The 118,313-nt window shown below is 46.4% G+C and overlaps 5 protein-coding genes and 1 pseudogene across 5 annotated transcripts; all 6 read right to left on the reverse strand.

Annotated features, from left to right (window-relative positions):
* Positions 1-4,105: 4,105 nt before the first annotated feature.
* LOC149276632 (transmembrane protein 171-like) lies at positions 4,106-4,810 on the reverse strand. Its single transcript, XM_089503413.1, has one exon. It carries the CDS (start codon positions 4,808-4,810, stop codon positions 4,106-4,108), a length of 705 nt encoding a protein of 234 aa, XP_089359539.1.
* Positions 4,811-25,467: 20,657 nt separating this feature from the next.
* Positions 25,468-33,768, reverse strand: LOC149276633 (AP-4 complex accessory subunit RUSC2-like). The gene is made up of 10 exons (XM_089503414.1): positions 32,922-33,768; positions 31,055-31,252; positions 30,153-30,287; positions 29,987-30,063; positions 28,715-28,889; positions 28,510-28,615; positions 28,257-28,303; positions 27,081-27,942; positions 26,582-26,737; positions 25,468-25,618 (listed from the first exon to the last, which is right to left on the reverse strand). The coding sequence occupies exons 1-10, from the start codon at positions 33,766-33,768 to the stop codon at positions 25,468-25,470; spliced, it is 2,754 nt and encodes a 917-aa protein (XP_089359540.1).
* Positions 33,769-36,352: 2,584 nt separating this feature from the next.
* On the reverse strand, positions 36,353-37,258 carry LOC149276634 (transmembrane protein 171-like). Its single transcript, XM_089503415.1, has one exon. It carries the CDS (start codon positions 37,256-37,258, stop codon positions 36,353-36,355), a length of 906 nt encoding a protein of 301 aa, XP_089359541.1.
* A 17,213-nt stretch (positions 37,259-54,471) lies between these two features.
* LOC149276635 (transmembrane protein 171-like) lies at positions 54,472-55,380 on the reverse strand. The gene has a single exon (XM_089503416.1). The coding sequence runs from the start codon at positions 55,378-55,380 to the stop codon at positions 54,472-54,474; it is 909 nt and encodes a 302-aa protein (XP_089359542.1).
* A 4,477-nt stretch (positions 55,381-59,857) lies between these two features.
* LOC149276636 (AP-4 complex accessory subunit RUSC2 pseudogene) lies at positions 59,858-61,771 on the reverse strand (annotated as a pseudogene).
* A 14,406-nt stretch (positions 61,772-76,177) lies between these two features.
* LOC149276637 (phospholipid-transporting ATPase ID-like) lies at positions 76,178-106,460 on the reverse strand. Its single transcript, XM_089503417.1, has 27 exons — positions 106,418-106,460; positions 99,938-99,996; positions 98,207-98,320; positions 97,488-97,586; positions 96,692-96,753; positions 95,059-95,131; positions 94,703-94,773; positions 94,507-94,589; positions 91,514-91,672; positions 91,034-91,122; positions 90,465-90,661; positions 90,044-90,252; positions 89,805-89,848; positions 89,501-89,666; positions 88,906-89,094; positions 88,362-88,477; positions 88,033-88,197; positions 86,757-86,868; positions 86,056-86,161; positions 85,474-85,627; positions 84,889-85,072; positions 84,194-84,417; positions 83,200-83,283; positions 82,798-83,043; positions 82,450-82,588; positions 81,771-81,901; positions 76,178-76,399 (listed from the first exon to the last, which is right to left on the reverse strand). Exons 1-27 carry the CDS (start codon positions 106,458-106,460, stop codon positions 76,178-76,180), a joined length of 3,540 nt encoding a protein of 1,179 aa, XP_089359543.1.
* Between the last annotated feature and the right edge of the window lie 11,853 nt (positions 106,461-118,313).

Consider the following 118,313-nt stretch of genomic DNA (forward strand, 5'->3'; position numbering starts at 1 on the left):
ACCAGAGTGTCTGGATGCGCTTTTACAGAACATCACAGCATTGTGATGTCACAGCACTATGACATCACAGTCAGGGCAGGCTGTACCACAGTGCAAAGGCCATGGGGGTGTTCTGTCCTGCTTCCAAATATCCTCAGGGCCAATACAGCTGCCGCTTTCACAAATGACAGTGTTGTATTCCACCCCCCACCCCCTAACACGAAGTGGTTTGTTCCAAACAGACTTTCTGCAGTGTTAAGAAGTAAGGGCTTCATAGAAATACTTGTAACTTGTTAATAGATACAATGTTGAGGATACTTGGACAGAAGAACAAACCCTGTTGTAATAAAAGACAATTAACCCTTTAAACACCAGACTGGGGTTGTTGTTTTTTTTGTTATCCTTCGTGACCGCGGATGTTTGGACACTTTGGCGGAGCTCGTGTTTAGCTGTAATTCTCTCCCATTTAGTGAACCCACACAAGTTTCATATATATATTTTTTTCAAGACAATTTTCTAAAAATTGATGAAAAATTGAAAAAAGCACTTTTTTTCCCCCCACGCATCAATGTCATATGTTACAGACTGTGCCCCGGAGTATGCGGGCTGTATCCACTAAATGACTGTGGCTGCCTTATCCATACAGGTATATGGACAGGCTGCCTGCGGTAGACGGAAGCCGCGGGGCGCCCCCTCCCACCCCCTGTAAGTTGTACAGTCACGTGTCTTTCCATGGGAAGTGAGTTAATGCAGCCCGGTATATGAGTATCCAATCCCCGCCATTGCGATAACATATTATAAATAACGTGTATCCCTTCCGCTGGGGCTTCTATGATGGAGCTCTGGAAGGTAACGTCACGCTGGCGCTCCACCATAAAAGCCCCGGCGGAAGTACCGACAGCAGCGGAGGTTGTCTACGTGCATCGCGCAGACGTCCACCGACTGCGAGAGAGCATCCCCCCCGCAGCACTACAGGGGACCTGGATTTTCCTTTTTGGCAGCCGGTGGACATCCTTTGCTGCTGCTGGCACTTCCACTGGGACTTCTATGACCGTCACATTACCTTCCGGTGCTCGGCCATAGAAGCTCCAGTGAAAGTGCCGGCCACCAGCAGAGGTATATCTACATGCATCGCAAAGATGTTCACCCACTAGACACTAGGGAGTCTGGAGCACGGGGGGCAAGTGTGTGGGGGGGTCAGAGTTGCACACCAGCGGGGCATGTGGCATGTCTGGAGGTATAAGGCTTTTCAGGGGGCACAGTGGCATTTAGGGGGATATACGGCATATCAGGGGGCACAGTGGCATATAGGGGGTATAAAGCATATCAGGGGCACAGTGGAATATAGGGGGGTATAAGACACATCAGGGGTACAGTGGCATTTAGGGGGATATAAGGCCTATCAGGGGCCACAGTGACATATAGGGGGTATAAGGTATATCAGGGGACACAGTGGCATATAGGGGGTATAAGGCATATCAGGGGCACAGTGGCATATAAGGGGTTATAAGACATATCAGGGGCAGAGTGGCATATAGGGGGATTGAGGCATAACAGGGGGCATAGTGGCATATAAGGGGTATAAGGCATATCAGGGGGCACAGTGGCATATAGGGAGTATAAAGCATATCAGGGGTAAAATACATATCAGGGGGAAGAGTGGCATATAGGGGAATATAAGGCATAACAGGGGGCAGATTGGCATATAGGGGGTATAAGGCATATTTGGGGCACAATGGCATATAGGGGGTATAAGGCATATCAGGGGGCACAGTGGCATACTGGGGGGCACAGTACCATACAGGGGGGTATAAGGCACATCAGGGGTACAGTGGCATATAGGGGGTATAAGGCATACTAGGGGGCACAGTGGCATATAGGGGTATAAGGCATATCAGGGGGCACAGTGGCATATACTTGTAAAAGGCAAAGAAACTTTCCAAAGTAAATATATCTATTTATTTATTTGTGTTTTATATATATATATTTATTTCTTCATTTTAAAATGCTCTTCATCAGACATCACAACTAACACTTTTATTAGGTATCATATTATTATCAATAATAACAATAATACTATATTACTATCAGTTATCATATTATTAATAATAATAATGCTAATAATACTATATTAGGTATAATATTATTATCAATAATAACAATAATACTATATTACTATCAGTTATCATATTATTAATAATAATAATGCTAATAATACTATATTAGGTATAATATTATTATCAATAATAACAATAATACTATATTACTATCAGTTATCATATTATAAATAATAATACTGATAACACTAACGGTATATTAGGTATAATGTTGACCTATTTATAATAATACTATTACTAATAGTAATACTACTATATTACCGTACTATTAGTTATATTATTATTATAAATAATAACAATAGTACGATATTACTATTAGTTATATTATTATTTGTATTTATAATACTTTTATAACCAATAGTGATATGGTATTATTGTTATTAATATAATTTCTATTATTATAACAATAATACTATATTGCTATTTATCATATTATAAATAATAATAATAATAATAACACTAATATTATATTAGGTATAATATAGTATTAGTGTTTATTATTATTATTATTTATAATAATCATAATAACACTAATACTATATTAGGTATAATATTATTATAAATAATAACAATAATATTATATAACTATTAGTTATATTATTATTGTTATTATTCTCATTATTCTTTTTTTTATTTATAATACTTTTATAACCAATAGTAATATGGTATTTCTCTTCTTCTTCTTCTTCTTCTTTATATAACAATAATACTATATTACTATTAGTTAAAAAAGTATTATAAATATAAATAATAATATAACTAATAGTAATATAGTATTATTGTTATTATTTATAATAATATTATACCTAAGATTGTATTATTGTTAGTATTATTATTTATATTACTATAACAATAATACTATATTACTATTAGTTATAATATTATAAATAATAATAATAATACTATATTACTATTGGTTAAAAAAGTATTATAATAATAATACAAGTAATAGTAATATACTGTAGTATTATTGTTATTATTTATAAGAATATAATACTTGACATAGTATTAGTGTTATTATTATTTATAATTTAATAACAATAATACTATATTACTATTAGTTATAATATTATTATAAATAATAATAATAATATATTACTTATAATATTACTAACATTACAGTAACTAATCTCTGGTAAAAGGAATCGGGATGCCTAATGAGCTGATTCTACTTCACGTGTATTATACAGCGCTGCGGTATATGACGGCACTGTATCAAATAATCGCTTTTAAATAATAATTATGAATAATAATATGAGACATTGGCGAGGATTTTTCTGTCTGGTTAGAAAAAACAAGACGGCTTTCCATCCGGCTCCGCTGTGGATTTCTTCGGGGGGGGATCGCTTTGGAGAAGAGAGAAGATTTACATTCAAGGGGCTGTTACATTTGTTACAATTCTGATCCTTTTTTTTTTCTTTTCGTTTTTAAAGCATTACAGTTTAAGAAAGAAATGAGAAAAAAAACACTTTTTTCTACTTTTGGGAACACAATCAGGGAGAACGATCCCCGCAGCATAATAATTACATGGGGGGGAGGGGAAGAGGGATCAACTTCTCAAGGGCAATTCTTAGCGGTCCCAAGGATCATTCGTATCAACCCGAAACTGTCTGATACGTTGGAGGTGGCTCCAAGCCATAGATAACACATTAATTTCACATGTAAGAGATTTATCTTATAGATTCCATACGAATATGTGACCTCGTACACGCGGTATATCCAACACGCACACAAACGCACACAGATACTGTTTGAGGGGCAACCATGAAAAGATGTCATTTTATTTATCTGTTATTTAAAGGGGAAGTCTCACGGGGGGGAAAAAAACATTTCGACTGGCGTCATGTACGGTGCCGGCACTGACAAAAAACCCGGTCTGATTTCAGTCCTTTATCTGCAGACCTGGGTGTTGTCAGATGTGATGTTTTGGGTGACGCTTCCGGCTCAAACTCTGTACTGAGTCGAAATGTTAGAAAAAAAACCCCTCCGATAGTTCAGACTTTCCACGTTTAGGGTCCTGGTGCGAGCTCATAGTCACTCGACTCCGATGATTGGGAAAACGAGTAATACGATGATGATGATGAACTCTCTTCAGGATCCGGCTGAGAAGGGTATATGTCCTCATATCTTGGAGGTGGCTCCGAAGGGATAGGCTCGTTGATGTATTCTACTCTCGGGCCCCCTCGCCATGGAACGGTGTGTACGTTTTCCCCGTCGCTTCCGCCGGAATCACGGTCGCCCCTTTCAAACTGGGTGCTGTCATAGGAAGGAGGGTCCCTGCTCATTGGCCGATCATGTCCTCCTGCAAAGTTTGGAGGTAGGGCTGACGGGAATGTGAAGACTTCGTCACCCATCCTTGGAACCGGCTGATATCTGCAGGCTTCGGGGTCCTCCTCAGAGTCGCCGTCCCGACGGTTTTTACTCAGACAGATAGCCAGGCAGTAACACAAGACGATTAGTATGATTACTATTGTCTGCAGTAAGGGAGTTTCACAGACTTTAGGGGGTTTGTCTGTGTTGGATACCGGCTTGCAGGCTGGAAACACAAGTCCTGGGATACTAATCAGTACCCCGCAAGCCAGTAACAGCATCCCGAGTATTACGAACTGCACAAACTGCCGGCTTTTCCCGCAGAGGAAGCTGCTATCTGGATCCGTCGGGTCTCCTTCCAATTCCCTCCTTCTCCTCTCTCGTTTGGCAGTAAACGCTGCCATCATTACAAATGCCAGCCCTAACCCGGCAAGTACCGGGCCCGTCGCCTTGTAGGTGATACAGCTGTCGGACTGGCATGTCGCGAACCCATAGACAGAAAGTAGAGATCCGCCGCATAAGAGCGCCCAGCCAAATACAAACAGCGTGAATGTTATTCTGCTGCTTGTGCGAGGGCCAGGAGTGCCGAAGCAAGTGCGCTCCATGATGGCTGAAACGTGTACCTGTCGGGTGTCAGTCAAAGATGTTCAGGTGCAGAGACTCGCACCTATGTGCCGGCTATTGCGTGCACACGAATGAAGGCCTTTTAATCTCTGCCTATTGTCTTTTTAAAGTCAATAGAAATCGCGATTTCGCTGCCTGTCGTGGACAGGTAACTGTTATGCTCAGTACTGCTACTGCTCACAATCTGAAACAACCAGAGTGTCTGGATGCGCTTTTACAGAACATCACAGCATTGTGATGTCACAGCACTATGACATCACAGTCAGGGCAGGCTGTACCACAGTGCAAAGGCCATGGGGGTGTTCTGTCCTGCTTCCAAATATCCTCATGGCCAATACAGCTGCCGCTTTCACAAATTACAGTGTTGTATTCCACCCCCCACCCCCCTAACACGAAGTGGTTTGTTCCAAACAGACTTTCTGCAGTGTTAAGAAGTAAGGGCTTCATAGAAATACTTGTAACTTGTTAATAGATACAATGTTGAGGATACTTGGACAGAAGAACAAACCCTGTTGTAATAAAAGACAATTAACCCTTTAACCCCTTGATGACAATTGCCGGTCCGGGCACGTCACGGAAATTCATGTCGATAACGACAAATGACGTGCCAGGACCGGCACGTCATTAAACGGGTGCAGAAAGCGATCTATTTTCGCTTTCTGCACCGAAACGGCGTTGCTGTAATGCCTCGACCTCGAGGCATTCAGCAACGCCATTATCGGCACAAAGGGGCCATCTCTGGCCCCTCCCCGGGGCGTCAACATCCGCCATACTTTGTATGGCGGCGGACGCCCGTTTTAAAAGCGTTTAGGAGGCGATCAACACTTACCTTTGGATGGGCTGTGACCGCTCCGGAGAGCGGTCACAGCCGCAGCTGCTGGTGATCTTCGCCATCTGCAAGATGGCGGCGGTCCGGGAAAATTCAATAAAGAAACAATAAAGTCTAAAAAGTTCGCTAGACGGTCTCCAGACCCTCTAGAGAACTCTGGCTCCACTTGCAGGTTGAATATAGGTACTGCATTCAACCATGCAAGTCAATGGAGCTCAGCTTTCTAATCACAGTGTGATTAGAAAAAATAAATTAAAAATAAAATAAAATTAATAACAATTAGAAAAAAAATAGTAAAAAAACAGTAAAATGTAAAAATAATTTCCCACTGATTTCACTATCAGGGGAACCTTCAAGTTGAAAAAATTTTTTAAAAAAATTTAAAAAAAGGCAAAAAAAATATATATATATATAAAAAATATATTTTTGTGAGCAAGTCCTAAAATTAGCATATTAGCTTAAAACAATTCTCGCATGGAAAGAGTTAAAATACTGGCATATTAAATGCCCATGGGGTGTCTACTTTTAAAAAATGTATGATTTGATGGGGTAAATTGAATTGGCCGGGTTCAACAAGGTCCCAATTAACACGGGGGGAAGGATGGCCACACATCTAATTTCCAATTAGAAAAATGCACACGTACCAAATGTGGCCTTTTAGTTCCCCCCAAAAATGACAAACCCATGCATGTGGGGTATCACTGTACTCAGGAGATGTTGCTGAACACATATTGGGGTGTCGTGTGACAGCGGCATATACCAGGAGCTGTAAATTCATACATAAAGTAGGTGTGTGTGGGAAAAATACACACACAAAAATACTACTGCAAACTTGAAAAAATGCTGGTGGTAAAATGTGTGCATGCAAAGAGTTAAAATACCAGCATTTAAAATACCCTGGGGTGTCTAGTTTTCAAAAATATATGGTTTTGTTGGGCATACTGAAATGGCCCGGCTCAAAGATGTACCAAATAGGGCACGGGCAGTGGATCCCCAAATGCCAAAGTTCAACATTGAAAAATGTGCATGCCCCAAATGTGGCTCTTTTGCCCCCGAACAGCCAGGCAAAATCATTCATGTGGGGTATCACTGCGCTCAGGAGATGTTGCTGAACACATATTGGGGTGTTTTGTGATAGTGACATATACGAGAACTTTTTAATTCATACCTGAAGTAAAATGTGTGTGACAAAACAAATGGAAAAAAATGACTATCACAAAGTTTGACAAAGACTGGTGGTAGATATGGTGCATGGAAAGAGTTAAAATACTAGCATTTGAAATACCCTGGGGTGTCTAGTTTTCAAAAATATATAGCTTTATTGGGCACACTGAAATGGCCCGGCTCAAAGATGTACCAAATAGGGCATGGGCAGTGGATCCCCAAATGCCAAAGTTCAACATTGAAAAATGCGCATGCCCCAAATGTGGCCCTTTTGCCCCCAAACAGCCAGGCAAAATCATTCATGTGAGGTATCGCTGTACTCAGGAGATGTTGCTAAACACATATTGGGGTGTTTTTTGATAGTGACATATACCAGAACCTGTTTATTTATACCTAAAGTAAAATGTGTGTGTAAAAAAATTACTACCATAAAGTTTGACAAAGGCTGATGGTAGAATAAGTGCTTGGAAAGGGTTAAAATACCAGCATTTGGAATACCCTGGGCTGTCTAGTTTTCAAAAATATATGACTTGATGGGGTAAATTGCATTGGCCGGCTTCAAAGATACCCGAAATGGCACATGGGGGGAAGAATTACCAGATTTTGAAAAAATGGCTTTGAAATAGCAAAACGCTACCTGTACTTATTGCCCCATAACGTGCAGAAAAAAGCAAAAAAACATAAAAACATTGGGTATTTCTAAACTCAGGACAAATAGTAGAATCTATTTAGCAGGTTTTTTTATTACCTTTTATAGATGAGTAAAAGATTTTTCAACTAAAAGTTAGAAACAGTCATTTTTTTCTAAATTTTTCACTATATTTTATACTTTTTTTAGTAGTAAATAATATGATACAATCAAAACAATGTCATCTAAAGAAAGCCCTTCTTGTCCTGAAAAAAACAATATCTAATGTGTGTGGGTTCAGTAAACGGGAAAGAAGAAAATTACAGCTAAACACGAGCAGCGCAGAAATGTTAAAACGGCCATTGTCACGAAGGGTACAAAAAGTAAAATCAGCCTTTGTCACGAAGGGGTTAAACACCAGACTGGGGTTGTTGTTTTTTTGTTACCCTTCGTGACCGAGGATGTTTTGACACTTTGGCGGAGCTCGTGTTTAGCTGTAATTCTCTCCCATTTAGTGAACCCACACAAGTTTCATATATATTTTTTTTTCAGGACAATTTTCTAAAAATTGATGAAAAACTGAAAAAAGCACTTTTTTTTTTCCCATGCATCAATGTCATATGTTACAGACTGTGCCCCGGAGTATGAGGGCTGTATCCACTAAATGACTGTGGCTGCCTTATCCATACAGGTATATGGACAGCCTGCCTGCGGTAGACGGAAGCCGCGGGGCGCCCCCTCCCACCCCCTGTAAGTTGTACAGTCACGTGTGTTTCCATGCAAAGTGAGTTAATGCAGCCCGGTATATGAGTATCCAATCCCCTCCATTGCGATAACATATTATAAATAACGTGTATCCCTTCCGCTGGGGCTTCTATGATGGAGCTCTGGAAGGTAACGTCACGCTGGCGCTCCACCATAAAAGCCCCGGCGGAAGTACCGACAGCAGCGGACGTTGTCTACGTGCATCGCGCAGACGTCCACCGACTGCGAGAGAGCATCCCCCCCGCAGCACTACAGGGGACCTGGATTTTCCTTTTTGGCAGCCGGTGGACATCCACTGGGACTTCTATGACCGTCACATTACCTTCCGGTGCTCGGCCATAGAAGCTCCAGTGAAAGTGCCGGCCACCAGCAGAGGTATATCTACATGCATCGCAAAGATGTTCACCCACTAGACACTAGGGAGTCTGGAGCACGGGGGGCAAGTGTGGGGGGGGGATCAGAGTTGCACACCAGCGGGGCATGTGGCATGTCTGGAGGTATAAGGCATTTCAGGGGGCACAGTGGCATTTAGGGGGATATACGGCATATCAGGGGGCACAGTGGCATATAGGGGGTATAAGGCATATCAGGGGGCACAGTGGCATATAGGGGGTATAAAGCATATCGGGGGCACAGTGGAATAAAAGGGGTTATAAGACATATCAGGAGCAGAGTGGCATATAAGGGGATTGAGGCATAACAGGGGGGACAGTGGCATATAGGGGGTATAAAGCATATCAGGGGCACAGTGGAATATAGGGGGGTAAAAGACATATCAGAGGGGAAGAGTGGCATATAAGGCATATCAGGGGGCACAGTACCATACAGGGGGGTATAAGACACATCAGGGGTACAGTGGCATTTAGGGGGATATAAGGCCTATTAGGGGCCACAGTTACATATAGGGGGTATAAGGCATATCAGGGGCACAGTGGCATATAAGGGGTTATAAGACATATCAGGGGCAGAGTGGCATATAGGGGGATTGAGGCATAACAGGGGGCACAGTGGCATATAAGGGGTATAAGGCATATCATGGGGCACAGTGGCATACAGGGGGCACAGTACCATACGGGGGGGGTATAAGGCACATCAGGGGTACAGTGGCATATAGGAAGTATAAGGCATATCAGGGGACACAGTGGCATATAGGGGGTATAAGGCATACTAGGGTGCACAGTGGCATATAGGGGTATAAGGCATATCAGGGGACACAGTGGCATATAGGGGATATAAGGCATATCAGGGGACAGAGTGGCATATAGGGGGTATAAGGCATACTAGGGGGCACAGTGGCATATAGGGGTATAAGGCATATCAGGGGGCACAGTGGCATATACTTGGAAAAGGCAAGGAAACTTTCCAAAGTAAATATATCTATTTATTTATTTGTGTTTTATATATATATTAATTTCTTCATTTTAAAATGCTCTTCATCAGACATCACAACTAACACTTTTATTAGGTATCATATTATTATCAATAATAACAATAATACTATATTACTACCAGTTATCATATTATTAATAATAATAATGCTAATAATACTATATTAGGTATAATATTATTATAAATAATACTATATTACTATTATTTATCATATTATAAATATTTTTTTTTGGATTTAAAAGTTTTTTATTCTTCGGAGACATGGTACAGAAAGAGAGTCACATATCGTACATGACAAATAACAGCCGTCACGCAGGACGGGAATGTAACATGCAAACTGCACGGTGAATGAAAAGAAAAAATATCAAATAAAATAATACCGAGGGGATCGGCAGTCCAACATTTTGGTTTTACTTAACGTTTCCAGCAACTATAACGCGAAAGTAACATGACCACATGTAATACAGTGTGTTACGATCGACGTGTGAGAGATGGGAATGTGTAGAACAATTGGTCACGAAAACAAAATAAAAGTAACATAAATGAACAGAAACAGATCAGTGATACACCATGCGGCCGAGACCGCAGGGCAGCGGGCACAATGAGAGCGTGAGAGCTCCTCTACAGTGCGAAGCAGGTAATGATACAAAGGAGATAGCAATATCAGAGTATCCACGCCTCAAAATAATGAAATATCTAAATGTCAGAATGCTGCCCGGGTGTGGTCAATATCTGGCAATCAACAGTAATCAGAGAAAACCCGACTAGAGAGCCAGGGAGTCCAGATTTTCATGTATAGGTGTGAGGTGCATGACGAATCATGGGACATTTTCTCCAAAACCCTGTGTCTCTCAACGGTGGAGACTATTTCAGCGACGGCAGGAGGGAGAGGCGCCTTCCATCTTTTGGCAATACATAATTTAGTGGCTATGAAAATGTGTATGAGAAGTTTACGTGTCGAGGGGGGATAGGATCGGGAAACACGTGGAGTAAAGCAAATTCCGGTAGAAAATCAAAAGGGCAGTGAAAAAGGCAGCGCAACAGGGCAAATATTTCAGGCCAAAATGGCTTCAGAACTGGACAGCTCCACCATATATGAAGCATAGACCCAGATTGTCCGCAACCTCTCCAGCAAAGTTTGGATTGGGTTGGCCACATGTGTGAGAGACGGACCGGGGTAAGGTACCAGCGGCAACTGAGCTTCTTTTGAAGCTCTATGTGATTGGTGCAGTGAGTGACCCCCCGCATCGCCTCCTCCGCCTCCAACCATATATCCAGTGGAAGTTCCTTGCCCAGCTCCCTTTCCCAAGCAAGCATATGGGGAAGTTTATGGGCAGAGAAACGGGCAATTAACAACGAGTACCAGATGGAGATGACCCCTTGAAACCTGGGAGCTGAGTCGCGTAGGGCAGCCACTTGGTGGAGGAGCGGGGTAGAGTGACACACGGACGAGGGTAGAGAGTCCAGTAGATGGCGGACCTGGAGGTAGCGGAAAAAGTCATGTCGTGGAATGTCGTGTGTGGAGGTAAAATGCGAAAAGGGAGCAATATTCCATCCTTAAAGAGATCCCCCAACGAGGAAAGACCTAGACGAACCCAATGTGAAATGGTAAAATTAGGAATAAGCAACTCCAAAATCCGTAAAGGAGTGATACGTGTGAGGCGATGTAGGGCAGGGAAACGTTTGGCCGCCCTGTCCCATGTTTAGTTGTCGGGGGCAGAGACAGAAGGCGCGGGCGTTTAGAGCGGGGTAGCCACAAAAGTTGGTCGACGGTGAGAGGAGAAATAATACTGTTTTCTTGAGTAGTCCAGGTTGGAGGGCGAATGGGCGACAAAAGGGAGAGTTTGTGCTAGAATACAACCCTCGTGATAGGATTCTATATGGGGGACACCTAGGCCACCCTGCAGACGAGGCACAAAACGGGTACGATTCGCCACTCTGGCCCTACTTCTGATTCACGTGAAGGAAACAAAAAACTTCTGAATAGAACATAAGCGCCTCCGCGGGGGTTTAACTGGGACCGTCCTAAGCACATAGAGCAGTTTCGGGAGGGCTGTCATTTTTAAGGCATTTACCCTGCCCAACCAAGAGAGCTCATAGCCCCGCCACCTATTGATGTCCCGCCTCACAGAGTCCCAAACCCTCACTATGTTGAGGGTGTTTATGTCCCAAAGCGACTTGGGTAAACGAATACCCAGATAGGAGAGATGGGACGACCTCCACTCAAACCTGTATACAGAGGAGAGACGGGCCCGGCAACCCGGGTCCAGATGAAGACACATCGCCTGCGTCTTAGATATGTTAATAGAATGATAGGAGACAGCAGAATAACGAGAAAATTGAGCGAAAAGAGCGGGGAGGGATCGCTCCGGAGAGGTGACCGACGTCAAAATGTCATCCGTGAATAACCCAAGCTTGCTAGTGTCGCCATTGGGTAAGGGAAAACCAGAAATCAGAGGATCCGAGCGTATGTTGGCTGCTAAGGGTTCGAGTGCGAGCGTATAGAGTAGGGGGGATAAGGGGCAGCCCTGACGGGTGCCGTTCGTAATAGAGAACGGGGAGGAGAGAAAACCCATCATTGAAATGCAAGCGGTGGGAGATGCGTAGAGTGCCAGGACCGCCTGTATAAAGGGGGGGGGATTAAATTTGTGGAGAACTCTCGACAAAAACACCCAGTGGAGTCTGTCGAACGCCTTTTCGGCGTCGAAAGAAATGAAAAGGCTGGGGCGTTTGTGTTTGGCTGCGTCCCAAAGGGAATTCAAAAACTTGCGGGTATTGTCGGAGGGCTGGCGACCCAAGACAAATCTGACCTGATCAGGGTGTAGAAGGGAGGGTAAGAGCGGGGCTAGTCTGTTTGCCAATATTTTCGCATAAATTTTAAGGTCGGTGTTGAGGAGAGAAATGGGACGGAAGTTGGGGCATACCGTGGGTGGCTTACCAGGTTTAGGCAAGGTGACTACATGCGCTCTAAGATTCTCAGGGGGGACGGTACCGGACGACATAAAGGAGCGGAAAAGAGAAAGCAGATGAGGCCCTAAAGTAGGTAAGAAAGAGCGGTAATATGCGGCAGTGAATCCATCCGGACCCGGGGCCGAGCCCTTTTTAAGCTGACGTACAGCTCTCTCGATCTCCCTCAACTCTATAGGCGTGGCAAGCGACTCAGAAAGCTCAAGTGTGAGGGTGGGTAAGTGTGTGGACTCTAAATAAGTGTTAATGTCTGCGAGTGAGGGTTGAGACATGGTGGTGTCGTGATGCAGGTTATATAATTTGGAGTAATAGGCAGCGAAAGCCTCAACCATCTGCGAAGGGTTGCGAATCTCACGACCCCCACTGTCAATGATGTGAGAGGGACGGGATAAAGATACTATATGTTTAAGTTTTCTAGCCAAAAGAGAGTCGGCTTTATTGCCTTTCGCGTAGAACTTTTGTTTTAACTTCAGCAACATGTATGCTGTGGAGCGGGCATTAATTTCCGATAATTGGGTTTTAATGTGTTTAATTTTGCGCAAAAGGGAGTCAGTCGGGTGGCGTTTATGGAGAGTCGCAAAGTTGCAGGAGCAGGGAGGTTTTATCTGCAAGATATTGTTTCTTAAGGTGGGAGGCTAAACTGATCAGCCGGCCACGTATAACTGCCTTATGTGCATTCCATACCGTCTCTGCAGAGAGGTCAGGAGAGGTGTTGTCTTGAAAGTAATCAGTGAGATGCACCTGAATTTGTTCCTTATGGGTGGGATTTAACAACAGGCTGTCATTAAGGCGCCAACTGCCTCTGCCCGAGATGGGATAAGAAAGTGCAAGGGTAAGTATAACCGGGGCGTGGTCGGACCAGGATATGGACCCTATGGAGCACGACTTGGTCGAATTGAAGAGTGAATTTATCCAGAAAAAAGTAGTCTATACGGGAGTATGATGTATGTGGTGCGGAAAAATACCGTATTTGCTCGATTATAAGACGACCCTGATTATAAGACGACCCCCCAAAATCTGAATATTAACGTAGGAAAAAAAGAAAAAGCCTGAATATAAGACGACCCCAAAGGAAAAAAGTTTTACCAGTAAATGTTAATTCATGTAAACTATTTTTTTTAATAAAAGCTATGATTGAGAAAAATATTTTTTTTGTTTTTATTTCTTGTATTTTCCAACCTGTCCCCCAGTTACGCACATCTGCCCCCAGGCTTGCCACACCAATATGGCACTGTGGCCCATGATATGCCTTTTAACCCTCTATATGCCACTGTGCCCCATGGTATGCCTTTTGACCCCCTATGTGCCACTCTGCCTCCAGAAATGCCTTATACCCCTATATCCCATTCTGGCATTTAGGGGGTTAAAATGCATATTATGGGGCAGAGTGGCATATAGGGAGGTATAAGGCATTTCAGGAGGCAGAGTGGCATTAAGGGAGTTAAAAGGCATTGTATAGAGCACTCTGCCTCCAGAAATGCCTTATACCCCTATATGCCACTCTGGCATTTAGGGGGTTAAAAGGCATATTATGGGGCAGAGTGGCATATAGGGAGGTATAAGGCATTTCAGAAGGCAGAGTGCTCTATTAAATGCCCCCTTAACGCCACTCCAGAAATGCCCTATGCCCCCATTTAACACACACACACACACCCTATACCCCCATTTAACTAACACACACACACACACACACACACACTCTCTCCCCCCTCTCTCCCCTCAGCCCTCTCTTACCGGTGCTTCCAGCCGGGTCAGCGGGTTGACGTCGCCTTCCGCTGCAGCCGGAAGGAGGTGGAGTTGGCAGCGGGGGTTTTTCTGCGTCCGTCGCGGATACCTTCCCCGGCTGTCAGAGATCAGAGTTCCCTGCACCGGTGTGGCACTGATCTCTGACAGTCGGGGAAGGTCTACGCGACGGACGCAGACAACCCCCGCTGCTAGCCACACCTCCTTCCGGCTGCAGCGGACGTTGTCTACGCGGATCGCGTAGACGTCAACCCGCTGCCCCGGCAATACAGCAGGAAGCACCGGTAAGTGTGTGTGTGTGTGGGGGGGGGAGACAGGAGGATCCAGGTCCCCTGCAGCGGTGCGGGGGATCTGGATCTTAGTCTCCTAATCAGACCTCTATTTGAGGTCTGATTAGAAGACGACCCCGATTAGAAGACGAGGGGTATTTTTCAGAGCATTTGCTCTGAAAAAAACCTCGTCTTATAATCGAGCAAATACGGTACGTGTAATCACGTTCGGAGGGGTGCAGGACCCTCCAGGCATCAAAAAGTTGATTTGAGTGTAGCAAAGAGGACAGCGTGGAGCCAAGCGTGTGTGTGCGAGAAGTGTGTGTGGAGGGTCTATGAGTGGAGCTGTCCAGTTGGGGGTAAAGAGCCGCATTCAAGTCGCCACATAAGATGACCTGACCCTGCCTTAGGGTATCCAATTTAGATAAAAACGAACTGAAGAATTGAGTTTGGGAGGTGTTGGGGGCATAAAAAGAGGCTATAGTGTATCGGACGGAGTTAATGTCACACACCAAGATGAGGTAGCGTCCCTGCGGATCAGGGCATTTACGTATCAAGGAAAATGAAAAGGTATTAGAAAAAAGGAGCGAAACTCCCGCTCTTTTAGAGGTAGCCATGGAGTGATACCGCCAGGGAAAGCGTTTGGAAAATAAATTAATCGTACTAGACTTTTTAAAGTGAGTCTCTTGAATACAAACAATGTTAGCTTTGTGCAACTTGACTTCAGACCACAGGGAGTTTCGTTTCTGAGGAGTATTAAGGCCCTTGGCGTTGATGGACAATAAGACTAATTCAGCCATCGGTAAAAAATAATAAAAAAAGGAAGATATAAGGTAGGACCCGCAGGGGAGCCAAACCCCCAGAGTGGAGTGAGTGGAGACAGCATATGGGCGACCACACCCGGCCAAGCAGGACCCGACAATGTGAAGATGTAATATGGTGCAGAGGAGAAGCATCACTGATTACAAACAAAAAGAAAAAAACATACAGTAAACAATAAGAATGTAGAACCAGGTCAAGATGCCCAAACATGATGTATAAAAAGTGTGCTAAAGATGTAAATAGCACGTGGGGGGTGGAGAAGTGCAAGTGAGAGAGGCTCATCCGGCGGGAGGCCGCGCAGCCAAAAGCGATCTGACATCACGTGGCCGTAGATGAGAACCTGATAAAAATATGTGCATGAAAAATGAAAAAGAAAAAAAGATAAAATACAGGAAAAAGAAAGGCCGTGTATGTAAAAAGGGCGTGCGAAAAATAAAAGGTATGAAAAACCCTCGTAACGGACGAAATATAGTCGACCCGCTCCAAACCCTGACAACGGCTGGAAGCCCACCAAATGAAAATCAACGGGTTACCGTCCTGGAAAATAGTGCAGGCCTTCAGGTTTTCGTGGACCAGTCCCTCTTCCACTTTTTCTGCGGGGAAACTTTGTCTTTCGCGACGGCAGGTGGCAGCGGTGCAGGATCAGCAGCCGGGTCGATTCCCCATTTGTGTAGGAGAGCCATGCCGTCCTCCGGGGTGAGGATGGAAGACACGGAGCCATCTCTGACGACGATGAGTCGAATGGGGTAACCCCATCTGTAGGAGATTTGATGCGACCTCAGGAGGCTCGTCACCGGAGCGAAGGAGCGGCGACGCTGAAGGGTAAGTTGAGAGAGGTCAGTTAAAAGCATGATGTTCTGAAAACGAGGAGGGAGATCCGGTTTGCGCCTGGCCGCTTGCATTATCTTTTCCTTAACATCATAAAAATGCACCCTAGTCAGAACGTCCCTAGGGGATTTTAAGGATAGCGCCTTGGGCCTCGCAGCACGGTGCAATCTGTCTAGATGGATATCAACGTTATTACCTCCGCCCAGGAGATGCTTGAAGAGGTCAATCACGAAATCTTGCAGGGCCTCTTGGCCTATTTCCTCTGGAATGCCCCGCAGGCGTATGTTGTTTCGTCGGGAGCGGTCCTCCAGATCCATCACCTTCGCCCGGAGATGCGCTACCTCCGATTTAAGTGCAGTGTGGTCATCTGCGATGGTGTTGTGTGCGTCAGCGAACTCTTCCATACGTCTTTCTAGATGGTCCGTGCGGTCTCCCAGGCCATCCAGGTCGCGACGTATAGAATTAGCGATATCCTGGAAGTCTTGATGGAGTTGTTCCCGCATTTCGCGTAAAAGCGACTTCATAGTGTGTGAGGTGAGTGCGTGTGTGTCTTGACCCAGGTCGTCTTGTTGGGTATCGGATGGTGAGGGAGGTCTGGAGCGGGAAGTCAAGGCAGGGCCTGTAGAAGCATCTGAGTCCTCCTCTTGGTCACGAGTTGGCCCGACGTGCGAGATGAGTGTTTTTTCCGGCCTTTCGGTTCAAAAAAGCTCGGCATTTTCGCAGATTTTTTCGTGCGATGCCCCGACATGTATGAGGAACCGTCAGGATGAGGCAAAACGGTGAAGACAGCCACCGATGGATGTTCTGGTTCTGGGTTCTAGGTCCTGTAATGTACATTAGTTCTGGATTTTCTTTTTGATCGTTTTTCATAATCCTCAGGTTTTATCCCCAAGTCTCAGAATTTCTTTGCTAAGACGTACACAGAAACCAGTAAAGACGCCCTTGGGGACTTCCAGAAAGACCAGCAGCGGCAGGAAGCCCAGAGGCAGGAGCAGACCCTGGCCACCAAACTCCAGAATGGACAACAGCAGCCGCAGAACGAGCGCGAGAAACAGGTGAGAGCCTCACACCGAGCACGAGAAACAGGGGAGAGCCTCCCACCGAGCGCGAGAAACGGACGAGAGCCGCAGGCCGAGTGCGAGAAATGGGCGAGAGACTCACACCGAGCGCGAGAAACGGGCGAGAGCCGCAGACCGAGCGCGAGAAATGGACGAGAGCCTCCCACCAAGCGCGAGAAACGGGCGAGAACCTCCCACTGAGCCTGAGCCTCCCACCGAGCGTGAGAAACGGGCGAGAGCCTCCCACCGATCGCGAGAAACGGGCGAGAGCCTCCCACTGAGTGTGAGCCTCCCACTGAGCGCGAGAAACGGGCGAGAGCCTCCCACCGAGCGCGAGCCTGCCACCGAGCGCGAGAAACGGGCGAGAGCCTCCCACCGAGCGCGAGAAACGGGTGAGAGCCTCCCACCGAGCGCGAGAAACGGGGCGAGAGCCTCCCACCGAGCGCGAGAAACGGGGCGAGAGCCTCCCACCGAGTGCGAGAAACGGGCGAGAGCCTCCCACCGAGTGCGAGAAACGGGTGAGAGCCTCACACCGAGCGCGAGCCGCAGACCAAGCGCGAGTTAATATTCTGATTAACCCCAAAACATCAGTTGCCCTGCCAGAGATTCACTAAGATTTCCAGCCTCTGACGGGTGTCGTTGTAAAACCATACGTAATATTTCAGCTTCTCAGGTCCAAATACCGGACGCCACTTCCAGCCTTGTCTAAAGAGCCGGCGCTCTACTTCTCCCAAACTCCCTTTGAATCCCAGATGTCTCCTTACTACATGGATGAGGAAAACCCAAACAAGTATTTCATCTCAGGTAACGACGCCGTGCATTCCATGGACTCCGTGTATACGGGGAGCAGGGCCGCCATTAGGTTCCACGTTAGCTAAGGAACGATAGTTGGGACTCGGGTCCCACGGGGTGTCTCGCCGCCGCCGGTTAGCTTCTGGGCTGTAGCCAAAGTTCCTTCCTTGGCAGGAGGCCATCGGGCTAGTAGGTGCTTCTCATGCTATCTGCTCTTCTTCCAGGTTACATGGGATACGTTCCTCGGTCCCGATTCCTCATTGGAACCGGGTATCCGGTCACCACCAACAGAGCCATGGTGGAGTTTGAACGAATGAACTCGAAGAAGGATATAAGACCGTCTGCCAGCCAAGAACCCCACAAGAATGGGCTGCAGCCAGACCAGAGCCACATCTACTTGGAGGAGCTGGGCTTACTTCCTCGTTACACCGGATACGTGCCAGGTCAGGGCCTTTTTCTTTTTATCTAAAGAGTTTTGACAAAAAGAATACATGGATATGGCTGTTGTTTTCATGTACACCACCGTTCACCAAACAGAACTGTTTTTATGGAAAACAAGGAAATTTCTGGCTGTAATTACAAAAAGGTTTTCTAACCATCAATTAGCCTTTTATACTTAAACTTGGATCAGTGAACACATCGTGCCATTGGAACACAGGAGTGATGGAAGTGATAAAGGGCCGTTGGAACACAGGAGTGATGGGAGTGATAAAGGGCCATTGGAACACAGGAGTGATGGGAATGATAAAGGGCCGTTGGAACACAGGAGTGATGGGAGTGATAAAGGGCCATTGTAACACAGGAGTGATGGGAGTGATAAAGGGACATTGGAACACAGGAGTGATAAAGGGTCATTGGAACCCAGGAGTGGTAGGAGTGATGGGAGTGATAAAGGGCCATTGGGACACCCTAGCAGTTACCATTCATCCCAGTGATACCATTCAGGGAACTCACACTCTACAAGCAATAATGATACGTGTAACGGTAATCAGGTCGATCGTAGGGTCCCTGGCTGTTGTTGCCGGATTGCTTTTGGCTATAAATGGTTAACCAAAGGTTCTCAAACTAAAATATAGCTCCTCCAAAGAAGGTTTCCTAGAACCAAGTCATAAAAACCTAGAACCTCCTGCTGTAAAGACTCAAACCTTAATCAGTCATTGGTCTCCTCTGGGAATAAACATAGAAGCATGAATTGAGTTGCCTGCTCTCATCTCCGACCAATAGGAGTTGAGTCATTAAACATGAGTGCTTGTCTTATATCCCCTCCTCAGGTTACAAGTTCCAGTTTGGGCACACCTATGGGCAACTTACCCAAGATGCCCTGGGGCAGAGTACTCTGCAGAAGCAAGTTCTGGACTAGAAGCCAGAAGACATCTCCAGTTGTGACTATAATTCCCTCTTCAGAAACACAATTCAGTGTCCAAGACAGGAACGTTCCAGGGAATGAATAACTTCTTCCTTCTATCAAATCCACGTTTCAAGGAGAATCTTAAATTAATTTCTAATTTAGTTCCCTTCCCCCACTTTTCTGTTTCTATGTACATTGCGCAAGTAAAAGTCCTGATCAGGGTTCCCAGCAAACATTCTCCTTTCTTCATCTCATCTGAGCGGGACCTTTGCTCATGGACTGGTTAACTCACCTGTGGTCAAGTGAGGACACCCGGTCTTATCTGCTTCACGGTGCTACGGAATCCGGTGCTTCCAATTGGTGCTTTTGCCCCCAGTATATTATGGTTGATACTCCTACTTGAATGCAGGTGACTCAATTAAGTGCATCTTCAAATAAAGTCAAGCTTTCCATGATGACAGGCATTTAATGGTTATACATTTGATGAGACGCTACATAGAATATACGTGATAAGCTATTAAAGGGTTAACATTTAAAGAGTCCCAGGGGCAACTCACTTAGAACGTTCCCCCGGTGTGGCTTTGTCTGTTTACCCCCTTGGGGGTTAAATGTTGAAATGATGCTAGTGCAAAGTTTGGAAAGTGGTTTTGTCACCATAGCAACCAATGTAACGTCAGCTACAGTGATTATTATTATTATTTATTTTATATAGAGCCATCAAACTCCGTAGCGCTGTACAAAGGGATGAGACCGAATCACTTCTTATACATGACTCGCTCTGTTCAATAAGGATAAAAGCCATAATCTCACCAAATGACAATGATTTGGTTCTTGTTTCACCTGGTGACGTTCGGTAACCTCTGGATCTAGATCTGTGAATGTACATGAAGTATTTTTGTGCCAAAAAGCAATAAAATGCATAAAAAAGATTAAAAAAAAAATTAAACGAGCAAATTTCACAGAGACAATGACCACACAGATTGCAATAAATTAGGGCTGCAACTAACGATTATTTTAATAATCGATTAGTTGGCCGATTATTTTTTCGATTAATCGGATAAAAAAAAAAAACAATATGCAAACTTTTCGTTTATTTAAAATTTAATGATCTGGATGTTAAAAAAAAACTTAAAATTTACATTAACATTCTTATTTTGTTACGAGAACCCAAACACAATATTTATCAAACTAGTTTTAATACCTAAACCACGCACTTTGCACCCTGCACTTTGCACCCAGCACTTTGCACCCTGCACCCAACACTTTGCACCCAGCACCCTGCACTGGCACTTTGCACCCAGCACTTTGCACCCAGCCCTGGCACTTTGCACTGTGCCCCAGCACTTTGCACTGTGCCCCTGCACCCAGTCTCCAACTCTGCCCTGCCCCCACACTCTGCCCTGCACCCAGATCTGCACCCACACTCACACCCTGCCCTGCATCCCCCCCCACCCCCACTCTGCCCTGCACCCACACTCACACCCTGCATCCCCACCCCCACTCTGCCCTGCACCCAGTCTCCTGCCCTGCCCCCCCACCCAGCCCTGCACCCACACTCACACCCTGCATCCCCACCCCCACTCTGCCCTGCACCCAGTCTCCTACCCTGGCCTGCCCCCCCACCCCCACTCTGCCCTGCACCCACACTCACACCCTGCATCCCCTGAAACCCCACCCCCACCTCCATTCTGCCGTGGACCCCCACCTCCACTCTGCCGTGGACCCCCACCTCCACTCTGCCGTGCACCCCCACTCTGCCGTGCACCCACGCATTCGCACATAGACAAAGAATACTTACCTCCGCTACGGACTCGTTCCACTTCCAACCTTCAAGTTTAAAACTTTATTGAACTCTTGATTGAAGCGCGTCACATCCGTCAAGAAGGCGGAGACTGCAGAGCGTGTAGCAGAAGCGGGGAACGCTCGCGGAGGTAAGTAAAAGGAGCCGAGTGCTCCAACAACTAATCGATCACTCGATTAATCGATAACGGAAATCGTCGACAGCGATTTCCGTTATCGATTATTATCGATTCGTTGTTTCAGCCCTACAATAAATGACTTTTTAGAATTGCGTCTCGAGTCCAAGTATTGATTATTTAGTAAGAGTCTTGTTATCGGACCACTAGGGGGCAGCGCACTACGCTTTACATCTAGGGGGGGCGATGCCTAGAAGTCCCTGAGATGTAAATCCAGCCCTGACTCTGAAAGTAATAATCCGACAACACGAAGAAATGAGCCACAAATCAGCAATTCTAATCAGCACCTTTTTTTATTAATATGCATAATAAATAAACAAACCAATAAATATACATATATATGGCCGAGTACACCGAGAGAGAGAGAGAGAGGGCGCGGACATAACAGACAAGGCTTATTTCCAGCAAGAGCAAATGGAGTTTAAAAACGATACCCCTTAACAGTCTGTGATGCTAGAACCTAGGCAACAGCGGGAGATTCTTCTAAGGAAATGATAAAGGCAGGAAGGAAGGGGGCAAAATAGTAAAATACTATCTGTTCTAATCATAAATAAATAAAATACCCATTCAAGCGGCTGCTTTTATTTATGTGCAGTTCCAACTACTGGCCATTAGGGGGAGCCTGGTGAATAAGGTGGCAGAAATACCTTGCAGATTGGTTTGAGTGCATTTGTATTGTATATTTAGTAAAGCGTTAATATTGTCGGGAGGTTAATTACAGCAGATGGTAACAGTGTATCGAACGTGCCACAAAATGACGTATTAGAAGAATTCTAAAAAAAAAAAAATAACTTTTACAGCGGGGCAGATTTTCCGCTACGCAGCCCCGCATTGAAACGATGGGATGGGATGGCGTGCATATCGGTCGCTTTGTGTTACCTGCCGGGTTTTGATCTATACGTTGGCTTGCAAGTCGCATGCATTTCTTGTTCTACATACCCCGCCGAATATGGTTAAACACTGTTTAGTTGACAGAGTCCCTTTAAGGATTTTTTTCCTAAACAGATTTAAATTCATAGATTATTTATTAAATACATTTAAATACTAACTTCCTGACTTTGTCTTCGGCTGAGCTCGGCGTTCATTGATTTCCAGCGAGGCGAGACGTGCCGGCTTTTCCTTCTATTATAAGCCGCGTGTCCTTTCATTTATACACAGAATATACATCAAGGACAGCAGCGGAGAAAAAAAAGTCCCCGGCCGGCGCACAAACTGCCCCGTCGCTATATTCTCAGAATATATAGGGGACGCCGCTAAACATCCATGGAAATGTGCTTATTTCCCTTCGGGATATCAAGATTATTTTTTCCTCCCCAATACCCAAACTTACCCAACTTAAAGAGAGCAAAGTGGTCTCTTCAGCTCGTCGGTCTGCTTCTCGTGTCATTTGTACCGATTTTTAACAAGCAAGACGTGGCCCAAAACAAAAAATAATCGAAGCACCTGGATAAGCAGTGCCTGCGTTCCCTCCGTAGACTCAAAAGGAATAAAAAAGAATGTGAGATGCACTTTAACATAACGTAATGTATCTATTCTGTTATCCGCGAGATGAGACTTGTGCTGTATAAGACATTCTTACTGCCCCATCACAGGGTTAAATCCCCCGTCGCCCTGAGATATCTGTGATAATAGCTTTACGGAGGGACCTGCGCGGCTGGAAACAAGCTCTAGCGCTAGAAGCTCACGCGCCGTCCGCTAAAACAATGCGGGGAGAAAACACGAAGGCGCTTCCAACTTCCTGCTCGGGCTGATGCAGGGAGAGAGAACAGGAAGCAACTTACAACTTCCTGCTTGGGCTGATGCAGGGAGAGAACAGGAAGCTGCTTACAACTTCCTGTTTGGGCTGACACAGCGAGAACAGGAAACGGCTTACAACTTCCTGCTTGGGTTGATGCAGGGGGAGAACAGGAAGTGGCTTACAACTTCCTGCTTGGGCTGACAGAGGATCCCGATGCTGCACTGAGGGATTATGGGAAACAGAGGGGAATTTGCATAAAATGTTCTAGTTATGCATTTGGTGGATATCAGAACCGGAAAATATACATCGAAAATAACTTAAAAACATGTTAAATAAAAATAATAACCAGCAATGGATTGCTTTTAGTGTTGCAAATGTGACCAAAGGGCTGTCCAGCTGGTGGCCCATGGGTGCTTCCTTGTTTTATTTAATTATTTTATTTTGGGTATTATTATTTATTAAATTACGCAGCGTCATCATATTCAGCAGTGCTATACAATGGAAAAAAAACCTCTATTCTGGATTCTACTGATGTTCTAAATTGTTTGATAATAAGGAACCATCCCAGTTCCAAAGTTTTTAGACAGCACCCCGTACGTGCACCGCTACCCCATACAGGATCTAAATAGTTAATTTCGATTGCTGTAACATATTGCTGGATCTGGTTATAGGTAGAAGAGGCAAACGATTGGTTATTGTGCTTATCCAGATGCCAAGATTACTTCTACACCAAGCCGTAGTGGAGCAGTGGTAACGCGGACACCACGGACCTGCATCACGGCCCATGAGAATGGAATCCCGGGTCCCAGACCGCCAGCCGGCGCATTGCCTGATTCCCAACGGTCACATTTCCTGGTTAGTTTTAAATATAATTGACTCTCAGCTGGACCCTCGTACAGATATACAGATAATAAAGTCTTCCTCTCCCAAACTGGAGCTCCGGTCACCCCCTGACCCCAAAATGCCCTTGCATTAGGCTTGGACAGGCTCAGCGAAGTGGCTCTTGCCACCCAGCTCTGGGCAGCTAACTATTCGTGCTTATGGCCAACTAAATCACTTCTAACTGTTCATGAACTCCAACAAGCACCTTTCATCTCGATCAAAGGCTCCTCAAACTATTTTCCATCACTCCATTCTCTTACCACCCAAACATCACCAGGACCGGGCCCTAAATACCCCGCGTGGAACCGCGGCCCTGGTAAAGACCACTTGTTACGTCACCCAATATTTTCATTTACCTTCATCATCCTTCTCTCCAACCCAATTATTTCACTCAGTATAGAAGGTCCAACAAGAGTCATCGAAAGGTCCATCTGGATCTTCTGCGGCAGAAAGCGTCTCTTCCTTCTGACCGCATTCAAAGACGGAAACCTGATCACTAAAAAGCGCCCGCCATCCGAAATCCCCCCAGAGGTTTACGAGAATTGTTTCTGCGACGCCACAAAGCTTTGTCATTACGATAGAAGAAGCCTATCGTCTTCGCAAGTGCATCAGCCCCCCGGAGTGAGGAGTGGATACCCCTCCGATGCAATAAAACTTCACGCCAAAAGCACATATAAGGTGCTGCTTAAAAAAAACAAAATATATATATACTGTATATATATATACATATCACCGTTCCCAGTGGTTCAAGTAAGCAAGAGTTGAATTGTAAGTTCTTTGGGCAAATGAATTGTTGTTTTTTTTGTGCATTCCTATAATGTAGCGTAAACTAGCCTAAAATAATTCTGGATAGCCTCTGAAGTGCTGATTGGTTAAGTGCTAGACACAGGGGAAAGGACCGGGGAATCTCTAAAGAGGCAGGTCAAGAATGTCCGGACATACGCTAGGAGTCCCAAAGTATGAAGGATTGGGGAGAGCCACAGGATTTCTTTTAGGTTGTCTGCATGCACAGCTCACGTCAATATCACGGCTAGCACACGTGCACGTCGGACCGGGCGCGGGGAGAAAGAATACTGTATGAATGCTATGTTACCCCACGTGTGTCAGTGGGCAATGATCCTTGTTGCGCGAATGGTTAGAAGCTCTGCTGAAGATCCAGAAAGAACCTGGCGTGTCCTTCGTGCCGCTGTCACAACAGACCCTGTCTTCGTACGTCTCTCACACCTCTATCGCGCCTCGCTAAGTGTCCGCTTGGTGAGGGTGAGGAACGTATTTCAGGGGCATCAGCCTATTCCGGCTGCCGGGGCCGCACCGAAGCTGCTCCGAGTGCGAGTGGTAGGCAAAATCCAGATGTCTCTGCTCGGCGTGAGGACGTAGAGGCTGAACTTGTCTGGAAGGAGAGAGAGAGAGAGAAGAACGTTCATCTTATCGATGGTTTTGGAACGACAACGGTCATGAGAGACAGGCAGAGGTCTACACTTAATGGGAAGGGATACTTTTAAATCACGTGGAGTGCGTCTCTTGTAACTTTTCTGATACTTTGTGTCAAAGGCAATAAAATAAGAGATTTTTGCTGATACCTAAAGCCTTCAGAAAGGAAATCGGGCTGTTGGGACAATGGAGATGGTGTGTGGAGCACAGAGGTGGCTGATGGAATCTCCTGGGGCTGTATAAATAAATGTAACGTAATGACGTCACCGCCTCGTTTATTTAATAATTATGGACCCATATGGCACATGCTTCATTAGCACAGCGGCTAAAAACCTTAAGTGAAAATTAAAGGCTATTGAAAAAGTCCAGATTGCGGGACAAGGAACCGTCTACCCGCGGTGACCCCCAGCTGAGGTATTTTGGCAAGCAGGTGGCAAAAGCTCTGATTCTAGGAAATAAAACAGATTGATCAGCCTGACTCTAAAGAGAGAGGGGAGGTTGCAGAAAATGTACCATGCAGGGCACCTTGAAATAAGGATACAAGCGTCCCACGTAACAAAGCTTCCGTCTAAAGAGCTTGCGATCTGTTACACTGTAGGGAATGCATAGATTATGGATTTCGTCAGAAGTAACGTAATGCACAAAGTAAACGGTAACTAGTCCTAAGAGCCATAATACGACTAATTACCTAATTATCTACTCACTGAGCATCAATCCACGAGGAACGAGCTCAGCAAAACCATACAGAGTGCGAGTTCTGGTTAAAATCACCCATCGACGACCCGTCAGCCATTGACTGGATGGCACAAAGCCAACCCCTGCACCCGCGTGTTGTAGAGGATCATGGCAGCCATAGTACCCTTGTACTATGTAAAGTAAAGATGGCGGGGGAAGCTTCTCTGCCGGGAGCCGGGCTGCTTACCGAGGACTCTGGGAACACGGTGACTCTGACGTCGCTCCTTCTTGGGCTCGGACCTCTTCAGCCTCTGGAGCGGCTTCTCCCCAGATCCCTGCGCTCACCGTCTGAGCCACCACGTGAAGGACAGATTTATCAAGGCTCAGCCAGCCGGAGGGCAGCCTAAAGCAAAATCACAAGCGTGGGCTTATAAAACATTTAAAACGCATCTGCGAGAGCAGCCAAAAAGGAACGGGAAGCGAGGAGGGAACAGCCATCGGCAATGCCTTTATCATAACTAAATTCAACAATTAAAATCATCTATCGCTTGTGTTTTCTGTTCGTTAATCAGTGTAATTGCTTTAAAGATAATACAAGATGGCTGCTCGCATGCTGTACATGTATATATGTATATTTATTGCTTAATTGGATTACATCATTCGCTCTCAATGTATTAACCACAGGTGGAACACAGTCCTAGTCTGCATAATATTCGGAGTTTGCGCACCTATCCTCTCCCTCTCACCTGTTGGCCGGTTTGCTTTCTCTCGGTTGTCTCCGGGACCCAAATAAGTGGCCCCATTTCCTGGCCGGGCTGCTCTGCGCCTGCCTTGTGTCCTCTTTTGCGTCGGCTTCCACACTTGGAACCCCAGGCTTTCTTCGTGGGCTTCCATTCTCCTTCTCCTTTCCGTCCTTCAGCTCATTGAGCACCGACTCTGGAGGACTTCCCATCCATGAGCGTTTCTCGTCCTTCTGCCCGTCACCGGCCACCTCCTTCTTACTGAGCCTTTCCCCATCTGCTGCTTCCGGGCTGGGACAGGCTTCTGCCCCTTCCACCACTCCTTCCCGGGGTGGTGGGGCTTTCTTGGGTGTCCCGACGCTTCCCAACCTTCTCCGCTCCTGGCGAGTAAACCTGGCTGAATCCGTCGAGCCCTCTATGTAGACCTGCGAGCTCTGCATGAGCTGGTACCACCATCCCGCCTGTCTGTCTTTCTTCACCTCAACGTTATTGTCCTTCTTGTGGTCTTCCTCATTCTCCGCAGCTGCGGCCCCTTCCCCCGTTGGTCTCTCGGCTCCCAGAACATCTGAGGCTTCCCTCGGCGCGCTCCCCTTCTCCGGGGTGCCCTGGCCATCCTCATCCCGGCTTCTCATCAGCTGTATGGTGGAGTGAACCGACTGCATCAGGTCCTGTTTCACCCGTAACATTTCTTTCTTCTGCTGCTGTTCTCGGCTCATCTGGATCAGGTGGTGCTCGAACAGGAGGTCCAGGTCAAAGGGTAGAAGGGACAGAGGCTGCAGAAGAAGCAAGAGCTCCTCGAACAGAGGCTGACAGACCCCATGGGACACAGACAAGAAACCCACCGGCTCGTAGTGAGCCCAGATAATATCTGCGGGAAGGAAAAACACAGAATAAAAAAAAAGAACAAAGACAGCAAACAACGGGAATTGTCCGTCTCGGGCAGCGTCTTTTGTGTGAGTTTGTAACCTGTCGATATCTTTCTTATGTAATCCAGTGATTGATACAATTTAACTTATAAACCCGATAATTCCCTGCTGCTTCTAAACACGGAATATCCCTATTCCCTATTGAAGGAGTCCATGGATTGTTCTCCTGTGTTAGATCGTACCAGCTCTGCTGGGAGACTATTCCATGACTCTATAACACCATTATATGCCTTTCGTGGCATTCCGTGGCACTTACCTTCATGGTTATGCAGATGATTAAACCAGAACTCGAGTGACCTGATACTGAAAGAGAGAGAGAAAAGCTCTGTCACCGATGTAATAGAGAGGGGTTTCCCGGTACAATCAACCCTGATGGGTTTCTGCGCTCAAACTTAAGCTTATAGGACCTCAGACGCCTTGATTCCATCTGAAAAAGAGACCTCTGAGGTCCTGACAGCTTATATAACTTTACTTTTAATGAATCTTGGACTTTTAAACCAGGTGCTTACTTGAGAAGACCAAAGATGAAGGCGTTGAATCTCAGGGTGTGGTTGGATAACTCGGAGTACTGGTTCACTCTACAGCACAAGCTGTGCAGGAGTTTGGTGGAAGGACCTTGGGGATGAACATCCAAGATTACATGTCAAACTCGCAGTGAGAAGCACACGTATGTACACATGTATGTAAGATTCATCCAGCATTCCCAGTTCATACCCAGTTGCGTTGACGCCTCCACTACCGTCCAGGGCACGTTCCTCCTCTGGCCGATGATGACATCGAGGACCCAAGGCTTCAGCCCATCACACAGAATGTCCTTGACCGCTGGACACAGGTATTTCAGGACCAGGTGTCCGATGTTGGGGCTCACTGAGCTATTTCCCAGCTTGGCCTGGCAAACGAGAGCAAGAATGATAGTACGGGAGCCACAGCTATACCAACCGTCGACTAGATGGCGGCAGCCAACGTAAGGGGGGACGGGCTGCCTCTACGGTACTCGGGTAACCCTGAGCTGTTAAAAGGCCGCAGGTTGCAAGAGAACCTTCGTCTCCTCTAGTTCTCTCCAAAAGTGTACTTTTTGACATTTTCTATAAATAAATGCTCTCGCAGGAAGCTCTGGCGCTTACATCATAGAGATGGAAGGGCATTCCCACAGAACGGGGTGCACGGGGAAAACGCTGGGCCAATGTTTGTCTCTAGTTTTAGTCCTCCCCAGCCCGGAAGAGTCTCCCAGGTGCTGCGACTCTATCTGCACTGAGGGATTATGGGAAACAAATGGAAATATTTACATGAAGTGGATTTTTGGTGGACATCAGAGCTGGAAAATATTAACTAAATAATGCAAAAAATATAGATTTTTTTTGTTGGACATAAAAAAAAGAATAATTATCTGTAAACCAAATCAAAACACAGCCCCATATTCAATAAAAAAAAAAAAATCCCAATTGCTTCACTCCTAACACTTACTGGGGTTTTATCACTCAAGTTGTCTCTTACCCCAAAAACCAGGGAAATGGCTAAAAGCGTTGAATTTGAGGGTCCCATCGGGTTGAAAGTCTACATATCAATCCTGGTCTCCTCCATAATCTTCAAGAAGTAAAGTTCAAAGGGCACGATTCGCACGTCACCCTCTGGCCACAACTCCTTTTAGAGGGGTATCAGGGTACAAGCAATACTTATCAGCAGAGCCGGCTTTCTCACCCCTAATGCCGGCCCTGTGTGTGGGAATGTTAGTGTGCACAGGGCTTGCCTTAGGGGTCTGCGGCCGCACAGGGCGCCATGGCAACAGGGGCGCCTGCCCGGGACTTAAATCAAAGCATCGGGGGTTTTTTTGTAAAACTTTATTTAACGTGAAGGATGTTAAATAAAGTTTTAAAAAAACCCAATGTTTTAATGTAAGTCCCGGACAGGCGCCCCTGTTGCCATGGCGCCCTGCGCGGCCGCAGACCCCTAAGACCGGCCCTGCTTATCAGCGTGAATGGGTCATACCTTCACCCCAGGGTCTCTGCTTGTTCCAAAGTGGGCAACGATCAGGTCGACGGCAACATTGACAGCTTTCACCAGCCCTGAGGAGGAAGAGAAGATGTTTACCACCGGATGACCGGACTCCGCGAGGGCCGCATCCGGTTTATTCACAAAGCACCGCGTTTCTGACCTCTCTTCTGTACGAGATCGATGGACACCGACTCGGCGCTCCCGTCCGGGGAGAGGCAGAACTCAGCCGGGGGCCGCTCCGTCAGAGAGAAGTAGTCCTGGAAGAAGTCGCTGGAGCTGAGCGCTGATGGCTTCCCTGGTGAAAGGAATGAAAGGTAAACATAATAGTTTCTGGATATAAGAGGAGACACTGTGTTTAACCCCTTAAATATATGATTCCAGTTAGATCCAACCATAATCTCTGACTGGTCACAGGGCTTTTTTGTTGGTTTGGGCAGGATCATGGGAATTGTAGTTAATCCAGCCACCCCTTAAACAATAATTGAGATTTCTCTCAATCTGTTCTGGTAGTTCTGGAGATTATAGTTTTACGGCTGCTTTATTTTGGATACGCGGATCCTTACAGTTTACATCTGAAGAGGGGACCTCTGAGGTTTTATCAGTTTACGTGAATACAGGTCTGCTAAAAGTATCACAAATGTCCTTGGGGTTCATACAGGGAGACATAAGCCTTAAGAGAATGTGAAGCTCAAAATATCCTCTAAACGCATGCAGCGAGCTCTGCCTTGTCTGTTACCCCCGGGGCATAAAGTAGTTATGGAGCTTCGCCCCCCTCTAACCAGCTGTTGGCGCTGTCAGCTTCGCCCCAACCGGGGAACATGTATTTAGTTATTGCGAATAAAAGGTTTTTTGGAGGGTTTCAGATGTAGACTTAACACTAAAGCAAATGTTTCTATTGATTTAATTGGTTGCTATGGTGATAAGACCATTTTCTAAACTTTGCACAATTACGCTTTAGTCCCATGATCGGCCCAAGGCTAACGCCGCTGTAGAATGTTTATGATTTTTCACATTTCATTCTCTCGCGCGGAGCCTATACGTAGGGATAAGGCGGAGGAAGGCCGTTCGCACCGTTGAGTCGCGCATGTTGGTTGTTGCCGCTGTGCCCGTCGAAGAAATGACCCCGGCGCGTTATCTTGGAGTCCTGCTTCCTGTCCAAGCTGCCGGACAGACCGGCTAACCCGTGAACGCGCTCCAGCCCCAGCGGGTTCCTGCGTCTATACTCCCTCCATTTCAAAGCCTGGGGGGACAGGTGATTGGCTAGATCATCCCCAAAAAAGGTGGCCAGCGAACGAGAGAGGAGAGAAGCGGAGAGAGGAGAGAGAGAGAGGTGAGAGAGGTTAGTGAGGCGTGAAGGTGAAGCAGTGAATGCAGCCCATAAGGATATAGAAGCTGTACAGCGGGACGTGACTGTTAGCGGAGCGAGTAATTGCTAAAACGTGTCGGATTTACAGCCGGATTGTAAACTCCATCCGCCATTCAGGTCTATTCACATTTTTCTTGGCTGTCTATTTAGAAACAATGTGGGTCCAAAGAGAGGATCGATGATGATTAAGACAGTCAGATTCATCTTAATGGTAACATAGACTGTTTCACGCCACCTCGCATACAGAAATACTGGCATTCAGTACTCGGCTGTACAAGTGACATAATAATAATAATATTAATACACTACAATGATTTGTGTGATGATTAAGATTATTATTAGTAGTAGTAGTGATATTCGTAGAAGTAATATTAGTACTAATAATAATGATAATAATACATTACACTTAATTTTATGATGATGATGATGATTATTAGCAGTAATAGTAGTAGTATTACTACTACTAGTAGTAATAATAATAATAATTATACATTACAATGAATTTAAGGATGATGATGATTAGTAGTAGTAATAATGATGATGATAATTATTAGTAGTATTACTACTACTACTACTACTAATAATAATAATAATGATAATAATACATTACACTTAATTTTATGATGATGATGATGATTATTAGCAGTAATAGTAGTAGTATTACTACTACTAGTAGTAATAATAATAATAATTATACATTACAATGAATTTAAGGATGATGATTAGTAGTAGTAATAATGATGATTATTAGTAGCAATATTAGTAGTATTACTACTACTACTAATGATAATAATACATTACACTTAATTCTACGATGATGATGATTATTATTAGCAGTAATAGTACTAGTATTACTACTACTACTAGTAATAATAATAATAATAATTATACATTACAATGAATTTAAGGATGATGATGATTAGTAGTAGTAGTAATGATGATGATTATTAGTAGCAATATTAGTAGTATTACTACTACTAATAATACTAATACTAATAATAAAAATTATACAATACAATGAATTTCATGATGATGATTATTAGTAGTAGTAATAGTAGTAGTATTACTACTACTATCACTAATAATAATATTATTAATAATAACAATAATAAAGGAAGAATTATTATTACTAGATTACAATTATGTATTTAGACTATTGTTATTATTATCTATATTGGATAATAATAATAATTATTATTATTATTATTTTAATTATTATTATTTTTTTCAAGTAACTGTAGGTTTTTTTGGTGAACCAATATAACAATAAAACAAAGCATATCACCATTATTTTAACATGTTCTTGAGTACTGTGTGTGTATGTGTGGGGGAGTCTTTTTGGTCCACTTTGAGATTTTAATCCCAAACCAATTCCATAAAAATGATGTCATACTGTATGTCACTCAGAATTAAAACAATCACATAGAATGTACCATGTAAGAGGCTTAGGGGTCTATGTTAAAAGCCACCCAAAGCTATTTTAAAAAAATTAGGCAAAATTGGTGTTTTTTGTTCTCGAGGTGCAAATTGATATTTATATAATGATGGTGAAGTAACTCATACCATTAACCGGCCGTAACAGAGCGATATTCTCAGAGCTCAGTTTGGAGTTTTGCTCTTCGCTCTTGGCAGGCAAGTTCTGGCTGCTCTCGCGCAGGATTGTGTTCAGCAGAGGCAAGGAGGCAATTGGAGGAAGTCCATGCTTGGACACTTGTGTGCTCGGTTCCTTCAGCGGCTCTCGCTTTGCCACCGACCTCTGAACCTCCTTGTTTGGGGAAATTTCGTACTTCTGAGTTGGTTTGGCAGCCCCTGGGAGGGTAGTCCCTCTGGCAGGCGATGCTCTGAAGGGCAAGAGGTTGGCAGAAAGGGGGCAAGACTGGCTTCGGGGGGGTTGTGTTTCCTTGGCTTTCTCTGGGGAAGGAGAACTAGAAGAGCCAGAGTCCATGCTCTGGAAAAACATGGCATTGTTCCTGATGGGAGAGTAACTGCCCAAAGGAGACGGACGAGTCGTATCAGGAGCCGGCTTCCTATTTTGATCTTCTTTGACGCTGGTGCTCACCCCATCCAGGCACAGCTTCCTTGGTACATTGATCACCTTGGCATGGCTGCCGGTTGCCTCCTTGGGTCCAGAAAATGACATCGGCGCCGACGACTGTGTGTCGCAGACATTGTTTTGGCTGGACGATCGGCTGCCGGACAGGCCATAGAGCTGGGACAGGCTGGCGGTGAAGTGGCTGTGCAAAGGCCGTGTCTTGGGCTTGCTGAAGTGATGCTGGAACACAAAAGGCTGGATGGGCAATGTGGTGGGACGCTGATCCTTGCTGTAGCGGAAAACGGGGTTGACATCGGCACCGATTCCTGTGAAGGCAGAGAGGCCAGGGTTATATACGGAGGTGAAGATATCGCTCATTGCAGATCGAAGAAACCTCATTAACTACACGATAGAACCTTAAGAACATCGTCATAACGTTTCCTCACCGTCAATCACAGACTGTAGTTACATAGACTTTCAAGACCTCGAGTAGATTTTTCCAGATACAAAATGCACCAAGCAAATACCCCCCGGAATCACAAACTTCTCAAGGTGCAAAAACACATTACATGGCAGAAAATTATAGTATTTTAAAATTTTGAATTTTAGTTAAAAATTTGGGTGCTGACCGCTGGCAGGTTTAGCTTTGCTGAGAAACGGTGGAGAAAATGGCCATGTTAGTGTAATATTTGGGAAGTATCGGAGGAGAGTGCACTGTGCGCACACCCCGCTCTCTGACGGGCATTGCGGAGGCAAACAGAATAAAACTGGTCATCTTGGGTTTGAGGGGCCCAACTCATCCAATGCAGGGGCCCGCACTAAATCAGACTATTACAGTCACTCCACTGCAACCCTTGCCAGGTTGTTCCTAAAGGAACTGGGATGCCAGCCTGGTCCGAACCTTCCTGATATCAGCCTTTCAGTAAATTCCCTAAGCTACCCCCAACCCTCGCAAATCACCCAAGTTTGGATTCTGCTGAACTTGGGAATTAGTGAATAAGCTGCAGTGTTTTACACTAAATCACTTTCTTTTACCCAAACTCCATATGGACTTTTACAGGGGAGTCAAGAGGGGCGCAGGGATAGGGGACCAAAGAGGGACTGGCCAAATTAAATAGGGGAACTTGGCATGTCCAAAACAAAAAAGGTAAGGAAACTTTCCCAAGTAAATATATCTATTTATTTATTTGTGTTTTATATATATTTATTTCTTCATTTTAAAATGCTCTTCATCAGACATCATAACAACTAACACTTGTATTAGTTATAATATTATTATAAATACTAACAATAATACTATATTACTATTAGTTAATATATTATTATTAATAATAATAACAATAATACTATATTATGTATAATATAAATAATAACAATAATACTATATTACTATTAGTTATCATATTATTAATAATAACAATAATACTATGTTAGGTATAATATTAACCTATTTATAATAATACTATAACTTATAGTAATAAGACTATATTGCTATTAGTTTATAATAATATTATAAATAATAACAATAATACTATATTACTATTAGTTACCTTATTATTATTTGGATTTATAATACTTTTATAACCAATAGTGATATGGTATTATTGTTATAGTTATTATTATTTATATTTTTATAACAATAAAACTATATTACTATTATTTATCATATTATAAATAATAATAATAATAACACTAATACTATATTAGGTATAATATTATTATAAATAACAATAATATTATATTACTATTAGTTATATTCTTATTCTAATTATTCTTATTTTAATAATAGTAATATAGTATTTGTATTCTTATTACTTATAATATAACGATAATACTATATTAATATTAGTTATAATATAAATAATAATAATAATACTATATTACTACTGGTTATAAAAGTATTATAAATAAGAATAATATAACTAATAGTAGTATAGTATTAGTGTTATAGTATTATTGTTATAATATTATAAATAATATTACAATTAGTTATAAAATTATTTTAAATAATAACAATAATAATAACAATAATATATTACTTATAATATTACTAACATTACAGTAACTAATCTCTGGTAAAAGGAATCGGGATGCCTAAAGAGCTGATTCTACTTCACGTGTATTATACAGCGCTGCGGTATATGATGGCACTGTATCAAATAATCGAATATAAATAATAATTATGAATAATAATATGAGACATTGGCGAGGATTTTTCTGTCTGGTTAGAAAAAACAAGACGGCTTTCCATCCGGCTCCGCTGTGGATTTCTTCGGGGGGGGGGGGGGGGGGATCGCTCTGGTTACAGAGAAGAGAGAAGATTTACATTCAAGGGGCTGTTACATTTGTTACAATTCTGATTCTTTTTCTTTTCTTTTCGTTTTTAAAGCATTACAGTTTAAGAAAGAAATGAGAAAAAAACACTTTTTTTCTACTTTTGGGAACACAATCAGGGAGAACGATCCCCGCAGCATAATTACATGGGGGGGAGGGGAAGAGGGATCAACTTCTCAAGGGCAATTCTTAGCGGTCCCAAGGATCATTCGTATCAACCCGAAACTGTCTGATACGTTGGAGGTGGCTCCAAGCCGTAGATAACACATTAATTTCACATGTAAGAGATTTATCTTATAGATTCCATACGAATATGTGACCTCGTACACGCGGTATATCCAACACGCACACAAACGCACACAGATACTGTTTGAGGGGCAACCATGAAAAGATGTCATTTTATTTATCTGTTATTTAAAGGGGAAGTCTCACGGGGGGGAAAAAAACATTTCGACAGGCGTCATGTACGGTGCCGGCACTGACAAAAAACCCGGTCTGATTTCAGTCCTTTATCTGCAGACCTGGATATTGTCAGATGTGATGTTTTGGGTGACGCTTCCGGCTCAAACTCTGTACTGAGTCGAAATGTTAGAAAAAAAACCCCTCCGATAGTTCAGACTTTCCACGTTTAGGGTCCTGGTGCGAGCTCATAGTCACTCGACTCCGATGATTGGGAAAACGAGTAATACGATGATGATGATGAACTCTCTTCAGGATCCGGCTGAGAAGGGTATATGTCCTCATATCTTGGAGGTGGCTCTGAAGGGGGAGGCTCGTTGATGTATTCTACTCTCGGGCCCCCTCGCCATGGAACGGTGTGTACGTTTTCCCCGTCGCTTCCGCCGGAATCACGGTCGCCCCTTTCAAACAGGACGCTGTCATAGGAAGGAGGGTCCCTGCTCATTGGCCGATCATGTCCTCCTGCAAAGTGTGGAGGTAGGGCTGACGGGAATGTGAAGACTTCGTCACCCATCCTTGGAACCGGCTGATATCTGCAGGCTTCGGGGTCCTCCTCAGAGTCGCCGTCCCGACGGTTTTTACTCAGACAGATAGCCAGGCAGTAACACAAGACGATTAGTATGATTACGATTGTCTGCAGTAAGGGAGTTTCACAGACTTTAGGGGGTTTGTCTGTGTTGGATACCGGCTTGCAGGCTGGAAACACAAGTCCTGGGATACTAATCAGTACCCCGCAAGCCAGTAACAGCATCCCGAGTATTACGAACTGCACAAACTGCCGGCTTTTCCCGCAGAGGAAGCTGCTATCTGGATCCGTCGGGTCTCCTTCCAATTCCCTCCTTCTCCTCTCTCGTTTGGCAGTAAACGCTGCCATCATTACAAATGCCAGCCCTAACCCGGCAAGTACCGGGCCCGTCGCCTTGTAGGCGATACAGCTGTCGGACTGGCATGTCGCGAACCCATAGACAGAAAGTAGAGATCCGCCGCATAAGAGCGCCCAGCCAAACACAAACAGCGTGAATGTTATTCTGCTGCTTGTGCGAGGGCCAGGAGTGCCGAAGCAAGCGCGCTCCATGACGGCTGAAACGTGTACCTGTCGGGTGTCAGTCAAAGATGTTCAGGTGCAGAGACTCGCACCTATGTGCCGGCTATTGCGTGCACACGAATGAAGGCCTTTTAATCTCTGCCTATTTTGTCTTTTTAAAGTCAATAGAAATCGCGATTTCGCTGCCTGTCGTGGACAGGTAACTGTTATGCTCAGTACTGCTACTGCTCACAATCTGAAACAACCAGAGTGTCTGGATGCGCTTTTACAGAACATCACAGCATTGTGATGTCACAGCACTATGACATCACAGTCAGGGCAGGCTGTACCACACTGCAAAGACCATAGGGGTGTTCTGTCCTGCTTCCAAATATCCTCAGGGCCAATGCAGCTGCCGCTTTCACAAATGACAGTGTTGTATTCCACCCCCCTAACACGAAGTGGTTTGTTCCAAACAGACTTTCTGCAGTGTTAAGAAGTAAGGGCTTCATAGAAATACTTGTAACTTGTTAATAGATACAATGTTGAAGATACTTGGACAGAAGAACAAACCCTGTTGTAATAAAAGACAATAAACCCTTTAAACACCAGACTGGGGTTGTTGTTTTTTTGTTACCCTTCGTGACCGAGGATGTTTTGACACTTTGGCAGAGCTCGTGTTTAGCTGTAATTCTTTTCCATTTAGTGAACCCACACAAGTTTCATATATATATTTTTTTTTCAGGACAATTTTCTAAAAATTGATGAAAATTGATGAAAAATTGAAAAAAGCACTTTTTTTTTTTTCCACGCATCAATGTCATATGTTACAGACTGTGCCCCGGAGTATGAGGGCTGTATCCACTAAATGACTGTGGCTGCCTTATCCATACAGGTATATGGACAGGCTGCCTGCGGTAGACGGAAGCCACGGGGCGCCCCCTCCCACCCCCTGTAAGTTGTACAGTCACGTGTCTTTCCATGGGAAGTGAGTTAATGCAGCCCGGTATATGAGTATCCAATCCCCGCCATTGCGATAACATATTATAAATAACGTGTATCCCTTCCGCTGGGGCTTCTATGATGGAGCTCTGGAAGGTAACGTCACGCTGGCGCTCCACCATAAAAGCCCCGGCGGAAGTACCGTCAGCAGCGGACGTTGTCTACGTGCATCGCGCAGACGTCCACCGACTGCCAGAGAGGAGCATCCCCCCCGCAGCACTACAGGGGACCTGGATTTTCCTTTTTGGCAGCCGGTGGACATCCTCTGCTGCTGCTGGCACTTCCACTGGGACTTCTATGACCGTCACATTACCTTCCGGTGCTCGGCCATTGAAGCTCCAGTGAAACTGCCGGCCACCAGCAGAGGTATATCTACATGCATCGCAAAGATGTTCACCCACTAGACACTAGGGAGTTTGGAGCACGGTGGGCAAGTGTGGGGGGGGGATCAGAGTTGCACACCAGCGGGGCATGTGGCATGTCTGGAGGTATAAGGCATTTCAGGGGGCACAGTGGCATATAGGGGGTATAAGGCATATCAGGGGGCACAGTGGCATATAGGGGGTATAAAGCATATCAGGGGCACAGTGGAATATAGGGGGTAAAAGACATCAGGGGAAGAGTGGCATATAGCGGGATATAAGGCATATCAGGGGGCACAGTACCATACAGGGGGTATAAGACACATCATGGGTACAGTGGCATTTAGGGGGATATAAGGCCTATCAGGGGCCACAGTGACATATAGGGGGTATAAGGTATATCAGGGGACACAGTGGCATATAGGGGGTATAAGGCATATCAGGGGCACAGTGGCATATAAGGGGTTATAAGACATATCAGGGGCAGAGTGGCATATAGGGGGATTGAGGCATAACAGGGGGCACAGTGGCATATAAGGGGTATAAGGCATATCAGGGGGCACAGTGGCATATAGGGAGTATAAAGCATATCAGGGGTAAAATACATATCGGGAAGAGTGGCATATAGGGGAATATAAGGCATAACAGGGGGCAGATTGGCATATAGGGGGTATAAGGCATATCAGGGGGCACAGTGGCATACAGGGGGGCACAGTACCATACAGGGGGGTATAAGGCACATCAGGGGTACAGTGGCATATAGGAAGTATAAGGCATATCAGGGGACACAGTGGCATATAGGGGGTATAAGGCATACTAGGGGGCACAGTGGCATATAGGGGTATAAGGCATATCAGGGGGCACAGTGGCATATACTTGTAAAAGGCAAGGAAACTTTCCAAAGTAAATATATCTATTTATTTATTTGTATTTTATATATATATATTAATTTCATCATTTTAAAATGCTCTTCATCAGACATCACAACTAACACTTTTATTAGGTATCATATTATTATCAATAATAACTCTCTGACATTCCATCTGATTAACGCGGCTAACGCTATCATCCCTCGACACTGGAAGTCGGCTAGTCCCCCAACGTTTATGGCATGGGTCAATCAGGTTGAATTTGTGTACCAAATGGAGGTTCTGGTTTGGTCCGCCAAGGGTGCTGGGCATAAAATTGAGCTTAAATGGTTCCACTGGCGTACATACGTGGCGAACTTGAACAGGATCCCCGATCCTGTTTCGTTATAAGGCGATGTTTCTAGTCCCTCGCGACATGTAACGGGGGATTTCCCCTTGTACGCTTTCTCGTGCGGGGTAATTGATTGCTACTGAATATCGGGACTTTTCCCTGGACCCTGGGACTGACATGTTTTTGTTATGTTATATTTTCTTTGTTTTATGTTTTATTGTACATGCCGGGTACTATTTCTCCTGTGCGATCTGTCACAGGGTCAGGCTAACAGGCTATTATTTTCATGTTAAATTAGCCGAGTCATGGAGCGTTTTTGTGTTCAGTTTGTGATACCATGACCCGGTTTATTGTGTATTCGGCCCAGAGACTGATGTGGCTGCAGCTCCAGCCTTCAAAGAGACGATCCGATAATCTGGCTGGGGCTCTTAATCAGCCAGCACAGCCCTGTCTGCCCAGACGGCACCCGCACTACAGGGGGGATAACACAGGTGGGGGAACCCATTGTATTCTGTAATCCCCTCACCTGATACATCCCCTGTATACTGATGGGATTTGTGATGGGATGTGGCTGATGAGATTGGGGGCTGGGTTTTGTGTTCATTGAGTTAAGGATCTATATAAGTTTGGTTTGTTGTGCAATAAAGAGTTCTTCTTCTGGTTTTACTCAGAATGGTGGTCTGACTGACCTGTGGATAGCTGAGTGCTATCCGTATGAGGGACTGACTGGTGATTCCTCAGCCCTCAAACAGGGGTACCCAGCCTCGGGTACAGTGACCCTGTAAAATGGCTGGCAGCGGTGGGACGAATCCCACAATTTGGGTGAAGTTCAAACCATCAGCCGGGACCCTGACCGCAGATATATGGAGCGGATCTACAACAGCCTAAGACGGGAGACGCTGAAAGATCTACTAGAAGCTCAGGGTCGGTCAACCAGTGGAAAGACTAAGGCTACCTTGATAGCGGAGCTAAGAGAAATGGATCAGTCTCAAGATGCCCGGGAAGAGAGCCTCGGACTGAGCACTCTGCAGAAAAATATCCAGTGGCATCTGTCTCTGTACCCCGGAGGAGCAACGCAGGAGCAAGTGACGGCAGTCATTGAGTTATGCCACCGGGAGCAGAGCCAGAGAGGATCCGTGTCCCCCAGCCTAGGGGAACAGACAGCCAAAATACCATACCAGGCGATCCAGCCCTTCAGAGACCCTGAGGACGAGATAGACCAGTACCTGGAGGTCTTTGAGAGACAGTGCCTTACCCTGCAATTGGAGCCGAACAAATGGGTGCCGCTCTTGGTGAGTAAACTCACAGGCCGGGCTAGGACAGCATTTGAGTCCATGCCCACCGAGGACTGCCAAGACTATGGGAGGGTCATGGAACGGTTATTGGCCCGCTTCGGAGTCACCCCAGAGGCACACAGGGTGAAATTCCGCAGCCTGCGGAGATCCGAAGGGCAGTCGTTAGGAGAGTGGACCCACCGCATGAGACGGGCAGCTGAAGGCTGGATTCGAGGACACCATGCCAGCACCGTCGAGGAGGTGACCCAACTCATCCTCCTGGAACAATTCTACAAGTATGCGCCCCCAGCTGTGTCTGAATGGGTAAGGGACAGAAAACCCCTCACAGTAGATGAAGCTGCGGTTCTGGGGGATGAATATCTTGACTCACGGCGCCCTTCTCATATAGATATGAACAGAAGAGGCCAACCTGATTCGCCCTGTCTATCCATCCCGGAACCCACCAATGACGGTTACATCGACATACCCAGCTCGCCCGGCGCTCTATAATGCATCCCAGGGGGCACGCCCGCCCTACCGCAGTCCAAGTCAAGGGACCCGAGGATTGCCACCTCGGCTACAGCGTCTGGAGGGCAGGACCTGCTTCCGATGTGGGCAGGTAGGACACCTACAAACTGCCTGTCCTACTGCTACACGACCCACTGTAACCATCCCGGGGCAGACTGCCCCACCAACGGCGTACTGTCTGGGCAATGAGGAGGACTTTGGTGTACTACATGAGGTAGACCCGGTCCGGGCTGCTGCAGGAGATAACCGAGCTCACCACTGACAAGAGGTCTGGGTCAACGGCCAATATGCCCAAGGACTCCGTGACAGTGGGGCTACCATTACGCTGGTAAAACCCAGCCTTGTCCCCTCGTCTGCTTATCTACCTAAAGCCGTAGCAGTCAGAGTGGCCGGAGGACATGTCCATAGGATACCCACAGCCCGGGTACAACTTGATTGGGGCACTGGGACACGTACTGTGGATGTGGGACTCATGTCCGAACTCCCAGCGGAGGTGCTGCTGGCTAACGACCTGGGACACTTAACCTCTGCCTACACCGAGACCCTTAAACCAGAGGTCTGCAATGCGATAACTCGCCAACAGAGCCAGAGGGAAGGAAGGTCACTTGAGGAGGAGACCCAGGTAAACCTTGACCATGCCCCTGACAATACCCCTGACCGTAGCCCAGAAGATGTGCAGGATGGTGACGGGAACCAGAGCCCCGACCTACCCACCCCAAGTAGCCCTGACGGAATTCCCTATACCCCTACCAGCCCTTGGGCTAATGCAGCTGAATTCCGTCATGAGTCTGTCACGGAGCTGGCTAGTCCGACCGACTACCTCCGCTGTCTTGTGCTCCCTTAGCCTGGGACAACACACTTTCCCCGGTTCCCCAGTCACTAGCCGAGACTCAGTGTAGGGTAAAACCAAACGAAGACTGATTTATTTTAGACACACAGAGCTGGATATATCCAGCAAAACACACATTAACATAAAACAAGATATTGGGACACAAACCTCCCCCTTAATCTGCCTCTCAGAGACAACAGGGGCAGTAACGGGATTAACAATACAATAGGGGGGAGACTGATTTATACAACATTAAACATCAAAGAATGGTGGTCACTCCCTGGTGGCAGATCCTGGCTGTCTGCCGGAGATAATCCCCTCAGCCAGTGATGAGATGATACTGCTGGGGGTAGCCACAGAAGTCTCTACAAACCCAGGGCCCATAGTCAATAGGGAGGAGGCTGGCAGTCAGGCTTCTCCAGTGGCCCCAGTGATGGAGGCTTCCGTCACAATTCTCCCCCCTTCGAATTGGACTGACATAGGATGAGACCCCAAACGGGTTGACTCCGTAGTCAGTCAGTTTATTTGGCCCATTAATTCCCTCCCAAAATTGGTGCTCCTGCTGCTGCTGGGGAGATGGGCCGGCTGCGCCATCTCCCGGGTACCGCTGGGGAGTGATGCCGCCTGCATCCCCTCCCTGGTGCTCCTGTTGCCATTGAGGAGAGAGTTCCGGTTGATCCGGTCCTGGAATTAGGTTCTGCTGCTGGGGGGGCGGGTCGGCCGCTGTATCTCCCTGAACTCCTGCAGCTTTGGTAGGTGCTGGGCAGAGGCCAGCGATGCTCTGCCTGGTTGCCAGCACTTCAGCTGGGGTTAGGGAATCTTGTGGGTCGGCCTGCCGCTGGGAAGATGGACCTGCTGTCACATCTCTCGGTTCCTCCCACTGCCGCTGGGGAGGAAAAACAAGTTCCTCCGCTCCCGGACATGTGAGCTGCCGCTGGGGAGAAGGGCTGGCTGCCACATCTCCCTGGATCCCTGTAGTCATTGCAGATGTGGGGCAGAAGCCAGCAGCGCTCTGCCCTGTTGCCAGCTCTTCAGATGGGACTAAGAGATCTCGGCAGACTGCCCAGCATTCTGAGGCCCCCGGTGTGGAGACTGCAGTGTTATCCAACCCTCTTGGGTTAACATCCTCAGATGTAAAATCAGTTAGATCCACAATCTCTGGATCTGGTTGTGGAGCACAGTCGCACAGCTCCAGTATCGGATCTGGATTAGCTGCCCAGTATCCCTCTGACTCAGGGGTGGAGACCGCAGTCCCATCCACCCCGCCTGGGTCAACACCCTCAGCTGACCACTCAATCACATCCACAAAATCCACACAATCCCTGGACACCGGGGCATTCTGTTGAACGCGGTCAAACAGTTTTTTATACGCCTTCTCCAGTTCCCACTCCTGCGTAATTAAAAAGTCTAAATCACTTTTAAGTCCTAGTGCATCTGGGAGGTCCCACTCCCTGAAATCCCGGATGTCCTCAATCCGCCACTCCGCTGTACTGCCGAAGTCCGGATCCTCCTGAAGACTATCCCATAATAATCCAGAGCCACCAAAGTCATAGCCCTCTGGAGAACAATCTTTCGCAGTTCCCCAATATGCTTGCTCTGTATACCACTGCAGAGCCCTATAGTGATCTTCCAGCTCTACCTCCTGTTGGACCAGCTTGTCCAATTCGGATACCCATTGCTCCTGGGGTTGCTGTCCCAGGAAAGACATCCGTAGTTCCCGCTGGTCTCTAATCTTTTGTTCGGAGCTTGGAAGACACCGACCCCGGCGTATAACAGCCCTCTGCCATACTGACCGTCGAACCACTTGCCTCAGGTTCTGGTATTGTTCTGTAGGCAAAGCAGTGGTGTAGCAGGAGAGGATGACCCGCAGCAGTCCCTGGAATTCGGATACCACATCCATGTCCTTGTCAAGGCGACCGAAGTCTGCCGTCCTGTCGGTCAATCCCGGTAGAAAGTAAGTGTCCCTCAGACTAAGAAGAAATCCCACCGCTTGCCACCAATGTCACGGAGCTGGCTAGTCCGACCGACTACCTCCGCTGTCTTGTGCTCCCTTAGCCTGGGACAACACACTTTCCCCGGTTCCCCAGTCACTAGCCGAGACTCAGTGTAGGGTAAAACCAAACGAAGACTGATTTATTTTAGACACACAGAGCTGGATATATCCAGCAAAACACACATTAACATAAAACAAGATATTGGGACACAAACCTCCCCCTTAATCTGCCTCTCAGAGACAACAGGGGCAGTAACGGGATTAACAATACAATAGGGGGGAGACTGATTTATACAACATTAAACATCAAAGAATGGTGGTCACTCCCTGGTGGCAGATCCTGGCTGTCTGCCGGAGATAATCCCCTCAGCCAGTGATGAGATGATACTGCTGGGGGTAGCCACAGAAGTCTCTACAAACCCAGGGCCCATAGTCAATAGGGAGGAGGCTGGCAGTCAGGCTTCTCCAGTGGCCCCAGTGATGGAGGCTTCCGTCACAGAGTCTATTACCGATCCTACCCTGGCAAGGTATCGGGAGAGAGCTGGGGCTGAGCCAGAGGGACAGGCTGGTGATCGAATCATATGGAGCCAGGGGTTGATGTACCGTCTCACAGAGGGCCAGAAAGAGACTAAGGTGCCCAAACGGCAGCTGGTTGTACCCCAGAAATATCGGGCTACACTACTACGAGTAAGCTACCCCTGGCTGGCCACCTTGGCAAAGACCGCACGATCACCCGCCTAACCCGCAATTTCTTCTGGCCAGGTCTTACCTCAGATGTGGTGCGCTACCTGCGTACCTGTGATGCATGTCAGCGAGCCGGGAAGCGCGGAGACCATCCCAAAGCCCCGCTACACCCCCTACCTATCATTGGGGAGCCCTTCAGTAGGGTAGCGGTAGACATCGTAGGTCCCCTACCCCGACCAAGTGCCTCTGGGAAAAGATACATACTGACGCTAGTAGACTTTGCCACTCGGTACCCTGAAGCCGTTCCCCTCGCTAATGTTACCGCTCGCACAGTGGCTGATGCCCTGATGAGTATATTTTCGAGAGTAGGGCTACCCCGAGAGGTATTCTCGGATCATGGGTCGCAGTTCTGCGCAGAACTCACCCGGCAGGTCTGGGATCTATGTGGGATCCGAACCCTGCGCAGTGCCCCCTACCACCCCCAGTCCAATGGTCTATGTGAACGCTTTAACGGGACATTGAAACAAATGCTCCGGACATTTGCGGTCACATACCGGGACTGGGAGAAATTCCTGCCGCACCTCCTGTTTGCATACCGGGAGGTGCCCCAGGAGTCTACTGGGTTCTCACCCTTCGAATTACTTTTTGGGAGACGTGTAAGGGGACCCTTAGATTTAGTCAAGGATCACTGGGAGGGGGCTGAAAAAGAAGGGACCCCCCTACTGGAGTACGTCCTGAAGCTTAGGGACCGGTTGACGGAGCTCACTGCCTCGGTGGCAGAGAGTCTGCGATCAGCCCAGGGTAGGCAGAAGGGTTGGTATGACCGTACCGCTCGGAGCCGTACCCTGATGGTAGGGCAGAAAGTGTTGGTCTTGAAGCCAGAAAAAACAGATAAGCTCCAGGCCGCCTGGAAGGGACCTTATCTGGTGGTGAAGCGGCTCTGCAACACCACGTACCTGGTCGCCAAGTGTTCAGATGAAAGGATCCAACGAACCTTTCATGTGAACATGTTGAAAGCGTATCAGGAAAGACTAGAGGATGTAGCGGCCATATGTGCCCCAGCCGCGGACGACCCAGAGAGTCTACCGCTCCCAGAACTACCACGACAGGGCGAACCCCCTGTAGGCCCAGAGGGAGTAAAAGTGTCCGAGCAGCTGGAAGCCACCCAGCAAGAGCAAGTTAGAGCCATGCTGGACCAGCATAGGACCGTGTTCCCCCTACTCCCAGGGTGCACCTCGCTCACGGTACACCGAGTCGAGACTCCAGGGCATTCACCCCTTAGACAGGCAGCCTATAGGGTACCAGAGGCAGTCAGGGCAGAAATGCGGACTGAGATAGGAGAGATGCTCGACATGGGGGTCATCCAGCCATCTAGGAGCCCCTGGGCATCTCCAGTTGTATTAGTCCCTAAGAAGGACGGGACTACCCGCTTCTGTGTGGACTATCGGAAGCTCAATGACCGGACCACGACAGACGCCTACCCCATGCCCCGGGTCGATGAGCTATTAGACCGCATCGCCCGGGGGAACTTCCTTACTACCTTAGATCTCTGTAAGGGGTATTGGCAAATTCCGCTGGACTCGGACACGGTTCTGAAGTCGGCATTCATCACTCCCTTCGGCTTGTACCGGTTTAAGGTCATGCCGTTTGGGATGAAGAATGCTCCGGCAACCTTCCAGCGGATGATAGATCGACTCCTCGACGGCCTCCAGGACTATGCATGTGCATAACTGGATGACATTGCAATCTATAGCGATACCTGGGAGGACCATCTGGTTCATCTGGGCATCGTACTAGACCGTATACAGGCAGGCGGACTGACCCTCAAACCCGACAAATGTGTGATAGGGGTATCCGAGGCCCCATACCTGGGTCACCGAGTGGGCAGAGGGATGCAACGCCCTGAGCCGGCTAAGATAGAGGCGGTAGTCCGCTGGCCGACTCCACGTACAAAGACCCAGGTGTTAGCTTTCCTAGGCACCGCCGGGTACTATCGGAAATTTGTAGCCGATTACAGCTCCATAGCAAAGCCCCTGACGGACTTGACTAAAAAGAATCTCCCCAAGCAAGTCCTGTGGTCTCCAGAGTGTGAAACAGCATTCCAGACCCTGAAAGCTGCACTTGTCACCGCACCTGTCCTAGCTGCTCCTGATCCCTCTAAACGCTTTTCTGTACACACAGATGCCTCTGCTTTTGGATTGGGAGCCGTGCTAAGTCAAGTAGGGTCCGATGGCCGTGAGCACCCCGTAGCTTACATCAGTCGTAAGCTACTACCCCGGGAGGTCGCATATGCCGCCGTGGAGAAAGAATGTTTGGCTCTGGTCTGGGCCCTCAAGAAATTTCAGCCCTATCTCTATGGACGCTCCTTCACCGTGCTCACGGACCACAATCCTCTAGTTTGGCTCCATCGTGTAGCTGGGGACAATGGGCGACTGTTGCGATGGAGCCTGGCCCTGCAGCCATATGACTTTAAGGTCCAATACCGGCCGGGTAAGCAGAATGGGAACGCTGATGGCTTATCCCGACAATCAGACCTGGGTGTGTGAACTGTGTCATCTCGGACAGCCTCCAACCGACCCGGGTGGATCTCGTTGGGTCTGCCGGACCGTTGGTCAAGGGGGAGAAATGTCACAGGGTCAGGCTAACAGGCTATTATTTTCATGTTAAGTTAGCCGGGTCATGGAGCGTTTTTGTGTTCAGTTTGTGATACCATGACCCGGTTTATTGTGTATTCGGCCCAGAGACTGATGTGGCTGCAGCTCCAGCCTTCAAAGAGACGATCCGATAATCTGGCTGGGGCTCTTAATCAGCCAGCACAGCCCTGTCTGCCCAGACGGCCCCCGCACTACAGGGGGGATAACACAGGTGGGGGAACCCATTGTATTCTGTAATCCCCTCACCTGATACATCCCCTGTATACTGATGGGATTTGTGATGGGATGTGGCTGATGAGATTGGGGGCTGGGTTTTGTGTTCATTGAGTTAAGGATCTATATAAGTTTGGTTTGTTGTGCAATAAAGAGTTCTTCCTCTGGTTTTACTCAGAATGGTGGTCTGACTGACCTGTGGATAGCTGAGTGCTATCCGTATGAGGGATTCCTCAGCCCTCAAACAGGGGTACCCAGCCTCGGGTACGGTGACCCTGTAACACGATCTGTCCCATTTCTGCCTATGGGACGGTCGTGCTTGATCCTTTGTAGAGCCTGACTTGGCCATGTCTCTGTTTTGTTGTTTTGTTTGTTTGTTTTTATTTAGCTCATGTGCTCTGTGAAGTGCCGTTATTTGTTCATCTCACATGCGCTCCACCAGTACAGAGGGGGAGTTTTATTCTTTCATTGCTTCCTCGACTGCTACCTTTCAGTCTTACGTTGCGTTATTGTTACTGGTATCTACCCGTCTGGGGAGGCTGTCGCCCTACGCCTTTCCCCTCCAGGTCTCTTAATGGTGCTGCGGTATCTTGTGCGATATGTTACTTTTGCCAGTGGTACGAGCTTTATTCTGACCACGTTGTGTATTTTGCTTGTGCGCCGATGTGGATACTTTTGGTCTACCATAATGTCACTGTTTATGTTTCTACATGTATCTCCACCACTCTGTAATGCGTTATTTTGACATATGTCCAACCGTACTGGATGTTCTTTGTTATTTCTGTATATGACACTCTGTATTGTGTTTATTTTCCCAAACGTGCAATAAACAGAGAATTGAAAAAAAAAAAGAAATAACAAGACGGCTTTCCATCCGGCTCTTTTCGTTTTTAAAGCATTACAGTTTAGGAAAGAAATGATAAAGCCTGCACCGCATAGGGCAGGGTGGCATGAAGGTGGGGGGACTGAGGTAATGAGTTACCTAATAAAAGAAAGGGTTAAGCACGTTAAAAAAAAAATTAAAAAAAAAATAAAAAAATTGTTATGTAACTTAAAAATGTTATTGCGCTTGCGCTAGCGCTTGCCGCCTTTTTAGGTGTCTCGTGCTGGCTAGGGAAGGTCTCGCGCTGCGCTGGGATAGGCTGCGCTTGCCTCGCGCTGCGCTAAAGGGCGGGAATGCTAATTATATAAGGAAGTCCCTGAGGTGTTTCTGTACTTACCTGACGTGACGCCTAGCCGATACTGCACTGTCCTTGAGACTGGTGAGCAGTGGCAAAGCGTTGCGTCGAAAATGGACGAGCTGATGAAGATTCTTCAGGTCCGGGTAGCTGAGAAAGGCGAAGAGTGGCTGCGAGGATATCTTCTTGCTGCGTCATCTTCCGAGGATCTTCAAGTTGATCCTTGCTGTGCCGGAGAAGAGGAGGAGAATGCGGAAGTGGAGCCGGAGGCGGTTTATATACCGGTGAATTGTCCGCTAGAGGGCGCTTCATCTAGGCGAGCGGCATCAGGTGACCGGGTCTCTGTCGCGTCTGATAGATGTGTTAAACCCGGAAGAAGATCTCAGGATGCCGGGCAGAAGAAGAAAAGACCCGCTTCTCGGGTGAAGAATCCGTCCTTAAAGAAGGTTAAGACGCTGCATGATCCTGATGAGGGATGCAGCCATCATTTTGATTCAAGGGGCAGGCAGCTGACGCAGGCTGATCCGAAATCGGCTCAGCTGCCTGTTGAAGAAAGAAGAGAGCAGGCATCTGAGGTCAGAGCTGATTCAGCTAATGGTGAGTGTGCCAGTTTAGCTGTCAATACTCTGAATGATGCTGTGTTTGCTTTAGTGGATGTTTTAAAGAAAGTACAGGAGACTAGTCCAGCTCAGGCCTGGGTCTCTGATAATAGTAGGGTTTTACGTGCTAATGTGGTTAATGAGGCATGTATGAAGGAGGTAATGTCCTGTGAGGTCTCACCCCTTGGTTTTCATTTAAATAAGACAGTTAAGGAAAAGATTTGGAACAACGAATATTTAGACATATTGTCACTGCTACCGGCTTGCAAAGAATTTCTTATTAAGCATGACAAAGATGATGAAAGACGTAGACCGGTTGTCCGGTCTTTTAATAACTGGTTACAATCTTTTTGTATACTAGCTAGTGTATATTGTGAGAAACATAGTGAGAGTTGTACGGGCCTTTTCCAGCATCTGGATACTGTGCTGGAAGCATATAAAAACTTTGGTGGTCTCGCTTGGTTTTATTATGATGAGACCTTTAGACAGAAATTGTCAGTTCATAAAAATTTAAAGTGGGGAATGAAGGATGTGGGATCGTGGGTCAGCATTATGTTACCCCAGAAACATCGCAATACTCTCAGGCCTATTGGTAATGCAACTATGCAGCCTAGACAGAAAGGTGTTTGTTGGGCATTCAATGAAAACCAGTGTAAATGGCCCAACACTTGTAAGTTTAAGCATGAGTGTACGGTTTGTGCTGGAAATCATCCTGCTTTTCGTTGCTTTCGGAGGAACTTGCAGAATACCGGGAAAGATATGTCTAAAAGCAGTGACGCCAGTGAAGCTAGCAAGTCTGCTTCCATTTTTAAAACGGTACCCAAACAAGCAGATGGCTGATCTATTACGAAATGGTTTCTTGGAAGGTTTTAGGATTCCTATTTATGATAGGAAAGGTTGTGTTTGGGTTGACAATTTAAAATCAGTGCAAGTTAATGAGGAGGTGGCACAAGCCAAGATTGAGAAAGAATTGGCGTTGGGGAGGATAGCGGGACCTTTTAGGGAACCGCCATTTGAATGTTTTCGATTGTCCCCATTGGGTTTGGTGCCTAAAAAGGAGCCTGGATCATTTCGCTTGATCCATCATTTGTCTTTCCCTTTTGGGGGTTCATTGAATGATGAAATTGAAAAAGATGAATTTTCAGTGCATTATTCATCTTTTGATGACGCCCTTAGGTGGGTGAGAGCTTTGGGTAAAGACGCATTGATGGCTAAAGTAGATATTGAGGCGGCTTTTCGGCTTTTGCCCATTCATCCGGAGTGTTTTCCGTCGTTGGGATTTCAATTTAGGAGTTTATTTTATTTTGATAAGTGTTTGCCAATGGGCTGTTCAGTTTCATGTTTTTATTTTGAGGCATTTTCTTCTTTTTTAGAGTGGGTGTTGAGGGATGTTTCAGGTTTGGTGTCTATTGTTCATTATTTAGATGACTTTTTATTTATGGGAAAAGCAGGATCAGATGATTGTTTTCGGATGCTGGAAGCTTTTTTGAATTTAACGAAAGAATTTGGAGTACCATTGGCTAAGGACAAAACAGTTTTCCCTACTACTCAGTTGCAGTTTTTAGGCATAGTCATAGATACCCATAACATGTGTTTTAAGTTGCCAGAGGATAAGATTATTAAATTAAGGTTATTTATTAAGACAGCTTTAGGTTATAATAAGTTAAAGGTTAAGGAGTTTCAGTCCCTGTTGGGGATGCTTAATTTCGCAGCAAGAGTTATGCCGATGGGCAGGGTTTTTTCTAGGAATATGGCTCGGTCAATAGCAGGAATGAAGATACCGTATCATAGGGTTCGACTAACTAAGCAAATTAAAGAAGATTTGAGAGTGTGGGATCTATTTTTGAGTGATTTTAACGGGTCATCTATTTGGCAGGAGGAATTTATTGATAGCCATTCTATGGAGTTTTTTACTGATGCCGCTGGAGCAACGGGTTTCGGTATATTTTGGAAGGGGAAATGGGCTTCTGCTGAATGGCCTAATTCATGGTTAAAGGCGGGATGGGTTAAAAATTTGGTTCTTTTAGAGTTGTTTCCGGTGGTGGTGGCATTTGAGTTATGGTATAGGGATTGGGTCAATAAGAGAATTTTACTTAACTGCGATAATATGGGTGTGGTGTGGGTGATTAACACATTAAATGCAAAATCTATTCCGGTGATAAATTTGTTGCGTCGTTTAGTTTTTATATGTTTAAAAGGTAATATTTGGCTTAAAGCCAAACATATTCCCGGAAGCAAGAATATTTTGGCTGATGCTTTGTCCCGCTTTAATTTTAAGCTTTTCAGATCATTGGCTCCGGATGCGGACAAAGAAGGGACGGTAGTCCCAGAATGCGTGTGGGAGTTAACTTCGCCCAGTTGAGGGAGCTATTGTCAAAATCTGTGTCAAAAAGCACTTGGGAATTTTATTCTAAGGCTTGGAAGGCTTGGAATGTGTTTGTTCAAGGAAAATGCTTAGATATGTTTGATGGTAGTATTAACTGTGCGTTAGCGTTTGTTATTAGTTTGATAGATAAAAGTTTGGCTAGAACAAGTATTGATAGGTATTTAGTTGGGATTGCCTTTTTCTTTAAATTGGCAGGGAAACAGCATTCATTCAAGGATTTTTTGGTACGGCAGGTGCTGAAAGGTTATAACAATGGGTTGAAAATTCCAGATGATAGGAAACCTCTTTCATCAGTTGTTTTAAGAAATTTAATAGGTGTTTTAGATAAAGTTTGTTGGGATAGTTTTGAATGTTTATTGTTTAGAACAGCATTTGTTGTTGCTTTTTTCGGAGCTTTTCGAGTGAGTGAATTAGTGGCAAAAAACAAGAAAGGTGGTTCTGGTTTGCAAGTTAATGATGTTTATTGTAACCAGGTCTTGAGATTGTTTATTAGATCTTCAAAGACGGATAAGGATAAAAAAGGTTGTTGGGTGATGCTGAATAGGTTAAATGGTTCAGATATTTGTCCGGTTTTGGCAGCTGAAAAGTTTAATGCGGTTCGTCCTGGGGTTAAAGGAAATTGGTTGGTCCATCGATCCGGCTTACCTGTTACTAGATTTCAGTTTCAAAGGGTTTTGAGTTTAGGTTTGAATGAGTTAGGTTTGAGTGACGAAAGATATACTACGCATTCATTTCGTATTGGTGCTGCTACAGAGGCAGCGTTATTGGGTCTTGATGAATCTGTAATAAAAAGATTGGGTAGATGGAGTTCTGAGCGTTTTAAAATATATATTAGGCCACATCTGTTGTAAGAATATTATGTTTATAGGTTGGGTTTATTGTAACTTTTTTGCAGGTCATCGGAAGTTCATAGTATGGATTGTCGGCCATTCTTTCGTTTTTTGGTCGCAGAGAAGAGCGGCCCTACGGAGTTATGGTGAAAATTTAGGGTTTGATAAGGATGTTATAGCTATTCATTGGGTGGGCATAAGGGGTTTAAGGGTGGATCAATTAAAGGATTGTTTAGATGAATGTGTAACTCGTTTGCCGTGGCCTAATGCCATTATTATTCATTGCGGGGGAAATGATTTAGGTAAATTGAAATCGTTAGAGTTGATTATTTTTTGTAAGGAGTTAATTTTATGTTTAAAAGGATGTTTTAATAAGGTTTTATTTATATGGTCTGAAATCATTCCTCGCCTTATGTGGCTGCAGCAGCCGTATTTTCGGGCGCTGGAAAGAGTTAGGAGGAAGTTTAACAGGGCCATGGAAAAATTTATGATCTTAGAAGGAGGGTTTTCGTTTAGACATAGGGAGTTGGAAGGTGGGAGTTTCGGGTTGTACAGACAGGATGGTATTCATCTGTCTGATATTGGATGCGATATTTTTAATGTTGATGTTCAGTGCATGGTTGAACAGGCCGTGGTGTGGTGGGAAAGGGCCTCAAATGGTTTTTTATAAAAAAAAAAACCATTTGAGGCGGTTGGGGTGAATTGATGATGTTAGTTTGTCCAGCTGGCTTATAGGGCGGTTGGCAAGGAGATATGTTTAAGATGTGCTCTGGGGCTTATGCCAAGAGTTAAGTTGTTTGGTTATCAGTTATAAAGTACAAGTTATGAGTGAAATATTTGTATGTCTTGGTAAACTAAATAAAAGCCCACGGCCTGTTTCATCCAAATTGCTTGTTGCGTTTTTTATTATTAGGTTTTAAGTTACAAGTTATGTTTTGTGTGTATGTGTGTGTTAACATGTCCCCCTACAACTTCATGAGAAAAAAACCACTTTTTTCTGCTTTTGGGAACACAATCAGGGAGAACGATCCCCGCAGCATAATAATTACATGGGGGGGAGGGGAAGAGGTATCAACTTCTCAAGGGCAATTCTTACCGGTCCCAAGGTTCATTCGTATCAACCCGAAACTGTCTGATACGTTGGAGGTAGCTCCAAGCCATAGATAACACATTAATTTCACATGTAAGAGATTTATCTTATAGATTCCATACGAATATGTGACCTCGTACACGCGGTATATCCAACACGCACACAAACGCACACAGATACTGTTTGAGGGGCAACCATGAAAAGATGTCATTTTATTTATCTGTTATTTAAAGGGGAAGTCTCACGGGGGGGGGGGGAAACATTTCGACTGGCGTCATGTACGGTGCCGGCACTGACAAAAAACCCGGTCTGATTTCAGTCCTTTATCTGCAGACCTGGATATTGTCAGATGTGATGTTTTGGGTGACGCTTCCGGCTCAAACACTGTACTGAGTCGAAATGTTAGAAAAAAAACCCCTCCGATAGTTCAGACTTTCCACGTTTAGGGTCCTGGTGCGAGCTCATAGTCACTCGACTCCGATGATTGGGAAAACGAGTAATACGATGATGATGATGAACTCTCTTCAGGATCCGGCTGAGAAGGGTATATGTCCTCATATCTTGGAGGTGGCTCTGAAGGGGGAGGCTCGTTGATGTATTCTACTCTCGGGCCCCCTCGCCATGGAACGGTGTGTACGTTTTCCCCGTCGCTTCCGCCGGAATCACGGTCGCCCCTTTCAAACTGGATGCTGTCATAGGAAGGAGGGTCCCTGCTCATTGGCCGATCATGTCCTCCTGCAAAGTGTGGAGGTAGGGCTGACGGGAATGTGAAGACTTCGTCACCCATCCTTACAGGAACCGGCTGATATCTGCAGGCTTCTGGGTCCTCCTCAGAGTCGCCGTCCCGACGGTTTTTACTCAGACAGATAGCCAGGCAGTAACACAAGACGATTAGTATGATTACGATTGTCTGCAGTGAGGGAGTTTCACAGACTTTAGGGGGTTTGTCTGCGTTGGATATCGGCTTGCAGGCTGGAAACACAAGTCCTGGGATACTAATCAGTACCCCGCAAGCCAGTAACAGCATCCCGAGTATTACAAACTGCACAAACTGCCGGCTTTTCCCGCAGAGGAAGCTGCTATCTGGATCCGTCGGGTCTCCTTCTAATTCCCTCCTTCTCCTCTCTCGTTTGGCAGTAAACGCTGCCATCATTAAATATGCCAGCCCTATCCCGGCAAGTACCGGGCCCGTCGCCTTGTAGGTGATACAGCTGTCGGACTGGCATGTCGCGAACCCATAGACAGAAAGTAGAGATCCGCCGCATAAGAGCGCCCAGCCAAATACAAACAGCGTGAATGTTATTCTGCTGCTTGTGCCAGGGCTAGGAGTGCCGGAGCAAGTGCGCTCCATGACGGCTGAAACGTGTACCTGTCGGGGGTCAGTCAAAGATGTTCAGGTGCAGAGACTCGCACCTATGTGCCGGCTATTGCGTGCACACGAATGAAGGCCTTTTAATCTCTGCCTATTTTGTCTTTTTAAAGTCAATAGAAATCGCGATTTCGCTGCCTGTCGTGGACAGGTAACTGTTATGCTCAGTACTGCTACTGCTCACAATCTGAAACAACCAGAGTGTCTGGATGCGCTTTTACAGAACATCACAGCATTGTGATGTCACAGCACTATGACATCACAGTCAGGGCAGGCTGTACCACACTGCAAAGACCATAGAGGGGTGTTCTGTCCTGCTTCCAAATATCCTCAGGGCCAATACAGCTGCCGCTTTCACAAATGACAGTGTTGTATTCCACCCCCCACCCCCCTAACACGAAGTGGTTTGTTCCAAACAGACTTTCTGCAGTGTTAAGAAGTAAGGGCTTCATAGAAATACTTGTAACTTGTTAATAGATACAATGTTGAGGATACTTGGACAGAAGAACAAACCCTGTTGTAATAAAAGACAATTAACCCTTTAAACACCAGACTGGGGTTGTTGTTTTTTTGTTACCCTTCGTGACCGAGGATGTTTTGACACTTTGGCGGAGCTCGTGTTTAGCTGTAATTCTTTTCCATTTAGTGAACCCACACAAGTTTCATATATATATTTTTTTCAGGACAATTTTCTAAAAATTGATGAAAATTTATGAAGAATTTAAAAAAAGCACTTTTTTTTTTGCACGCATCAATGTCATATGTTACAGACTGTGCCCCGTAGTATGAGGGCTGTATCCACTAAATGACTGTGGCTGCCTTATCCATACAGGTATATGGACAGCCTGCCTGCGGTAGACGGAAGCCGCGGGGCGCCCCCTCCCACCCCCTGTAAGTTGTACAGTCACGTGTGTTTCCATGCAAAGTGAGTTAATGCAGCCCGGTATATGAGTATCCAATCCACGCCATTGCGATAACATATTATAAATAACGTGTATCCCTTCTGCAGAGTGGCATATAGGAGGGTATAAGGCATTTCTAGGGGCAGAGGCCTTTTGACACTTTTGCTTTTTGTTATTTTAATACAAATAATGTAACAAAAAGAATGTTTTATAGTTATTTGTATGGTAAATAGTGTGACTCGGGTGTGTATAAGGGTTGCGTGTGGGTATAAGAGCGCGACCGCGAGATAAACTATATGGGGCTGCTCTCCAAATGCTTCCAGGGCTGCTTTTCAGTCCCAGTCCGGCCCTGGTGTTTGGGTAAATATAGCTTTTATTATAATGTCAGTAAAATAGGAAGGCGATTAGAGAAATGCCAGTGTCATAATGAGATACAATCACAGATGTTAATGTCAATTTTCAGTTTTTTATTCTGCTGTTTGTTTTTAACACCCAGTTTGTTCATTAAATTATTTGAAATAAACAAAAAATGTGCATATTGTTTTGTTTTGTTTTTTTACTTTCTGGATTTTCTGTAATTCGGCCGGATGGTCTCAGGGGCCGCTGTAACAGATCCTGTCGGTCATTTTCCCCTTAATGCCCCACGGAGAGGGAGAAGACACCGTATACTCCGTATAAAACGCACATAGTATATATTTAATGCATAAGGGGGGGTGAGATATCATGACAGGAGACACTCGATCTCAGTTCTGAGACGCCTGCGATTAGCAGCATCTGCGGAATGTGACCCGGGCAGAAAAATATGTAAAAAGCTGAATCAGCAAATTCTTTTCTGCTGATAAAACATTAAAATCTGCATTAAAATTAGGATATGGATAAACGAAAGCAGGTGCCTTCCGCCTTGGGCTGAGAATGATGGGGTTTTAAATACCATTGGTTAAATAGTGTCCCGGTGTCTGTGTATTAGGAGGGGTGAGAGGTCCATGTCCCTGAGTCTGTGTATTAGGAGGGGGTGAGGGGTAGATGTCCCGGTGTCTGTGTATTAGGAGGGGATGTGTGTCCCTGTGTCTGTGTATTAGGAGGGGGTGAGGGCTAGGTTTCCCGGTGTCTGTGTATTAGGAGGGGGTGAGGGGTAGGTGTCCCGGTGTCGGTGTATTAGGAGGGGGTGTGTGTCCCTGTGTCTGTATATTAGGAGGGGGTGAGGGGTAGGTGTCCCGGTGTCTGTGTATTAGGAGGTGTGAGAGGCCCTTGTCCCTGTGTCTGTGTATTAGGAGGGGTGAGGGCTAGGTTTCCCGGTGTCTGTGTATTAGGAGGGGGTGCGGGGTCCATGACCCGGTGTCTGTGTATTAGGAGGGGGTGCGGGGTCCGTGACCCGGTGTCTGTGTATTAGGAGGGGGTGCGGGGTCCGTGACCCGGTGTCTGTGTATTAGGAGGGGGGGTGTGTCCCGGTGTCTGTGTATTAGGAGGGGGTGCGGGGTCCGTGACCCGGTGTCTGTGTATTAGGAGGGGTGAGGGGTCCGTGTCCCGGTGTCTGTGTATTATGAGGGGGTGCGGGGTCCGTGTCCCAGTGTCTGTGTATTAGGAGGGGTGAGAGGTCCGTGTCCCGGTGTCTGTGTATTAGGAGGGGGTGCGGGGTCCGTGACCCGGTGTCTGTGTATTAGGAGGGGGTGCGGGGTCCGTGACCCGGTGTCTGTGTATTAGGAGGGGGTGTGTGTCCCGGTGTCTGTGTATTAGGAGGGGGTGTGTGTCCCGGTGTCTGTGTATTAGGAGGGGGTGCGGGGTCCGTGACCCGGTGTCTGTGTATTAGGAGGGGTGAGGGGTCCATGTCCCGGTGTCTGTGTATTATGAGGGGGTGCGGGGTCCGTGTCCCGGTGTCTGTGTATTAGGAGGGGGGAGAGGTCCGTGTCCCGGTGTCTGTGTATTAGGAGGGGTGAGAGGTCTGTGTCCCGGTGTCTGTGTATTAGGAGGGGGTGCGGGGTTCGTGACCCGGTGTCTGTGTATTAGGAGGGGTGAGGGCTAGGTTTCCCGGTGTCTGTGTATTAGGAGTGGTGAGAGGCGCGTGTCCCAGTGACTGTGTAATAGGAGGGGGTGCGTGTCTCAGTGTCTGTGTATTAGGAGGGGGTGCCTGTCACGGTGTCTGTGTGTAAGGAGGGGGTGCATGTGTTGGGCAGTGTTTTTGCCCCGGGGCCGGGTTTCGTCACTTTGATCACCTGGCACTACGAGGACGCGCATGTTCGAGGTGCGGTTCCATAAATAACATTCCTCATCACAGAGAGGCAGCTGTGGGATGACGGCCCAGGAATGTCTGTGTGATGAGCTGCTGCGGTGGAACGAGGAAGCAGTGCCGGTCACGTGGTTTCAGAATACAATTCATTTATTTATAGAGCGCCTGCAGAGGCCATAGCGCTGCTACAAGGGCAAAAACTCACAACATACAAACTGGACAATAACAACTGCAACTCCTACGACACACAGCCAGCAACTGGACTCAGCAGCTGCGTGTGAGAATACAGCACCGCCAGGCGATGGGATAACACGGCGGCCACAGGACGGAAAATACCGGAAACCATTAAAGCCCAAATTTACATAAATTATACAAACAATTTACAATGTAGCTTTACTTCAAAGCACTGGAACACCATACCTCCCAAGTGTCCCTGTTTAACATGGCCAGTCTCTCACCAAACCTCCAAACCCGTGATGCCCCACTTTCCTCCGCTGACCCCCCTCCTTCCCCCTCTGATACCCCTCTATGAGTTCACGAGCTGACGTAAAATCGCTGAATTCCTCCGACGCGCGGCAAACCCGGGCGGCCTCCGTGCCACATCGCCAAAAAACACAACAACTTGATCTGATGAGCCGACCCCAGACTGTGTGACCCCGAGAATCTGCCCCTTCACCCTGAGATGGGGGCAAAAACCCTGAGAGCTCCCAGGCATTAAGTCAGCAAGAAAAATGCATCTTTAACCTTACAAGAGAGGTTTTTTAATAAATTGCCGCAAAGTGAGGTCTCGCATTTGACGCATTCCACTCGAGAAACGCAAACTAAGCAGTTTTACGTAATCCACCAAAAAACGCTGCCTGCGCGGCACTATCCCCCCGTACAGAATTAGCAAGTAAACAATAGAACGGAATGTCAAGATTTAATATTTCTTAATGAAAACACAGACAAATGAACCCGTAATCTTTTTCAGTGAGTATTAAAGGTGCAGTTCCATCTGCTCTGCTGAATTTAACACTTTTCTAAACACTGCATCGCTATAGGTTATAATTTATAAGTCAAACCGGCTCATTCACTATTTTCCAGGGATTCATTAATTGCCTGGCACTCATAGGCTGTTGCCGTAGAAACTATTTTATCATATATTATAATTAATACAAGAAACATATAAAAAAAAAATTTTCTTCATTATTTATTTATTTATTATTGAAGAATTAAATATTTAAAAAAAAATTTTCAACCTAGAATACAGACCATGTATTTTTCTCCCCTAATAATGAACACTTGCCCTTTGGCTACCAGGTCCGGTTCTCTGGATATCTCAATAACTTCTCGTTTACTTACCGTCGCCTTTTATCCTCAGGTCTCTGGGAAGGAAATTGAATCCGGAACCCGCAGACTCTAGAGCGTCACAAAGCAGGGGCCGTTCCGTTTCTCCGCTGCTGCTCTCTGACATCTGGCTGACGCCGGGGGCCGGATTGGAGTTGGTGGCTTTGGCGTCTCCGCCGTCGCCCGTGCACCCCTCGCACGTACGGCTCATGCAGTGCATGAAGGACATCGGTGGGAGGCTGTGACTACGGAATTCTCCTCGCTCCGACATTCCATCCTTTCGCAATTCCGGGATAGGCGAGAACTCCAAGGAGGAATCCCCGCTGCTTTTGACCGGAGGGCTGGTGCCATTCTTCTTTCTGCTCTTAGCTAGCTCCAGGAAGGACGTGACCCTCTTCGGCGATGATTCCCGGCCAGTGCCGACCTGGCCCTCGCTTAGTTTAACCGGACAACTCATCATACGTTCCAAAGATCCCAACCGATTGGTGGGGCTTTTCTCCAAGCTGCGGTCGTAACTCCGGGAGCGCTGCCTTCCAGCGTTAAAGTTTGGAGGAGACACGTTGACATAAACTTGTCCTTCAATGATGTCCGATTTTGACCGTTCAATGGGTCCTTTGGGGGGGTTTGTGTCCGAACTGCTTTGCGGCTGCTGGAAGAGGAAATATTCTGTCGGTTGCGGCGGGCTACACTTGGTGTGATCATCCGAGCAACTGGTGATGGACGAGCCGGCTGGACTTGGAGACGACTGAGATGACAAATCACACGTGACCAGTTTATAGTAATTCTGAGTGGCCACCACCAGCCTGGCCTGGCTTTGAAAGCAGGATGTCAGGTCCGAACTTTCTGCCAGACACGGCATTGACTCACAGTGGAGATGGTAAGAATTGCAGTTGGCATCCAGCACGGGAGAAGACGCATGGTGGTAACACCCGCAAGGTTTTCCTTGGCCTTCTTGGATATGCGAGTCGCAAGACATCTTAGATTCGGTGGGTGAGGCCTGCAGGTCAAGATAGAAGGCTCCTGTGTCGGGGTGACTGCAAAACGAGGAGTCGCAGGACAGACTCCCCGAATTCATGTTGGATCTGGGCTGTCCGTTCATTTTATTGTATAAGGTGCTGAAGTTAACGAGGATTCCGTCTGAACTATTGCAAGACGAGTCGCTGACGTAGCTCACCTGCTGGTCCATCTCCGACTGGCTCGAGGCGCTGTAGCACCTGCAGTGTCGGAGGGTCTCAAACCCGTTACAGCTGCACTCTCTGCTTTGCAGGAGATCTTGGCTCCCCAAATCTGAGCTCTGGTTCCAGTCCAGAGAAAAGCTAGGACCCCCATGTTGGAGCCATTGCCGCTCCTCGTTCACCTGCTCGGCGGAGACCTGATTACCGTTGCTTCCTTTCTGTAGGCCATTAAGAGGATCCTTCTCTTCTTGACCTTCCACCAACCCCGACCTTTCAGACAACATCCAGGGCTTGGCGATGGGCGGATGATCGTGGAGATGGAAAGGCGGCAACGCCAGCTCTTGGATGCCGAAAGCCGATTTGGGTCCAGCCGAGGTGCGGTGGAGATGGAAGGACTCCTCCACGGGATTTCCGCTCGAGGTGTTGTTCTCCACCTCTTCGTTTGGAAGGAATGGGTTGTGGCGCTTCCTGGTTGTCGGCCCCTGCGAGTCCTCCTCGTTCTTGGGCTTCTTCTCTCTCATGGGCGGCTCGGAAGCCTGTATTAAGCTGCTGTACACCAAGGAGTCAGCCTGCGCCAGGTCCCTCTCGGGAAGAGACGTGGTCCTTGTAATTCCGAGATCATTCTGGCCATAAGTATGTGACCTTTTGGAATTCGAGCAACGCTGTCTATCTGGCACCTGACAATGCACCAGAGGGATGTGATGAACTATCAAGGTTTCTCCAGCAAGTTTGGGTGGGCTATCCATGGCGGGCTCTCCCTTTTAGGACATTGGGTGGAATCCAGAGGATAAAGCAGGTAAAATGAAAAACATGGCAACGAAGGAGATATCTAAGGAGACAAAAAGACACGGAGACCGGTTAGCGACAGACCCCGTCGTCTCTTGGACCGATATGGCCGCACTCAGGGCCGGCCCAAGGCAAAATGCCCCCTGGGGCGAATTTTAAAATGCCGCCCCCCACTTATCTACCCTTCCTCTCCCTCCGTCCCTGCCGCCCCCCCCCTTATCTACCCTTCCTCTCCCTCCGTCCCTGCCGCCGCCCCCCCCCCTCTGTACTTACCTTTCAGCAGTCCTGCGGCAAGTCTCCCTGTTCGGTCTCGGCACTCAGCATTACAAGCCGGCACCGAGACCGAACAGGGAGACTCGCCGCAGAGCAGAGAGAGAGGGGCGCCGAGCGGGTACTGACCACTCGGCGCCCCTTTCTCTCTCTTTCCCTTTAAAAAAAAAAAAAAAAAAAAAAAAAAAAGGGGCTTGGGGCGGCGAAGTGCCGCCCCTTCAAAAGTGCCGCCTGGAGCGGTTGCCCCACTCGGCTCCATTGTCGGGCCGGCCCTGGCCGCACTTCTTACTATAAACGTTTAGGGCCAGTTCTCTGGCAAAGAGTAAACAATCAGAAATACATTGTTTTCGAGTTATGAGTGGAGAGGAACAACAATGAAAATGAGACAGATGTGACATGTCAGGTGACACATTACGGCACAATATTCATACAAAATATTAAAACGCAGGCGGGGAGGGGGATACGATACACGCTGGAGGCACATCATCCAATCCTGTCCAAGATTCACACACAAAAAAAACACAAAAGGAGCCTAGAAGAGATCCAGTCTGGTTTAACATGTGCTTAACATTCTGGTTACTCGGAATTACAAGCAAAACACAAAAAATATTCTGGCAGTGACCCAACATTGTTAAATCAGAGAAGCCCCTCCAATGAAGAAAGGGGGCCACAAAAACCATAATCTACATGCAGGACCCCCTAGACAGGCAAACACGCGGGGACCCAGGAGCCAACACTCACTAGAGGGTACGAATGATAAATGTGTACTTAAAGAGCCGTTAAATTTAGTGTGAGTGGGATTTCTAACAGCGAGTGTGTCATAATGTCACTCACAGCAGTGTAAAGGCGTACGACAGCCACAAATCAAGTGTCACTCACTACATCTTCTCAGAATATCTCACTTACCCCTGAGCGTGATCCAAGAATACAGCAGCGTATCACTTACTGGAGTGTGAGTCATCGAGAGGAGGTGTCACTTGTGGGATCCTTACGCTTACTGGACAGGCTGGACAGGCACTCCAGTAAGTGGAGTCCAGTAAGCGGAGTCCAGCAAGTGGACAGTAACTGTTAGGACTCCTGTCCAGCCTGGAGTGGCTGTGTCAGCCCACGCCTGAGGTCTCTGACAGCAAGTGTGAGTCACGGGACTGCAATCACAGACACTGACAGCAAGTGTGACTCACCGGAGTGTGATTCCAGCCTCTAATATTCCTGCATTTACACCTTAACTCCATCAGTACAAGAGACGCTGCGATACTAACATTAGTAGATTTACTGAGCCCCGGTCGCTGCCGTATGCTTGGTGTTAAAAATATCCCAACTGTCCTCAACACGCGTGTAAAAGTCATGACAAGAGCAGACAGACTGCGCCTGGGAATAGACAGTGAAATAAGAGACCGTGGAGGTCACGAGCCCATCCCAGGCACAGCTGGGGCCGTCATCATGGAAAGAGGACAGGGAAAAAATACTACGGGGGACGGGGGTAATGTAATGTAAGGAAGTTTTACTTTACGGAGAGGGTGGTAGATAAATGGAACAGTCTCCCAGCAGAAGTGGTAGAGGGTAATACAGTGAGTGTATTAAACACGCATGGGATAGACATACGGCTCCTGAATCTAAGACGAGACCAACGACTGATTAAGGTTTGAGTCTTTACAGCAGGAGAAACGGGCGACTAGACGGGGCCCGAATGGGGCCGATCTGCCGGTAAATAAAACAAGAGGTCTGTATTAACCATCTGAGCACCAACAGAGGGCGTAACAAACTGCAGAGTATTGCACAACTCTCTGGGACCGAACATAGTACCGGCTGCTCTCCAAAGCCCCTGTTTACATGCCTCCAAATTAGATTTAGTTCGCCCAGTCCCTCTTTGGTACCCCTGTTGCCCCCTCTCTCCTCCCCTGATGCCACCTCTTTCCTCCCCTGATGCCCCCTCTCCGCTCCCCTGATGCCCCCTCTTTCCCCCCAATGCCCCCTCTCCCCTCCCCGATGCCCCTCTTTTCTAGGAGCTCAGAATGTGCATGCCCCCGAACTGTCCCTATTTAGGCGGGACAGTCACGATTTTGGGTCTCTGTCCCGCCGTCCCGCCTATCTGCCTCACCCTTCCTTTGCAGGGGCAGAGGAAGGGTGAGGCCAGGGCCGGTGGGCCGGAAGGTCCGTGGGCCGGGCGGCTGGCAGACCCATATTCAAAACAGCCGCTGAGCGGCTGAGACGCAGATTGAAAGTCTCTTCCGACTGCCAGCGTCTAATGAAATTAAAGGGGCCAGCTTGCGCGCACCGCGCCGGGGTTGTTAAATGGGGGGCATAAGGCTTTTCTGGAGGCAGAGTGCCCCATGATATGCCTTTTAACCCTCCTAATGCCACTCTGCCTCCAGAAATGCCTTTTAACTCCCTATATGCCACTCTGCCTCCAGAAATGCCTTATACCCCCCTGAGTGGCATATAGGGGTATAAGGCATTTCTGGGGGCAGAGTGGCAAGCCTGGGGGCAGATGTGCATAACTGGGGGTGTAGGTTGGCAAATAAAAGGAAATAAAAACAAAAAATTCTCAATCATAGCTTTTATTAAATATGAAAAAATTGTTTACATGAATTAATAAAGAAAAGTTTCTCACAAGAATATGGTGGAGAATAATGTGATCGCTGTTTTGTTCCACTGAATAAAATGGAACTTTTTCATCTAAAAATGTTTGCAACAGCAAATGTTTTAATTCCAAAATCAAAGGGCAGTGTACATGTATGTGTGTGTGTATAAGGGCAGTGTACATGTATGTGTGTGTGTACAAGGGCAGTGTACATGTATGTGTGTGTGTAAGGGCAGTATACGTGTATATGTGTGTGTATAAGGGCAGTGTACATGTATGTGTGTGTATAAGGGCAGTGTACATGTATGTGTGTGTATAAGGGCATTGTACATGTATGTGTGTGTATAAGGGCAGTGTACATGTATGTGTGTGTACAAGGGCAGTGTACATGTATGTGTGTGTGTGTGTGTGTGTGTAAGGGCAGTATACGTGTATATGTGTGTGTATAAGGGCAGTGTACATGTATGTGTGTATAAGGGCAGTGTACATGTATGTGTGTGTATAAGGGCAGTGTACATGTATATGTGTGTGTAAGGGCAGTGTCCGTGTATAGGTGTGTATAAGGGCAGTGTACGTGTATATGTGTGTGTGTAAAGGCAGTGTATGCGTATATGTGTGTTTATGGGCAGGTGTGTTTAAGGGTCCTGAGAGGGAGTCCTACTCTTCCAATGATGCTCAGCCAGAATTATGGTGGACACCTGGCTGGCTGAGAATCATGGGAATTTTAGTTCACAGCTAGCATTTGCAGCTTTACTGTTACTGCACTTCCCATGACGCTCAGCCAGCATCATGGAAGTAGTATGTCTGGCTGAGCCTTATGGGAATTCAATGTGTTGGTTATGTTTAATATGCATGACTGCACTGACAAAAATAAAGCGTGTTTTAAGTGGCGATGCAAGCGCGACATTTTAGTGCAATCGCTTGTATTAAAAAAAGTGTCCCTCTTTCACATTTTGAAATGTTGGGAGGTGTGGAATGTGTGCCGGGTACGAGGGTATCGCAGGTATCTGGCGCACCTCCCTGCAGGGGGCGAGACATTCAGTAATAGTGTGAGCACCTGCTCTGCGGGACCTCCGCTCCCAGCAACCTCCACTCACTGCCCCCCCACAGAACCGGTGAGTGAACAGCCTGGCCTCCAGTCCCAGCAAACACTGAGTCCAGGAGCAACCTCCACTCACTGCCCCCCACAACCGGTGAGTGTGTTCTCAGCCCGGCCGTATAGGGGTATTATGTTACAGACACATTATATCAGAGTAGAGGGAGACACCCTCCCGTCTCTGCGAGACACCCTCCCGTCTCTACGAGACAGCCTCCCGTCCCTGCGAGACACCCTCCCGTCTCTACGAGACAGCCTCCCGTCCCTGCGAGACACCCTCCCGTCCCTGCGAGACAGCTTCCCACGGGGCCGCTCTCTGCTCACAGTGATGATTTGGTGATGAGTTAGGGAAGGTGTCTTATCGCTGTAGCAACCAACAAAATAGTCCAGTCAGCAAGGAACATTCTATTGATTGCCATGGTGATAAGGCCATCTTTTACATTTTGCTCCAGAATCAGAATGTTTCTCCCGTTCTGTACAATAACAGTCCCTCTGAGCCACGCGTGTAACACGGGAGACACAACACGCACAGTGCCACGGTAACGCAGTGCGCTGAGTACATTATCAGGGGCAGAGACAGTGCAGGGCATCTGAGAGACAGACAGACATCTGAGAGACAGACAGCAGGGACACGCAGGCCTCGCACGCTGCATCTTACAATAGATCTCCAGCAAACACACAACGAGCTGATGTATCAGCATTAACAACACAACTAACACCCTGTCCTGTGTGACAAACAGCAGGTACACAACACAGACACACAGTGACCTGACACAGACACACAACACAGACACACAACACAGACACACAGTGACCTGACACAGACACACAACACAGACACACCATGACCCGACACAAACACACACATAGACACAAACTGGAGGCTGTCACACACAGACACACACCGGAGGCTGTCACACACACAGACACACACCGGGGGCTGTCACACACAGACACACACCGGAGGCTGTCACACACAGACACACACCGGGAGCCGTCACACACACACAGACACACACCGGAGGCTGTCACACACAGACACACACCGGAGGCTGTCACATACAGACACACACCGGGGGCTGTCACATACAGACACACACCGGGGGCTGTCACATACAGACACACACCGGGGGCTGTCACATACACAGACACACACCGGGGGCTGTCACATACAGACACACACCGGGGGCTGTCACATACACAGACACACACCGGAGGCTGTCACATACAGACACACACCGGGGGCTGTCACACACACAGACACACACCGGGGCTGTCACATACAGACACACACCGGAGGCTGTCACATACAGACACACACCGGGGGCTGTCACACACACAGACACACACCGGGGCTGTCACACACAGACACACACCAGAGGCTGTCACACACCGCGGGATGTCACACACAGACACACACCACGGGCTGTCACACACACAGACACACACCGGAGGCTGTCACACACACAGACACACACCGGAGGCTGTCACACACAGACACACACCGGAGGCTGTCACACACAGACACACACCGGAGGCTGTCACACACAGACACACATCGGAGGCTGTCACATACAGACACACACCGGAGGATGTCACACACAGACACACACCGGGGACTGTCACACACAGACACACACCGGAGGCTGTCACATACAGACACACACCGGAGGCTGTCACATACAGACACACACCGGAGGCTGTCACATGCAGACACACACCGGAGACCGTCACACGCAGACACACACCGGAGACCGTCACACGCAGACACACACCGGAGACCGTCACACGCAGACACACACCGGAGACCGTCACACGCAGACACACACCGGAGACCGTCACACGCAGACACACACCGGAGACCGTCACACGCAGACACACACCGGAGACCGTCACACGCAGACACACACCGGAGACCGTCACACGCAGACACACACCGCATTAAGCGATTTTACAGACTGACAGTCTGGGCCCAATACAGCAAAATGACACCATCAACAAAACAACCCCCACCCCCTGCTCTCACTCCCCCACCTCTTACACTCACCCTCTACACTCACCCCCCCCTGCACTCACCACCTACCCATCGCACTCGCCCTCAGCCCCTACACTCACCCCCAGCCCCTGCATTCACCCCCCACACCCCTTAAACTCAACACCCCACCTGCACTCACCCTCACCCCCTGTACTCACCCCCCCAGCCCCACCACTCAATCATCCACCCCCTGTACACTCACCCCCGGCACTCAGCTCCTTGCACTCAGCTCGCAGGCTGCTCCCCGATCATGGCTGTTCGAATCCAGCATCACATTCCTGGCAGCATCACAGCGCTGGCAGTGCAGCTGGAGTGACGTCAGCACTGCATCTGCCCACTGGGGCTGGGGACCAGGGGGAGGGACACGGGGCAGGGAGAGACAGAGAGGAGAGATGGGGAGAGACACAAAGAGGAGGGGCGGAGGGATGGGAAAGAACCCCCCTGGGGTATCGGGGGGGACAACAGACAGCAGAGGCAGAATAGGCAGGGTACCAAGGAGGAGGGGTAACAGAGACAGGAGGGGCAATATCAGGAGGATGAGCAGGGTATCAGAGAGGAGGGGCAGGGTAACAGTGACAGGTGGGGAAGGGTAACAGTGACAGGTGGGGCAGGGTATCAGAGATGATGCGCTGGGTATCAGAGAGGGGGCGGAGTACCAGGGATGCAGGAGCTCCGGATAGGCAGAGAGAAGGGGCGGGGACAGAGGGGGTGGCGGTGGGGAGAGGCTGTTAACCCCCTGCATGCTGTGTCAGTGTAACCGAACCCCTCTTTATTTATTCATCTCTTCGAGGCGGGGGCTCCGCAGCTCGAAGGACATTTAACCCTTTGTGTCTGCAGAAGGGCCCCAGGGCTAAAATGCCGCCTCATGACTATCTGGATTAACCGTTAACTTGCCAGGGGGTGAGTGGCTGATTTAGAGAGGGTTTAAAACACAAGGAGAGATGCATGTTACCCCCTGGTATAATGCCCCTGCCCCTGTGTGGCCCCTGTGTGGACCCTGCCCGGCACTATAATCAAAATGCAGATGAACACCATCTTTTAGTGAACAGATAAAAGGTTACCCTGTCCCTTTAATTCATAATAACCTCATCAGCAAACGGAATGGTCCAATCAGAAGGAACATTCAATTGGTTGCTATGGTGATTAGACCACTAGAATTATATATATTCTTTATACATTACCCTATAGTATATGTACCCTTAATGCTGGTGGCGGGTAAATTGCCCCTGTCGGGGTATCAATCTCCAGCATTCTTAGCTCACCTTTTAACCCCTTCAGTGCTTGGGCTGTTTTTAGATTTTTGCTACACACTTTACACCGATACATATTTACAATGTTTACAGAACCATGCGGCCAATCACAAAACAGCAAAAAAAAAAAAATAAAGGCAGAAAAAACCCTTTTCCTCTCAATTACCTTACAAATGCCCAAACAATTCTAAAAAACAACAAAAATTTTATCATTTTCGTAAAAAAGCCCCCATTTGCAGGCAGCCCATGTGACAGTACATGACCTATTGTAGGGTAGACACACAAAAGAAAGGGTTAAATTAAGTTAATTGTGCAAAATACACATTTTCACACATACGGTGCCCACTGTAGGGCAACCCCTTTTGAGGGATGCAAACCCCATAATGTGCATCATCACCACACTGGCTGAGGCTGATGGGAGTTGTACTCCACAGAAGAGCAGCGGCCTATTTTTTTTAATGTCAAAAGACCGTCTCGTCTCCCAGTTTCTCCTGCCGTAAAGACTCAAACCTTAATCAATATCCCATACATGTTTTACCCCCTCACTGTATTACCCTCTGCTGGGAGGCTGTTCCACTTATCTACCGCCCTCTCTGAAGTTCCTTGGCAGGTATATCGCGTATCACGTGATGCTTTTATGCCGCGGTCGGTCTCCAGACACACGCAGGATGGGTGGATTTTCCTGTCCGGCTTCTAAAAATTCCTCCATACATTCCTCAAATACGTGTTATTATTTGCACAGGTCGGAGACGTAATTATCATGCCGGAAAAACCTCAAACCGTGATTGGCTGCTGCATTATTAACCCTTTCAGTGCCCTGGCTCGCACAGGCTCCCTTAACTTTTAAGAACCTCAATTTCTGTCCTTAAGCTTTAAAGGCTCTAAATGGCATATTTTTATAATAAATTAATAAATAATTTTATCAGCTGATCTTAAAAAAGATTTTTCCCTAAATGAATAATAATAATCATAATTAAATTAACAATTAATAATGGTAATCCCTCCGCTATGAATTTGGGGATTATTCCCAATAAAAATGATAATATTATTTATTATTAATAATATAATTAATAAAATATATCATTATATATAAATAATATAATTAATAAAATATATCATTATATATATAAATAATATAATTAATAATGACAAATGTAGCCGGGAGAAAGTGCGCCCAATTCTACTGAATACGCAGTAAAAAGAACCGAGAATTCTAACAGAATTTTAACAATTCCGTGGAATTTATTAATAAGTAGCTTTTAGTGGACATTCTTGTCATACAGTAAGGGTCATATAAAATTTCAGGAGCTCAGCAGTCCCTTCTTCAGATGGCTCATTATTGTGCGTACTCCGGAGCTCTGCGTGTTAAATCGTATCGCGTTCTAATCGCAATGTATCCATTAATATAATTTCACCTGGAAAGGAATAAACCGTGACAATCGTGGCCAAGCAGAACGCGGCAGCCCCTGGGAACAGGTTAGCAGCGCTTAAAGGCTGGCTCCTTCTTTACTGCCATTGCTATCAGGGCCAGTAGCGTACCTAGCGGGGGGCGGGGGGGGCGGTCCGCACCGGGTGCCGCTCATCAGGGGGGTGCCAACTTGCCGGCACCCGGCACCCCTCCAGAGACGGACAGTAATGTCCGCCGATGGAGGAGCAGGCTCGCAAGGGAGCGGTATCGGAGGTCTTTAACAGACCTCCGGCTCCCTTGAGTGATTTTAAGCCGGGTTCACCCTCCGATACCGCTCCCTTGCGATCTGCGCGGCAACAGCTGCTGTGCGCCGGGATTTGTTGTCAGATCCCGGCGCACAACACTGAAGCCGCGCCCACTGAACCGGAAGAAGACAGAAGAACTGAAGAAGAGGAGGAAAAGAAGCTGTAAGGAGAAAAGAGGAAAGGTAGGAAAGCATTCAGTGACTGAGAGTGGATTGGTATATATGTGTGGATTGGTATATATGTGTGGATTGGTATATGTGCGGATTGGTATATGTGCGGATTGGTATATGTCTGGATTGGTATATGTGCGGATTGGTAAGTGTGTGAGAGTGATGGGTGTTATGCTGTACCATTTCCAATGTATTTTTCATTATATAATTATGCTCTAGTACATCATAACTCCCATCACTCTATACTGTTCCATACAGTGGCAGAGCTGGGAGACAGAGGCCTTGCACCCCCACCGCAGGACTCCTGAAAGGTAAGTGAACTTTAAAGGGGGAGAGGGTAGATAGTTAGGAGGGGGTAGATAGGGAGAAGGGAGTGAGATGGGGGGATAGGGGGTAGATAGGGAGAAGGGAGTGTGAAGGGGTCTGCCTCAGTATATAGTGGTAGGTGTTATGCTGTACCACCATCATTGTCTGCCTCAGTATATAGTGGTAGGTGTTATGCTGTACAACCGTCAATGTCTGCCTCAGTATATAGTGATAGGTGTTATGCTGTACCACCGTCAATTTCTGCCTCAGTATATAGTGATAGGTGTTATGCTGTACCACCGTCAATGTCTGCCTCAGTATATAATGATAACAGTAAGCGTTATGCTGTACCATCTTCAGTGTCTGCGCCGGTATATAACGGTAGAAGCTATGCCAGGGATGTCCAACTTGCGGCCCTCCAGCTGCTGCAGGACTACATTTCCCATACTCCTCAGCCAGCCCCTTAGTATGGGAGAGCATTATGGGAGATGTAGTCCTGCAGCAGCTGGAGGGCCGCAGGTTGGACACCCCTGAGCTATGCAGTTTTAAAGTGTGTGTGTGGGGGGGGGGTGCCACATAAAGGATCCGCCCCAGGTGCCAAATACTCTAGGTACGCCCCTGATCAGGGCCCTGGTGCTCGGTTTAGGTGAGGGCTGTTCGGGGCCCCTGGGTAACCTATGTTTCTGGCACCCGTTGGTGCACTCGCAGAAAAGGGCTCAGGCCCCTAGGCAGCAACCTGGTCTTCCATACCCTGTGGTGCATTTACCTCGGGTGTTGTTCCAGGCCTCAGCCAGTGCAGTGCCCACCCGCACAGTGCCCCCCGCACAGAGCCACCATCCTCACCTGCTGGGGTAAGACATCATATCCTGCGGCTCCATGACTTCAAGGTTGGTTTCGGAGATCCGGCCCATTGAGCAGCATCACAACGGGGGTCCCAAGGTGCCCCGAGCCGGATATAGGCAAAATATTTTCTATTGACTCTCCCTGAAGAAGAGACCTCCGTGCCCTGAAAGCTTGCTCCTCAGCGAGGAAATCTCTCTTTTATTCCATTTTCATGGGGTTTTTTATGAACAAAAGTATATTTTCTCTGCTTCATTTCCTGTTTAACTCTTTGAGCCCTGAGGTATGTAGTTTATGTAGCGCAGTATGGTCTGCCGGCGCAGCAAGGGCCGGGACGGAGAGAAGCTTTTATCACATCCTCTCTGATCTATAACCATTAGAGAAACCATTAGTGCAAATTCCCCCCCCCCCGGCCCCTGCCCAGCCAGCTCCATTTTCCATCTTCTATCGCTTGACTAGATTAACCCCTTCACTGACAGACAGCCGTGCAACACCCCTGAGCCGCCAAAGATAAAATGCAACTTTAATGACTGCTTTGTGAATCACCTGACCCACAGTCTGCACTTTACAACCCCTTTCATTTCAAATAATAATGAGATTCTAACGGGATCGCTTGGATTGTTTCACTGACCAAAACACATAAAGAAATTTAGTACAGGAGGGATGTTTATTTCAAAAGAGAGAAGAAATGTTTTAAGAAGCCATCTTTTAATTTATTGACAGGGTGGTAGGTAAGTGGAACAGCCTCCCGGCAGAGGCGGTAGGGGGGTAATACAGTGACGGTATTAAACATGCATGGGATAGATATACGGCTCCTGAATCTAAGACGAGACCAACGACTGAGTCTTTACAGCAGGAGAAACGGAGCCACTAGACGGGGGCCGGAAGGGGCCAATCTGCCGGCAGGTTCTGTATTTTATGTAATTAATAGAATGGTTGTGATGATGCCCCCTAGTGGCATTAAGGGTAAAAACATGACGTAAAATTCTTTACTAGAATTCTAACAATGCGGTTGCTTTTCCCCAAAATTATAGAAATTTACAGAGATTTGGGCTTGGGGAAGGGGTAGCTTGTAACCTCAACTCCCAACACTCTCATCCTTCTGCCTGTATTCTCTTTAATTGTCTGAATGTTGTAAATGTTGCACACGTCATCCTTCCAATCCTCTTATATTTTCAGGCAGAACATTCTAGAAGGATCTCATAGAGATTCACTAATATTCCTAGTGACGAAGCTGATAACCAGGAAGAGGCGGACAAAGAAAGAAGACAGGGACATAGAAGCATCGGCTGAGAAAGTAGGAAGATATTGACAGAGAGAGAGAGTGAGTGTGAGAGAGAATAAATGAGCGTGAGAGCATGAATGAGTGAGTGAGAGTGTGAGAGCATGAATGAGTGTGAGTGATTGAGAGCATGAATGAGTGTGAGAGAGAGCATGAGTGAGCAAGAGTGAGATTGAGGGTGAAAGCGCATGAATGAGTGTAAGAGAGCGGGTGTGTGTGAAAATGTGAGTGAAAGTAAGAACACTACGAAATGCAAACAAAAATTCTGAGCTCTCTGCTTCGTTTTTGTTTGTTTCGTTGGGGGTCCCTCCTCGTCTTTGGACATTCATACCAATTAATGAAATTGTAAAATTTTGTTAAAATTAAAATTCGTACAAATTTCGAATTTAATTGTAAGGAGTAAGTGGTAGTGAGTAGCAGCGCCCAGCCCAGATCCATCTCCGGCTCCCCCTAGTGGCCATGAATTTACAAACAAAAAATGATCTATTAAAACATCATTTATTCATCGATAAACAATTATTCCAAATTTATACATTCGGTAAAAAGGAACAGAACGCGTTATTAATGAAAACGCCTTCATAAAAACGTTAACCCTTTAAACAATATACCTCAGTGCTTCAGCTAAATCCCTTTAAACGTAATCTGATTGGTTGGGTTTGTTTTGGTGATCCGAGAAGTTCTTTCATTGGCTACTGTTTAACATATTTTTTTTAGCAAAGAATATGGCACTGAAATGGTTAAACCGTTTATTCCGAGATTGGTAGCACCTTCACTTTTCAAACTTTAGTATTTAGTCTGTTTTTGTAAATTAAGAAAACCCATTTTCCTCCAGAAAATAGCCCTATTAATATGGGTTATTATTAATATATATATATTAATTAATGATGACACATTAACCCTTTTGGTCCAGAAACCCACAGATCTGCTCTGCATGTAACTTTTTGGGGGGCATATGGGGGTAGATGTATCGGCTACCCGAAAGAATATGGGGCAGGGTAATTAATGTTATGTTGGAATGAAGTAGCTCAGGGCCAAATGCCCCCCAGGCAGGAATATTTTTTGGTGCCCCTTATTTTTTCCATTTTAGAAGAAACATTTAACTGAATAATTGTGTTTACCCCGTTTAATTTATAAAGCCGTTCCCTGCTGTTTCTATACACATTATCGGGGCATTTAGGGCAGTAGAACCCTGCGATACCCTCATACCCAGCAAACATTCCGACCTCCTAGAAAAGCGGGGCATCAGGGGAGGAGAGAGGGGCATCAGGGGAGGAAAGAGGGCCATTAGGGGAGGAAAGAGGGGCATTTTTTTTGGGGGGAGCATCAGGGGAGAAAAATAGAGGAGGAGAGAAGGATACCGATATCAGGGGGGGCAACAGATGACATTTCAAAAGTGCTGGCAAGTAACCCGGCGGTATTTTAATCCCAGTTTGCTTCCATCTGGGGAAGTGAGATCCGCGTTCTACAAACAGGGAAAATTCCAGAAAGTGTTTAGTATCTTTTAAACAATATCAGCCAATAGATCGTCCGCTCCCCGGAGCAGGGCCCTCTTCTCCTTCTGTACTCACATTGCCAATTCTAAATTGTCTGTTAAATATTTTTACCCTCCCCTATTGTAACTGCGCTACAGTGTCTGCTGGCGCTATATGAATAAATGTAATGTTAACGGCGAGACCCCCGCGGCCTTGTCTACCCCTCTGTATATTTATTGAGATCAGGCGCTGGAGGCTATTCTGGGAATCCAATAGCCAAGTTTAAAAATAATGTCGGCCCCACGTGGTTTATCAAGTGAGATAAAATGTATCTCCTCTGCACCAACCGATGTAATTTAATTAGGTTTCCTGTACTGAGAGGGTGGTAGAGAAGTGGAACAGCCTCCCAGCAGAAGTGGTAGAGGGTAATACAGTGAGGGAATGTAAACATGGATGGGATAGGCATACGGCTCCTGAATCTAAGACGAGACCAACGAAAACTATTTAAGGGGTCAAAGCTTTAGTGTGTTTTAACCTGCACATAAAAATCACCCTGTGTGCCCCGAAGAGCTTGCAATCTAAACACTGGAATATCACAGAGGCAAACAAAATAATATCGAAAGGATTCAGGAAATTCCAGCTTTTTCCTAGCCGGCCGGTATAAGGACTCGTGTGGCACTTTTTGAAGGCAAACTGAAGGGGGTTTTACTGAAAGTGTCCAAGTTACCCCCAAAACCACTCCGCAGCCCAGTAACCCCCCCCCGCCCGCTTTAACCCAACGGCAACAATTGATATAAAATACGAAAAGATACAAATATTTCCACAGGCTTTGGTTTTTTTTTTTAAATATAAATTTTGGCAAATATTCTTCACATTTATTTTGAGTCGTAATTAAAGAAATTAGATTAAAGGCAACTATAAAATAAATCAGCCCGACTGTCTCCATGCGTCACAGCGGTCTCTCCACTTTTATGATCCCTGCTCCGGCGCGGCGTCTCACATGGCGCGTCGGAGGATGAGCCTGAATACTAGAAACGTCCAATAAAAGCGCAGTTTAATACTTTTTTTTTTTTTTATATACACCCCTGGTTTTATAAGAATATAAATTTCCATGACCGTTTACCATTTCTGCTGGGCTGCCCATTTAAATATGGAATTGTTGATTTGGACCAATTTTCAGAAGTGAATGATGCCACAACCAAGATGGCCGCCAGCGACAAATACTTCCACACAGTCGCGCCATATAGATTGCCCCTCGTTGCGTTATTCTCGCAGCGGCTTGGACCCGCGGTAAAGGCATAAATGGCAGAGTAACCAAGGCTCCGGGAATCGCCCGCGGTTCTCTTCGGTCTCAGTAATAGTTTGTGTTGCGGCTCCTGTCGCTCGGGGTAAATTTGCCCGTTTGGTGGAAGGGAATCTTGGGTCGGAAATTCCTGCCGGACATGATGAGGTCTCCGTATCCCTGTTGGTGGGAGAAGGCGTAGCCGGATCGGCGGGAGCTGGTGCGCCGGATCTTGGCCCTGTGCGGTGGAGGTGGGGGCCGCTTCTTGGCCTCTCTGATTTTACTCTGCACCTGTGCATCGACATATATTTTATATATAAATAACATAAAAACAACCTAAAAAACAGTTGTCGCTAAAATAATAAAATTACATAAAAAAATTGATATTATTTACAAATTTGAAATTTGTTTATAAAATGAAAAGCCACAAAATTGAAAATCTAGTCCATATTTTTTTAGTGGCTGTTATTTTTTTAAATGGCTGTTTTTTTTGTGGCTGTTATTTTTCTGTTTTTTTAATGGCTGTTATTTTTCTGGTTTTTTCAATGGCTGTTATTTTTTTTTAATGGCTGTTATTTTTCTGGTTTTTTTAATGGCTGTTATTTTTCTGGTTTTTTTCATGGCTGTTATTTTTTTTAATGGCTGTTATTTTTCTGTTTTTTCAATGGCTGTTATTTTTTTTTAAATGGCTGTTTTTTTTAATGGCTATTTTTTTTAAATGGCTGTTATTTTTTTTTAGTGGCTAATATTTTTTTTAAATGGCTGTTTTTTTTAATGGCTGTTATTTTTTTTAAATGGCTGTTTTTTTAATGGCTGTTTTTTTTAATGGCTGTTATTTTTCTGGTTTTCTTAATGGCTGTTATTTTTTTTAATGGCTGTTATTTTTTTTCAATGGCTGTTATTTTTCAATGGCTGTTTTTTTTAGTGGCTGTTATTTTTTTTAATGGCTGTTATTTTTCTGTTTTTTTTAATGCCTGTTATTTTTTCAATGGCTGTTATTTAGTGGCTGTTATTTTTTTTTTAATGGCTGTTATTTTTCTGTTTTTTTTAATGGCTGTTATTTTTTTTAAATGGCTGTTTTTTTTAGTGGCTTTTTTTTTTTAAATGGCTGGGTTTTTTTAATGGCTGTTATTTTTTTTTAATGGCTGTTTTTTTTTAACGGCTGTTTTTTTTTAATGGCTGTTTTTTTTTAATGGCTGTTATTTTTTTTCAATGGCTGTTATTTTTTTTAATGGCTGTTATTTTTCTGTTTTTTTTAATGGCTGTTATTTTTTTTAAATGGCTGTTTTTTTTAATGGCTATTTTTTTTAAATGGCTGTTTTTTTAATGGCTGTTTTTTTCAATGGCTGTTATTTTTTTTAAATGGCTGTTTTTTTTAATGGCTGTTATTTTTTTTCAATGGCTGTTATTTTTTTTTTAATGGCTGTTTTTTTTTAATGGCTGTTATTTTTTTTCAATGGCTGTTATTTTTTTTAATGGCTGTTATTTTTCTGTTTTTTTCAATGGCTGTTATTTTTTTTAAATGGCTGTTTTTTTTAATGGCTATTTTTTTTAAATGGCTGTTTTTTTAATGGCTGTTTTTTTTAATGGCTGTTATTTTTCTGGTTTTCTTAATGGCTGTTATTTTTCAATGGCTGTTTTTTTTAGTGGCTGTTATTTTTTTTAATGGCTGTTATTTTTCTGTTTTTTTAATGCCTGTTATTTTTTCAATGGCTGTTATTTAGTGGCTGTTATTTTTTTTTTAATGGCTGTTATTTTTCTGTTTTTTTTAATGGCTGTTATTTTTTTTAAATGGCTGTTTTTTTAGTGGCTATTTTTTTTAAATGGCTGGTTTTTTTTAATGGCTGTTATCTTTTTTTCAATGGCTGTTATTTTTTTTAATGGCTGTTATTTTTCTGTTTTTTTTAATGGCTGTTATTTTTTTTAAATGGCTGTTTTTTTAGTGGCTATTTTTTTTAAATGGCTGGTTTTTTTTAATGGCTGTTATTTTTTTTTCAATGGCTGTTATTTTTTTTAATGGCTGTTATTTTTCTGGGTTTTTTTAATGCCTGTTATTTTTTCAATGGCTGTTATTTTTAGTGGCTGTTATTTTTTTTTAGTGGCTGTTATTTTTTTTTTATAATGGTGTCACGTAAAAGTAGTTAGTCGACACCGTGGTCAGGTAGGACTCCAGGACAGAACAGGTCAAACAAGCCGAGGTCAGAGAGAGCAGGATGGTCATATAACGGAGCCGAGGTCAGGATTCAGGAAATCAACGAAGTCAGACAAGCCGGGATCATACACAGGAATACGGAATCAGAAACCGCTATCTGGGTACTAGCACAAGGCATAGACAACCAACAGAAGGCAAAGTCAGACAGAACTGAGGAGGTTTAAATAGGAACCGCAGAGGAAGTTCAAATCTCCCGCCAAACCTCATGACGTCACCTCCAATGTCCGGGAATCGCCACCATGATGAGTGTGGCGCAATCTCCCCTCATAAATGCCTGCAGTTTGGGAGTTCACCACTAGAGTGCTGGACGCCGTGTTCCAGGAGGTCTGCCTCTCCTGCGCGGCAATCCTGCAGATGACGGCGGAAGTGGTAGCCGTGCGTTGGAGGGGGGTCTCCCTCTCCTCCGTGGCGGCTCCGGTGTCCGTGCGTTGGAGGGGGGTCTCCCTCTCCTCCGTGGTGGCTCCGGTGTCTGTGCGTTGGAGGGGGGTCTCCCTCTCCTGCGTGGCAGCTCCGGGGGTCGTGTGTTGGAGGGGGGTCTCCCTCTCCTCCGTGGCGGCAACGTGGGAGCCAGGGGCAGGTAAGTAACAAATGGCTGTTATTTTTTTTCAATGGCTGTTATTTTTCAATGGCTGTTTTTTTAGTGGCTGTTATTTTTCTGTTTTTTTTAATGGCTGTTTTCTTTTCAATGGCTGTTATTTTTAGTGGCTGGTTTTTTTTCAATGGCTGTTTTTTTTTTATAATGGCTGTTATTTTTCTGTTTTTTTTAATGGCTGTTTTTTTAGTGGCTGTTATTTTTCTGTTTTTTTTTTTAATGGTGTCACGTACAAGTAAATAGGAGACACCGTAGTCAGGCAGGACTCCAAGACAGAACAAGTTCAGACAAGCCGAGGTCAGGATTCCGGAGAGCAGGATAGCCGATAAACGTAGCCGAGGTCAGGATTCCGGAAATCAGGATAAACGATAAACAAGCCGAGGTCAGGATACAGGAAAACAACGTAGTCAGGCGAGCCGAGGTCAAACACAGGAATCAGGACAGTAAACGCTATCTGGGTGCTAGCACAAGGCACAGACGACCATCAGAAGGCAAGGTGTAACAGGTCTGAGGGGTTTAAATGGAGAACCGCGGAGGAAGTCAGAATCTCCCATCAGCCCCTCATGGCATCACTTCCGGTGTCCGTGAATCGCGACCATCTTGAGTGTGGCGAAGTCTCCCTTCATAAAGGCCTGCAGTTAGGGAGTTCGCCACTAGAGGGCGAGCGCAGTAGCCGGATGCCGTGAGCCACTGCCACTGCGTCTGCCTCTTCTGCGCGGCACCTCGGAGGACGTCAGCGGAAGTGGCCGTGCGGTGGAGGGGGGTCTCCCTCTCCCTCGTGCGTTGGAGGGGTTCTCCCTCTCCTCCGTGGCGGCTGCTGTGAAGGTGGCCGTGCGTTGGAGGGGGGTCTCCCTCTCCTCCGTGGCGGCTGCTGTGGAGGTGGCCGTGCGTTGGAGGGGGGTCTCCCTCTCCTCCGTGGTGGCTGCTGTGGAGGTGGCCGTGCGTTGGAGGGGGGTCTCCCTCTCCTCCGTGGCGGCTGCTGTGGAGGTGGCTGTGCGTTGGAGGGGGGTCTCCCTCTCCTCCGTGGCGGCTGCTGCGGCAACGTGGGAACCGAGGACAGGTGAGTAACAAATGGCTGTTATTTTTTTTCAATGGCTGTTTTTTTTTAGTGGCCATTTTTTTTTTCAATGGCTGTTTTTTTTTAGTGGCTGTTATTTTTTTTTAAATGGCTTTTTTTTAATGGCTATTTTTTTCAATGGCTGTTATTTTTTTTAGTGCCTGTTATTTTTTTAATAATGGCTGTTATTTTTTTAGTGGCTGTTATTTTTTCTTAAATGGCTGGGTTTTTTTTCAATGGCTGTTATTTTTTTAATAATGGCTGTTATTTTTTTAGTGGCTGTTATTTTTTTTTAAATGGCTTTTTTTAATGGCTGTTATTTTTTTAGTGGCTGTTATTTTTTTTTAAATGGCTTTTTTTAATGGCTGTTTTTTTTTTAGTGGCTGTTATTTTTTCTTAAATGGCTGTTATTTTTTTTTTTAATGGCTGTTTTTTCTTTTTAGTGGATGTTTTTTTTAATGGCTGTTATTTTTTTAGTAATTTCGCATGAACCCCGATACATTTTTTTATTTGTTTTAGTGCATGTAGCTAAGTATGTGTCCTGCACACACTCTGTAGAGGTCCCCATGAAGCGCCCAATGAAATCCGTGGAAGTATCAGCGTTCAATCAGTATTCAGCTAGAATACACGTGATTGGCTGACGCTATGCCCATTGATTTCAAGGAAAGTGCTACAGAGCATGTGCAGGTGGTGTACTTAAGTATGCTTCTTGCTGTTAGTTGAAATAGGGGAGGAAGAAGCTAATGTTATATTTCCAATAACTTAATCAATTGGCCAGGGATAACTTAATGGGGAGGAATAATCGTGTAGGTCCTGGGCTAGTAAAGATGGCTGTTCGCATGGTATATTGATAATGTGGGTTTCAGATGTATATATTGCTTATTTTCATTTGTAAATACAGTAAAATAGGTCTATTTAATGTAAATACCTGTATAGAACAGGATCCGGGAGTCGTGGGCTATCGCATATATATATATATATATATATATACCCCCCCCGCGCTAACCGTCCATTTAACTTATATTCAGCACAAGCAATGTGTTTTAAGAGACGGATGTTTGCTTTGGATACATGGTATCCAGAGCCCCAGTTTGTGAATGGGGGGTAGGGAGCGTAGGAGACAGAACCTCAACCATATACCCCAAACCTCAACCCCAACCCTCAAAAGCCCCAACCATATACCCCAAACCTCAACCCCAACCCTCAAAAGCCCCAACCATATACCCCAAACCTCTACCCTAACCCTCAAAAGCCCCAACCATATACCCCAAACCTCAAACCTAACCCTCAAAAACCCCAAACCTCAAAAACCCCAAACCTCAAAAACCCCAACCATATACCCCAAACCTCAAACCCCCCCATATACCCCAAACCTCAAAAACCCCCATATACCCCAACCCTCAAAAACCCCAACCATATAACCCAACCCTCAAAAACCCCAACCATATAACCCAACCCTCAAAAACCCCAACCATATACCCCAAACCTCTACCCCAACCCTCAAAAACCCCAACCATATACCCCAAACCCTACCCTCAACTACCCCAACCATATACCCCAAACCTCAACAAATCCAACCTTAACCATATACCCCTAACCCCAACTCTATACTCCTAACCCCTACCCTATGATCTAAACTCAACCTTATATCCCCAACCTTATACCCCTAAACCCAGCCCAGTATCGTAACCCCAACTTTATACCTTAACCCCAACAAAACGAGTTATGATGCCTTTAGTTACCAAACCCTCCATCAGACTCCATGTGACCCGGTTTGACGTATGAATCAGTAACCGGTTACCTTGTCGCTGAACGTGGGCTTCAGCTGTGACCTCAGGAATCTGTAGGCGATCACAGGTAGGACGCAGAGCACCGTGGTCAGGAAGATGGCCAGCCAGATACTGGGCTGATTCAGAGTATTTCGGGCCGTTCCTTGCAAAACAAAAAGCACAGAAATTATTGGTCTTGTCTTAGGAGCCGTATGGCTACCCCATGAATGTTTAAATTCCCTCCCTGTATTAGCCTCTACCAACTCTGCTGGGAGGCTGCTCAATTTATCTACCACCCTCTCCATATGTACCCAAAACTCTCATACAGAGAATCCTGTGGCTCCTGGACAATCATATACAGACACGGATTGGCCTAGGGTGGCAGGTCCAGAGGGGGTGGGGGGTCCAGCTCCTCTGGGGCAAATTATCTCCCTTGAAGCCGTCCCATTTACACTATGGAGGTGTGCACCGTATACTTGGCGCCGCGCATTCCAAAACAAAGATGGCGGCTGGAAAGGTAGGTCCTGAGGGGCAGCTTAGAGGTGTTGCCCTGAGTCAGGCAGCACTGACTATTTGTGACACCGTTTAGTGGACCAGTGTTCATAGAGGAAGATGTGAAGTCACATGTGCATTCAAGGCCTCGGAGGTCTCCTTTCTAGCTGGAAAGTCTTCTTCACAATGGGCAGAATATAGAAAGTGGTGTCTGCTCACCTATAAACGGGAAGGAGGCGGTGAATATTAAGTACATCCCGTCGCTGTACATGGTGAACGTGATGGCAAAGTACACGGCCATACTGCCCCAGATGAAGAACTGGTTCACAGCCGTCCAGTAGCCCGTGTCCAGGCCGATCTAGAACATAAAGACGGGGTGATTAGAACGATCAAGAACGTAAGGGCTAGAAGAAGGAGAGGCGAGGGACAGCAACTACAACTCCTATCACGCATTACCCATCATCAAGCTGAGGGGGCTTATCTATGAGATAAAAATCTCACATATGACATCAATTTTAATTGCCATGGATGGGGTGAAATTAACCTGTTCAGTACTAGATGCCATACCTGGGCAGATACAACCAGCACGAGGCAGGTCTGGGCCATCAGAGCGAAGGACTGGTAGTCGGAGATGGCCTTCCCGTCATCCCTCACCGTGTCGTAGAGGGCGCCGTACGGCACAAAGAACAGTATGAGGGAGCTGTACACCCCGTGGATCACGCATTTCACAAACTCCTTAATGTTAAAGTAGCGGTTTTTCTGTCCCGGGTCATACAGCTGCGGGTACTCCATGCTCCAGCGGTCATCGACGTCCTGGGGAGACACAGAGAGATCGGGGCGTAGGCACACGAAGGGTTAAGGATTCTCTTTCTAACACAAAAGATATATTACAATATATATTAAATCTTAATGAATAGAAATGAGGGAATAAGGGGAGATTCGTGTCTAAGGGGTCATTGCAGAATTTACCTGGTCAAAGAGACTCATTCCAAGGACGGGCAGCGAGGTATAAACCAGATTATAGAGCGTGATAAACCATTCGTCATAAACGGTCTGTGATCATAAAAACAGGAAGGACATGTTCATTAATACCGAACCACACAACGGGAGAACAGGACGACACCGCGTGACATCAGAACAGCACTGTGTGACATCAGAACATGAGAACAGCACAGCGTAACAGAATCACACAACAGAACATAAGAACAGCACAGCGTAACATCAGAACTGTGTTACATCAGAACAGCACTGTGTGACATCAGAACATGAGAACAGCACCGTATGACATCAGAATCACACGACAAAACATGGGAACAGCACTGCGTGGCATCAGAACAGAACTGTGTGACATCAGAACAGCACTGCATGACATCAGAATCACACGACAAAACATGGGAACAGCACTGCGTGGCATCAGAATCACACAACGGAACATCAGAACAGCACTGCGTGACATCAGAATCACACAACGGAACATCAGAACAGCACTGCGTGACATCAGAACAGCACTGCGTGGCATCAGAATCACACAACGGAACATCAGAACAGCACTGTGCGACATCAGAACAGCACTACATGACATCAGAACATAAGAACAGCACTGCGTGACATCAAAACTACCAAACACCAGGAGGCACCAGAAGCACCAAGTGGGGGAGTACATGTCAGAACATTACAACCACGGCCCGGTCATCAGAACCACAACATGGGGACATCAGAACTTCAGAATGGGGTCAGACGCATCACAATCCCTCCATGAGGACGGGAACCTCCCTCATGTCCCTCCACCTGTCCATGGAACAGGACATCACAGAACCACACGCTGGGGACCACAACAGGCACTAGGTGGCAGCACCGGACCACAAAAACAGCTGTCCCCTGTCAGTACAGGAGATCACTGCCTCTCACACTCACTGAGTGTCCCCCAGCACCTGTCCTGGGCACGGAGCTCGCAGTCACTCACCTGGGCAGAGAATCCGCAGAAGAAGCCGTACCAGAAATGGACCAGAGTGAAGGTGAAGTTCTTGTAGAAGAAGTAGCGCAGGAACCTGCACATGCGGATGTAGGACCAGCGGCCATGGACCAGCAGAAGGCGCTGCAGGTACCGGAACTGAGCGAATGAGAAGTCACTGGAAAGGACGGCCTGCATGCCTTCCTGCCCGCTGATCCCAACGCCGATGTGTGCCGCTGCAAAGGAAAGAATGTTAGCTCCTCAGCCTAGTCTGTATTGTGAAGACAACTCTCGATCGCAAACGTAATGCAAACGTGTAACAAAAATATTACGCTAATATACCTTATATGTCAAAAAAAAAAAAAAAAAAAATGCTTCCACCAATGGGAAGATCAGTGTATTGGGGAGAAATAATCATGTAAGAACAGGAAATTAAGATGACCGCTCCTAGGGTATACATATATGGTGGGCTTATAATTTAGGTCTGTGTCGGGGCTGCGGTGACCTCCACCTCCAGACTTTCTTGACTGTTGAAGGCCCAAGATACAACTGCCATGGGCCCCTATGGGAAGCCTGGACCCAGGGCACCCACTCCTTTGCCATGTTGTGCCAAGAGCCATTAACTACAGGCTAGTCTATAAAATATTACCCCCGCGCTCCCCCTTTTCCCCTACATATCCCACTTGGAACATTCCACCGGGACCTACTCTTGATCATGCTGACGTCGTTGGCTCCGTCTCCGATTGCCAAGGTCACTGCCTTCTTATACTTCTTCACCAGCTGCACCACCTGAGCTTTCTGCAGAGGGGTCACCCGGCAGCAGATCACAGCCTGGCACATACAAGCCGTCCTTAGCAGCTCAACCTCCATTTTCTCCTCCAGGGCATAAGCCTGTTGGGTCAGAGTGGTAAAAAACAGCGGGGACAATCAGCACCGAAACCCAACTGACCAAAACCCCATCAACTGAGCCATAGAAACAGATAACTCGATGGCCGGTAAGAACCACCTGTCTCATTTAGTTTGTCCATTAGGGTCATAATGTCCACCTTGTCTAATGAAAATCTCGGACAACGTGGACATTATGACCCCGATCCTTCGTAAACCACAAGTAGTACAAAGGATTCGTAGCTCAACCCTTACTGCCCATACCCTGCATACCCCATACCTGTTCTTTCCCTATCTGGTAATCATACCTTCAATTCCAGACCACGACCCATCTGTTTTTTGATGTCCTCTACCTACAAAGTCTTCTGAATGACCAAACACCATAGAACGTTGAGGTATCTACCTACCAGACTGTGACCGTTGATGATAATTCCATAGGTGTCTCCTCCTTTTACGTCATCATCCGGAATAACTTGGGCCTTCTTCGAACCTTTTTTGATATGAATGTTAACGTCGTTGTTGTCCGAAAACGATTCTGGGTTCATCTTCCTCCTGGCAGATCTATGAAAGACCACATCGGTTATTGTGAGACCTAAAGAGCAAGGAGGAAAGTTTCTCCTACCAAAGAAAGCCCACCTCCCCATTCCTGTTTTATTATTATAATTTATTGTTTTATATAGCGCCATCAGATTCCGCAGCGCTGTACAAAGGGTAGACAGGGCGTAGCAATTAGTATATAACATATGATATTGAAAGCTATGTACTAAGGACTTCTTCAGCTAGCAGAGAAGGTTCCATAAAGGAATGTAGGACTGGAGAGGTCTTACTCGCTCCATTAGTAACACAAAGAGCCTCTCGAAGAGACAGTTCACCTGCCAATCAGGGTTATGCATGTTATATGACATGACACTATTTTCACGCTGATGATGTCATATCTCTACCCGTGATTTGCATCTGCTGCCCCTGAGTTATATGCCGGTATTTATTACCTGAGCTCCTCCAGCACCTCCGCAGAACTGCAACCTCTAATGATGAAAACCTCCTTCATCTCGTCCTGCAGCATATTACACGAGTATCCGATGTTCTCTGCCGTTTCTGGGAAAAGAGATCGGTTAATGAGACGATTCCCCAAATTCACCAGGGTATCAACAGCGAGGGTGAACTTCATAGACTACCTAAATTACAACTTTAGGGTCACTTTGAAATTTCTTTGTTTTTGAAAGAAAATCAGATTTTGTCCTTTAAGATAACATGAAATGGATCAGAAATCCAGCGCAGACAGGGTTAATGGTGTTAATGACTATTGTCGCTGGAATGGAATCTCTTCATAGGCGTACAGAGACCCTTTATCACTCCCATCACTCCTGTGTTCCAATGGCCCTTTATCACTCCCATCACTCCTGTGTTCCAATGGCACGTTGTGTTCAGTGATCCAAGTTTAAGTTTAAAAGGCTAATTGATGGCTAGAAAACCCTTGTGCAATTATGTTACAGCCAGCGTGTGTGTGTGAGAGAGTGTGTGTGTGAGAGAGTGTGAATTAGTGTGTGTGTAAGTGACTGTTTGAGTTTTTGTGTGTGAGTGTGTATGAATGTGTGAGCGAGTATGTGTGTGTATGAGTGAGTGAATGAGTGTGTGTGTGAATGAGTGTGTGAGTGTCTGTGAATTTACACAGCATGCAGTGGCGTCTCACCTTGCTTGTCTCCTGTCAGGACCCATATCTTAATGTTGGCCTTGGTCAGCGTCTCGATGGTTTGGGGGACTCCGTCCTGCAGCTTGTCTTCTATAGCAGAAGCTCCGAGTAACTTCACAAACACAGAGAGAATCTTCCAATAAACCAGATTTACAGAATCTTTACAGAGACTTTAATAATTATATGACGGGCGTTTAATAACTCGGGGGACCAGGAAACAGGAAGAGGGACCTTTATATCCGACATCATGATCGCATAGGAGGCGATGAAGATGCAAAGTTTATTAAATCCCCTCACTGTATTGGCCTCTACCACTTCTGCTGGGAGGCTGTTCCACTTATCCACCACCTGCTCAGCGAAGTAAAACTTCCTTACGGTACATAGGACCCCGCGGTTCTAGATTGTAAAATAATTTACAAAGTAACAGAAAGAGAGACTCCATCCAGAGAGGAACGGATCGGGGGGGGGGGGGTTCTGCTCTGTTCTGGAGTCCTGGCCACCTCCGTGTAATGTGTGATATAAAAAGTCTGTGGGAAAAAAGTCTAAATATACAGCATAGATGGGGGAGAGAGACTCCGGGTTTGAGGACGCGGCGGGGGTGGGGGGCGGCAGATTATATGTCTTATCCCATTAAACGACCCCAGTGTTATCTGGAAGTCATCTGCAAGACAAACTCCACGGACAGCGGAGAGCCCCGGGGGTCGCGCCATCCCCCTTTGGTTTAGGTCTCTTAGGAAGCCAATAACCTTTCTGGATCATTGAAACCATGGCAACCAATTCAGACGGACAGACAGAAATGACGTAAAACCCGGGAGCTGCTGAAAGTTACCCTCTAACTGCCCTCTAACAGCAGGGGGTATAATCCACTCCACTACTCCCATCACACCTGGACTGGAACTGCATGGTCGGCCAAAGAACCTTATAAATGATCCAGTCCTGGGAATGCTAATATTAACCCTTTAATATCCCATCACACAGACCCCATCGCAGTGACTCGCTAATGGTGGCAACCAAATGCTTCTATGGAAACCGTGATGGGTCAGGAGGTGAAGATGTTCTGAATGGAGTCACCTGTATTCAAGCAGGGATTCCAGTTGTGATATAGCAGGGAGAAAAGCACCAATCGGGAGATATCATTAAATGAGAGGAGAATATGAAGGAATCTGCCCCATTCACCCGAGACCTTTTCTGCTCAACAAACACCATTCTATACATTCTATATAGTAGCCAACTGTCCCGATTAGGTCGGAACAATGAATAGGCATTGGATACGAACCTTTAGGTCTGTTTCGATCTCCTCGTACAGCTCCCCCAGCTTCTCCTCGCGGTTCTCCAGGGATGTGCTCGCCTCGTGGTAACGTTTCCTCCAGTCGGCAAAGTATTGCTTGTCCAGGTCTTTGTACGCGAGGACCAGGGTGCGCAGGCCGTCTCCGGCAAACTCCTGCCGAGCAAGAGCAACAGTCACACCACGTTTGGAAATGTTTTAATTCTTTATTTTTGTCCTCGATATAGACAGGGCTTTGGAGGAAGAACGAGGCGTCTTTCCCACGGTCTGGTGGGTCAGCCGCTGTCCGGACAGGCCGGGGACGCTGAAGCCGCACTTACATTCAGATGCTCGGTGGTCACTTCCCTGAGGTCCTCGCTCGACCGGTCCAGAAGCTCATACACAATAGTGTCTGCTCCTTTACAGTACAGCGCGAGACGTCCATCCGGGCTCCTCACTGGGAACGGCAGGAACGGGATAACGTTATAGATTATAATGCGTGATAACACACCACGACGACTCATTATGCACGATGGGCCATTGTTGGGTTACCCAGCATGGACCGTAGTCCAAAGGACTTGCTTGGCCTGGAACAGCAAACCTAGAGGAGCCTCAGCCAGCTCAAAGTCATCCTCCACTTCAATATTTTAGTCTTTACGAGCATTCTAATGGTTTTTCAACCTGAAGCTGGCTTGGCCACCCCTTGGCTTGGCTTCTCTAGAGCCCTAGCCAACTGGCCCACCAGATGATATTCTATAACCAAAAACAGCTAAATTTTAGATCCATCAACATTTTCAGAAGCTTTAAAGAAAGATGGGCCATGGCCCGCAGAAGCTGACACTCTATCCACATGAATGTTGGTTTTCGCCATCCCACGTAGCTCACCGATCACAGACATCCTCTTGCGCTCATTGTTGAAATCCAAGATAGCCAGCAGCTCGTATACCTTGGTCTCCCCCATTTCCACCAGAGTGATTGTTTCCGGGGTACGGGAACGAAACACGAAGCCAAAGTTCCTGGCAGCCGTGACGAGAGCGCCTTCATCGGGAGACTGAGCTTGATACACCAGCTCACCTGAGACGGGAGGACAGGACGGGTCAGCAGGACGGGGTCAGCAGGACAGGGTCAGCAAGACAGCAGGACAGGGTCACATCCATGGAAGGGTAATGGGGAACTGTACCTCTGCACAAATGCCCCCAATAAGATACCAATCAGAGAGGTGACGCTACCATAGACATAGGTTAACAGCTGCCTAGGGCCACTATTGGTCTAAGGTCCCCGTCATTGGATCTGAGTGTGGTGAGAAACATACACCTTATTTCATGTATGTTTATTCTTTTCATCATGGCTGTTAGAGAGGCGCCCCCTGAACATCTTTCCGCTTAGGGTCCCTTAGGGCCACTTCCCATTATTTATTTGACACAAAGTATCCATCGCTTTTATAGCCAGGTACTTTCAGTATCGGCTACTCCGCGCCTACCCGGCTTCTTCTCCTCCGACATGGCCGTATGGCACAGGGCGAGGAGGCGGAAGAACTCCTGAGTAGACGGATCCCCGATTTTCACCGACTCGACCAGGCGATGATCGTGAAAGGCGAACTTTGGGTCAGCCAGCGGGTTGTAGGAGAAATCTACTTTTTCCGTATGCTGGCAAGAGAGAAAATAAATAAAAAAAATATATATATATTTATATATGAAATGTAAAAATATTACATTACTCCCATAACGTTAATCTTTCTGAAAATGTTTACTTTTTGTCCATTCTTTTCACCCCGAAACACCTACCTCGTTAATCTCCAGCCGATTCCCGGCATAATCAAACACCTCCCCTGAAAGAGCAGAGAAGGGAGAGCGGGAATTAGCGTGGACGGTGAGGAATAGCGTGTGATTGCCAACGGCAGCTGGGTTACCGGAGACTCAGCGCGGGTTATAACGCGTGTAATGGACACGTATGTGATAAGGAACCATGGAAACGGGGGGGGGGTTCCATCCAAAAGAGTAATATTTAGCTTCGGGAGACACACCGTAAGAGTTTCCGTTAATAGAACATTTATTGAAGGTCATGATGTTTTGGGTGAGGGTCCCGGTCTTATCGGAGAAGATGTACTTGATCTGTCCCAGCTCCTCGTTGAGGGTGGTGGTACGAGCTTCTGCCGGGGTGTCCTTCTTGGGGTAATACATCTTACGGTCCCAATTTATATAGTAGCTGTTTCCAAGCCGTATGATTTCAACACTGGTGAGATAATCAAAGAAGAGGCAAAAGCGCAGTCAGAAGAACTGGGGAGGAAAAGTTATTTTCATCTCTTCTGCAAACTACCTGGTTAGTGAATACATCATAGAGGTTGTTGGCACAATCCTGCCCCTATGACTACTGATTATTGCCCCCAAACACCCTTCCCGGTGGGCTCCTAAACAAAAGGATAGCCCCGTGAATACCAGACTCACCTGACGTAGAGGGAGATCGGCACCACTGTGTTCAGGATAATGACATACGACCAGAACATGAGGAACCCCGAGAAGGCCGCGTTGTGGACGTCTTCTTGCCACGGGAGGTAGACCTGGAAGTAGTATCCCTGCTTAGATTCCCAGATGCCGTTCCCGATGGCCAGAATAATGCACATGGCAGCCAAGAACACAAATATCTACAAAAGCAGAACATAGAAGCTGAGAATGTTGATAAAAGAGAGAGAGAGAGAGAGGTGAAAATGTCATATTTTCTGGGGAAAAAAAAAAGTCATTTCTGGACAAAGAGCTGGGAATGTAATATAAGAACATACACTATGTGGCCAAATGTATCTGGACACCTGACCATCACACCTATATGAGCTGCTCGGGCTCCCTGTTCCAAAACCATGGGCATTGATACGACGTTGGCCTCCACTCTTCTGGGAAGGCTTTCCATAAGATTTTGGGACGTTTCTGTGGGAATTTGTGCCCATTTAGCCGGTTGTGAGGTCAGGCGCTGATGTAGGACCAGAAGGTCTTACAACTGCCCCCCGTTTGCTCAGACATACCCACAGAACAAGGAGATTCATGAGCCGGTCGATGCTCGTTCTTTTTAACGTGGTCCTTCCGCTGTTCTGCATCAGTTTGGTGTCGGGCCCTACGAGGGAAGCACAGGCGGGACGGTGAGTGGTAGCAGCCGTGTATCCACTACGACACAATCACTCTAATAACCGTATTTCCTGCTCCGTCCCTCCTCACGCCTTATAACAGATTCTCCGAGTATCATCATCACCCCAGCGACATTAATCTTTCCACCAAGATGTGGAACACAGAGAAGGGTATCTCTTTACTGCTCCATTATTAGCGACCAATGTTCATAGAGGAGTATCATGAACTCTCTAGGCCTTACATAAATTGTTAAATCTTAAAAAGGGACCAATGAGACCTTGAAAGTCCTACATTTTACTGCTAAAAGGTGTCACAAACATCCTTGGACGGCGCTCCGTCGCATGTCACTCTGGATATTCGAGGCTGAATGTTCTCCTGACCTGCGAAGATGACCATCCCGAAGCACCACTCGGTGTTCCTCAGGGTGCAGCCGCGCAGCAGGATCTTCCCGTTGTCCAGAGCGTATTTCTCTCCTTGGTAGGTCAGCGTCCCAGTAAATGCGTCCAGCTTGTTATTGGGAGCTTCACAGACCACTTCCCCTACATGATGCAGAGCGAGTGTCATCAGTAACGTTATCTGACATTAATACCCCCCGTCAGTCATCAGAATACCGATACAACGCTACAATGTCACCAACTGGGCAGGCAGATATATACATTACTCTGTTACTATATATACTGTATGTTACTCTAATACTATGTATATACTGTATGTTACTCTGTTACTATATATATACTGTATCTTACTCTAATACTATGTATATACGTTACTCTGTTACTATGTATATACTGTATGTTACTCTAATGCTCTGAAAAATACCCCTCGTCTTATAATCGGGGTCGTCTTATAATCAGACCTCAAAGTCTGACTATGAGACGACTAAGATCCAGATCCCCCGCAGCTGCAGGGGATCTGGATCCTCCTGTCTCAACCCCCCCGCCCCACTTACCGGTACTTCAGAGTCCCCGGTGTGCAGCTAGGGCAGCGTAGACAACTTCTGCTGCAGCCGGAAGGAGGTGTGGCTAGCAGTGGGGGTTGTCTGCGTGCATCGCACGCAAATGGGGGGCATAAGGCATTTCTGGAGGCAGAGTGTTCTGTGAAATGCCTTTTAACCCCCTTAATGCCACTCTGCCTCCTGAAATGCCTTAAACCTCCCTATATGCCACTCTTCCCCATAATATGCCTTTTAACCCTCTAAGTGCCAGAGTGGCATATAGGGTTAAAAGGCATACCATGGGGCACAGTGGCATATAGGGTTAAAAAGCATATCATGGGGCACAGTGGCATTTAGAGGGTTAAAAGGCATATCATGGGGCACAGTGGCATGTAGGGGGTATAAGGCATTTCTGGGGCAGATGTGCATAACTGGGGGGCAGGTTGGAAAATAGAAGGAAATAAAACCAAAATATTTTTCTCAATCATAGCTTTCATTAAAAAAAAATAGTTTACATGAATTAACATTTACTGGTAAAACTTTTTTCCTATAGGGCCGTCTTATATTCAGGCTTTTTCTTTTTTTCCTAAATTAATATTAAGATTTGGGGGGGTCATCTTATAATCGAGCAAATACGGTATGTGCTGTATGTTACTCTAATACTATGTATATATGTTACTCTGCATATCTGTTACTCTGTATATATATTACTCTGTTACTATGCATATACTGTATGTTACTCTAATACTATGTATATATGTTACTCTGTATATATGTTACTCTAATACTATGTATATATGTTACTCTGTATATATGTTACTCTAATACTATGTATATATGTTACTCTGTATATATGTTACTCTAATACTATGTATATATGTTACCCTGTTACTTTGTATATACGGTATGTTACTCTAATACTCTGTATATATGTTGCTCTGTATATACTGTATGTTACTCTAATACTATGTATATATGTTACTATGTTACTCTGCATATATGTTACTCTGTATATATGTTATTCTGTATATATATTACTCTGTTACTCTGTATATATAACTCTGTTACTCTATATATATGTTACTCTGTATAGACTGTATGTTACCCTAATACTATGTATATATGTTACTGTGGATATATATTACTCTGTTATTCTGTATATATGTTACTCTATATATATATTACTCTGTTACTCCATATATACATTACTCTGTTACTATGCATATACTGTATGTTACTCTAATACTATTTATATATGTTACTCTGTATATCTTACTCTGTTACTCTGGATATATGTTATTCTGTTACTCTGGATATATATATTACTCTGTTACTCTGTATATATGTTGCTCTGTTACTCTGTATATACTGTATGTTACTCTGTTACTATGTATATATGTTACTCTAATACTATGTATATATGTTACTCTGTATATATGTTACTCTGTATATATATATTACTCTGTTACTATGTATATACTGTATGTTACTCTGTATATATGTTACTCTGTTATTCTGTATATATGTTACTCTGTATATACTGTATGTTACTCGAATACTATGTATATACTATATGTTACTCTATTACTATGTATATATGTTACTCTGTTATACTGTATATATTACTGTTACTCTGCATATATGTTACTCTGTTACTATGTATATACTGTATATTACTCTGTTACTCTGTATATATGTTATTCTGTTACTCTGTATATATGTTACTCTGTATATATGTTACTCTGTTACTCTGTATATACTGTATGTTATTCTAATACTATGTATATACATTACTCTGTCCCTCTGTATATACATTACTCTGTTACTATGCATATACTGTATGTTACTGTTACTCTGTATATATATATATATATTACTCTGTATATATCTTACTCTGTTACGCTGTATATATATTACTCTGTATATACATTACTCTGTTACTCTGTATATACTGTATGCTACTCTGTTACTCTGTATATATGTTACTCTACTATGTATATATGTTACTCTGTTACTATATATATATATATATATATATATATATACTGTATGTTACTCTAATACTATGTATATACTGTATGTTACTCTATTACTATCTATATACTGTATGTTACTCTATTACTATCTATATACTGTATGTTACTCTATTACTATCTATATACTGTATGTTACTCTACTATGTATATATGTTACTCTATTACTCTGTATATATGTTACTCTGTTACTATGTATATACTTTATGTTACTCTGTATATATGTTACTCTGTTATTCTGTATATATAACTCTCTTACTCTGGATATATATTACTCTGTTACTCTGTATATATGTTACTCTGTATATACTGTATGTTACTCTGTATATATATTACTCTGTTAGTTTGTATATACTGTATGTTACTCTGTTACTATCGAAGGCTTGTTTCTCCGTTGTAAACCTACCATCAAATTGCGAAAGCTGCTGTAAGTTCTCGCCCAGATCTCCTGTAATTGTCAGCGATTGTTTCACCTTCAAGTTGGTTTCCCTGGGGGAAAAATTGCATCTTTTAGATTGTAAGCTCTTCGGGGGAATGGTGGCTCACCTGATACAAAGCATCGGGGACTCCGATTCCAGACAAATAATAAAAGAGAAAGTTACCCGTCAAGCTCCGCGGTTTCTATGTAGATCAAGCTGTTGGGTTCACTGCTGGACAGCAACAGAAGATCTGCCTGAAAACATATAGAGCCATTTAAACAAAAATACCCCACGTGGGGCAAAATAACACAAACAACCGAGGGCATCATATCTCACACCAATCGAAATGTTAGAACCGGAGGATGGGAGGATCAGAGGCTGAGATGTAATGTAAGGAAGTTTTACTTTACCGAGAGGGTAGTAGATGAGTGGAACAGATTCCCAGCAGAGGTGGTAGAGGTTCATACAGTGAGGGGATTTAAACATGCATGGGGTAGGTATTACTCTATTACTATATCCCCAGACGGCATTGAACTCACCGTTACAAAATTATTATTCTCCAGTTTTATAATATCGCCGACTTGGATATTCATCCATTTCTCATTGGTGAACCTGCAAAAAATTAGGCAGAAATAAAGCGATCGACAATTTCTGTCCCCTAAACCTTCCAGCGACACAGAATATTTCTGAAAAAAACAGCCTTTTGTGATCATTTTAAAGAAAAAAAATATTAAAATTCTGTGTTCTCAGAAAACGGGTTTTACCAGAATGAATTCGGACAAAACGCAGCCGACCGTCCCGCCTCGTGGACAATAAAATTCAAGTTTCTTCTCCACCATAAGTTGGCGACTACAGGGGGCACGATGGTTGGGCCGCATGCCTCCAGACGGTCCTGTTTTTCGTGGGACAGTCCCTATATTTGCGCACTGTGCGGCGGTTCTGTGAGGCTGTGTATTGGGATATGATGTCCTATCCTGGTGATCTGCCCCCTATATATGGCTTCTCTAACAATATGGCTTCTTTCATCGATCGCAATCTGCCGGCGCCATATAAATAAATGTAATGTAACATCGCTACGGAATCTGCCGGCGCTATATAAATAAATGTAATGTAACAGCGCTACGGAATCTGCCGGCGCTATATAAATAAATGTAATGTAACAGCGCTACGGAATCTGCCGGCGCCATATAAATAAATGTAATGTAACAGCGCTACGGAATCTGCCGGCGCTATATAAATAAATGTAATGTAACAGCGCTACGGAATCTGCCGGCGCCATATAAATAAATGTAATGTAACAGCGCTACGGAATATGCCGGCGCTATATAAATAAATGTAATGTAACATCGATCGCAATCTGCCGGCGCCATATAAATAAATGTAATGTAACATCGCTACGGAATCTGCCGGCGCTATATAAATAAATGTAATGTAACATCGCTACGGAATCTGCCGGCGCCATATAAATAAATGTAATGTAACATCGATCGCAATCTGCCGGCACCATATAAATAAATGTAATGTAACAGCGCTACGGAATCTGCCGGCGCTATATAAATAAATGTAATGTAACCGCGCTACGGAATCTGCCGGCGCTATATAAATAAATGTAATGTAACCGCGCTACGGAATCTGCCGGCGCTATATAAATAAATGTAATGTAACCGCGCTACGGAATCTGCCGGCGCCATATAAATAAATGTAATGTAACATCGCTACGGAATCTGCCGGCGCCATATAAATAAATGTAATGTAACATCGCTACGGAATCTGCCGGCGCCATATAAATAAATGTAATGTAACAGCGCTACGGAATCTGCCGGCGCTATATAAATAAATGTAATGTAACGGCGCTACGGAATCTGCCGGCGCTATATAAATAAATGTAATGTAACCGCGCTACGGAATCTGCCGGCGCTATATAAATAAATGTAATGTAACGGCGCTACGGAATATGCTGACGCCATATAAATAAATGTAATGTAACAGCGCTACGGAATATGCTGACGCTATATAAATAAATGTAATGTAACAGCGCTACGGAATATGCTGACGCTATATACAGCGCTGAGTTCATACACAGAACATGTACAGTCAGACAATGCAGCGTTATTCTTCATACATGTAGCCCGGAATGATCCGGATGCGTTTCTTCCGCCGTCTGACACTTACTGTCCTTTGCTGAGCACCTGCACTGTTCTGTTGTTGACCTGATTGTCGCTTTTGTGCCGATACTAGAACAAGAAAAGCTGTTCGTTTACAATCATCACAGCGACAAATACATGATATCTAGATTGTAAGCTCAGAATCTTTGAATGTAGGGACTGTAAGAAAAGCTGCGCAAATTGTTGGGGCTACAGAAATAAAAAATAATAACGACAATAATAACAAAAATAATAATGACAATAATAATAATTCTAATAATAATATAATAATACATAATATAATAAATAATATAATAATAAAATAATAATAATAGTGAAGCTCTTCTCATGAGAGCAGAGAAGACCATCTAGCTGGTCTAGGAATTGCAAATGCCCCAGAGCTGGCTGAGGGTCATGGGATTAGTAACTTAACTACTGGAGTGGGCGCTTCTGGCTTTCTTGGAACCTCAGCTAAAGACTTGCCCCTCGCTGATTATGCCCCAGGTAATGGTAGGGTTAATGTAGGGTGGAGAGGGTCATTGCGTTATGGCAAATGCCAGTTTGGGGGGGGTCTTGGCAGGATGAGATGAGTTTGTTTGGCGTGATTTGATGGAAGCTGAGGTGGCGTTCGACCTACCCCTTTAATAAATCACATGCGCGGGAGCAGCGAGAGAATCGGGCAGGAGGAGCGCTGCAGAAAAAGAGAGAATCCGAAGAAAGAAGGAGAGTTACAGGGATGACCAGCAGGGGGCAGGCAGGAGAGCAGAGGAGACCTGATCACAGAGGCTCATAGAATGTAGTACCGAGGGGATCTGGCCACTTACAAAGTCATCGGTCGCATCCTTCACGGCAGATACAGTCAGCACCAGGACCAGGGGGACGACGGTAGTGAACCACGAGAGCGAGGAGACCTGGGGAATGAGCTGTGGAGGAAAGAACGAAGAAAGCAGATGAAAGGACTTCAACCGCGGGATTTTTAGTTTTATGATGTGTTCTATTTTATAATTTCATCTTCATTGGAAAATACGCCATTTCATAATAAAATAGGAAAAAACAAATTGGGAAAAAATATTTCCAATGAAACGTCTTATTTCTACCAGAGAAGCCATATTAGGGGAAAATGTTGAAAAATATTTCTGATGAAAAGTCGTATTTCTGATTGGGGGCCATCATAGGGGATAAGAGGCCTAGAAAATATAAATATTTCAAATTTTTAATGGGAAAATATTTTTTCCAATAATTTTTCTTCTATTTTCTTACGACTAATTTTTAAATGGTTTTCCTGATGTCGGTTGCCGGTCTCCTGAGGTCGGTGGGCAGTCCTGCTGACATTAGTGGGTGGTACCCTCATGTCAGTGGCCGTTCCCATATAGTCGTTGGGCGGTCCCCCTGATGTCAGCGGGCGATCTGTCGACATTGCGTTTGGGGCTACCACCAGCCCCCTCCCAAGGCGGTGGGATGTTGTGATAGCGCCGATAATGAATGTCTTTAGGGGCCCCCGGGGTCCTTATTCCACCCCGGCCACCGCAGTTTGACGCTTTACCTGCAGGATCAGCAGGAACACGAAGTAAGCGTTGGCCACGCGCTGGAACTGCTCGAACAGATTCAGCGGCAGGAACGTGAAGACGTTATACTTCGAGGTCTTGATTGCGTTTGTCTGTTAAACAAAAGAGGTCCTCGTTACCGCTGTACGTCGCGCATGCTGTACGTTCTCGTTACCGCTGTACGTCGCGCATGCTGTACGTTCTCGTTACCGCTGTACGTCGCGCATGCTGTACGTTCTCGTTACCGCTGTACGTCGCGCATGCTGTACGTTCTCGTTACCGCTGTACGTCGCGCATGCTGTACGTTCTCGTTACCGCTGTACGTCGCGCATGCTGTACGTTCTCGTTACCGCTGTACGTCGCGCATGCTGTACGTTCTCGTTACCGCTGTACGTCGCGCATGCTGTACGTTCTCGTTACCGCTGTACGTCGCGCATGCTGTACGTTCTCGTTACCGCTGTACGTCGCGCATGCTGTACGTTCTCGTTACCGCTGTACGTCGCGCCCTCAGATTGTGTCCGTCCCGCAGATATACGCTTTCATTTATCTCACATCTTTGAAACAATGTATATTAAATGACACATAAAGTTCTATCTTTTAAGGCCTGTCCATGATGTCCCTTTAAAGCAGCCAATCAGGGCCGGCCTTAGGGGTGTGCGGCCGCACAGGGCACCATGGCAGCAGGGGCTCCTGGCCGGGACTTAAATTAAAGCATCGTTTTGTTTTTTTTGTAAAGTTTATTTAACCTGAAGAATGTTAAATAAAGTTTTAAAAAAACCCGATGTTTTCATTTAAGTCCCGGGCAGGCGCCCCTGCTGCCATGGCGCCCTGTGCCAGAGGAGTAGTCCGCACAGGGCGCCAGAACACTTAAGGCCGGCTCTGCAGCCAATCACTGACAACGAAGCGCTCCCATTGAAATGAATGGCATTCCGCGCAGGCACGCGCCAGGTCCATGAATACCTGCCATTAGTCCGACGAACCAAATAATCCGCTTTATGGGTCATCTACGCCCGTCCTGCCTACCCCGTGGGGGTGGTTAACCCATCGTTATATAATCAATGAGCCTGATATAGATATGCGGAGCAGTAAAGTATCGGCTGCCGCGGTAACCAGAGATCGACGACGACCTTTACCGGCATTGGATAGATTTTATCTGGAGACGGCGGCAGAGCGGGCGATGACGTGGAGCGGGTTAAAGTGCACCGGTCACCCCTTTCTAGAGGGCGTGTTCTCACCTATACATTGTGCTGGCCAGTCAGCTTAGAAATGTATACTCAAAAAGGTATTTACAATTCCCACCTCCATGACGACATAAAGATAAAAATGATGTCATAACTGGGAACATCATCCAGGCTCCAGGTGGGAGGTCCAACTTAAAGCGGCTCGAGGAAGGGGGCGGGGAGTAAGGCGTGCCGCAACTTCGCCCCCCATGATCCGGAGTATTTATTGGATTTGAAACCAAAGATAAATGATCCGGGAAGCAACAATTCAAAGGGGTAGAGAAGGAACCCTTTTGGTTTTAGGGGGTGGGGTTGGGGTGTGACCGGGGCGTGGTTTTATCCCCTGCAGCATGCCTTTGCTTGAACCTCGTGGCCGCGCCCCTTACCGGATCAGTGGTTTGTCTATACTGTGGCCCCTGCGTGAATCTGAATCCCTGATGGGGTTAAACGGTTTCACTGCTCCTCTGATTACTATTATTATTCCCCCCCCCCCAGTGTTAGGCATCTTACCGCATACTTAAACTTCAAGTTAAACTCCCGGTCGTTCGCTCGCAGACGCCTCTCTTTCTCTGCGGGGGGAAAAAAACGAAAAGTTAATTTATGGGAGAAAAATATCTTCTTTTTTTAAGTTCGTTTTCCATTCATTTAATAGAACAGCTTGGTCTTAATCATCCATTAGGACTCTCTGACTAATGAAAGTCTATGGAGGAACAGACTTCTTTAGCATCGCCATATTACAGGCATTATACAGGGGGCCGGCTCACTGATTTATCTATACATTATACAGGGGGCCGGCTCACTGATTTATCTATACATTATACAGGGGGCCGGCTCACTGATTTATCTATACATTATACAGGGGGCCGGCTCACTGATTTATCTATACATTATACAGGGGGCCAGTGACTGATTTAACTATACATTATACAGGGGGCCTGCTCGCTGATTTATCTATACATTATACAGGGGGCCAGTGACTGATTTAACTATACATTATACAGGGGGCCGGTCACTGATTTATCTATACATTATACAGGGGCCAGCTCACTGATTTATCTATACATTATACAGGGGGCCGGTCACTGATTTAACTATACATTATACAGGGGCCAGTCACTGATTTAACTATACATTATACAGGGGCCGGCTCACTGATTTATCTATACATTATACAGGGGCCGGTCACTGATTTATCTATACATTATACAGGGGGCCGGTCACTGATTTATCTATACATTATACAGGGGCCGGCTCGCTGATTTATCTATACATTATACAGGGGCCGGCTCGCTGATTTATCTATATATTATACAGGGTCCGGCTCATTTATTTGTCTATATGTTATACAGGGGCCGGTCTCTGTAGAGCGGCACATGGCTGGACGGCTATCAGCTGAGGTTCTGCCAGCCGCATAAACCAGAAACTATTATTGTTAATAAAAAGAAACGTGGAGCCGGCTGTTTGTTTTCTGAAGTCATTCTGAGGACGTTAACAATGAAGCCATTTCTGGGCTACGGATTTCTCTAAAACAAACACTACTTAACGCAAGGGGTAAAAGTTCACAAAACCGAGATTGTGGCTTCAGCAGCTGAGACAGAAGGTCGTTGGGTTATAAGAATGTCACAGAAAGCCTTACGTCCATAAAATACATTATATTTAATCAGATTAAAAACCCAGAACCCCCCCCTCCCAGCAGATCGGCCCCATCCGGCCCCCGTCTCTCCTGCTGTAACGACTCAAACCTTAATCAGTCGTTGGTCTCGTCTTAGATTCAGGAGCCGTATGTCTATCCCATGCATGTTTAATACCCTCGCTGTATTACCCTCTGTTACAGGGTCACCGTACCCAAGGCCGGGTCCCCCTGTTTGAGGGCTGAGGAATCACCAGTCAGTCCCTCATACGGATCGCACTCAGCTATCCACGGATCATCCAGACCACCATTCGTAGCAAACCAAGAAGAACTCTCTTTATTACAAACACACAGAACTTATATACAATCTCAATGCAATGAGTACCGAACCCAACCCCCAATCCCATCACTCACATCCCATCACAAATCCCATCAGTATACAGGGGATGTATCAGGTGAGGGGATTACAGAATACAATGGGTTCCCCCACCTGTGTTATCCCCCCTGTAGTGCGGGTGCCGTCTGGGCAGACAGGGCTGTGCTGGCTGATTAAGAGCCCCAGCCAGATTATAGGATCGTCTCTTTGAAGGCTGGAGCTGAATCCACATCAGTCTCTGGGCCGGTTACACAATAAACACAATATAATATATTACCGGGTCACAGTATACGGAACCGGACACAAAAGTGCTCCGTGACCCGGCTAAACTTCATATGACACATGAGCCAGCTAGCCTGGCCCTGTCACACCCTCTACCACTTCTGCTGGGGTGCTGTTCCACTTATCTACCACCCTCTCAGTAAAAAAAAAAAAAAAAAAAAAAAAAAGGACCTTTAATTCCATTTAAACCTCTGACCCTCTAGTGTTAGATTCGGGTCTCTTGTTCCATGTTGTTTCTTAGATCTCTTTACGGCTGACATGTATGATGTATTTTAAGGGTTAATAAAGTTATATATTAATGACTTCGCTATCGGCACAAAAGGCTGATTTTACACCGTTTATCTCTGCAGGTGTTCCCTGTCTGTGTAATTTACTAAAATACATGGGGCTTTATTTACTAAATCAGCAGTCTGCAGGCGAGCTGCAGCTTCATCTGCGTTATGAAGGACTTACCCCAGGGAGCTTCTCCTGCAGAACAGATCAGCTGATGCTTTATGGCAATACTAATGAAGTCCGTTGCCCCATAGAAGTTCATTAGTCAGAGAGTATGGCTGGTAATTAAGACCGAGCCATTCTATAGTTTCAGATAACAGAGCGAGAATCATACAAACGGCTGATATACAGCTGCCTGAAAACTTTATATTATGGGGCAACTGGGGTAAAAAGAATAAAAAGCTGGTGGGGATCCGCTTTACTCCCAAACTGTATGCTTCTGACTTTTATTAATGGGAGTTGGTGTATTTCAGCTAGTAAGGCAGCGAAGTGTTACAATGTATTAATAATACGTATTAACCAGTTCAGCGCTGCCATACATTGGATTGATTAAAAAAATAGGAAACCCTAAAATGGCCCGTCTGAGAGGCGTTCGGGGGGGGGGGGGGGGGACGCGCAGTTCTTTCCGAAGTCTTTCTATTTTTGTGCCGTTTTTTTGGCTCAGTTATTCCTGGGCTCCGGCTGCCCTGTGGGGGAGGGGGCTTCAAAATAAAAATTACCTTAATCCCTGCAGATTCTGGCAATTACATCCCAAGTGTCCCTGTTTAGTTTCACCAGTCCCTGATGCCCCTCATTCCTCTGTGCCCCACCCATGCCTGTATCAGTCTCTACCACTTCTGCTGGGAGGCTATTCCACTCATCTACCACCCTCTCAGTAAAGTAAAACACCCTTCCGTGTCAATCCATGTAAAACTGGCACAGATTGGGACATTTCTTGCAGGGTTCAAATAATAATGCTTTTTTTTTATTTTTTTATTTTTTAACCCCTTGGTGGAACACGCTGTCCAGACACGACACGAATGCAGGAAACGGGTCGGGGAATCGGGTTTTCCCATAGATGGAGAAACAGAAAGCATCGAGTAAATATTTAAACCGCTCCCCGCATTTATATCAGGCCTTGGAAACGGCCACTTCAGCCATGTAAATACCCGGCCATCTGCACTGCTGATAACAGGAACCCTCTCACTGAACGATTAACCCCTAAAACGCCTCCACACCCATTAAATAACCCCACTCTATCCCCAACCACATCCACGTTTAACCCTTCATACAGCTGTAGACATTAATACCCCACAGCGCTGTATACAGTAATATAACCCGCAGCGCTGTATACAGTAATATAACCCGCAGCGCTGTATACAGTAATATAACCCCCCAGCGCTGTATACAGTAATATAACCCCCCAGCGCCGTATACAGTAATATAACCCCCCAGCGCTGTATACATTAATATAACCCCCAGCGCTGTATACAGTAATATAACCCCCCAGCACTGTATACAGTAATATAACCCCCAGCGCTGTATACAGTAATACAACCCCCCAGCGCTGTATACAGTAATATAACCCCCAGCGCTGTATACAGTAATACAACCCCCCAGCACTGTATACAGTAATATAACCCCCAGCGCTGTATACAGTAATATACCCCCCAGCGCTGTATACAGTAATATAACCCCCAGCGCTGGATACAGTAATATAACACCCAGCACTGTATACAGTAATATAACCCCCAGCACTGTATACAGTAATATAACCCCCAGCGGTGTATACAGTAATATAACCCCCAGCGCTGTATACAGTAATACAACCCCCCAGCACTGTATACAGTAATATAACCCCCCAGCGCTGTATACAGTAATATAACCCCCCAGTGCTGTATACAGTAATATAACCCCCCAGTGCTGTATACAGTAATATAACCCCCCAGCGCTGTATACAGTAATATAACCCCAGCGCTGTATACAGTAATATAACCCCAGCGCTGTATACAGTAATATAACCCCCAGCGCTGTATACAGTAATATAACCCCCCAGCGCTGTATACAGTAATATAACCCCCCAGCGCTGTATACAGTAATATAACCCCCCAGCGCTGTATACAGTAATATAACCCCCAGCGCTGTATACAGTAATATAACCCCCAGCGCTGTATACAGTAATATAACCCCCAGCGCTGTATACAGTAATATAACCCCCCAGCGCTGTATACAGTAATATAACCCCCCAGCGCTGTATACAGTAATATAACCCCCCAGCGCTGTATACAGTAATATAACCCCCAGCGCTGTATACAGTAATATAACCCCCCAGCGCTGTATACAGTAATATAACCCCCAGCGCTGTATACAGTAATATAACCCCCCAGCGATGTATACAGTAATATAACCCCCAGCGCTGTATACAGTAATATAACCCCCCAGCGCTGTATACAGTAATATAACCCCCCCTGAAGCCACCAATGTTGTCAGTCATGTGATATTTTGGGTGAGTTTCCCGGCTGAAACCCCACACTGAGCTGATGCTTTATGGCGATGTTAATGAAGTCCGATCCTTCACAAACTTTCATTAGTCAGAGAGTCCGGGTGATCGGTCAGGACGCTCAGATATAATTAAATCAGAATATGAAGGAGTCGGCTCCACACTGCGTGACCCTGAGAATCTGCCCCATTCACTTCCACTTACCCCACTGAGACAGTTTTATTGTACTGTGGATGCACACAAATGGTTAATTGCTTTTAGTATCAGTTTCTATGGGATGGAAATTAATAGAAAAACCAGGAATCTACCTGGATGGGGGGGGGGGGGATCTGCCTTCTGTGTGCCCTGGGGGGGGGGGGTCACAGAGCCCCGGTATCAGCTGCTTTTGGTTATAAAGCCATAAACCAAACCGACACCAAGTGACATGCAGCTGTCCGCAGGACGTGGAGGAAAGAGAAATAACGCCGACAATAAAAATGGTTATTATTTTATTATTAAACTTATTTTATTATTACTATTATTTTATTATTATTATTGTTTTATTATTATTTTATTATTATTTTGTATTATTGTTATTGTTTTACATAGCGCCATCATACTCCACAGCGCTGTACAATAGTGTTTCAGGCTAGAGAGTGACAGTTGCTGCTTTAATGCAATCCCGTTATGGGCAGCAGAAGCAGCCGTTATAGTAAATTTGCCGCTGGGGGGGGCTTCGGATATGTGGCGGTCCGCCGGCGACCCGAAGAAGGACCCCCGGATGGGTAAATCCGCATCACTTCATTACCGGGGGGGGGGGGGGGGAGTCTCTGGGAGCCGCCGGGAAGCTCTTATCGGGACCTCTGGATCATAAGAACCCGCAGCGACCCCGACATCCAAACCAAAGCGGTCTCAGCGAGACAGCAAAGGAACCGAGATTCCGGAGAGCGCATGAACTCATTCCATGTCATTATTAAACATACAGGTTCCCGGGAACCGGGGGGGGGGGGGGTTAAAAAGGGGGCTTCGGGGGTGAAGGGCAGATGTTTTTCCTTCTTTCTCATCTGCCGGCAGTGTGATGAGCAGCGTTTAGATAACCCGGCTCTCCATCTGCTGTAGAACCACAGCTCCCATTACTCTCAGGCAGCACAAAAGGGGCAACTGACGGTCATTACCAGACTGCGGCGCCAACCATCCCCAGCACGTCACAAAACTCCCGACGGATTAAAAGGCCAATGAGGGGCACCTTGGTTTAGGGTGGGTGAGGCTTTATCAGGACTTTTTGTGGGACTGTGGCCTGTTGGTAGCTATTGGTGTAACTGAGGGGGGCATTTAGAAGAAGAATAATGAGTTTTATTTACCCCGTTTAATTTATAAAGTATACAGGTGATTTCATTGAGAATATCTTCACCTCCTGACAAGAGCGTTATTAGAACCATTAGAGAGTCGCTGCATCGGAGTCTGCCTGATGGGCTATTAAGGGGTTAATATTTTTAGAGCGTTCCGCTCGGCATTCAGAGGGTTTCCAGGACTTTCGCTGCAGCGGAAACTCGGCAGAAAACTTACAAAAAAATTTAAAATATCTTTTTATATTTTATCTCAGAGAGGAACCAGAAGACGAGGCGCGGCGGACGCCGTTTAGAATGTGACCGACGCGTTCTTCTGATATCATCACGATGCACCCCGGGGGGGCGTTTCAGCGATGGAAGATCCGACACTCTAGATGAGACAAACCAATTCTCCACAGGTGTAGTGGTTGATAAGTGGAGCAGTCTCCCAGCAGAGGTGGTAGAGGGTAATACAGTGAGGGTATTAAACATTGATGGGATAGACATACGGCTCCTGAATCTAAGACGAGACCAACGACTGATTAAGGTTTGAGTCGTTACAGCAGGAGAAACGGGCGACTAGACGGGGGCCGGATGGAAGAGGGTGGTCCAAGGGGGTGGGCCATTTATTTTTAACACTTACCTTCCTGCTTTTTCTTGCCACAGTTTAACCCAAACAGAGGCATCGCGGAGGAGTCTGAGGCTACAATCCCATGAGAATCCTGGGGACAAAACAGAGAGACGTCAGGACTGGCAACGGGAGAGCCGGTCTCTTTAAATCCCCCTCCCACCCACAGCACCCTCAGCCGCCGGCAGACCACCACACCGTAACGCCGCACCTCGCCCGGCTGCGCATGCTGGGAGTTGCAGTCGTTTCATTGGTTTCTTTCTTTCCCGCAGTAATCCCCCCCCCCTCGCCGGCCCCGAGGCTGCTGAGCGCAGGCCGCTCATTTCATTCTAAACAGAGACTCGGAACCCGGTTAACCCTTTAAAGTCCTGCAAAGAGTCGCAAAGTAACCAGAAACGCGCTTATAATAAAAAAAAAAAAAAGGGAAAATAACGAAACCGCCAAAGGGTCGCGTTCCAGAAGAACGCTGTATAAAGGGTTAAAGGTTTCCGTGGCGACTGCTCCAGAAACGCCGGCGGACTGTGTGTCGGCTACGTAAGGGTTAAGTGACGCAGGCAGCAACTATTACTTAACCGTTCATTGTTACAGCTCCTCTTAACCCCTTCACGACATGTACGCGCTCACAATGCATTGCCCTTAATGGGGTTTAAAGACAACCCGCTGTCCCTAAGGGGTTAAATATGTTTTTTTTCTTAAAAGTCAGATATTATGCGGAATGTGACGGCGCTATAAATAACAGCAAATAGAGATTATTTCGGAAATATAAGTTACTATTAGGTATAAAGGGACCCGCCGGCAGATCGGCCCCATCCGGCCCCCGTCTAGTCTCCCCGTTTTCCCTGCTGTAAAGACTGAAACCTTAATCAGTTGTTGGTCTCGTCTTAGATTCAGGGGCTGTATGTCTATCCCATGCATGTTTAATCCCCTCACTGTATTACCCTCTACCACCTCTGCTGGGAGGCTGTTCAACTTATCTACCACCTTCAGCAAATGTAACAAAAGGGGAGAAACAACTTAATGGGGAGGAATAATAGGCAGGGAATTAAGAAGGCGGCTCCTGAGACATGCAAAGTAGGTGGGTTTAGAAGACATATTTCTTGGGTTTTTTAATGCCAAAAAAATGAAAAAAGTTTTATAATTGAAATATAAGAAGAATGTAAAGAACAGAAAATATTTTACGAAAATCCCAGCCCTGCTGGGCGGCAGAATCCGGTCTGCACATAATGATTCATTGAAATTTAGATTTTGTTGTAGCAGCTTCCAGATAGATAATAATTTATTGATTTATATGGCACCATCATATTCCGCAGCGCAGTACAACGGGTACTGGTTTTATATAAACAGACTCCTAAGCAATTAAGTCAGCCGATTGTCAGCTTTTGGGCAAATCCCTCAAAGCCGCTGGAAGTAAAATTAAATGCTAATATGATGTCATTTTCCGTGTAGTCCCGAGTCTCGCCGCCCAGTCACGCTGATCTGATTACGTGTCGCTCCAATGACTCACGCTCGCTCCTCGGCGTCTCGCCCCAGCCGCTCTCTCCTTCAGGCAGCCGGACGGACGCTTACCACATTTCCTGCCGCTCAGGGATAATTATTTCATCAGAACGGTGGGGTGAAAACACACTTCGGGGGTAGATGGAGTGGCGAATCCGCCCAAATCCGACATTTTACTAAAGATTCACTAAATAAAGCAGGATGCGCAGGATTATTCCTCCCATCCCAGCTTCTCCAAAACCATCAGACTGCCGGAGATGCTCGGCCGCCCATTTATACGGGATAACTCCCATCATGCTTATCAACGGACATCTCGCAGATACTTTCACCGGATACAAAACCAACAGGGCCATCAACCGCGGGACGCAACTATAATGGAGGAGATTCCCCGACACACGGGGAGCATACGAGACCCCCGAGATTTATACCCTACACGAGACCCCGGAACGTATACAGATCAGCCTTATACTGTATACAGCGCTGGGGGTTATATTACTGTATACAGCGCTGGGGGGTTATATTACTGTATACAGTGCTGGGGGTTATATTACTGGATACAGCGCTGGGGGGTATATATATTACTGTATACAGCGCCGGGGGTTATATTACTGTATACAGCGCTGGGGGGTTATATTACTGTATACAGCGCTGGGGGGGTTATATTACTGTATACAGCGCTGGGGGGTTATATTACTGTATACAGCGCTGGGGGGTTATATTACTGTATACAGCGCTGGGGGGGGTTATATTACTGTATACAGCGCTGGGGGGTTATATTACTGTATACAGCGCGGGGGGGTTATATTACTGTATACAGCGCTGGGGGTTATATTACTGTATACAGCGCGGGGGGTTATATTACTGTATACAGCGCTGCCTCGGGACATGATCTGAATGTTTTCAGGATTCCCCAATTAACATTAAGAAAAAACAAACTTTTAGATATCGCGTTCTGCTTCGTTACGTCTGAAGAAAGGACCTCTGAGGTCTTGAAAGTGTATGCAATGTTATGTCTTCTCTTGGCCCGTTACTATGTTTATTGTTGGCCCCCGCGGACAGGGATTGCCCCCCCCCCTGGGAGATTTTCTCGGTGACATTCTTACTGGGAATCCGTACTCAGACTGGTTTCCTGTAGGACTCGCTCCAGACCACTACACCCTCAGAAACCGAATAGCACATCTGGGCTTGAATGCAAGATCGGGGGGAGGGGGTGTCATCCAGACAGAGCAATACTTATTCCATAGGGTGGGGAAGGAGAACTGGGGAGGGATAATTACCAACCATCCTATTTTACTTCACTCTAAAAAACCAAAGAAGTCTACAGAGGAAAAGTGAGATCCGAGAGTAACAATTAATACCCCAAGCGCTGTATACATCATAACCCCCAGCTCTGTATACAGCATAACCCCCAGCTCTGTATACAGCATAACCCCCAGCTCTGTATACAGCATAACCCCCAGCTCTGTATACAGTAATATAACCCCCAGCACTGTATACAGGAATATAACCCCCAGCCCTGTATACAGTAATATAACCCCCCAGCGCTGTATACAGTAATATAACCCCCCCAGCGCTGTATACAGCAATATAACCCCCAGCCCTGTATACAGTAATATAACCCCCCCAGCGCTGTATACAGTAATATAACCCCCAGCACTGTATACAGTAATATAATCCCCAGCGCTGTATACAGTAATATAACCCCCAGCACTGTATACAGTAATATAACCCCCAGCGCTGTATACAGTAATATAACCCCCAGCGCTGTATACAGTAATATAACCCCCAGCGCTGTATACAGTAATATAACCCCCCAGCCCTGTATACAGTAATATAACCCCCAGCGCTGTATACAGTAATATAACCCCCAGCACTGTATACAGTAATATAACCCCCAGCGCTGTATACAGTAATATAACCCCCAGCGCTGTATACAGTAATATAACCCCCAGCGCTGTATACAGTAATATAACCCCCCAGCGCTGTATACAGTAATATAACCCCCCAGCGCTGTATACAGTAATACCCCCCCAGCGCTGTATACAGTGCTAATGAAGTCTGTTCCTCCATAGACTGGGTGATTAAGACTGAGCCATTCTATTGTTCCCCACAGGCCGTATGATAAGGAGTCGGGGGGGTTTAGTAGATTGGGGGTCAGATAACAGAGCGAGAATCATACAAACGGCTGATATGCAGCTGGCTGAAAAATTTATATTACGGGGGCGACCATTATGGTTTATAATAAGTTATTCTCTTCACGTTTACCAAACTCTAGAGGAACCTCAGCAGTCTCTTTGCAACAAAGTAACCAGTTTTATAAACCAAAAAAATACAATTATAATAATTTTATGAAAAGCAGGAACCCGAAGGTGAATCGGACACAACAGAGAAATCATTTAGGGTTTTTTGGGTTTTTTTTTATAACCCCTCTGAGCTGAACCAATGAGGAGCCCGGATCCTATGTTGCAGAAAAGCTTGCACTGATAGGCTGTTGCCATATATATATAGAATATCGATTAAGTAGATCGACACCTTTAAAGGGACTCTGCAGCCAAGAGGTGCTCTTTTACCCGGGGAATCCTCCGGACACGCCCCACTCCCCGCCCATTTCCCCCTTTAAATGGGGTGTTTCCCGCCATGTCAGCAGGACCGCCCACTGACTTCCGCAGGACCGCCCCTGATATCAGCGGGGGCCACCGACGTGGGTAGTCCTGGCCGTGTCCCATGAGGGTAGGTTCCGGGTAGCTGGAGCCCAAAAGTTCCCAGGTATCCCGAGTGCCCCCCCCTGCCCCGGCAGTCCGCACTGGGGCCATTTTCCTGCGCAAGCGTCTTGGCCCCTGGTGGCCCCTGGACTTTAAGCGCTTTAGGAGAGCTTTAGGGCTGCGTGACATCACGTTATTTCCCCCCCGAACGAACGCCTCACTCCGCCGACACTCACTTCCTCCCTGATCCTGGCGCTCGGCCCTCCAGGCAGGAAACGCTTCTCTTCACACTCGCTGTGACAATGTTTTGTTTATGAGGTCACTTTCCCCACATATATATAATAACAGAGACTATCACACGCTAATAACATGCTAATAACACAGTAATAACATGCTAATAACACAGTAATAACATGCTAACACACCAATACGCTAATAAAACACTAACATGCTTATAACACATTAATAACATGCTAATAACATGCCAAGCGTCCATGACCTGGAATTGAAACTAAGCATAACTAAACGCGTAGATGAAGCCCACCAGGTGGGGCGGCCGGCGCGACTTCACGGTGAGATCACATGGTTCTGTGCACTTTCCCGTTGTACGGCGCTCTGGCATACGATGGCGTCATAAACCAATAATGATAATAATCGATTCCCTGTTCCCCTCCCCCACGCCTTACAACGGCTGCCTGAAACAATCAGCAACCTAACAATAGGGGAGAGATAAGTTAGCGGGGAGGAATAATCCTGCAGATCCTGAGGGCAGGAAGTTAAGGTGTGGGGGGGGCACACATGGGGGGGGGGGGTTATGCACTTATTGCTCAGATTGATGGGAGTCTGCAGTGTATAGAGCAGCTCTGCTGGTTAAACTCCCTCCGGCTCCTGGCGAAGTCATATTAACCTATTAAGCGATGATGTCATGCAGATCCTCTGTCACACTGTTAACTCTTTTGGCCCCAGTGAGGACAGAACTCCAAGTATCCGGCCTGCCGGCCAATCGCCCGCCCGCAGCACACAAAGGGTTAACATATTAACGTTTGGACCTGGAAGCTCCGCCCCCGCTCTGCTTTCTCTCAGGACGGCGGCCCCCCAGAAACAGGAGCAGCAACTCCGGAGTAAACAGACGCCCCCCGGAATGCCACACGCTAACACACGCTAACACACACATTCTAACACGCTAACACACGCATACACACCAACACAGGTACGCTAACACACCCACACTAACACACGCATACACAAACTAACACACGCATACACACGCTAACACACATGTGCATACATGCTAACACACACCGTGCTATACGGGTATAAATACCGGGTAATAACCCCCGCGCTATACGGGTATAAATACCGGGTAATAACACCATGCTATGCGGGTATAAATACCGGGTAATAACACCGTGCTATACGGGTATATATACCGGGTAATAACCCCCGCGCTATGCGGGTATAAATACCGGGTAATAACACCGTGCTATAGGGGTATATATACCGGGTAATAACATAGCGCTATGCGGGTATAAATACCGGGTAATAACACCATGCTATGCGGGTATAAATACCGGGTAATAACACCGCCCTATACAGGTATACATACCGGGTAATAACACCGCGCTATGCAGGTATAAATACCGGGTAATAACACCGTGCTATACGGGTATAAATACCGGGTAATAACACCGGGCTATGCAGGTATAAATACCGGGTAATAACACCGTGCTATACGGGTATATATACCGGGTAATAACCCCCGCGCTATACGGGTATAAATACCGGGTAATAACACCTTGCTATGCGGGTATCAATATTGGGTAATAACACTGTCCTATACGGGTATAAATACAGGGTAATAAACGTCGTGCTATATGGGTATAAATACCGGGCACTGGGTCATAACGCCGTGCTATAGGGGTATAAATACCGGGTAATAACACCGTGCTACACGGGTATATATACCGGGTAATAACACCGCGCTATGCGGGTATAAATACCGGGTAATAACACCATGCTATGTGGGTATAAATACCGGGTAATAACATCGCGCTATACAGGTATATATACCGGGTAATAACACAGCGCTATACAGGTATATATACCGGGTAATAACACCGCGCTATGGGGGTATAAATACCGGGTAATAACACTGTGCTATACGGGTATAAATACTGGGTAATAACACCGCTCTATACGGGTATAAATACCGGGTAATAACACCGTGCTGTACGGGTATATATACCGGGTAATAACCCCCGCGCTATACGGGTATAAATACGGGTAATAAACGCTGCGATATATGGGTATTAATACCGGGCACTGGGTCATAACGCCGCGCTATAGGGAGGGGTATAAATACTGGGTACGGGTAATAACACTGCGCTATACAAGTATAAATACCATGTACCGGGAAATAACACAGCGCTATACAGGTATAAATACCAGGTAATAAGTCGGTGACGCGGGATGATACAGGGTATAACACACAGAGCTCAGCATTAACCCTTTGGGCACTACACACAGAGCTGCACTTCTGCTGCGATTGGCTGGAAAGTTCCCGTTACCGTGACGACTGCCCCCACTGTGCCGGGGAGTCCCTGTGTAAGCTCCTGTGCGCAGGGCCCCCCGGACATCTTGTTTCTGTCATGTCCTGTACAGCGCCACGGCATATGAAGCCGCTTTATAAAACAATGCTAATAATACAAACCCCAATGCCTGACCTGCCCTGACAGCCTTCCCTGTAACAACTACCCCGGAGCATCTGCCCCTGTACTCACCCGGTACAGCGGTCACCTCCGCAGGGCTGCCTGGCCATAGCCAGCAGGGAGTGTGAGTGTCAGCTCCTCGGTCAGGGGGCAAGGAGTGTCAGCTCCTCGGTCAGGGGGCAGGGAGTGTGAGTGTCAGCTCCTCGGTCAGGGGGCAAGGAGTGTCAGCTCCTCGGTCAGGGGGCAGGGAGTGTCAGCTCCTCGGTCAGGGGGCAGGGAGTGTGAGTGTCAGCTCCTCGGCCAGTGAGTGGATTTTCTGCTGTTGAACACGAGCGGCTTCAACTTTACAAACAGCAGAAACTAACAGACCCTCCCCTCCCACGGCCACTCCCACTCACGGAGCCCCCACTCCCGTCTCCCCACGACCACTCCCACTCACGGAGCCCCCACTCCCGTCTCCCCACGGACACTCCCACTCTGTGGCTTGTTTAATGGTCTCTCTCGCAGATCCTTGACTTCTGGCTTCAGGGTCGCACTCATGGTGGGGAGGAATAAGGAACAGGCCCGCCAGCACAGAGGACAGGAGTCTTTACTTCATAGCCAACCAGAGACTGATACGGTTGGTAGATCAGTAGCCAGTGGCTAGTTATGTGCAGTGGGGCTGGAAAAGGCTTTATAGCCGGTGCAGCTCTGCCTGGCCGTCCACTTCCTCCTCACAAAGAGACCTCTGAGGTTTCCAAACCTTACATGACTTTAATAAGAGGCACCAAGACCCCAACCGCCCCACGCGGACTCCGTGCCGACCCACCGGCTGCCACCGGCGAGACGCTTCAACACATAGAGAGTTCAACAACATGCACGAGAAACGTTCCAAGAGGTGGATAAGTGGAACAGTCTTCCAGCAGAGGTGGTAGAGGGTAATACAGCGAGGGTATTAAACATGCATGGGATAGACATCCGGCTCCTGAACCTAAGACGAGACCAACGTCTGATTAAGGTCTGAGTCTTTACAGCAGGAGAAACGGGCGACCAGACGGGGGCCGGATGGGGCTTCCTTCATAAAACTACCTCTACCACTTCTGTTGGGAGGCTGTTCCCTCTCGGGTACACATTGCATTATATTTAGTGAATCGGTGCCACGTGGATCCGCAGCGGGGAATCAAAGTCCGCCGGCCGCTCCCCGGTGATAAAGTTCCATCAGATTTCAAAAGCCGCGGCGTGGAGAAAACGTACATCGCTGCGGAGTATGACGGCGTTATACAAACAATCAACGAACCCCCGCTGACTCCCTCGCAGCGGGGGGGGGCATAAGCTGCGTTTCCATGGTAATAACACCCAATAAACGTAATAAATGCACTAAGGCACCTGATACTTACAGCTCGGCGCGACACCCGGCCCCCCGGACCACGGCCCTCGAAGTGCTTATTAAGCTGCCGGTAAACGTATTGGTTAATGGCCGGGTCAGGGTTCAGATTGTTAGCTCCTCGGGCCTCCTGTATCTCTGTAAATGGATCATTATTATCTACCCCCCAGAAGGGCTGATAACAATAAATACCACTGCGGGGGCCGCCCGCTGCATTCTCAGCCCAAAGGGGTCACTCTCACTATCCCGGGGCAATTAAACCTGCCAGCCAGGGGCAACAGGGACAAGCCAGGCCTTATTAACCCTTTGAGCAGCGTTACCAGGTCATAAATACACGTAATACCCCCGCAGATACTGTTAAAATTTGGGGCAATTGGGCTCAAATCCAAAATACTTCTTTTCAGCGGGTGAGCTGTCTCACGTGTTAGAATGTCAGCTCTTTGGCCCAGATTTGCCGCTCTTGTGGAATTATTAAGAAAATCTTACCTGCCGGCTCCGGAGTCACTTCCTCCAAACCACAAAATCCACATCAGTCCCGATCACAGAGCAAAGTCCTTGGACCTGAGTGGGGCGAGTGACAGGCAGACAGCGGGCGGTGCGGAGGCAGGGATGGGGCGAGGGACACGCCAAGGACAGGCAGACAGCAGGCCGAGTGTCAGCTCACGGGGCGAGTGAGAGCGGGCGGTGCGGAGGCAGGGATGGGCCAGGGTAGCACTGAGTCAATAGAGGAAGCCGGCCTTTGGACTCTTTTACAGCAGGTATTGAGTTTCACCTCCACAGGGGGGACAAAGCCTGCGGTGGGCGCAGGAGGGGGGACGCTGCCACCCGACGCACCGTTAACCCCTTCAGCCCCAGAGGGGGTACAGGCGTCTCCGCCCCGGCTTCCTGCCTCTCCTTGGAAACCCAAAACAGGTAACACGCCGGGCAGGTTCCTCTGCCTTCCCGAGCGCCCGCTGTATACGAGTAGTGAGTAGCACTCCGCTGTATACGAGTAGTGAGTAGCACTCCAGGAGGGGGCCGCAGCTCTTATTATTGGTCCGTTTCAGCGATTAAATTACGGCCAAAAAGATTCTCAGGGTCTCGGGGTGAATGGGGAGATTCTCGGGGTGAATGGGTGAGATTCTCAGGGTCTCGGGGTGAATGGGGCAGATTCTCAGGGTCTCAAGGTGAATGGGGCAGATTCTCAGGGTGAATGGGGAGATTCTCGGGGTGAATGGGGCAGATTCTCAGGATCTCGGTGGTGAATGGGGCAGATTCTCGGGGTGAATGGGGAGATTCTCAGGGTCTCGGGGTGAATGGGGAGATTCTCAGGGTCTCGGGGTGAATGGGGCAGATTCTCAGGATCTCGGCGGTGAATGGGGCAGATTCTTAGGGTGAATGGGGAGATTCTCGGGGTGAATGGGGCAGATTCTCAGGGTCTCGGGGTGATTGGGGCAGATTCTCAGGGTGAATGGGGCAGATCCTCTGATTTAATGATATCTGAGAATCCCGATTGGTGCTTTTCTCCCTGCTATATCACAGCTGGGATCCCTGCTTGAATTCAGGTGACTTCACTCAGTAGCAGGCATGTGATGAGCCAGTACTGGATCCTGACCGCAAGTTTGCAGGGCACCAGCTGTTAATATTAATAAAGATTCTACCCCTCGTTGAAGAATATTGTGGGGATCCCGAACTCGGTGACTTTTTGGGTGCTTTACACTCATTGGGTGTTTTTAGAATACAGGGCCGGCTCGTGTCCAAAGAATCATGGTTTTTAGGAGCACTTTGGGGAGGGGCTTATTGGCCAGACTCCACCCACTTAATTTTTTAATATTTTAGCATTTGGATATTTTTGTCTATTTTATAATAAAGCCACCTCAACCTGTGCTCAGGATCTGTACTATTCCTCCCCATTTACTTATCCGCTCCTTCATCATCACTTTACTGCCGGAAGCCGACGGGGAAAACACTTTCTGGGTCAGATACAGAAAATATATAAAAAATTAGTATTTTAGCTCTAAACATATTTACTCCACCATGATTTGACCCCTTCCTATTAACCCCTCCCCCCACTGATCATATATAAGACTGCCAGCCGGTGTTTTCGCTCCCAGTATGTTATGGATGATCTCCCTGCTTGAAGGCAGGTGGCTCAATTAAATGTATTCCAAGGTTTCTATGACAACCACTTTTAGAGTCATTTGGTTAACACATGCGGCATATGACAGCATAGAATCTTCATGATGAGCCATTAAAGGGTTAATATTCCAGAGTCTCAGGGTCCATTGATAGAGAAAGCCCCTCCCCCCCAGGTATGTTTACGTGAAACACAAAACCGCAAACTATAAGCATTAAAAAGTAGAGAGGGTACATCCGCTACACAGCAGAGGTGGTCAAATTCTAACCCCAACAGGCCATTCGCATCGCAATCTGGAGACTTTTATACACGGAGCCGGCAGTCAGCGGCATTCCACCCCCAATCCCTGAATCCCATCCACACTCGAGCGGGGGCCCAAAATCTGACCTTCAGAATTCCAGAACCTGCCCCAGATCGCCCCCCTCCGGCCCCCCGTCTAGTCGCCCGTTTCTCCTGCTGTAAAGACCCAAACCTTAATCAGGCGTTGGTCTCGTCTTAGATTCAGGAGCCGTATGTCTATCCCATGCATGTTTAATACCCTCACTGTATTACCCTCTACCACCTCTGCTGGGAGGCTGTTCCATTTATCCACCACCCCTTCAGTAAAGTAAGACTCCCTCCCATTCCATCTCAGTCTCTGCTTCTCTAGTGTTAGATTCCGCTCTCGTTGTAACTATTCTCCTCCTTTAAATTAAACTTCCCTCCTGTCCTTTATGTATTTAAATGTCTCTCCCCATCCCCATCCCCATCCCCTCTCCCCATCCCATCCCCTCTCCCCATCCCCTCTCCCCATCCCATCCCCTCTCCCCATCCCCTCTCCCCATCCCATCTCCCCATCCCCATCTCCCCATCCCCATCTCTCTCTCCCAGAGTCGGAGGTATTGAGATCCCTTTTAATGTTAATCTTGATAATTAAACCTTAGAGCCGGGCACCTGCAGTAGCTGCCAACAGTCATTTTTCTGGGCGTGCAGTCTTGAGTTGACAGAGTGACAGAGACGCTGCGAGGTTATCTGATCATTTATTACGGGATAAACTATTGCGTAACGATGGCACATTCCGGAAAACAGATACATTATATCCTCCTGTATGATACATTCGGGACTCACAGGATCGTCTAGCTGCACCAACACACAAGATGCCCTTGTCCGGGGCAGATCCCACCACATGCCCGGGGGGGGGGGGGGGGGGGGAATCATAAAAGTATTGTTCTACCCATTCCCCGGGGCGGAGGGCAGGAATCCCCCCCACGTAGTGCAAAAAATTAAGTATTGAAAATTTCCCCAAAAAAGTGTGGGGGAGGGGAACACAAGTCACGCAGGCAGTTTATGGCACATGGAGGGGGGGCATATACTGGCATCAGGACTAAAGAACACCCCCCACAAGGGCAGAGGGACCCCGGTCAGGTTGTCCGCAGTGAAGTAGAGCCGGGTATCGGCCCCTGGGGACCCCACGAACCTAAAATCACGAGCGACCGCCGAAGACTTTTTTTTCCCCTTTTATGACATTTCCATATTTAAAAAAATAATT

Source organism: Sceloporus occidentalis, unplaced genomic scaffold, assembly GCF_023333645.1.
Source record: "Sceloporus occidentalis isolate IW3139 unplaced genomic scaffold, rSceOcc1.0.p SCAF_232, whole genome shotgun sequence".
NCBI classification, from domain to species: domain Eukaryota; kingdom Metazoa; phylum Chordata; class Lepidosauria; order Squamata; family Phrynosomatidae; genus Sceloporus; species Sceloporus occidentalis.

Coding starts and splice junctions, on each gene's coding strand:
- LOC149276637 (XM_089503417.1), bottom strand. CDS start 106,460: ATGCCTCTGTTTGGGTTAAACTGTGGCAAGAAAAAGCAGGAAG. Junction 91,673..94,506: donor GCAGCTTTCGCAATTTGATG/GTAGGTTTACAA, acceptor TGCATCATGTAG/GGGAAGTGGTCTGTGAAGCT. Junction 88,198..88,361: donor TGACCACCGAGCATCTGAAT/GTAAGTGCGGCT, acceptor CTTGCTCGGCAG/GAGTTTGCCGGAGACGGCCT.
- LOC149276635 (XM_089503416.1), bottom strand. CDS start 55,380: ATGGAGCGCACTTGCTCCGGCACTCCTAGCCCTGGCACAAGCAGCAGA.
- LOC149276634 (XM_089503415.1), bottom strand. CDS start 37,258: ATGGAGCGCGCTTGCTTCGGCACTCCTGGCCCTCGCACAAGCAGCAGA.
- LOC149276632 (XM_089503413.1), bottom strand. CDS start 4,810: ATGGCAGCGTTTACTGCCAAACGAGAGAGGAGAAGGAGGGAATTGGAA.
- LOC149276633 (XM_089503414.1), bottom strand. CDS start 33,768: ATGAGCGATATCTTCACCTCCGTATATAACCCTGGCCTCTCTGCCTTC. Junction 28,304..28,509: donor TTCATCTTTGGTCTTCTCAA/GTAAGCACCTGG, acceptor TCTCTCTTTCAG/TATCAGGTCACTCGAGTTCT. Junction 25,619..26,581: donor CCGTGTTCCCAGAGTCCTCG/GTAAGCAGCCCG, acceptor CTCTCCTTCCAG/ACAAGTTCAGCCTCTACGTC.